Genomic DNA, 144,179 nt, shown 5'->3' on the forward strand with positions numbered 1-144,179 from the left:
CAATCCTAAGACCGAAATCAGAAAATAGGCCCTACAGCAACTTGAGCAAAATGTTGATCAATTTCTGCAAATTTATCCTGAATGCAAATAGTTAAGTCATTCAGAAGAATGGCTGATTAGCAGAGTGTCAAACGGATATTGATAAACAGCTCTCACTGCCCGAATTAGCCTAGGTGATGAAACCACACGTCTGTAGACTGCAGCAAGCAAACCAAGTGAAATTCATGCCTCCCACATTCAGCACGCATTAACTGCAAGAAAGGAAAATATGTGTGAAATATGAGTCAGAGGGGTGGGCAGAGTCCTCTTCTCGCAGGTTTCAAAAGATATTCCTTAAAAATAACTACGATTGGTGTGTGTACGTGTTTGAGAGTAAGTGAGAGATGCTGTTTCTGTGCCAAATATTCTTTGATACCTGCTAGAGATACCATTAACATCATATTCAGGAAAAGTCGGTCACACGCAGTGCACATCTTGCTGGCCTAGTAGGCAAAGATCGAAAAAATCGATTGGTAGTAAATACCTCCTCGTTAATCTGATGTGATCAGCAAAGGAACCCATATTGTGACTGCCACGTAGAATGCAGGAACCGCTTTGGTCTTTATTCTGATATCGGCCATTTTGGCAGTGAAATCGTCAAGAGGTTTAACCATGCGGAGCTGTGAATTTATTTCATTCCTGACGTTAATCGGAGGCAGGTGTCTTGTTTTTGCTTATTTCTACAACTGATGATAATCGTCATAATTTTTGGTTATTGATTTTAAAAATACTGAAATAGGAATTTCATGAATATTTAACGCATTCTTGATTGGTGTAATATTGCGTGTTGTTATCTATTCCAATAATATTTAAATGTAGGGCAATTCAGTTTGTAGTTATGAGTATTTTGGTGCACAGTTAATACTATTTTAATTCATATGTATTGAGTGATTCAAATGGGGATCAATATTTATTTTGATCCATATTGTATTTGTTTACGGGATGTGGGCAGCACGGGCAATGCCAGCATGTATTTACCGTCCCTAATTGCACATGCTAGGACATTTCAGAGGGCAATTCAGAGTAAATTACATTACTGTGGGTGTGGAGTTACATGGAGGCCAGACCATGGCGCCAGCTTTCCTTCCTAAATGATCTTATGGAAACAGATTGTTTTTTTTAACCACAATCCGGTTGTTTCATGTTTAACATTTGAAGCGTGGAATCATAGACGTTTAGGGCACAGAAGGAGGCCAATCTGCCTACGTCGGTCGACAAATCCAGTCTTATCCCACTTTCCAGCTCTTGGTCCGTAGCAGGTTACAGCATTTCAATGCATTGCTAAGTACTTTTTAAATATAGTGAAGGTTTCTGCTTCTAACCCCTTGCAGACAGTGAGTTCCCGACCTCCCATCACATCCTGGGTGAAAACAATTCTCCTCATTTTCTCTACCAATTACTTTAAATCTATGACCCCTGGTTGTTGACTGCTATGCAAAGCGAATTGATTCTTCCTTTCGACATTATCTCGACCACTCACAATTTGATAGTTCTCCCCTCAGCCTCCTCTGCTACAAAGTAGACAGCCCCAGCCTATGGAATTTTTCTTCATAGCGAAAATGACAACATTCTCACAAATCCAGTCACCAGAACTGCACGCTGTGGTAAAACAAGCGTTTCATTCTCAATTTATTTAATTAGCTGATTTCAAATTCCCCAGTTGGCGTGGTGGGATTTGAAATAATCACCCTGATGATGAGGAGAGGTCTCTGGATTATCAGTCCAGTAAAAGAACTGGAATGCTACCATACCCATTGGCACCACGTTGAAGTATTTTAATGGGAAGACAGTTGCTTGTTTGTCGATAAGTATTCCGTTTTGAGACGAATAATAAATATGGTGTTATCGGCAATCAAACAGGTGTTCCAAAGCATAGTTCAAGCGGTGTTATGATTAAATAAGTATTGGTTAAAATGCCTTTACTGATATTTAACTTGCTATTTTGAAGAGCGATATTTTTCTCAATTAATAAGTGCGTTATTGAATGTTTAAGATGTTGAAATTCATTGTGAATGGATTCTTACAACGCGTCTATTATTTTTTCACAGTTGTTTGCATTACCCAATGTTCTGTGGTGTTGCCAAAATTTGTGTCGGCAGTGTCACGTTCATGTGCAGAGATCCAATGCACGTTTCATAATATAGCATCCAGGAGCATCACTAGGTTGATGTGGATAAAGAGGGAACATGGTGTTATTAACCACGGTGTAGCCATTATCTATGATACAAAAAGTCCATTAAGTCAGCACTATAACTATCGCGAGAGAGTTGAATTCAAGGGAAACCTTGCAAACGGTCAATGCTCCCTTCTGCTGAAGGACATCAAGAAGAGTGATGAGGGTACATACGAATTCCTCATGGAAATCTCTACGGACTTTTATCTTCGTAGTTATCGCACTAAGCCTTCTCAAGTGTTTCTATCTGTTTCAGGTGAGTTTTCCATTCCTTCCTTTTGTACATGTTCACTCCAGTGTTTAAATATGAATCAACCTGTGTACTCCATGGGAAAATATTATAAAGTCCCCGGCCGTTCTGAAAGTCTAGTTGAAACATCGTGTACTGAGGTACTGAGAAGTGACGCAGTGGTTCATATGCTAAACACAGAAATATATCGAAATTACAGTCGTAAAACGGACTGATCAGCCGATAGAGGCCCTGTTACTGTTTATCATTCGCCTGCGTCTGCTCAGCCCCAATTCACGAACGATCGATGTACACAGTGAGTATAATTCTGATCAACAAATTATAAAAAGGATTTAGAGGCAGTGAAAATGGTGCAGAGAAGAATTAAAAGGATGATAATAGAAATGGCTGGGTTTAGCTATGAGGAAAGAATAAACAGGTTTGGTCTCTTTTCTCTTGAATCGAGAAGGCTGAGGGGCGATGTAATAGAGGTCGTTATCATCATGAAAAAATTTGATAGAATATATAGAGGGAGACTGTTCCACTTGGGCAGAGAGCAAAACAACAATCCATCAATAGAAGATAGTCATCAAGAAATAAAATAAGGAATTGTGAAAAAAAAACGTATTTAGCCGGAGGGTGATGGGAAAGGTGAACTCGCTGCCACGGGGAGTTGAGCGAGTGCTTAGACTTGTGAGGAACAGCTTAACCATGGGCCATTCATATAAGATAGTCACCAAGAAAAGCAATAGTTAATTCAGGAGAAACCTATTTACCTAGAGAGCGGTGAGAATATAGAACTAGTTACAGCAGGGAGTGGTTGAGGGGAATAGAATAGATAAACTTAAGGCAAGGCTAGAAAATCACATGTAGGATAAGGGAATAGAGGGGTATGCTGATAATTATAAGAGGAAAGACGGGAGGAGGCTCGATTGGAACATAAGCACATAAGAACAAAATAAATAGGAGCAGGCGTAGGCCATTTAGACCCTCGAGCCTGCTCGTTCATTTAATAAGATCATGGCTGATCTGATCATGCACTCAGCTCCACTGCCCTGCCCACTCCCCATAAGCGTTTATTCCCTTATCATTCAAAAATCTGTCTATCGCTGCCTTCAATATATTGAATGACCCAGACTCCACAGCTCTCAGTGGCAGACAATTCCACAGATGTACAACTCTCTGAATGCAGAAATTCCTCCACATCTCAATTTTGAATTGGCGGCGGCTTATTCTGAGTCTGTGCCCCTTAGTTTTATTTTCCCTTATGAGGCTAAATATCCTCTCTGCATCCGACTATTCCAGCCCTGTCATTTTCATGTTTCGAAAAGATCACCTCTCATTCTTCTGAAATATAAGCATGAACTGGCTGTGCCGAATGTTTTGTTTCTGTGCCGTATTTCCTATGTAATCCCATGTCATGAATACCTGAACACAACCTTGTGGGACACCGTCCTTAGTTCCAACCATTCTGAACAACGGCAATAACGGAGACTCTCTAATCATCTCTTCTAAACAGTTTCTAATGCAATTGATAACTTACCCTGAAATGCAAAATTCTTATTTTTTTTGCCAATAATCTCCTGAGTTTGCCGTCGGCAATGTTTTGCTGGTTATATTTCTAGTTACTTGAGTGTGAACTGTTTTTGGACATCGCATAGACTTGGAATGCGCTGCACTAATGCATTTATTTTTTTCTGGCTTCATATTTTCAGTGCTCCTTTAACTCGCATTTAGTTAGGTCTGAATCGAGAATTAAATTTTAGAGTTATGTGAAAGTGAGTTATAATTGTGATTTATCTGTTAATTCCGATCCATGATCAAGAAAATGCTATTTCTGCTGAAGCTTCATCAGATTTACACGCGCGCGATGAACCTACTATGGTTCTCCAGCACAAGTCTATGTTGCATTTCTTACCATTTCTTCAGTCTAATTTTTATTTATTGGCGTGTCTCTGTAACACAATAAGATTCTGACGGGACTGAACAGATTAGATGCGGGAAGAAGGTTTCCAATGTTGAGGAAGTCCAGAACCAGGGGACATAGTCTTAAGATAAGGGGTAGGCCATTTAGGACTGAGATGAGGATAAACTTCTTCACTCAGAGAGTTAATAACCTGTGGAATTCCCTGCCGCAGAGAGTTGTTGAAGCCAGTTCATTGGATATATTCAAGAGGGAGTTAGATATGATCCTTACGGCTAAGGGGATCAAGGGGTATGGAGAGAAAGCAGGAAAGGGGTACTGAGAGAATGATTAGCCATGATCTTATTGAATGTCGGTGCAGGCTCGAAGGGCCGAATGGCCTACTCCTGCACCTATTTTCTATGTTTCTATGTTTCTATCACTCTGAGTTTGCATTATTCACAATAATGCTGTGAAATCCTGGTGCAAAGCAAGGCATATGACACGATTAATATTAGCCATACTTGTAGAGTTAACATTGATTCTAATACCCGGGGTGGAAAGTAGGTCCAGGGACATCAGGTCCATGATGTGAATAATGCAGGTGATAAAGCGACTTATGGTTTACTAAGGGAAGCAATAAGTTGCCCAGTGAGGCATTAAACTACTTTGTAACTCCAAAGCGTAATTAAGTATAGTGAACACATTTCAAAAACATAGCAGACATAATAGAAGATAATGTGATTTTGGAAAATTTCTGTCTCACCTTGAGGTGGAGCAGATCACTTATCAATTTTAAGATTTAAGTGAACGTAACACGTGCCTTTGCCACTGCTCTTATAGAAAAGCCAGTGATTTCAGGTTCTGGGGAACTGATTGCTGGACAAGAAGCACGACTGACCTGTTCCATAACCTACAACTGTCCGATTGACAACATCCAACTGAAGTGGAATATTATCAACATGCCCCTTACTCTACTTTGGGATACACAGGACAGATCAGGAATTCTCAATAAACGGTCAGGTTCTCAGCGAGTTTCATCCGTGATCACCTTCACTCCTTCATATGATCATCACAGAGCCATTCTCGGATGCACAATTCTGATCGATGGCTTCAAAACTTCTCCACAAACTGTTAGCTTGGAGTTTAAATGTAAGTGCCTGCTGTAAATTTAATAGACATAACCTATCGATAACGGGTTTGATTAGCTGTTCTTCCATCATAAACAATTGTATCAGCGTTAAGGACCTTATCAAGGAATAAATTGAGCAAAGATATGCGTCTGTATTCTGAGTGTTCACATGGATAATGAATGAATCGCAATGCTGCTCAGCCAATCCTGGTAAGTAAGATAATTTCATGAAAATTCAGATCTATAAATCAATGCTGGTGGTTCCCAGATTTTGGTTGGTGAGAATGTTCATTCTTATTCTAATGTTCTCCAGTGACGTTCTGAAGTCAGTCAATATTAAATGGATACAAAAGCCCGATTACAGTAAGGGTCTCAAGCTAGTCTCTGCTATGGCACCAGATCTCACATCTGGTTGTGTTTCAGAATTGGCCTCAATGAGATATCAGTGTTAACATGTGTAAACCAGTAAACGGAAAAAAGGGGAAGAAGTGGATAAAGATTCGAGGAAAGAAAATTAATTTACAACTTTAAACTGCGAGGCTGTAAACATTAGTCTTCTGCAGTTCATATCCGACCTCTTACGCAATATAATTATGTCATTATGAGTTCAATCAAGTTGACTCGATATTCATGGTTTGCATTAATGCCTGTTTCAGCTGGTCTGGATAAACCAACCGTCAATGCCTCGATAGTAGCGGTGGAAGGCAGCTCAGTAGTATTATACTGCACAGCCCGTGGGAAACCACGGGTCAGTTTAAGATGGGTGAAAAATGGTGAAGAGATTAGTGCCTCATCCAATGGTGAACTCAAGCAGTTATTCCACAACATTAGTTCTGAGGATGACGGTGAATATTGGTGCGTGGCTGAAAATACATTGGGCACTGCAAACTGGTCCACACAGATTTCTGTGCAATGTAAGTATGTATGAATTTATCAATTCGAGATAGCTTTTCCTTTCAGAAAAACTTGATTACGTTTCAATTTTCGCTTGCCTGCTTGCGGGAAGGCGCACAAGTCAATTACTCTGGGAAAATATCATCCCGTCATGCAGAAATAGCGCAAAATACACTCGAGAGATCCAATTATAAAAACTAACCTGGCCATCTAGCTCTGAACTACAGGACTGGAAGATGGCACAAAAAAAGATATAAACGTTCCAGGTGGTACCTTTATGAGGTAGTGAATGGAGCACATTAACTGTACGTCTAACAGTTCATTAAGAATACTGTTTGGCTGACAGAAAAACATTTCCAATCGCTAGAACTGACATGCAGCACTTTGATGAGCAGGAATTCTTCAAAAATAGCGAATAAAATGCTGATAACTCAACTTCAGTTAGTTATATTAATGTTGAGATAACTGTGTAATATTCCAAGACTCGGTCCTTTGAAATGTTACCTTGTTAGACGGACATCCTTTGAAGACAGACATCAAATCATCACAAAACGAAGATGTTGAAACAGTACAACCAGTAAATACATTGAAAATAATTGACTTTTTCAAACAATGACGGGTGAGATACGTTTGTGGGTATATTATATATAATGACCACTCTGAGCGTCCCTCATCTGAGGAACGGCCATATCATCTATCAGGGGAGTTATATTTGGAGTGAACACTCATTGGATTTAACATGACATTGTACCTAACGGGCTCACCTGTGATAAGTGGAAATATAATAAGGTATTTTGGTCCAACATGGCCTGCTTCATGTTGAAATGGAATCTGCCAGCACCATTAAGGTTAGTTGAAACATTTGGACACTGCAAATGTTTCATATATTCTACTCATACTGAAGTCTCCCTCTCGTTTTTAGATAAACCCACAATAGTGGCAGGTCCGACCTGCACCAGCTCTGAGAATTGGATGAATTGTACCTGCAGTGTCAGAGCCAATCCACCGGGAAACATCACTTGGAGCCTCAATGCGAGAATCCACATAAGGAACAGGTCAGATGTGGAAGTAATCACCTGTGCGGTGAATAATCACCTGCTGCAGAGTTCCCTGCTACTGGCTCATCCAACTGGAACTGGAAATCTGATCTCTTGTGTTGCTGCGAACGAGCATGGTGATTCTGTCAGCAACCACCAGCTCCAGTCTGAGGGTAAGTGTTTAATCTACCTGCAATCTGACGACAAGGAAGTTGATCCATCACTGGTCATTCATTGACAATAGAACATAAGACATAGGAGCAGTAGTAGATGATACGGCCCCTCGAGTCTGCTCCACCACTTAATACGATTATGGCTGATCTGATGATGGACCCGAGTCCACTTCCTTGCCCACTTCCCATAAATTCTTATTCCATTATCGGTTAAGAAACTGTCTATCTCTGTCGAATCTTTACTCAATGCCCCAGCTTCCATAGCTCTCCGAGGCAGCGAATTACACAGATTTACAATCCTCTGTGAGAACAAATTCCTCCTCATCTCAGTTTTAAATCGGCGGCCATTTATTCAAAAATTATGCCCCCTAGTTCTAGTCTGCCCTATCAGTGGAAACATCCTCTCTGCCCCCTCATAATCGTTTACGTTTCGAGAAAATCATAGAAACATAGAAACATAGAAAATAGGTGCAGGAGCAGGCCATTCAGCCCTTCTAGCCTGCACCGCCATTCAATGAGTTCATGGCTGAACATGAAACTTCAGTACCCTCTTCTTGCTTTCTCGCCATACCCCTTGATCACCTCCCATTCATCTGAATTCAAATGTGTAGAGGCCCAACCTACTCAACCTTTCCTCGTAAGTCAACCCCCTCATCTCCGGAATCAACCTAGTGAACCTTCTTTGAACTGTCTCAAAATTAATTATATCCTTTCGTAAATATTGGAACCAAAACTATACGCAGTATTCCAGGTATGACATCACCCATACTCTCTATAGCTGGAGCAAGACTTCCCTGCTTTTATATGCCATCCCCTTTGCAATAAAGGCCAAGATTCCATTGGCCTTCCTGAACACTTGCTGTAGCTGCATATTAAACTTTTGTGTTTCATGCAGTATGACTGAACGGTGTCAGTGGCAGCAAACACCTGCTCCTTTCAACAGCTCCATGCTGAATCTATCTCTACTTAGTGCAAGGACCACTTTTCATCAGCTTTAATCATCCGAATTAAGATAAAGCCTTCAGGAAATCAGAATGACTCTCACAACATGATATCAAAGTGCAAACTACACTTTTGTATATACATACTCTTTTCTATCTTGCTCAAACTCATTTCAGTATATAAAGCTGAAATTTAGTAATCTACGTGAAATTCTATAACCTGCGGAGATTATAAATATTACAGCTGTAACTGGTGATCTTGGTGGACTGATTAGATTATGCCCACTGTTTTTCCGAGTGTGGGTTGCGCTGTGAACTTCATTTGTTAATTGTGATTTTTTACACCAGTGAATCTTAAATTATTTCTTTCAAATTTATGGGAGGATGCAATCCAGGAACAAAATGGTTTTACGCTATGATCATCGGGTTGAGACTAGTGGCGTACCTAACTTCCAATTGCAATGTGATCCAAACATGAAGGAAACTTGCTTGCTCACACGCCTAAATATGCAACAGGATTATTGTTTAACCCCAAATTTCCTAATGTACTGCAATGTTTTTTTCCTCAAAATGTTAGGAATCTTTATCAGGATAATCGTCCACATAAGTGGAGGTGGAGGAGCCACTGGGATTGTTGTTCTAATTGTAGTCGTGCTCAAACTGAAGATACAACGGTATGTGTGGTTCTTAATGTCTTAGAATGCAGCTTTAAAGGTGACCTGTATCAGAAATTCCGTGTATCAGGAACCTATTTAATGAATCTCCCATGAGAACAGTGAGCATCTGCCTGAAATGGTGTATAAAGTAGCAGGATCAATCTTTCACTGAACAGTCATTCGCATCTCCCAGCATCAGCTACAGACACAGAGCAATATGTTCAGGCACTTTACAGCCTTATGGACTCAATATCGAGTTTAGAATTTCAGACCAAAACTTCTGCCCCTATGTTTTTCCCTTTCGTCCTTTTTTTGTACAACTCCCCGTGCATTTTTGCTCTTTCCCTTGGCAGCTGTTGATGACTTCCATCATTCGCACGCCTTCTAGACTCATGTTTTGTTGCTTAACTTGTTCCATTACCATCTAAGATTTGACAAGCATCCCTTTTGTCTCTTATTAGAATAGGTTGCGTAGTTGGGCCTATACACAATGGAGGTCAGAAGAATGGGAGGTGATCTTATTGAAACTTAAAAAATAATGAGGAGGCTCGACAAGGTGAATGCAGAGAGGATGTCCCCACTCAAGTGTATGCTAAAACTAGGGCACATTGCCTCAGCGGCCGCCAATTTAAAACTCAAAAAGGAGAAATTTCTTCCCTCAGAGGGTTGTAAATCTGTTCAAATCTCTACGACATACAACTGTGGAGACTGGGTCATTGAATATATTTAAGGCGGAGATAGACAGATCTTTGTGTGATAAGGGAGTAAAGGGTTATGGGAGCTTTCGGGGAAGTGAAGCTGAGCCCATGATCAGTTCAGCCATGATCTTATTGAAAGGCGGAGCATGCTCGAGGGGCCGATGGCCTACTCCTGCTTCTGTTTGTTATGTTCTTATGTTCTTAAATCTGTTTCGTCTTCCACCCTGTCACATACCTAAACTTATCTTCCTTCCTGTCCTTCCTCTTTCACTGCCACTACATGTCCTTAAGGATCTTTTACATATCGAACTTTCCGAGCTCAGACGAAGGGTCACAGACCTGAAACGTTACTTTCTGATTATATTCCAGGCTGAGATAGATCAATTTTGGAGTCTAGGGGAAACAAGGGATATGGAGATCGGGCGGGAAAGTGGAGTTGAGGTCAATGATCAGTCATGATGTTAATTAATGGCTCAGCTGGCTCGTATTTCTTATATTGAAATGAAATCTGATCGCTACAGTGCGACGTGCCAGCGAGTGTACTGTGGGTGAAGTTTATAGCATGCTCAAAGAATGGGCAGAGAATCCATGTCAGTTTGTTTCTGCTGCCGCTTTTATGGGGTTCCCACATGGGAGCTTCCTTTTCCTGTCAGGCCCTCAGCAGAACACTCCGGCAGAATTATTCTTAAAAGCTATCAGTAAAGCTAGTCGCGATAAATAGTAACACAACAAGAAAATATTAAAAGTAACGCCACACATTTGTTTAAAGTAGCTGTTAGAAAAAAATACTTGCACTTTATGCGTGATTCACGACCAGCGGACATGGCAAAGTCTTTTGCATCCAATGAATTACGTTTTGAATTGGTAAATGTTTAATGTGGGAAAAACGTCAGGGAAATTTGCACATTTCCCACAAAAAACAACAATATGAACTGTTGTTGTTATGCTGATTGAGGGATACTATTTGGACAGTGCAACTGGGAAAACTCCCTTGCTCTTAATCGAAATATTGTCATGGGATGTTTCACATCCACCTGAGAGAGCAGACACAGCCTTGGTTTAACATCTCATACGAAAGATGGCACCTCAGACAGTGCAGCACTCCTTCAGCACTGCATTGGCGTTAGCAACATAAATTTTGTGTTTAATCTCTGAAGTGGGACCTGAACCCACAACCTTCGGATTAAAGCGAAGTGTGCTGCTCCCTGAGCCACAGCGGACATTAAGTTTGCTTGACTCCAGGAGTAAAGTGTTACATTTCAAAATTAGTTGTATCAGATGTGCTATAGTATGATATGAGCAATTATTTATCTTGCGCTTGTCATCTTATTCTTCGACTGATTTGGGTGATTTGGCCTGACTAGCTCTCTCTGTTAGCTCTAGACAGACTCCCCGCTTTTAATAGGCAAGCTGATGAATATCTTCAGAAAAGTGAGCAGCTCCAAGTGAATTCAAATAAAAACAGTACGGTTGAAAAGGTACTGCCAATCAAATGTCGCCTTCAACGAATCACAAGTGACGCTTTCAGTTGAAATTGACGAAGTTTCTACAAGGGGCGGCGCCTTCCCTCAACAGGCAATGATTCTATAGCAATCATAACAACATGAGGCACAACCGTCTTGTGGGTAGGGCTAGCTTTTACCCCTTCATGTACTATGATATAATTAAATAAGGCAATGCCATGCTCAATAATATGAACATGCTTCCTTCAGACATACTTAGGAAACATCACAAAGCAATTAATTCCTGATTTAGAATTCCGATGTGTGGAAGTAGTCTACCTAATAATAGAAAGGACTGCGTTTATTCATTGAAACTCTTGCATCTGCCATTTAAGCAGCTGCTAATATATGTCATAAACCTCCGACTGCCTGTTGTTTTGATCACGGAACTTTCACCGAGAACAAACAACACAGCGCCGGTGTCACGTGACATATTTAAGTAACAATTCCCCCTTTGAAATGTAGGCAGGTGGAAATTGAAAAGATTTGGTTATCGGATCTGGTCTGTGCTAATTGGGAGAAATGAATGAACCCAGTCTCTCCTGACCGTCTGACCCCCTACATCATATAGGCGCAGTATGCTTTCAGTAAACATTTCAGCTCATTATGAAAAGTGTATCAATTGCATTTGTTATTATTCAGGAGGAAACGCAGAGAGGCTACAAGTGTTTCAGAAACACACGATGATTTGGTGATTTACAGTATGGTGCAGAGGACATTAACCACTGAAGTAAGTGATGTCAAGCTGGAATTGTAGGATTTTTGTTGTGATGTCAAACAACAACTGACCCCAACCGGGAAATACCCAGCATATAAATGAGTGTTTCAGGAAATTGTTGGCCTTTAAGGAAGGCTTACCCTCGTTGCGTCTTTATGAATGCAACCTAACTACAGACTCCATATATCGTGACCTACAAAATGCCTTTCCTTCCAGAAGCAAATTCTTTCTTTAAGAATACATTTCCAATGTCATCTTACTCCCTACCTACTAGGTCTCACCTTTCAAATGTCCAACAAGGTCACAATGTATCAGCGGGCCCAGAGGGGTCACACCTTGCAGTTACACAGGTTTATGTATAGCTTGCTAATTGCATCATGCTGTAGACTTGGTTAACTTCTTCCTCGCTTTGAAGTCAGAAGGTTGAGGCTTCAAGCATTGCTGCAGCCTTTGAACGTGTAATCGGAGCTGAAAGTTAATTTCAGCACCAAAGGCGTGCAGGTCTGCTGGAGGTCCCGGCCTTTTGGATTTGCTGTTAAAATGAGATCCCCTGTGTTTATGTCTATGGAGGGAAACGACTCGGAGTCCAATTGTGGTGTCGGAAGAGCGTTCTCTCTGTGCGTTGCAAATCATTCTCCCTTAAAGAACGCCACATGAAACAGATTAATTCGCCATTAATTTAATTAACTGGTTGCTGCCTGTTTTCTACAACTGCACCTGGACTTGAACGTTATTAAAACAGCCGAAAAAAGGCCAATAATCCCATGGTGCCTGAGAATGAGCTATGCAATACTCACACTGAGCAGCGCTTTCCCCTCCGTCCTGATTTGACTTTCGTTTTTCTGTTCAGGCATATATCCAAATCCCGTTTGAAAGTCACTATTGAATCTGCTTCCTTCCAGTCAGAGCTGTGCAGATAATAACAACTAACTGAGTTAAAAAATATCTTCTCACCTCCCAATTGGTTTTTCTCCTAAATATCTTCAATCAGTTCCCTCTGTTTACCCACCCTCCTGCCAGAGGAAAAAGCTTTTCCTAATTTACTGTATGAAAATTCTGCATAATTTTGAACACAAATATCTAACCTCCCCTTAGTTTTCTCTACTCTAATGAGAACAATCCTCGATACTCAGATTCTCTATAGAACTGCAGTCCCTCATTCCTCCTATAATTATACTAAATTTACCCTGTATCTTCTCTGATGGATTGACATCGTTCCGAGAGTTTTCTGCACAGAATTGGACACGATACTCCAGCCAAAGGCCTCACCACAGATTTAAAAATGTTCATCGCAAAGTCCTTGCTTTTGCAATTTGTACCTCTACTTAATGGAGCATTAGCATAGAAGGCGACCATTCGGCTCATTGTACCTGTGCTGGCTCTTTGAAATAGCTTCCCAATTTCATCCCACACATCAGGCATATCGACTCGTGCAGATATTCAATTGCAAGTTCTTTTTTTCTTGTATTAAGGCAATCAACCCTCATCTCATGGACCAGCACCATTAGAAACCTTAACAGCGATAAAATAGTTAGCTTTCTTCTGGTGCATACAAAACACTCCCATTAAGGTAAGCTCCATATTCTGCAGTAGCTCAATATCTAGATGAATTCCTTCATTTACAGAGAAACGATCAGTATACAGACGCTGGTCGAAGAGCCCTGGAATCGTCCAAACCAGCTCAGCATGAAGAGATTGTGTATGCGACTGTCAATATTGCAAACTTCCGCAAATATGAGCGATATATCGAAAATGAGGAAACCTGTGAATATGCACCAATTAAATATAACTGACACTTAAGAGGAGTTATACTGCCTGCATGGATGAACTCGAAGCTAAAATTGCCTGAAAACACCTCATGAGATCAATAAGGACTAGGAGAATGGAGATATTTCAGAAAATCGGTGGCATGTTTTTGATTTTCATTCACAAACACGAGTTCATTGGAAAACAGTTAAGCATGTGATTTTTTTCCTCAATGTAACAATTCAATAATTTTCTCTATTTTGTGAAATTAACTATTTTGTTAACCATTTCGTACATTGTCTTTGTCTGTTAATCTGATACAATCCAAATGTCCCATAGTATGAACCCTCACATCCGGGGACGAGGTTCCCAAAAAAAGCTTGCAGTGACACACCTGAAACAGTGGCTGAGAAATTGCGGTCGGAGGCTTCCCGCCTGCAAATTTTCGACGAATCTACCTGGAAATTCATGTGGTTCATAGGTTTGCGGTTCTAGACCCCTACATCAAGGCATTCGTAGGGGCACTGATATCCTAGGAGTGCATGTTTTTTTTTTACACATTACTGGGATCACGTGGGCCGGCGCAAACTGTCAGATTAGGGGCATCTCCATTCATACTTATGGTAATTACTTTTATACGGAGCTGCCAGAGGTATGAATGGCAATAACCCCAAATACACAAAAGCATTGAAGATAACTTCCAAAAATCACATATTTAAAGTTAATAAAAAGGGAATTTAATTAATTATGTAAAATAAAAATATAATTTTTGGAAAAATAAACTTACATATTTTAAATCAGCTAAAAATGAACTTACATTATTTAACTGGATTCTGATCTATTATTGTTCGATATGTACAATAACGGATTCCCAATAGTGAGTTACAGGCTGGAATGCAACCGAGCAGTTCGGTTGTGGGAGATGGGTTTATGTCTCTAATAACAGATACCCAGCAGTGAGTTAAAGGCTGGAGTGCAATCGAGAGATTCGGCTGGTTTATATATAGAATAACAGACACCTGGAAGTCAGTTATAGGTTGGAATCTAATTGGGGGTTTGTGGGTGGGTGGGTGAGTGGCGGGGGGCGTGGTTATATATAGAATAATAGATATTCGGATGTGAGTTACAGGCTGGCATCTAATCAAGGGGTTCGGGGGAGGGGTGTTTGTTATATATGGAATAAAACATATACCCGCGAGTGAGTTAGAGGCAGAAATCTAATCAAGGGACACAGATGGTTTATATATAGTGAAAAGTATACTTGGGTGAAAGAAACAGTCTGAAATATAATCGATTTGCCCTGTGGTTTATATTTCAAGTAGTGTATATTAGTTCCTGAAGGCTTTACACGTAGACTTGAAGTAAGCTGGCCCCATGCTTCAATCGAGGTCCCCCAAAGCGGGTAGCAGCCGCATTATGAAGGACATCGAAGGTAAATGGAATTAAACAGTCAGCGATCCAATTCCTGATCACTGGCGAGTGATCACCTTCACAGCAGATCACGTTGCCCACATCTTGGCTAGGTAAGGCCAGGCCCAGACAAAACTGTGAGCACGAGGGCTGTAGCATAAAACTGGAGCTATCGCATTGCAGGGGATTTAAATATTGCGAGGGGCACATTAGAGGCGCCCATTCCATTTTGCGCTTCCGGCCAAGACAAATTCCAACTGCAATGTGTTCTGAAGCAGTAGAATAGTTTGGGAAGGAACTAGAACGGTCAGTTTATTGTTAAATCGCAATAGGTATCCGTGTGTTGAGACGGTGGACGCACCACACCACCTACTGGCCGTGTCCTGAAACTATTCCTTCATCTGAATGCTCCATAATAACTATATTTACTTTTTGCGCTGTTTCTGGGAGCTTGCCGTGCGCAAATTGGTGCAGTATTTCCTACCTTACAATAATGACATCCCTTCAAAATACTTCATTATCTGTCATGCACTGTGGGACGTGCTGAGTTTGATAAAGTCTCCAGAGCCAAGTAAGTTCTTTCTTCCTTTCTTTCTTTTTCTCCCTTTCTTTCTTTCTCTTTTTCTTTCTTTCTCTTTTTCTTTCTTTCTTTCTTTCTTTCTTTCTTTCTTTCTTCCTTTCTTTCTTTCTTTCTTTCTTTCTTTCTTTCCATCTCTCTTTCTCTTTCTCTTCATCAATCCATCTCTCTCTCTCTCTCTCTCTCTCTCTTTTGTGGGCATCTGTAGGCGATTTGACCCAAGAAACCCCTGTTATGCAAAGATCATTTCCACCTACTCTTCCATCAGTAGCACAAAGAGTAAAGATTGAATCTTGATCCGCCGGTCTTTAATGGGTTGACGGTAGATAGACAATGGCAGACATTTAAAGATCACATAGATGAGCTACAACAATTGGACATCCCTGTCTGGTGTAAACATGAAACAGGGAAGGTGGCTCAACCGTGGCTAACAAGGAAAATTAGCGATAGTGTTAAATCCAAGGAAGAGGCATATAAATTGGCCAGAAAAAGCAGCAAACCTGAGGACTGGAAGAAATTTAGCATTCATCGGAGGAGGACTCAAGATTTAATTAGGAGGTTGAAAGTAGAATATGGGAGTAAGCTTGCAGGCAACATAAATTTGACAGGAAAAGCATCTATAGATATTTGAAAAGTTAAAATTTAGTGAAGACTAATAAAGGTCCCTTGCAGTCAGAATCAGATGAAGTTAATAATGGGGAACAAGGAAATGGCAGACCAATTGAACAAATATTTTGATTCTGTCTTCACTAAAGAAGACACAAATAACCTCCCGAAAATGCTAGGGGACCGAGGGACTAGCGAGAAGGAAGAACTGAGGGAATCGATGGAAGTGGTGTTTGGGAGATTGATTAGTCCGGAAAATATTTGTCAGGAAATGGTGTTGGGGAAATTGATGGGATTGAAGGCCGATAAATCCCGATGGCCTGAGTGTCTGCATCCCAGAGCACTTAAGGAAGTGGCCCTAGAAATAGTAGATGGATTGGTGGTCATTTTCCAACATTCCATGGATGCTGGATCAGTTCCTATGGATTGGAGTGTAGCTAATGTAACCCCAATTTTTAAATAATGAGGGAGGGAGAAAACAGAGAATTATAGACCGCTTAGCCTGACATCAGTAGTGGGGAAAATGCGCGAATCAATTATTAATGATGTTATAGCAGCGCCTTTGGAAAGCAGTGACACGATCGGTCCAAGTCAGCATGGATTTATGAAAATGAAATCATGCGTGACAAATATTCTAGAATTTTTTGAGGATGAAACTAGTTGAGTGGATAAGGCAGAACCAGTGGTTGTTGTGTATTTCGACTTTCAAAAGGCTTTTGACAAGATCCCACACAAGAGATTATTGTGCAAAATTAAGGCACATGGGATTCGGTTTAATGTATTGACGTGGATAGAGAACTGATTGGCAGACAGGAAGCAAAGAATAGGAATAAACGGGTCGTTTTTAGAATGGCAGGCAGTGACTAGTGGCGTACCGCAAGGTTCAGTGCTGGGACCCCAGCTATTTATAATATATATTGAGGATTTAGACGAAGGAATTGAAAGTAATATCTCCAAGTTTGCAGATGACACTGGGTTGCACTGTGAGCTGTGAGAAGGACACTAAGAGGCTGCAGGGTTACTTGGACAAATTAGATGCGTGGGAAAATGTATGACAGATGCAGTATAATGTGGACATGTGTGAGGTTATCCACTTTGCTGGCAAAATCAGGAAGGCAGATTATTATTTGAATGGTGACAGATTAGTAAAAAGAGAGATGTGACGCGACCTGGGTGTCATGGTACATCAGTCATTGAAAGTAGGCATGCAGGTACAGCAGACAGTTAAGAACGCAAGTGACATCTTGGCTTTCATAGCGAGAGGCTTTGAGTATAGTAGCAGGCAGGTATTGCTGCAGCTGTACAAGGCCTTAGTGAGACCACACCATTTGTATTGTGTGCAGTTTTGCTCTCCTAATCTGAGGAAGGACATTCTTGCTATTGAGGGAGTGCAGCGAACGTTCATCAGACTGATTCCCGGGATGGCAGGACCGACATATGAAGAAAGACTGGATCGACTGGACTTATATTTTTTGAGGAGGTAACCAAGAGGTTCGATGAGGATAGTGCATACGATGTAGTATATATGTACTTTAGCAAGGCTTTGGATATGGTCCCTCATGGTAGACTGGTCGTGAAAGTTAAAGCCCATGGGATTCAGGGCAAAGTGGCAAGTTGGATCCAAAATTGTCTTTGAGGTAGTAAGCAATGGATAATGAATAATGGATGTTTTTGTGACTGGAAGGATGCTTGCAGTGAGGTTATGCAGGACTCAGTACTGGGTCCCTTGCTTTTCGGGGTATATATCAACAATTTAGTTTTGAATACAGGAAGTAAGATTAAGACGTTTGCAGATGACACTAAAATTGGCTGTGTGGTTCATAAAGAAGCTGAAAGTCATGGGCTGCAGGAGGATATCACTCTACTGGTCAGGTGTGCAGAGCAGTGGAAAATTGAATTTAATTCAGAGAAGTGTGAGGTGATGCACTTTGGGAGGGCTAATAAGGAAAGGGTATACACATTAAGCGATAGGCCACATAATAGTGTAGAAGGACAAAAGGACCTTGGAGTGCTTGTCCACAGATCCATGAAAGTAGCAGGCTAGGTAGATAAGGTGGTTAAAAAGGCATACGGCATGGTTGCATTTATTGGCCAAGCCACAGAATATAAGAGTAGGGAGGTTATGCTTAAAATATATAATACTTTGGTTAGGCCATAGCTGGAGCACTGCATGCAGTTGTGGTCACCGTATTATAGGAAGGACGTGATTGCACTAGAGAGGGTGCAGACGCGATTTACTAGGATTCTGCCTGGAATGGAGAATTTTAGTAATGAGGAGAGATTAGATATGCTGGGTTTGTTCTCATTGGTACGGAGGAGGATGAGAGGAGACCGCATCGAGCTGTACACTATATTGAGAGACCTGGACATAGTGGATAGTAAGGGTCTATTTCCATTGCTGGAAGGGGCTATTAAGAGGGGGCATAGTTTTAAGGTGGTTGGTGGAAGTTTTAGAGGGGATTTGAGGGGCTGGGTGCTTCTTTATGCAGACAGCTGTGGGGATCTGGAACTTGCTGCCTGGAAGAGTAGTGGATGTAGAAACCCTCACCATATATAAGAGATGGTTGGATTCGCACTTCAAGTGCTGTAACCTGCAGGGTTATGGATCTAGAGCTGGTATTTGGGATTAGACGAGCTAACCTATTGTTGGTCGGCGCAGATATAATGGTAAGTACTGCAGGGAACATAATACGGCCAGGGAGATCACCTGGACTAGTGTCGATCACCAGGATGGGTTGAACAGGAAATTTCCCAGATTTTTTCTCCCTCGCCCAGCAGATCACGTCACTCCAATTGGGGTGGAGTGTGGATGTTTTTAGTATAAGGGGGGTTGCAGTGGTGTTGGGCGGACTGTTTGGGCTGGGTGCTCTTTGCCTTTCCGTTATTGTTCATGGATTTGTATGCAACCTTTAGGGCTGCTGCCGAAGGTTCATGCGGCTCTTTGTCGGCCAGCACAGAGACGATGGGCCGAAATGGCCTCCTTCTGTGCTGTACATTTCTATGTTTGTATGTTTCTATATTTACTGGAATTTAGAAGAATGAGAGAGGATCTCATAGAAGCATATAAATTTCTGACGGGATTGGACAGGTTTGATGCAGGAAGAATGTTCCCGATGTTGGTGAAGTCCAGAACCAGGGGTCACAGTCGAAGGATAAGGGTTAAGCCATATAGGGCCGAGATGAGGAGAAACCTTTTCACCCAGAGACTTGTGAACCTATGGAATTCTCTACCACAGAACGTTGTTGAGTCAGTTCATTGGATATATACAAAAGAGAGTTAGATGTGGCACTTACGGCTGAAGGGATCAGGTAGTATGGAGGTAAGGCAGAATTGGGGTACTGAGGTGAATGATCAGTCGTGATCATATTGAATGCCGGGGCAGTCTTGAAGGGCCGAATGGGCTGCTCCTGCACCTATTTTCTATGTTTCTATGTTTCTATGTTTCTATGTTTCTATGTTTCTATGTTTCTACGTAACGCTGAATAAAATATCGAGTGTTGCACTTGCTAACAAAAAATTGGAACGGGCTTCTTTGCGTTACTAAGAATCCCAACACCCTATTTCTGACAATTTCGAAACATGCACATATATTTGGGGGTAGCCTGTAGCCTGTGACGTAGGTCAGGTGTAACATGATATATTGATATCCTGGGTTCAATGGCACTGAGGAGATATATAAACTGCAAAGGGAACATTAAAAATGTTTACTTAAACATAATGAATGACCTGAGAATTGGGAGTGTATTGTTCTATAAGCACTTAGCTGGTGGATTGACTTCATTGATGGGACAGTTAATGGTACTGTGGTTTTCTGCACATCACCAATTCACTGCCAACACACTCTGCAGCATCTTCACAGACCATCGTGTAATATAGAAAACTGGTGAAGAAATCGTAATTAAACATCCATTGAAATCCCCAATAATATTGCAGTCAAAACATTACCTGACCTCTGGTGTAAATTCCACTAAATTAATCTTTAAACATCCAGTACTACTTTCATTAGTAAATCTAGCAAAAAATCGAGATATTTTCATTAAAACCCATTATCTTCCAGTAAAATGTAAAATTTAAGCTAATAAAACAAAAGCAATTATTTAACCACTCATATTAACGTTCTGAATAAAATCTACCTTAAATACCCACTGAGCGAATTTGCAAAGGAATAACGAAACATCAAATCTCTCTGTAACTAATTACATTTTTATTTTGTCACAGAATGCAAATAGCATGTTACAACACTAGAGGGCATCGAAATAGTAGGATAGAACAGGGTTGCACATAGCTAGCGACATGGTGTAGAAGGACAACCTTCAGACCCCTGTGCCATTGGGACCAGTTCTGGGGCATGTGGGAGCTTTGCAAAGTGGACGAGTGCCACATCAACAGAACTGGGACCAATGTTCTCGCATGAAGTTTAGCTACTACTGTGGAGGAGGATTAAAACTTGTTTGGCGACGGGAAGGGAACAGAGGAGAAATAAGGTGAACAGTGAACTGAAAATGAAAAATCGCACTAGCATAAAGGACAGTTCAGAACTATGAAGGATCAGACAGGAGGCAAATACAAAACAGATGAAAATTGAATTTGGGTGTATGCATACAAATGCACAAAGCTTGGAAAATATATTTGCTGAGCCGCAGGCACAAGTCGCCATATGGGATGATGATATAGTGCGAATAACAGAGATCTGGCTTAAAGATGGGGAGGATTGGGAACATAATTTTCCTGGCTGCAAGTTATTCAGGTCAGATTAAAAAAGGAACATCAAGGAGGGGCTGGCAGTACTCATAAAATAAACTATGATAGCGCTGGTGAGAGATTACATAGCTTGAGGGGCAAAGACAGAGTATCTTTTTTGGATTTAAGGAAAAATAGAGGAGCTAATATGCGATCCTGTGTAAAACCATGACTCCAAATAGATAAGGGAATGGAGGACCAAGTTTGGAGTCAATTTCAGAATGACCCATGCTATACAGTGAAATAATATATGCTAATGTAGACTGGGTTAGTAACACTGGAATTACCAAATGGGGGAGGTAATCACTGAAATATTTACGACTTTCATGATCAGTGAGTTTTTAGCCAATGAGGAAGGCAGCAGTTCTGCATCTTTCTGGGGAATGAGGTGGGGTGCAAGGAGCTATTTCAGTGGGATAACATTTTTCAACAGTGATCATAATATAATCAGGTTTAGATTATTTATACTAAGGTAAAACCAAGCGTAAAAAGATTTAACTGGAAGTGGGCAAGTTCACTAAGTTAGAAAGAGATCTGGCTCAGGTGCATTAAAACGAAAAGCTGTTAGGCAAATTAGTAATTGAATAATGGGAGTCTCCAAAGTGCGGATGGTTCGGTTGCAGTTTCTACACATTACCATGTGGGGAAAGGAAGGGCATCGAAAGCAAGTGAACCCTGGATGACTAAATATAAACGAGCTAAAATGAGACAGAAAAAAGAGACATTTTTAAGGCTAGTATTACAGTATGGAACAATTCTGAATAGCGAAAGTATAGAGGAGATCTAAAAACGGAACACGAGGGTCAAATGGAGAGTAACAGAATAGATTAGCTGCCAAAATTAATGTAATTCCAAAAAATTATTCTGAAAAATAAATATTAAATGGGTAGGAAAAGGAAAGATTCAGCCGATTGGGAAGCAAATCATGCATCTTGTGGAGGCAGGGGGCATGGGTGAGATACCAAATATGAATTGTGCATCAGGTTCACTCGGGAAGAGGATGCTGCCAATGTAACAATAAACGAGAAGTCAGTGGCGATGTTGGAGAGGATAAGCATAGATACAGAGGATATTCTTGAAAGGTTGTCCGTCCTCAAAGTCGACGATTCCTAAGTTACTGAGGGAAGTAAGAGTGGCTATTATCGAAGCTTTAAAGGCCACAATTTCCCAAACTTCCTTGGCTATGGGTGTAGTGCCACAGGACTGGAGGATTGCAAATCTCACAACATTAGTTAATAACAGACGAGGGAAATACTCAGCCGCTTCAGACCAGTCAGACAAACATCAGTGATCGGGGAACTTTCTTAGACAATGGCCCAGAAATCACGTCGTCCACGGGTCCTTACAGAGTGTGTACGGACCCGGAAAGGCATTGCAAAAGTTGGTTTTCAGTGTACGATGCACATGCGCTGAAAACCAGCTTTTGTGATCTGTCTAGCTGGGGCTTGACAGATCTTCCGTATGTTGGGAGCGAGGACACTTGCAAGGGCAAGATTGTGATATTCACACATTTCTTGCCCAGCGGATATCGTGAACACTCTTGCGCCTACGAAAAGCAGGCACATAGCCTACTTTAACAGGCTTAAGAGTTTTAAATTACACAAAAACATTTTTTTAAAACACTTAAAAACACATTGTATTGTTAAAAACCCTGCCGTAAGTTTATTGAAAACCATAATTATTTTTTTTTTAAGATTGGTATTTTTTTTCTAATATGTTTATTATCTTTAATTTCAATTCATTTTTATTAACTGAGGTGTGTTATGTTTATTACGTGTGTTTAATGTGTTTGCTTTTTCTCATTAATAGCAATGAGAATTCATAGATACATAGTTGTCGTTGACATTAATGAGAATACTGTAGAATGCAGTACCTGGCTGGAGTACGGGAGCACACTTCACAGCGCAGGAAGACAAGGCCTCCACAGGGCAATCCCAAGCTCCTCCTCGGACCACCAGGTAAATGCATAAAAATTATCCGGTCAGAGGCATTCGTCCTAAATGGGCATTTCAGGGCTATTGATCTGGGGCAACTTTTATTGGCATTTGGAAGACTATGCACTAGTAATTATACATCAGCACGGAATGGCTAAAAAGAATTTGTGTTTGCCTAAATTCATCGTGTTATTTGATGAATTACAGGTGAGAGTGCATTGGCATAGTGTGGTATATGTTGCCTACATGGAATTTCACAAGATGTTTCCAAAGTACTGCATAATAAACTTGTTAGCAAAATAAAATCCCACAGGATTCAAGAAACGGTGGTTACATGGATGCACAATTGACTACGGGACAGCAAGCACTCAATATTGGTGAACATTAACTCAGTTATTCTCTCCACTGATGCTGGCTGACCCTCTGAGATATCCAGCATTTTTAGCTTTTATATCAGATTCACACGTCGGCAGTATTTAGCTTTTGTTGTAATGGTGAACGGCTGTGGTTCATACTGGACTGAAGTATACAATGGTGTTTACAAGGGGTCGCATTAGGGAGCATTGCACTCGGTGATACATATTAATGAACCGGACATTATATAAGGCATAATTGGACATTTTGGACAGGATTTCCGACTCAGAAATGGAGTAAACAATGAAGAAGATAGTAACAGACTTCAGGCGGACATAGCCAGGCTGTTAAAAAGAGCATCCACAAAGCAGATACCTGTAACGCAGAGACGTATGAAATGATACATCCTGGTATGAAGCATGAGCAATACAGCATGTAACATGAGACGTACAATTCTAAAGGGAGTGCAAGAACAGAGGGACCTGGGAAGTCTGTAGGCAAATCGTTGAGAAAACTGCTAATAAAGCATATGGAAACTTGGCCTTTATCAAAAGAGGAATAGACTATAAAAGCAAGCAAAATAATTTCAAATTTAATGAAACAGTCTTTTGGTCTCAGCTGGCGTCTTGTGTTCGATTCTGGGCACACACTTTACAAAGGATATCAAGGCCTTGGAGAGCATGATGGAGAGATTTACGAGAATGGTACATGGGATGAGCGATCAGTTATGGACAGGGATTTGGGAATCATACAATCATAGAAATTTACAGCACAGAAGAAAGATATTCCAGGCCATCTTTTCCGGGCCGGCCTACCAAGAGCAATCAAGCCTAATCCCGCTTTCCAGCTCTCTGTCCATAGCCCTGGAGGTTACGGCACTTTAAGTGCACATCAAATTATCTTTGAAATGTGGTGAGGGGTTCTACTTGTAACATCCTTCCAGGCAGTGAGTTCTAGACCCCACCACCATCTGGGTGAAGATATTTCCACTAACATCTCCTATAAACCTCCCCACAATTACTTTAAATTTATTCTCTCTGGTTGTTGACCCCTCTGCCGAGGTAAACAGGTCCTTCCTATCCACTCTATCCTGGCCTCTCATAATTTTATGTACCTCAATCAGGTCTCCTCTTAGACTCCTCTGTTCCAAAGAAAACAGACTTTCCTAATTCTGCATTCTTTCCTACTATAAAAAATTCACTTGTCCAGACAACATTCTTGAAAATCTCCACTGCACCATTTCCAGTGCACACATCGTTCCTGGAATGTGGTGACCACAACTGCACACAGTATTCCAGCTGCGCCCTAATAACTGTTTTATAAAGTTCAAACATAACCTCCTTGCTCTTGTATTCCATGCCTCGACTAATAAATGTAAGTATTCCCTATGTCTGATTAACCACCTTTTCTACGTGGCTTGCTCCCTTCAGACATCTATGGACCTGCACTCCCAAATCGCTTTTTTCCTCTACACCTTTCAGGGTCGTATCATTTCATGTGTATTCCTTTGCATTGTTAGAACTCCCCAAAGGCATTTTCTCACAATTATCCGGATCGAATTGAATTTGACTCGGTTCTGTCCACCTGACCAGTACGTTGATATATTGCTGCAGTCCACAGCTTTCTTCTTCATTATCAACCATACAGCCTATTTTAGTATCATCTGAAAGTTCTTAATCATACTGTGATTACTTAAGTCCAAGTCATTGATACATACCATACAAAATCAAGGGGCCCAGCACTGAACCCTGCGGAACTCTACTGGATACCGCCTTCCAGTCACAAAAACACCCAACAACCATTTCATTTTGCTTCCTGCCTCATTGCCGATTTTGGATCCAACTTGCCACTTTGCGCTCGATACCATCGGCTATTATTCTTGTGAACTGTCTGCCATGTGGGACCTTATCAAAAGCTTTCATAAAATCCATATACACTACATCATACGCACTGCCCTCTGTTAAGGTGTGTTTAGCACTGCATTGTTTTACTTAGAGCATAAAATGTTAGGAGGAGATTTGAAAGAAGTTTTCATAATCAGCAAATGTTTTGATAGAGCTAATAAGTGAGAAATGTTTCCAGTGGCAAAGCATCAGTAAACGGAGGAAACAGAATTAAATGGATTGGAAAAAAACGAGCGGTGATTCGAGGAATCATTTTTACACAAATAGCTGTAGTGATCAAGAAAGCATTGCTTGAACCTGTGCTGGAAGTAAATTCAATAATAACATTCAAAAGTGAAGAAGAAGAAAACTGGAATAAAAAAAATAAGGGGCTATGGGAAACGAGCTGTTAAAAGGGATCAATTTGACAGCACTACTAAAGAGCTATCACCTGCACGATGGCTCAAATATGCTCCTTGTTTGCTGTATGATTCTTTTATTTTATGGCCTCCAACAATCATCCACTATTAGTGACCATAAATATGAGCACTCTGGGACTGTTCGAACATGACAATGTACCTCAGTGTCAGACCGAAAGTTACAGGCGAACAGTCACTGCTAAACTCCCTTTACATGAGTCATAGCCAATCGCATATGCTCTGTACAGTTACATGACAGTCGATGGCATTCAAACATTCGAACTCTAAAATAGCTTTCACCACCAATTGCAAACACCCCGATTCACACCTCCCACATTCTGAGCTATTTTTCAGCTCTTCAACTGTGAGTGCTTGAAATGTGCTGCTGTGGTTAGTTCTGCAGCCGCTGTTTGCTGATATGTGGGTTGATCATCTTCACTAGTAAGAGCGCACAATACATACTTTGAATGTCAAATGTACAAAATAATCTGTCAGTAAACAGTTTCACACGGTAGAAGTGCCATTTTCAGAATTGTTTATAATGACACTGAAGCGTTATTAATTCTGCTAAAATTAACATATATGTAGCCTCGTTGATTTAATGCCCCGTTTTATTATTCTGATTGCAGTGATCGATCTGCGAGCGGTCTTCGTATTTAAGATTCGAGTTTCAATGCTACAGCGATCAATATGGATATATATTTTAATCTGCTGGATCAACTCCCCTCAAATTGTTCAGCTTGAGCAAATCCTGGATTCATTCCGAATTGACAACCAAACGCTGTCGAGCTCCAAACCGGTCTATCTGGGGATTGCATTGTGAAGCAGAATCAGTTCAGCCTAGCTGGCAAAGAAGAGACCCTTATCACAACTCAATCGAGTCAGGATATGGATTATTCGTTACTTTATGTTCTTAGTAACAGAAAATCACCTCGAATGTGGCTCGTACAATTTTCAGACCACACTTTTCCGTTCTATGTTCGCCAATTCTGAAAGTCAAATCCATTTCACTTTCACCAGGAGATCCCTTATTTCTGGCAGGCTCTGACGTTGCCTTGTTTTGCAAGTTCTGTTCATTCTTATTGGACTTTTCAATATGGGGAACATAATTCATTCTCTGAGTGAACTCCATGCGCACTAACCGATGGGCAAGGGCGCCATATGAGTTAAATCAGGATAATTTGAAATCCTGAGGAGCCAACGCCTTGTAGAACACAAAATAATGATGTAATGACATAACAGGTCAGTTGCTAGTTGTGTGGAAAAAAAATTCGGAAACTTATTGGGCAAATACGTAACCAGAATTGAAAACAAACCATAAGAAAACATTTAATAAAGGGAGAATTAGCAGAAGCCGATATTAGAGAATGGGATTCAATGCATTACTAACTGTTTTGGAGAATGCTGTTAGAATATATAAACTATGTTCGGGAAGTGAATAGAAATACAATCATAGAACTGGAGAATGTTCATATAGTACAGAGGAAATATGTTTTACTCTAGGGACACAACATGTGGAGCTCTGAATGTGATTATAATGCGACCTTATAGGATGTATGCGCACATTCAGTTCTGCGTAATGCCAGCTTCTCTGAAATATCTACGTGTTCAGCTATTCGAGAGATGGAAGGTTACCTTCCCGGGAGTGACCCTTGATTATCCCACTCTCTGGATGATATTAAATGTGGCTGAGAGTCAGTGAGAGTGAATTGCACACGTGCAAGTTGCAACGACCATGGGACCAAAGTCATTCCTCGTTCAATATCGTGCTCGTCATACGAATGGTGCTGACATTAATTACAGGAGGAATGTGACGGCTCTGTGTTTGGGGATGTAGCAAAATGGATTGTGTGTCAGCAGAGGAAGGAATACTTTAGTGCACACTTCTGGCTCATTCTTATTGGACTTTTCATATAATTAACAGCGTATTTTGGCACTGGGAAATGAACACAAACATTTACAAGATGATAACAGAATTAACGAGTTATAACTGAGAGGAAAGACTGAACTGGCTTGGGCTCTTATCTATAAAAGATTTATGGCTGAGAGGTGAGTTAACAGAGGTCCTTAAAATTATGAAGGTGTTTAATATCTTAGTCGTACAGAAGAGGTTTACACTTGTAGAGAGCCCTAAACTACTGGTCTTCAACATAATACAACCACTAATATATTCAATAACATTTTGAGCACAAACTTCAGTGTATTTTAATTTGGAACTTGCTATGAAAGGTAATAGATGAGGCGACCAGCATTGCTGCAGTTAAGGAGAAATTAAATACGTACATGAGGGAAAGAGGAATAGAAGGATCTGCTGAGAGAGTTCTTGTAATTAGGTTGGATGTAGGCCCATATAGACATGTAGGGACAATTGGTTTGTTTAGATAACACACATTATATGTAATTATACGCAATTACCCAATTGCATGCAGATAATCATTCCCTTAACAGAGTGGTACACATGATGTCTCAAAGAAATTTACCCCCCCCCCCTCCCCGCGCAATATTTATGCTGGTGTCTTGTGAAAAATCAATAATAACCATCCTATATACATATTGATCGAACATTTGTTGTGGGGATGCTATTGGAATCCATTGTAAATGACAACGTGACTGATCACTGACAGTTATTTGAGCTGATTAGGGAGAGCCAACAGGTATTTGTAAAGCGGAGGTAACATCTAAACACCTAATAGATATTTTTTGAGAAATAACTGAAATATTAGTCAGTGGAATGTTTGTATAAGTAGTCTATAAGAACGGCGAGAAGACAATTGATAATTTTCCACATAAGTGCCTGTTAGCTACAATTAATGTTCGTTGAATTGAAGGCAATTTCTTGACGGGTTTGAAGAGTGATTGGGCTTCAGAAGACAGAGTGCAGGGAGAACAGGTATGTACACGAAATGGAAGGAATTGACGAGTGGGGTCCGATAAGAAACTGTGTTGGTGACTCACCATAGTTATTAATGACATAATAGAGCACCATATATCCACGTTTGCCGATGGAATAAAGATTTGCGACATATTAGGGAGAGAATGAAACTAAAATGAGACATTGATATATTGGGCCTGAAATGCGGGTCAGAGGCTTCCTTTGGACGAACGCCTCTGACCCGAGAATGTTTTCCAAAAATATCTAGAGTTGCAGGAAGCGCCTATGATTCCTGTGTGAAGCCTTCTCTTCCTGTGCTTCGTTGCGTGCCCCCATCCTGGAGGATCATACGAAGAAGGTGGAGTCACGTGTGACTGGACAACCACTAACGGTACAGTATTCTCATTGATATCAATAAGAACTCCGTATCTCCGAGTTCTTATTGCAATCTATGAGACAAAAAACATTAAACATCACGCAAAAAATTTAAAAAAACAGCTCACGTAATTAAAATTAATTGAAATTAAATTTAATTAAATGTTTTAGAAAAATAAAATATTATTTGGATTTCTTTAATATTTCATTAGGGTTTAAAATAAATTTACCTCAGGGATTGTAATGTAAACATATTTATAAAAATTTTATTTTATGTGTTTTAAAACTCTTAAGCTGGTAAAAGTACGATACGTGCATGTTTTTACCAGGTGGAAATAGCCAAATCTTGCCCACGCAAATGTCCTGGCTGTGGGGATATAGAAGACCTGTCAAGGCAAAACTTGACAGATCGGAAAAGCCAGTTTTTAGCACATGGTCATTGCGCACCGAATACGAGCTTTTGCAGATCATCAGCGGGTCCATACGTATTCGAAATGGACCCGGCGAGGCCGGAAATTTAGCACCCTTAAGTGAATGGGCAAAACTTTGCCAGATGGATTCGAACATAGTATTCACGTGACGACATCCATTTTGATACACTGTGTACAGTTCTGGGCACCTCACCTCAGAAATGTTTTTTTAGCTTTGGAAGAAGCGAAACACTATTTGAATGAACTTGATAGTGTAGATAGCGAGAAACACTTTCCACTGGTTGAGAAGTCTAGGATATTGGGGCATAATCTGAAATTCAGAGACCATTCAGGGGATAAATTATAACATAAGAACATAACAAAAGGTGCAGGATTAGACTACTCGGCCCATCGAACCTGCTCTGGCGTTCAATAGGATCATAGCTGACCTACTACCTCAACTCCACTTTCCTGGGCTATCCACATATAGGCTGATGACAGTAATATCCAACAATCTATGGCTCTCTGTCTTGAGTATACTCAAGGACTGAATCTTCACAGCACTCTGTGGTAGAGAATTCCAAAGATTCATCAGCATACATTTCTTCTCATCTCAGTCCTAAATAGCCGACAACTTATTCTGAGAGTATGGTCTCTGGTAATTGAGTCTACAGTCAGGGAAACCATTCTCACTGCATCTACCCTGGCAAGCCATGTCACACTTTTGTATGTTTCAATGCGATCATCTCTCATTCTTCTAATTTCAAGAGAATATTGGCTTAGTCTACTCTATCTCTTCTCACAGGACAACCTCCCTCATCCCAGGAATCAGCCTGGTGAACCTTCGTTACACTCCCTCTAAGGCAAGTATATAATTTTATGTAAGGATGCCAAAACTGTACAAAATACTCCAGTGGCGTCTCACCACAGCCCTATATAATTGCAGTAAGACGTCTTTACTCTTGTACTCAAATGCTCTTGTAATAAAGGCCACCGGACAATTTGCTTCCATAATTGCTTGCTGTACCTCATGTAAACTTTCAGTGACTCGTGTACAAGGACACCCAGTTCCCTCTGAACATTTCCCAACCTCTCACCATTGAAAAAAAATCTGCTTTTCTATTTTCCTGCCAAAGTGGATAACTTCACATTTCTCCACATTATATTCCATCTGCCATGTTCTTCTCCACTTAATTCGCTTGTCTATATCCACTTGAAGGCTGTTTGCATTCTCCTCACAACTTACATTCCCACGTAGCTTTGTACCATCAGAAAACTATATTATATTTGTTCCCCTCATCCAAATCATTGATGTAGATTGTAAATAGCTGAGGCGCAAGCACTGCTCCTTGCGTTTCCCCACTCGTCACAGGCAGCCAACTCACAAATGACACTTTTATTACTTGTCTCTGTTTTCTGTCCCTCAACCAATTCTTAAAAATACACCATCACAGAATGTTTGGTAGAAATGTGGAACTCGGTCCCTCAAAAAGGAGTTGCTGCTCGCTCAATTATTAGATTTAAATCTGAGACAGATAGATTCATGCTAGCAATGACTCTGAAGGCACATCGAGCTTAACCAAACAGGTAGTTAGGATAGAGATTTGTCAGGATTTTATTAAATTGTGGAAAAGGATTGAGGGACTCTGTCCTACTCTGTTATCTCTACAACCAACCACCCGCCCCCACCCCCACTGACACCACGCCAAAGCATCATCATATGATTATGAATTTCGAGTACTCTTGTTTATGTTCTATATGGTATATATTTTAAGTAACACACTTCAAAAAAGGCAACACTTGATGAACGTTCTGTAATTTACAGAAATTACTAACCTAATACAGTCTAGTGAAGTGATATATGCACAGGTTCAGGTCACATTTGTGGTTCGTAGTCACTGCTGAAGGCATGTGTGTCCTGACCAAAGGTCCAGTTACGCTTAATTTACATCAGCTATAGCCCAGTGCCAGTACAGATTTCCTACTCACTGGAGAAATTACAACTGCTCAATCAGAATCAATGTTGCCTGATGAAATTATGATTTGCACAACTAGCGCCCAGTTCTGTTTAGGGAGGTATTCTCAAATGTGGGAAGGGGAGGGGTGGTGGCGATATTTTGTTAGACTGACGAGATCAGGATGCGTGCTCAAGTATGTGGCCCAGTTACGTTTTATCGACTATTTTAGGGGTGTGCGCTGAGAATCAATATCCAGTTTTTTTTTTACTGACTAGATTAAAAATGTGTGTTCAGTTTGAGAGTCCACTTTAAGATAGTGATGTGTGTTCGGACAGAAGGGAAGGCGTCAATGGGAAAGGAAGCCGGGCAGGTGGAAGAAATCGGTGAGGTGGGGAGGGAAGCGGTTCTGGAGTACGGGGACAGTTTTGGGGGTGAAAATGGGGCGGACAGGCTGCCCGAGTTGGCCCGAGGTTTGAATATTCACCCCGCATCCCTCCTTGTCCCCTAATTCCAGGTTGAACAGAGTGGGTGATGGCAGCCCCACCTACTCACAATGTTATTCACTGGCAACGGGGCCAGATTGTAACCGGCTAAACTCTGGGAGGATGAATCACCTGTCCCTTGTGACCACCCATCGAGTCTAGAACGGCAGGCAAGGTGTAAATGGAGGTGTGAGAAATTCTCTGCATTGACAAGATGGTGGAGGAGCAGAGGTGGAGCACCAATGGCGGCCAAATTGTCCATCATGTCTGCGTGCAGAGCTCACTTACTGTCAGCCCACAGATGCCCTCCTCCAAGATCTCTGTTTTTTTGAACATCCAGTTGTAACACATATTTAAAATCCTCCTTTTGGCCCCCGTCATAAACTCCTCAACATACCTCGATTTCACACCTAAATGTTTCCCATTTTTGAATCTAATTTGAATCTTGTTTTTAAATCACTTTTCAGTCTACCTTGTCATTTTAAAACCCGATTTAAATTCATTTTGTGAGGGACCATGAGGGAGGCACGGAGCATGAGAGATGGAGAATGCGAGCAGGAGAGGCATAGAGAACGAGAGAGAGAGACAGACAATAGTATGTGAGCAGTACATTCATGGATTCCGTAGAATGACAAGCCGGTGTTTTTATGCTCATCACAAACTTCCTCGTGCCTTTTCATCTCTCCTTTTCACCATATCCGTCTATTCCTTTCTCGTTCATGTGCTTTTCTAGCTCCCTTAAATACATCTATGCAATTTGCCTCGCCTAGTTCCTGTGAGTTCAAAATTTCAACAATTCTCGAGGCAAAGTGGTTGATCGTGTATTCACAATTGGTAATAATGTTAAATTAATGTCCCTTAGTTTTGCAATTTTCCACTACTGTAAACATCAACTCTAGATATACCCTATCAATCCCCTTCCTAATTTGAATGCCCTCTGTTAGAATCATCGAATCACTGAAGGTTACGGCGCAGAAGGAGGATATTCAGCCCACCTATTCAGCCTAATCCAACTTTCCAGCTCTCGGTCCATGGTCTTGCATGGTACGCCACTTCAATTGCACATCCAACGAAGTTTCAAACGTGTTGATGGTGTCTGTCTCTATCACCCTTTCAGGCATCGAGTTCCAGACCACCACCACCCTTTGTATCAACAAAAATACCCGTAAATCTCTCTAACTATCCTAGCAATAACTTTAAATGTATGCCCCCTGGTGTATGACCCTTCTGCTGAGGGAAATATGTCATTCCTATCCACTCTATCCAGGCCCCTCATAATTTTATACAGCTCAATCAGATCTCCCCTCCGTCTGCTCTGTTCCAAACAAAACAACTTCAGCTGATCCAATCTTTCCATGTATCTATAATTCTCCAATCGAGGCAACAGCCTCTACAATCTCCTCTCTACCCGCCTTGTTCAATCACATCATTCCTGTAATGTGGTGTGCAGAAGTGAACACAATATTTTTGCTGTGGCCTAACTAGTGTTTTATACATTTGAAGCATGAACTCCCTGCTCTTATAATCTATGCCTCGGCTAATAGGGTCAAGTATCCAGTATGCCTTCTGCCCTCATTACTGAGCACAGTCCTCCACCTTTATGTTTATAGAGAGAAAAGAGTGAGAGCTGGTGAAGGGAGTGATAGTGGTATTGTGACAGACAGAAGGAGACGGGATGTGCACTCAAATTCAGATTTCCCCTTTGCTCTAGTTTGGGGAAATTTGGTCAGATTCAGGATCGAGTTGCTTTGGATTGACGAGCAAATGGATGTCTCGGGATTGAGGGCCAAGTTTGGTTTTGCTGTCTAGTTTACTGCGGTATGTTCACGTCGAGGTGATAGTTTGTTTTAGGCTGAAAGATTAGAGATTTTGGTAAAGATTCAGAGCAATGCGGGTTTTTGACTACTTTAACGATATGTGACTAGATCTGACAGTCTGTTTGTGTTTACCATTGGATGATCATCTGAAACTTCGTCAGAGTCTCACCCACTGTCAGATTTCGATGTGGGTGCTCCGAGGTGGGTTTGTTTCCATCTAATGCCGGCACAATTCCAGAGCAGAGGCGCGTAGAGCTCGCTTCTATTTAGAGCCCAATTATTTGTGTTGATTTCAGACCATCTATGACGTCCTTGTGTGCAGATCATGTTGTACAGTTGAACTATACAGATTTTAGTTGTGGTCAAGCAGCATCCGGCTATATACAGTATTGCATTGTGAAAAGACCCGCAATTTTCCAGCTGTATGCTTTAACTGTAATGTAAGTTGAGATCTGAGATTTTCCATAACATATCTACTTTTTCAATCCACCATTTTATCGCCCATGTTATATCATTTTTGAACCCCACTGGACACTCATTCGATGTGTTCAAAAAGACGGACGTAGAGGCACACATGGAGGTACACAGAGTGACGAAGAGTGAGTGTGAGAGAGAGAGAGAGAGAGGGGATGAGGGAGGGAAGGTGAGAGGCAGTGAAGGAAATGCGGGATGGCAGAGACTGGGAGTGAGAGAGAAAAGCTGATATAATGAGTAAGAGATAATTACATACATTTTTACATAGCATAAATCCGATGTTTTTAAACAAATGATCTGTAATCTATCAGCAGACCCTTCTATTCCTTTCACTCTGATGTATTTATATAGCTTGTATTGAAGGCATCTTTGCTCTTCGTCTCAGCAACTCCTGATAAGTGAGTTCCACTTTGTAAATATTCTCGGGTAAAGAAGTTGATCATGAATTATTTATTGAGTTCATTGGTGACAATATTACATTTGCGGCCCTTAGTATAGCAATTCCCAGAATTGAAAGCATCGTCTCCACATCTAGCCTATCAAACCCCAAGCAATTCCCAGAACTAAAAACATATTTTCTATATCTAGCCTTTCAAACCCCATCACAATTTTAAAGAGTTCTGCCCGCTCAACCAACATCCTTCTCTGTCCTAGATGAAAGAGGGTGAGTGTGTGAAGCAGAGAGAGTGAGTGACAGAAAAACGTTGACAGAGAGAATAGAGTGAGTGACAGAGAGAAGAAACATATCCATAGATAGAGAGGGTGCGAGAGAAAGAGAGTGAGAGGGAGAGAAAGGGAGCGAGAGAGAGAGGAGAGCGAGTGTGTGGCAGAAATAAATTGACAGAGAGAGGGAGATAGATATAAGACAGATAGAGAGAGAGCGATATATATATATATATATATACATATATATATATATATATATATATATATAGAGAGAGAGAGAAATAGAGAGAGAGAGAAATAGAGAGAGAGAGAGATAGATAGAGATAGATAGATAGATAGAGAGAGAGAGAGAGACAGAGAGAGAGAGAGAGGGAGAGAGACAGACATACAGACAGAAAGGTTGCGAAATAGAGAGAGGGGGATAGTAAGAGTGTAGGGGAGAGAGGGAGAGGGAGAGATAGATAGGGAGAGAGAGAGGGGGTGGTTCGTGTGTAGGAGAGAATGAGAAAGACGGGATGTGCGCTAAGAACCTGGGCTCAGTTTCAATTTTTAGATTAGTTTGTAAAAATGTGGCCAGATTGATGACATAGCTGAATTAATATAGTTTGATTAGTTTAGTGGTGGGTGGTCCGACTCAGGCACCAGTTTCATGATACTGGCTAGTTTAGGGCTGTGTTTTCAGGTCCAAGGGCAGTTATGATTTCATTGACTTGTGTGTGAGTTTGTGTTCGAATTGAAAGCCCACTTTGGTAGTATTGACCATTTAGATTTATGACTAGATCGAGGGACCAGCTGGTTTTACTGACTTGTTTAATGATGCGCTTGCAGATGAGCACCCAGTTTGGTGTAGACAGAATAATTTAGTGACTACTTCAGTGACATGTTTTCTGAACCAAGTACGAGATTGGCGTTTTAGAAGTTTACGGATGTGTTTATTGATCTGAGATCCTATTTGAGTTTAACACTGTCGCATCATATAAAGCATCTTCAGTGGCTCCCCAGTGTTCTATTTCGCCGTGGCAACGCAGAGCTTGCTTATTTTTTATGCCTAATGTCAGTACAGCCCCACAGCAGAGGCGAGAAGAGCTCGGTTCTATTTAGTGCCAAATTACTTGTGGTGAATACTAGCCATCGATGACGTCTAGAGTGAAAGTAATGTTGGACAATTGAAGCAGAATTACCTTAATTATGGCAAGGCTGCATCCCCTTATAGTTTGTGTTGTATTGTGCAATGACCTATAATGCTTGCGGCTGCATATTTAAACGTTAATATAAAGTTAAAGCTCATAGGATCCATATCATTAATATATCTATAGAACAAATAATAACCAAAAACATTTAACTTAATATTAAGTGATAGGCCATGGTTCAAAGTCGAGAGATTTTAGCTCACATCTGAGGCTGGCACATCAGAACAGTGCTGCGCTGTCGAAGCTGGTATCGGTAAAATGAGATGATAAAGCTTGCCTGGTCTGTCCTCCTAGGCAGACTTCAAAAAAGCATACACTTCGTTTGAATTAAAGCAGCGAAGATCAGCCTGATGCGGGGGGCCAATATTGATCCTTCAACCAACATCACCAAAACAAAAGTTCTGGTCAGTATCTGCTAGTTGTTTGTGAGTTCTTGCTGTGCTCAGATTTGCTGCAGCATTTGCGACATTACAACAGTGTCTACACAGCAAAAGTACCTCGTTGTTGTAAAACATAGGTCGTCCTGAAGTCGTCCAAGGTGCTATATAAATGCAGCTGCTTTGTTCCGTTTTATTTTCCACGTCCTCCACATAAATATTGCTGTTCGAGATTTAATAATAAACCTTTAACATCTTTATCACCAATTTCCCCTCTCCAGTGCTAATAAAAACTCTGAAATTATTTGACATAAATAGGTTAAAGCTCTGTGTAGACTTTCAGATGCTGGCCGACGAGGTATGTTCAAGCATTTTTCGCTATATATTTTTAATATTGTGCCACTGCTGGGATTTTAAATTTCTTTTCAAACAGAGATAAAAGGCATAACTAATTCTTTAATCAGATTCTAAGTATTGGAAACTGGCCCACTCTCACCCACAAAATTTTCCATCACCCACCCCTTGCAGTTAACTACAACCCACTCGGCACTGAGGTCATTCACGCCAGCACCCGATGTACTAACTGGCCATCCTTTGGAAAACCTTGCAGAAAAAGGCCGTGAAGATGGATTGCGGTGTATAATGAACTTTAATTGGTGTCTCTCACTCCCTGCATCCACATTGCGTTGAATTCGACGTTCATGCCACTCTGAGCCTATACTTTCGCAAGGTCCCAACTTTCTCTATGAAAAATAAAACTTATGCTTACCTATTTCCAATTACGTGTTTCCCTACACAAGTGTATTTATTTTTACCATTACTTTTTGTATCTGTATCTTATCTGTTCCTGATCACTGTAGCTTTTCTCTACTCTTTCTCACTCTTCCTCTCTCTCTCTCTCTCTCTCTTTCTCACCCGCTGACACTCTTCCGCTCCATTTCGCTCTCTCTCAATCCCTGTTAATTTCAATTGAGCAATGGTGCCAGCGATTTTGCGCTAGTCGTGCGTTGGAAGGGTGCAGCACTCCCCAGACCAGATCCCCACTGCAAAAGGCTATTACTCCCAGGTCCAGAACTCTCCAACGGGGCTCTCTGCCTCAGCCGCATGGGAAAATGTACAATTCCTCTAAGTGATTTAATGCTCTGGGCTTCAATTGACTGCTTTGAGCTGCTCTTGGTACATGAGCGCTGTGATCCGCAGTCACGTGGAATCACACTGGTATGCCTTTCTCTATTCGAAGTGAATGAATGTAGATGAACTTAAAAGTAATGTGACATAATTCCAGCAGAAGGAGAAACACAACAGTGTCAGGCTTCAGTGCTGCCTGTTCCTGGCAGGTACAAGCCATTAACACAGGATTTCAGTGATCATTCATGCCTCTGGGTACATTCGGATGAACATCTCCCAATGGATGCAATCTGCTGAAACGCTACATTATGACCAGGACTCATGGCCATTTTTTTCAGCTGTGACCCATTCTTTTTAATGGTGAGGAGGCGAGATTCGGGGCCAAAGAGGAGGAGCAGGAAGGAGGGAAAAAGTAAAACGGATCAATATTTTGGGGTGGAAAAAGGAGCCATACAGAATAAGTAACCAACAAAGTGATCCAGTGGAGAAGAGGAGCTGATTAAACGGCAGAAGTGATAATAAAGGAAAAGGTTATATATTTGAGAGCCAGCCTTTTCGTCTCTTTCTGATAGCTATATCGTCCGATTCTACCAGATTGCACTGCCAGCTGTGTGTAAATTATGGGGTTGGTTAGGGCAGTGCAGGGGGAAGGTGAGGGGAAGGGGAGGAGTAGATAGGAGGTGAGGGAGGTGGGAAAGTGTGACGGGTGGGCAGGGAGAGATAGGATTGGGAGAGGAGAACGAGATGGATAATTGGAGCATGAGGAGGAGGGTGAGGAAGAGCTATTTGGCAGAGGGGAAGGAAGGATGGGAAAGGGTGGTGGGACGATGCGGATGGGATGGGAGAAAGAAGGTGATGGGTCCGATGGGAGGGGAATGAAGAAGGCAAAATCCACATCAAGTGAAAATGATATGTGAAGTGATCAAGTGGAGAAAAGTCGCTGAATAACTGACAGAAGTGATGATAGCTTAAAACGAAGGTAGAAATGATGAGACCAAAGGGAATATTTCCATTAAATCTTCCCTGGGTAAACTTATCTCCTAGTAAGTGGTTAAATGGTTGGACGCGCTATCACATGGAATAGTTGACGTGCATATTTGAGATGAATTTAAGATGAATCTACATAGGCACATAAGGGAGAAAAAATATCAGCTTATTCCAATAGTGTTAGATGAAGCAGGGTGTGATGAGGATCCCGTGGAGAATAAACACCAGCATGGACCAGTTGGACAGTATTGCCTGTTTCGTTCCTGGTCATTTTATTCCTCTACACTTCTTAGTGTCGTACCATTTAATGTGTATTCCCTTGCCTTGTTCACCCTCCTCAAAAGCATTACCTCAGTCTCCGGATTGAATTGCATTTCCCCTTTTCTGCCCACCTGACCAGCCCATTGGTATCTTCCTGCAGTCTAAAGCTTTCTTCTACATTATTAACCACACTGCAGATTTTAGAATCATCTGAAAACTTCTTAATCATACCCCTACATTAACGTCTAAATCATTGATATATACCAGAAAAAGCAAGAGACCTATGACTGAGCCCCGTGGAACCTCACTTTAAACAGCCTTCCAGTCACAGAAGCACCTATCAACCATCTGTCTTTGCTTCGAGCCTCCGAGCCAATTTTGTATCCAACTTGCTACTTTGCCCTCAATCTGATCGGCGTTTACTTTCAAGACCAGTTTGCCCTGTGGGACGTTATCAAAAGTCTTGCTAAAATCCATATACACTACATCAAATGCAGTACCCTCATCAACCCTTCCTGTTGCCTCCTCAAAAAATTCAATCAAGTTCGTCAGACATGATCCTCCTTAACCAATGCATGCTGACTGTCCTTGATTAATCCGTGTCTTTCTAAATGAAGATTGTTCCTGTACCTGCTAATTTTCCCCAAAATTTTCCAACCACACGGTTAGGCTGACTGGCCTGTAACTACCACGTCTATCTCTTTCTCGCTTTTTATCAAAGGTGCCATGTTAGCAGTCCTCCAGTCCTCCAATCCTCTGGCACCACACCTGTAGTCAGAGAAGATTGAAAAATGATGGTAAGAGCCTCTGCTACTTCCTATTTTGATTATCCTACCAGTCTAGATTCATTTCATCCAGCCCTGGGCTTGTTTCACGTTCAACTCGGCTAAAGTCCTATATACTTCCTATCTCACTTTGCTTATTTCATCTAATATATCACACTCCTCCTCCCTGATTGCAATGTTTGCTTTACCCCGAAAACAGACACAAAGTATTCATTAAGAACCATACTCACTGAGATGGTTCTGAATCTCTGGAATTCTCTTACCCAAATGGCAGTGGATGTGGAATCGTTGAGCACATTTGAAGCTGAGGTAGATTTTTGAGCCCGAGGGGAATTAAGTGATATGGGAACAAGGCAAGCATCTGGAGTTGAGGTCGATTATCTGTCATTATCTCATTGAATGGCGGAGCAAGCTCAAGGTCCATATGCCCTACTCCTGCTCCTATTTCTTATGTTTCTAGAATACTAGAACTAATTCGTATAGTCTCTGTTGTTGGGTCTGTGTATGCATAATTGGAAGATTCATTCTAATCTAGTCATGGTAGTGACACTGTGAGTATAGTGGGGAGATTTCCCTCCGGTTTCTGTGTAGTAGAGAGAGTGTAGAAATATTGGGAGCATTTATAGTTGGAAGATTCCTTCTTGAATATGTGGTGTACGGTTAGTGTCCATACAGTGGTAATATTCTCGCTGTATGCTAGGTTGGTAAACAATCTCCTCATCTGCTTATGTCTTTGTACAAACAACTGCACTATTAGGGACACGTGACTGCTTCTCACTGTAGCTTAGTCAGAGGGACTGCTACTTAGCTGATTGCTGTTATTTTAAATTAGACTTTCATCCGTTTCTATCTCTTAGTTCAAGTGGACAAAACTAACCATGTCGCTGGCTGTCATTGTCGAGCACAGATTGCTGTACATAGAATTTAATACTCAGTGTAACTATTCAATATTTACCTTTTTTGTCACGGAGTAGAATGTAAAGATATTAAGAAATGCACAAGCTTCACCAATTAGATCTCGGTCATTGTCCACCTATCTTTAACATCAATGTTCTTTAACCTTCACAATATTGGAGACATTATGAGGAAGGATGTCAGCCTCATTTAGAAAGCGATATTCAGTTATTAATGGTGAAGAGGAAGGAAAATCAAAAACACCTAGTGAGTTACAGCATAACTTCAAGTTGCGGCCTAATAAGCGGACCTGGTGTCCACTAGTATAATATTGGACGAAGGACGGAGGTGGGAATTTGTTGTGGTGATTCTGTTAAATAATTCAGTGAATTGCCTGAAGCTCATACTGACATATTGGCTGGGAATTGTGGTCGGAAGCTTCCCAATGGCGAATGCCTCCCAACGTAAGTAAACACCGCAACTACCTGGTGCCTTCGTAACTTTGGCCTGCCAGCATATGCCTGCCGAAAGACCCACTTATCTGTGGACGCATGCAGTTCACAAGCCTCCCTGGGATCACGTGAACCAACCCAATCAACCACAAAGGAAAATTCCCATGATGTTTATGGGGATTCCATTCATGTAATCAATCCTCTTAATCTTAATAGGAATCAGCTAAAAACAAAGTGAACTCAAAAAAATCATCACATGCCCAAAATGAATGAAAATGCAAATTAATTAGAAATGTAAATAGAAAATTAAATTAGTTGACAAATGAATTTAAACATTAATTTTAAAGGATTTGTATGGTTGAATCATTTTTAAAGTATTTTAATAGTTACATAAATGCTTACACTGTTGAAGGAAGGTCTTACTCTTGATTTTACCAGGTATAAGGGTTTAATGGGAATTTACTGGGCCATAGTTGGGAAAATAGCTGAACTCTGCAACAGCCAATCTCCACTTTCTGTTGCTGGGTACGATAAACTATCAATGACAAACAGGACAGTTTCCAAGTTCCGTGTTTTCACTCATATGGAAACCCGGAACTTGCGAAGAACTTACTGCCAAGTATGACGCTTATAGGCAGTCATGGTCCCAGGAAAGTCTATGCCATTACATTATTTTCAGGATTTGAAAGAAAACTGGTGTTTTGACAAGACAAATTTCACGCTCAGGTGCATTTTTACTTTTACTGCCGGGTGGAAAATGCCAGCCCGTCAAAAAACAGCCTGCCGGATGTTAATTTTCCTTGTTGTAATGTGTAAAGCCATTAGCCACTGACACTGGTTATTTTTTGAGACCTTGTCCTTTATCCCAATTTTGGAATAAATGGTGTGGGCCCGAACCCTTATCAATTTATTTCCACTTAATCGAATTTGCTTATTGGAGAGGAATGGTGGAGAATTATTGTGTATGCAGAATTATACCACACTGATCTGTTTGGCGGGACCTCTTATTTCTGTGAATTTAACTGTGTTTTTCAGCAGTACTTGCATTTACGACAAAAACCTAAAGTCTATTTAACAAGTTCCAGATCTGTTAGCGAAATTTGCAACAAAAGTAGTGCTGCTACAAATAGAGATGATTTTTGGTTCGCTTCTACAATTTAGAGTGCAACTAAAGATTTAATTGAAATAGAATATAATTCGTTAAACACACAGCCAAATTGTTTAATGTCAAACAGGTTTTGCTGTCGTCACAAATGCATGCTGGATGGTTAATACGAAACTGACGAAACCACACATCTATAGATTGCAGCATCCAAACTAACTGTAGTTTCACGCCACCAACATTCACCTCGTATTAGATGCCGGAAATGTGAATATATGTGAAATGTGAGTCAAATGTCACTGCAAATGCCCTCTTTCACAGATTCCCACATATTATGTTCTTAAATAACAGCAGATGTGGTATGTATGTGTTTGAAAGCCAGAAATACATATGTTATTTCTGTATTAACTCTCCCTTAGCAACAATTTGATATACCTGAATAGGAACATCCTATTCAGCAACACAGCGCATGTGTAAGAGATGCGATCATTTACCTCACCAATGGAGCTGAGTGAGTAAGCCCCAGTCTACAGATCGGCATGTAATGAGTACGTATTTCGGAGATTGTCTGTTGATGATTAGCAAAGAAATCCGAGATGCGACCGGCATGAAGAATTCAGAAATTGAATGGTCTTAATTGGGAAATAGCTTCTTCATTTTGGCAGTGAAATCGGCAGCATATTCCAACCATGAGGAGTTGCGTGTTTATTTCTATCATGACATTGACTGAAGGTACATTTCTTATGATTTTATTCCCATTTCTGCAGCAAGTGATTTATATTTTGTGCGAAAGGAACAGAACAATACCTAACTGCAATTCTTTTGTAATTGATTTGAATAGTGGTGAGTTGGCATTCCATGAGTGGTTAACGCGTGCATTACAGAAGTTATGTGGGATTTTTGCCGGTTTAGATCACATTTAAATATAGGGCCTTTAAATTATATTAACATTGTGCAGTATTGCACATTTAGTAGCATGCTGCTGCATATGTATTGTGTATTTTCAAGGGAGAATCAATCGAAGTGTGATGCTGATTCTAATTCATATAAATTTTTATGTATATTTCATGTAGATTTTATTGGGCATTCATTGCTTCTTAGTGTATATATTTTCGGTTTTGAGATGAGTATTACAAAAGTTTATATGAATTAGAATCAGCATCACACTTCGATTGATTCTCCCTTGAAAATACGCAATACATATGCAGCAGCATGCTACTAAATGTGCAATACTACACAATGTTAATATAACTTCAAAGGCCCTATATTTAAATGTGATCTAAACCGGCAAAAATCCCACATAACTTCTGTAATGCACGCGTTAACCACTCATGGAATGCCAACTCACCACTATTCAAATCAATTACAAAAGAATTGCAGTTAGGTATTGTTCTGTTCCTTTCTTCGTTAATAAAAATAGTATCAAATATATATTCCAATGAACATTGCAATAGGTGTTGCGATTGGTATTTGGTTTGTAATTTATTTGATTGTGCAAAGTTTTAAAATGATATTTCAATTTCGATTGAGATAGCGATTGTTAGTCAATGAACAAACATGTTGATGTTTGTTCATGATATTGTAATGCATTTTGAATGGATATTAAAATGTTTCTAATTTTTTTTCTCTCTCTCAGTCGTTTGCAGTACTCGATGCTCTGTGGTGATGCCACACACGATGTCCGCAGTCTTCGGTTCTTGTGCAGAGGTGCCATGTACCTTTGATAATATAACCTTCTTCAAAAACATGAAGGGGAGGTGGATAAAGAGTGATCCTGGTCCTGCGAATAAGAATGACTCTATTATCTATGATTCGAATGATTCTTTCAGGCAGCATATTAATTATAGTGGCAGAGCTGAGTTCAAGGGCAACCTTGCAAAGGGACAGTGTTCACTCCTGATAAAAGATATCAGGAAGAGTGATGAGGGTATATATCACTTCATCGTGAGCATCATGTGGGGCTGGAATTCTATTACTCATCGCATTGACCGTTCTAAAGTGTTTCTTTCTGTTTCAGGTGAGTTTTCCTTTTGTTTTTCTACATTTCTATTCCAGTTGTTCAGACTGAATCAACCTATGTTGTGCCTGGCCGATCTCAAAGGGTAGTTGAAACATATTGTACAGGTTTACTGATAAGAGACGCAATGGTTCATATCCTAAATGCAGACATTTGTAAAAAGAATAGCAGTAAAACATGTCTTTCAGCCCAGAAATTCTGTTTTGCTATTTATCCTTCACTTGAGCAACACTCCATAACGCCTGTGCCGACTCAATCCTCATAACCATTTGTTGCAAATCCCGTCAACACCTTTCTCACGTATTCTGAAATGTTTCGACGAGGATAGATCTGCAACTTTTTGAGGGGACGTAAGACTGACGTTTTTGGTCGTTCCACTAATACATAAACCAGCGGTTAATTATTTCCAATTAAATGGAAGGTAATGAAACTAGGGCTGTTGCTCAAATTGGTGACTGGCCCGGAATGCCAGTTTTGACCTGGGTGGCAAGTTCGACTCCTGCCTAAGTCTGGTTCTAGCTCCACTTTACCTCTGCTGCATAAGTTAAGGCACAGCAGTTAAATCATCCAAAAATCTGGTCTACCCAAATAGGATCTGCCCCAATTTTTGAAACTTTCTTGATATTTGTACATCCTCCTACCAGCCAGAATACTGAAGAATTCGCCCTGGAGCCTTCCTATAGACTGGAGCCGAAAATTCATCTTCTTACTGTTGTTCACTTTAGAATCTTGAATTTTACATCGAACATCTCTTCACATTAAAGGCAGAATTCCAATAACGTTATCTGGCAAGTTTCCACTGGAATTACTGTTTTCACTCTCTTTTGAACCGTTAACTCCATATTTCCCCTTTCTTCCACATCACACAGTTTTCCACTGGTCAAGCTAAAATCTATCACCTTATTTGTTATTGAATGGCAGGTCCAGTCCAGGGGTTCGAATTGCCTATTACTGATTCTACTTATAATGTTTTTTCTTAATTTCTTATGTTGATATTGACACAAAATGAGTTGTATATGCCTCATAATTCCTCATTCTAGTATCTCTCCATTATCCATTTGCAACTCCTTTTAGTTCTCAGATTTAATTACTGGGAGGCACACTTTAAACATTGGAATAGGTTTCAACGTGTCTTTCATTATATGCCGAGCCCAATTTTGCTTTCTTTGGCATGCAATGGAAAGTAAAAGCAGGCGTGTATGGATAATCTGTCGATGATCAGATACCGCCAGTTTTACACCAATTTCATTTGTTAAACTTTACCCCATACATCGACTATTAATTACTATCGAGTCATTTGGTCATCACTGTCCAGCGCTATATCCAAATATTTCCAAAGGAGAGGGTGCAGAAAAGATTTACAATATGACTCCTTTAAGCGGACACACTGCATCGTCGCCTCTGAACAGTGTGTATTGGAATTCCTACTTCACCCTTAATTCCAAACTTTTTGATATTCGTTTTCCAATTATCTTCTGTATTTACCGTCGGCAATGTTTTGCTGGTTACATTTCTGTTTAATTTTTTGTGAAGCGTTTTTGGACGTCGCAAAGTATTGAAAGGCACCGTATTAATGCAGCCTTTTTGCATGGCATTCCTTATTCACAGGTCACATACCCTGCTTTCATTTTGAGCTAAACTGAAAGGTAGATGTTAGAGTTATGCGAAAGTGCATAGTTAATATTTTGACTTATTTGTTTATTCTGATTCCACGTCATCAACATGGTTTTTCTTCCGAAGAATTGATCAGATTTAAACATTAGGAACTTGCTGTGTTTCTCCATGAATGTGTTATTTGTTGATTATTTCTTGAGTATCATCTTTCTATATTGACTTTTATTTGCACCATAATTTTGTATCTCTCAGATTCTGCTATGGTCACAATCAGAATGGAAAGTGCTGGAGAAAAGTGTGGTATATGAAAGGATTAATATTTGCGATGCTTGTAGAGTTAACTTGATTCTAATTCCTGCGTGAAAAAACGGTTATATAGGTATCAATTCCATTAAAAATATAATGTAAGTGCTAAAGTGATTAAAGGTTAATTACTGAATGCCATATATTGCCCAGTGCGGCATTAAATTTCTTTATAACTCCAAGGCATATTTCAGAATAATGAACTCACTTGCAGTACGTAGGATCAGAAAAATAACTAAATATGTTCACTTTTAATTATTTTCAGATTGAGTTGGAGCAGATGACTTGCACGTTTTAATATTGAAATTTTAATATTGTATTAAATCTATCACACTCGTTTGCTCCTGCTCTTGTGCCAGCTGTGACTTACAGGATAGGACACTCAGTTCTGAGTCAGAAGGTTGTGGGTTCAAGATGCACTTCAGTGACTTGAGCACATAAATCTACTCTGACAATAAATGTACGCTACCAGTGCAGTACTGAAGGAGTGCTGCACTGTCGGAGGTGCCATCCTTTGGATGAGAAGTTAAACCCACGGCTCATTGGCTCTCTCAAGTGGGCATAAATGTTACCACGGCACTATTTCAAAAAAGAGCATGGGAGTTATCTGCTGTATAGTGGCGAATAATTAGCACTCAATCAACATAACAGGAACAGTTTATCTGATCATCACTACATTGCTGTTTGTGGGAGCTTGATGTGCGCAAATTGTCTGCTGTGTTTTCTACAGTGAGAACACTTCAAAAATACTTCCTTAGCTGTAAAGTGCTTAGAGATGTCCGTTGGTCATGAAAGGCGCTATAGAAAAGCAATTCATTATGTTATTCTCCTATAGAAAAGCCGGTGATTTCCAGTCATGGGGAGCTGATTTCTGGACAAACTGCCCGACTGAACTGTTCCATCACTAACAATTGTCCAGATGGCAAACTGCAACTTAAGTGGATTTACTACAATGTGTCCCTCCCTCTCCCATGGTTTACATATGATGGAGCCGGACTTATCAATGAACGGTCAGTTTCTCGGACAGTATCATCCGTGATCACCTTCACTCCTTTACCTGCTCATCACGGAGCTATTCTCGGATGCACTATTCTGATCGATGGCTTCAAATCCTCTACTCCACAAACTCTTACCTTGGAGATTAAATGTAAGTGCCTGCTCAAAATTAATAGACATCAGCCATCGGGTTTGATTATTTGTCCTTCCATCACCAACGAAATAATCACGGTTTAGGACCATATCAGGGAAAGTATTGAGCAAAGATTGTGCGTCCGTAAGGCTATTTTAGGAAGATTCAGAGCCATAAACCAATGCTGGCGGCTCTCAGAGTTTGATTAGTGAGACTGTTCATTCTTATTCTAATGTTCCCCAGTGCTGTTCTGAAATTAGTGAATAGTAAATGGTTATCAAAAGCCGAGCAGAGTAAGCGTCCAAATCTGGATGCTGCTATGATAGCAGATCTCAGTTCTAGTTGGACTTCAGAATTAGCTCAAATGAGCAGTCAGTGTTAATGTTCTTCCGCCATCGAGTAGCCAAAGTGGTAGAGATGGATAACTGTTGAAGAAAGACAATTCTCTTATAAATTTAAACTGTGGGGCAGTAAAAAATAGTGTTTGCATTTCAGATTCGACAGCTTACGCAATTTAATGAGATATTCATGATTTAAATAAAGCTCACTCGATATTCACGTGTTGCATTAATGCCTGTTTCAGCTGGACTGGATAAACCAACCGTCAATTCCTCTATCGTAGCAGTGGAAGGCAGCACAGTATTATTATACTGCACGGCCTGGGGTAAACAACCGGTCAGTTTAAGATGGGTGAAAAATGGTGAAGTGATCAGCGCCTCTTCCAGTGGTGAAGTCAAGCAGATATTCCACACCATTTGTTCTGAGGATGACGGTGAATATTGGTGCGTGGCTGAAAATACCCTGGGCACCGCAAACCGCTCCACACAGATTTCTGTGCAATGTAAGTTTGTGTGAATTTCTCAATTAGATATTAGATTTAATTTCCCAATCTCTGGATTAAATTGTAATGTTCTCCTGCCTGCTTGCTGGAAGGCGCCCATTTGAATGTGTTTGGGGTAGTGTCATCCCTTTCTGCGGAAATAATGCAAAACAACTTCGATGGCTCCAATAATGGAAGCAAAGCTGCCCATTTGGATCAGTATGTCAATAATGGAAGATGGCGCAATGTGGCATAACTGCATCAAGTAGTACATTGATGAAACTGCGACAGGCGCTCATTTATTGGGTCCTTTAATATACTTCTAGTTATTCATTGGTAATTCTTGTAGTCTGAAATAAAAAAAACTTCAATTCCTTAGAACTGACATGCAGCACATTGTCGAGCACACATTCTTCCAACAATGTACATGAAAATGGAGGCAAATTAAACTCTGTTACTTTTATTAATGTTGTGTTAAAATATCATATTCAGAGACTCGATGCTTTGAACTGTCGACTATTTGACGGACATTTAAAGAGAACAAATCACATCAGTTCACTACAAAGAAAGATCATTAAAACAGCACATCAAATGAAATTTTATTTTAGTTCATTCACGGAAAGCAGTCAGCGCTGAAGAGGAAAGCATTCCAAGTAGCTCTTGAGAAGGTGGTGGTTAGTCACCTATTGAACCGTGTGGTGAAGGTACTCCCACAGTGCTGTTAGGGAGGGACTTCCAGGATTTTGACCTAGCGACGGTGAAAGAACGGCAACGAACCTCCAAGTAAGAATGTTATGATTTGAAAGGAGTCCATGGAGGAGGTGGTGTTCCCATGCACCTGCTGCCCGTGTCCTTCTAGGTGGTAGAGATCTCGGGCTTGGGAGGTACTGACGAAGAAGCCTTCATGAGTTGTTTCAGTGCATCTTGTAGATGGTACATACTGCAGGCAAGGTGTGTTGAGGGAGTGAGTGTTTAATGAGATGGATGGGGTGCCGATCAAGCGGGCTACATTGCCTGTATTAATGTGGTTCGCCCAGTTATGTTTCAGATCAATGTTGACCCCAGGATGTTGAAGTTGGGGGATTCGACGATGATAGTAATGTTGAATGTCAAGGGACGGTGGGACGATTCTCTCTTGTTGGTGTTAGTCATTGCTTGACACTTATGTGGAGCGATTGTTACTTGTTGCTTATCAGCCCAAGCCTGAAAGTCATCCACATCGTGCTGTATGCAGGCATGGGATGCGTCACTATCTACGGAGTTGCAAGTGGAACTGAACACTATGCAATCTTCTGTCAACTTCCCCAGTTCTGACGTTATGATGGAGTGAAGTTCATTGATGAAGCAGCTGAAGATCGGAGGGCCGAGGAACCTACCCTAAGGTTCTCCCGCAGCGATGTCCTAGGGCTGAGCTGATTGAACTCCAACAGCCACAACCAGCTTCTTTTGCGTTTGACTCCAGCCAGTGGAGAGTTTTCCTCCTGATTCCCATTGCCTTCATTTGTTCTCGGAATCCTTGATGCCACACTCGGACAAATGCTGCATTGAAGTCCAGTGGTATTGAATTTAATTGACCTTTTAAAGCACTAATCGACAAGACACGTTTTACGGTAAATTAAACATAAATTACCTCTCTGAGCTCCCGACATCTGAGGAATCCTCACATCATTCAGCGGATGTACGGTTGAACTGAATACAGATTGGGTTTAGTATTAATTTGTACCTATCGTCCTGATGTTATAATTTAAAACATAATAAACCATCAATTGGTGCAAAATAGGCTGCTTCGTGTTAAGAACGAATATGCTGACGCAATTATGCTGAGTTCAAATACTTGGGCCGCGCAACTGTTTGACATATTTTTTTCAGTCCGAAGTATCTCTCACTTTTTTAGATGAACCCACAATAGTAGGAGGCCCTACCTGCACCAGTTCGAAGAATTGGATGGATTGCACCTGCAGTGTCAGAGCCAATCCACCGGGAAACATCACATGGGTCCTCAATGGGAGAATTGTCATTGGGAAAAGTTCAGACGTTGAAGTCATCACCTGGGCGGTAAATGGTCTCCTGATGCAGAGCTCCCTGAGACTGACTCACCCAACAGGAACTGGAAACCTGATCTCTTGTGTTGCTGCAAACAAGCACGGTGATTCTGTCGGCAAGCACCGGTTCCACTCTGAGGGTAAATATTTAATCTGCCTGTAATGAGAACACTATAACGGAATAGGTCCGTGATTGTGCATTCACTAACTGAATGGTGTTACTTTCAGCAAATACCACCCCCATTCAGCAAGTCCATTCTGAATCTATCTCTAATTAGTGGGAGGGTCACTTTCCATCAGCTGTCTGTTGCCAACTGAAATATGTGGTCTGAATTATCCACTTTAAATTTCAGTCTTATGAACCTTGCTCAGTTTACATTTTCAAGATAAAATGAAACTATCTGAGTGCCAGGAGTAGACGGTGATCTTTGAAAAAATCCTTCTCAATTAAAATAAACCCTTTAAAAAATCCGAATTTCTCTTACCACATGATGAAAAACTGCAATCTAACTTTATGTATATATTTTCTAATTTCTATGATATTCAATCTTATTTTCCTATATAAAACTGATAGTTAATAATCTAAGCAAAATTTAATAGAATGCAGAGGTTATTAATATTACACCTGTAACTGGTGATTTGGTTGATCTGTGTTCCAATTAGATTATGCCTACTCTTTTTTTGAGAATGGGTTGTCTTCATAACTTAATTTTCCCATTGTGACTTTTACATCGATGATACCTAAATCGGTAGCACAGTGTTTATGTCACTGGGCTAGTAATCTATGGGCCTGGACTAATAATACAGAGAGGTGATTTCAAACACCGCCACTGCATGCTGGGCGATTAACTAAATCTGTAATAAAAATATAGTTCTTTAACGGTGAACCTGAGACTTTCGGATTGTCAGGACCATCACAATTAGTTCACTAATGTCCTTTAGGGAAGAAAATCTGCCGTACTTACACGGTCTGGCCTATTTATGACATCTGATCCATGGCAATTTGGCTGAATCTTAACTGCACTCGAAAATGGCTTAGCAAGCTATTCATTTGCATCAAACTGCTACGACAAAGTCGGCACAGTGGGAGTACATTTACCACATTGACTGCAGTGTTTCAAGAAGGCAGCTAACCACCACTTTCTCAAGGACAATTAGGGATGGGCAATAAATGTCGACCTTGCCAGCGATGCCCACATCACATGAACAAATAAATTAACAAAATGTTTCAAAGTTAAACAAGTTCGCAAAGCAAAATCAAATGTTTTTACTCATCAGGTTGAGACAAGTGGAGCACTAAACTTTCCATTAGCATTGTTATCTGAACTTAAATGAAATTTGCTTCTTCACACTTAAAACGGAGCTTCTAGGATTGTTGTTCAAAGCTAAATTTCCTAATGTACTGCAATGTTATTTCCTCCCAACATTTTAGACATATTCTCCAGGACAACCGTCCTCATAATAGGAGGAGGAGCCAGTGGGCTTGTTCTAATTGTGGTCGTGTTTGTGCTGATAAAACAAAGGTATTTGTGATTCTTAATTGCATAGATGGGAGCTCTAAAAGTAATCATGCATCAGACAGTCAGTGTATAAAAGCTTCTGTAATTAAACTCCCATGAGAAGATTGATCAACTGCCTGAACTGGTATGTAAAGGAGAAGGGTCAGTCGACCACTCACTAATCAGCTTTAACTCGAATAATATTATTGTTTGCTTGAATCAGGCTGCCTGTACCATCTTCCTGTTATATTATTGGGTTTTCATTCCTTCTGTTTAAAGTAGATATTTTTTATACTTCTGATCTCTGGCGCGTGATGTACTATGGAATGTTTTCACCTCCGGTCTAATGTGGATATAGTTGTCAGCAATGCTCAAATAATGGGCAGAGAAACCCTTTCAAATAACGTCAATTGACAAGCCTCCTTTTCATGTCAGGCCCCGTGTCGCACATTCCACCAGAAAGATGCTTAAATACTAACAATTAATCTAGCCCAGCAAAACAGTAAAACAACAAGCAAATAGTAAATATAACGTGACGCAGAAGTTTACAGTTTCTGTTCAGTTGCTTAGCTCCAGGAGTGAAACATTATATTTCAAAATTGCATGTGACTGACGTGCTAATGTATGATACAAGCAACTATTTATGTATCGCTTGTTATCTTATTCATAGTTGTGACAAGCTAATTGGTCTGGCTTGCTCTCTTTGAAAGCTTTAGATAATTCCCTGCTTTTAATAGACAAGATGATAATTACCTTCTGAAATGTGACATTAGAACATAAGAACATAAGGAATAGGAGCAAGAGTAGCCCATGTGTCTCTTTGAGCTTGCCTTGTCATTCAATAAGATCATGGCTGATTTATCTTGGCCTGAATTCCAATTGCATGCATGTGACCCGTAAACCTTGAGCACTCTTTGGCTCAAAATTTCTGTCTATCTCCGCCTTGACCATATTCAATGACGCAGCCACCAAAGCTCTCTGGGGCAGAGAATTCCATTGATTCACGACCCGCTAAGAGAAGAAATTCCTCTTGATCTCCGTCTTAATTGGGCGACCCGTTATCCTGAAACTATGCGCCTAGTTCTAGACTCCCCCACAAGGGGAAACATCCTCTCAGCATTTACCTTTTCAAGCCCCCACAGAATATTATATGTTTCAATCATATCACATCTCATTCATCTAAAATCACATGAGTATAGCCCGACCTGCTGAATCTTTCCTCATGCAGCAACCCATTCATCTCAGGAATGAACCCAATAAAGATTCTCTCGTCTGCTTCCAATGAATTTCTATCCCTCCTTAAGTAAGGAGTTCAAATCTGTATGCAGTCTCCAGATGTGATCTCACAAACACCCAGTTGTAGCAGGAATTGCCGGCTTTTAAAATCCACCCCCTTGCAATAACGGCCAAAATTCCATTTGCCTTCCAACTTACTTTTTGTACCTGGAAGCTAACTTTCAGTATTTCATGTCTGAAGTCCCCCAAATCGTTCTCTACCGCAGCATTCTGTAGTATCTCTCTATTAAAATAATATTCTGCATTTCCATTCTTCCTACAAAAGTAGATAATCTCACATTATCACACATTATACTGCATCTGTCAATGTTTTTCCCACTAACTTAACCACTCTATCGCTATCCCTCTGCAGACTCTTTGTGTCCTCCTCACAACTTGCTTTCCCATCTATCTTTGTATCATCAGTAAATTTGCCTACGTTACACTCGGTCCCTTCATCCAAGTCATTAATATAGATGTCCGGCTTCAGGTAAATTCAAATAACAACAGTTCAGTTTACAACGTTCTGCAAATCAAACGTAGTCTTCAACAAATCACGCATGACATTTACTATTGAAATCAATGATGATGCTTCCTGGTATCTGTCGCCCTTCAACAACGAATGATTCAGCAATAACCGTAATATAAAGAGACAGAATGCTCTTGTGAGAGGTGCTACCTTTTAACACTTCATGTGCCATGATATAATTAATGAAGGGAATTCCATGCTTTATAATATTAATATGTTTCTTTCAGATGCACTAAAGAAGCATCTCAAATCCATTAATTAGGATTAATGATTTATTCCTGATTTCTAACTCCACAGTATGGAAGTCGACTAGCTCATAAAATACCACTGTGTTCACACATTGAAACTCTAGCAATTGGTATTGAACCAGGTGCTGAAATAAGTAATAAACCTCCCATTGTTCGTTCTTTAGCACCCTTAACTATTACCGAGAGCATGCTGCACTGCGCTGGTAACACGTGTGATAGATAAAGTAAAAAATATCCCCTTTGAAATGTAGCCACATGCAAATTGAAATGATTTGGTTATCTGATCTGGTGTGTGCTAATCGGGTGAACTAAGACACAAGTCTCTCCTGACCTGCTGACGATCTTTAACATGCAGGCGCTCTTTGCTTTCATTAAACATTCCAGTTAATTGTCAGGTGCCTGATTTGCATTTGTTGTTATTCAGGAAGAAAGGCAGAGAAGCTGCATGTGTCTCTGAAACACACGATGATTTGGTGATTTACAGTACGGTGCTGATGGCACTAAACACTGAGGTAAGTGATGCCAAGTTGGAGTGAAAGCTGTCAGAGGTTTAGTGTACTTTCAACCCAATAAGTGACTCATAACAGGCAATACTCAACAGCTAAGTGGGAGTTTCTGAATTGTATTGGTTTGTAACGGAGGATTCGCCTCCTCACGTCTCTCAGAGTGCAAGCCAGCTTCATCCGCTACATGCAGTGACATCTCAAAACAAATTTTATCTCTGAGAATTTGTTTCCATTGCCAACTTACCATCTATGTTTTAGGTCATATGTGTTAAATGTCAACAAGATCATAAGGTGCCAGCGGCCACAGAGGGGGCAGGCATCGCAGTTGCACACGTTTATGTTTAAATTCTGAACTGTACCTTGCAGTCGAAGAGGTCCACTTGTTTCTCACCTTTGATTGCAGGAAAATGGAGTTTAAGTAGAAGAGCAGCCATGATCATATTGATCCATTTCAACCGACTCAGGAAGGCATCAGAAAAGTTGGTTGTTCGTGCACAATATGCATGCGCTGAAAGCCGGCATTTCGGATCTGTCAAGCTCGAGCTCGACAGATCATCCACACATCGGGAACGAGGACAATTGCACGGGCAAGATTTCTGTATTTACCCATATCTTGCCTGGCAAATGTTCTCAAAGCTCTTGCATCTGATAGAAGCATGCGCAAAACCAACCTTTACAGGAGTAAGAGTATAAAAACATTTCATAAACATGATTAAGGTAAAATTTAAAACATCTTATTTATGTTAAAACCCTGTCCACTCAGGTAATATTATTTTAAACCCTAACTCTGATTTGTTTTTTTAAATCGGCAAATGTTTTCTTTAAAAACATGTTTAACAATTTTACTTTTTATTAGTATATTTACGTGAGATGTTTTTGAAATATTTTACGTAGTTTTTGTCCGTTTTGTGGTTATTCTCCATTCATAGTAATAGCAGATTCTTAACTTACGAATCTCCTATTACTATGAATGTGAAATTCCTTGCATGTGAATTTGGTGTGCAGACCCACATGACTCCTGCCGACGGCCCAACGTGAAGGCGTTGCTAAGTGCAGTCACGAGAGGCCTCCGGACGTGAGCCAAAGCGGGTGCAGCAATTAAAGATAATTGCTCATTTTCTGTCCTGTGGGAAGACCTCAAGAGGAATTTCTGGGCAATTGCATAGCAGCCCTTACATCTTAATATTCATTGGCCAGGAAATTGGCCTCCTTAATGTCTCCCTTCGTTGCCTGCTGGGGGCGGTAATGAAGTGCTGAACACTTACTGACAGGGAGCAGCAAGAAGATTTAATCTTGCCATATTCGGCAGGATGTACGCGGCGATGATGTGGTGAATCCTTAGCTTGGAGATCATGACGAGGTTGTCATGCACATCGCCCTGGTAGTGCAACATTTCCAGTGCATTATTGGGCACAAGGAACGGCAGCTGCAGGAGGCATTTATCAGGTGGCTGGGCAGTTAGTGGGGTCTGATGCGTGAAGCCAAGTTCGCCAACGTACGTCAAATAAATTCGCAAATGCTGTATTTGAATTTTTTTCACTGCATTTCCACCACGATCGATCACCCCTTTACTCTGCTGGAGCGCATTGCGCTTGGATTGCAACTGCCGTCTGGTAGCAGGTAAGTTCTTCATTTGCAGAGCCTGCATCGATGGTCCTTCCACAGCTACCAGCCAGCCTGCTGCATCTTGCGCTCCGGGAACGAACTGGAGCACGTGGTTTAGTGCTCCACTTTTGTTCCTGGAGTGCAAATGTCAAATATTTAAAAAGTTACAAAGCATTTGCATCTGGCGCTATTGTTTCCAACTTTTAAATGTTAGCGGGCCAAAAAGCTCTGGAATTCCTCCACAATGTAGCCTAGAAGGATGCCATTGAGGCCATGGTGCCTGTGAAAGTGCTATCGAATTAGGCACAATGCACTGCACTGTCCTTTTCCCTTCGTCCTGATTTGATTTTTTTTTTCATGTTCACACATATATCCAATTCCCTTTTGAAAGTCACTATTTGAATCTGCTTCCCCCATCATTTCAGACACTGCATTAGAGATCATAACAAAACACTGATCTAAAAAAATATATTCTCACCTCCCAATAATTTATCCTCCCATATATCGTAAACCTGCGTCCTCTGTTAACTTACCCCCTGCCAGTGGAATCAGTTACTCCTTATTTATGCTGTCAAAATTTCGTATAATTTTGAATGCTATTACCTTACCGCTCCTTAACATTCTTTATTCTAGTTCAAACCCTCCGCGATTCCATACCCTCTCAATTTAAGTGCAGGCTCACATCGCTCCTATAATTATATTGAATTTGGTCTGTACCCTCGGTAATGATTTGACTTCCTTCCCTAAAGTTATGCAGAATATTGCACATAGAACTCCAGCCGAAGCACAACCACTGATTTTAAAAAATGTTCAGCGTAATTTCATTGATTTTAATACCTGTAACTACATTTACAAAACCCAGGTACAAGTATGCTATTTATAGCTTTTAGAGAAATTCACATCACCGAATATGATCATTTGGCTCATTGTTCCTGTGCCGGCTCTGAGAAAGAGGTATCCAATTTCGTCCCACACCTCAGCTTGACCTAGTTGTCCAAATAGACAATTGCAACTTCTTTGTTACTTGCGTGAACCCTAACAACTCACTTCTCGTCAACCATCTCCATTAGACAACTTGCCATGGATGAAAAAGTTAGATTTGCTCTGGTTCAGACTGAACATTCATATTGCGTTAAGTGCCATATCTGCAATAGCTCCATACCTAACACGTATTCTTTCCGTTATAGAGGAGCGATAAGCATACAGACATTGCTCTTAGGACACCGCAATTGAATAGACCTGCTCACCATGAAGAGATTGTATATGCGACTGTCAATGTCCCAAACATCCGCAAACATGAGAGATATATCCAAAATCCGGTTACCTCCGAATCTGCACCAATACAACATAACTGAATGTTTACAGGAGTTATATTGTCTGCGTAGATAATCATGAAAATTGAACTGCCTCGACATACCTGATGTTATGAAGTAAAACAGACACCAATAAGGATTATGAGAATGGAAATAATTCAGAAAATCGTGACATGTTGTAATTTACGTTCACAAACACGAGTTCATTGGGATAGAGTTGAGAGTGTGAATTTTTCATTCATGCAAATATTCTAAATTTTTCACTGTTCGGTGCAAGTAACTATTTTGCAAATCAATTCTAACATCGTCTTTGTCAGTTAATCTACTGAAATGCATTTTCCACTGTATGATCACTCACACCCGGGGAACAGCTTGCCAAGAAAAAGCTTGCAATGCGAAACTGGAAAAAAATAACTTTACTTACTCTTGCACCTATAAATCAAGTGCTAATTTAAAGAGATTCATAATTAGATCGAGACAATATTCAGCTGTCTGCCCTAAAATTGTTGTGTCTGTGACGGCCCAATTCCAGATTTACACATGCAGTGATGCATACACAAAATACAGAAGGTTCACTAGCTTGTTTCCGGAGTTGAGGGCGTTGACTTTTGAAAATAGGTTGAGTAGGTTTGGCAAATACTCGTTGGAGATCAGAAGAATAAGAGTTAATTTTATTGAAACATAAGATAACGAGGATGCTCGACAAGGTGATTGCAGATAGGATATTTCCACTCATAGGATCAACTAAACCTAGGGGACATAGTCTTAGAATAAGGGGACGCCCATTTAAAACTGAGCTGAGGCGAAAATTATTCTCTCAGAGCGATGTAAATCTATGGAATTCTCCGTCCCAGAGAGCTGTGGAGGCTGGGCCATTGAATATACTTTAGTCGGAAAGAGACAGATTTTTGAGCGATAATGGAGTAAAGGCTTATGTGGAGCGGGCAGGGAAGTGGAGCTGAGTCCATGATCAGATCAGCCATGATCTTAGTGGCCTGGAAATCCCGGCGTCCCCGGGTCTGTACAAAGATGCTACGGACTCGGGAATACATCGGAAAAGCTGTTTTCAGCACACAATGTGCTTGTGCTGAAAACAGTATTTTCCGATCTGTCAAGCTGGAGCTTGACAGATGATCCACAAAGTGGGAGCGAGGACATTTGCGTGGGCAAGGTTGCGGTATTTACCCATATCTTGCCCAGCAAATGTCCTCAAACTTCTTGCGCCTGAAAAAGCAGGTGCATAGCTTACTTTTACAGGCGTAAGTGTTTAAAAACATCCATAAATATAAAAAAAGAAATTAAAAAAACACATTGTATTGTAGAAAAAGCCCTTCCCACTGTGTTACATTTATTTTTAACCATAATTAAAAAAGCTTTTCAAAAACTCGGTATTTCTTTTATAATATATATATAACTATAATGTTAATATTTTGAAGTCTGTTTTTTATTTTTTATTATATGTGTTTCGTGTGTTTGTTTTTTCTTTCCATTAACAACAATGCAAACTGCTAGATACGGAGTTCTCATTGCTATTAATGTGAAAGTCGTGGAGGAGAGAACCTGATTGACTGAGCTGTCACACATGACTGCATCTTCTGCGTGGGCACCCTGCGGATGGGAGCGCGCTTCACAGCGCAGGAACAGTCGGCCTCCCCAATGGAATCGCAAGCTCCTCCCGGACCACCATGTACATGCATAGAAATGTTTCAGGTTGGAGGTAATTGCCAGCGGGAAGGATCTGACCGCAATTCGTGCCCCATTGAATGGCTGAGCAGGCTCGAGGGGCCAAATGGCCTACTCCTGCTCCTGTTTTGTTATGTTCTTATGTTCTTAACTTGTAGCCCTGTCAATGTGCGCATGAAAAGACCATTCACGCGGACACTGAAAATGCAATTTCGGGTACAGAGATTGGCTATTTGCCGAGCGACTGTACAGCAATTCCCCACGTAAACCTCATGGTTGAAGCTTGCAAGTTTGGGGCCTGCTTGCATCAGCATAAGGGGATACCTAAGGCTTAAAGAAAACATCTTAAAATCCAAAATTATGCATATCCACTATATTAAAATAGTTTATGCAGACATAGGCCCGGATAACATTTTTAATGAAGTACGAAGTAATTATCAAAGTGGTATATTTTTATTGGCCCTTAATTTGTGGTCCGAGGTACACATCCGAAGTAAACCTGCAACATTCGAAATAATTAAGAACGTACCTCCAAGCTCCCAAGTTGTGAAGGATTGGGTAGCTGGGCCTGCAAATGTATCACGGATCCCAGGAACGTAGGCGGTAGAGAAGAGTCCCGAGGATCATGAGGCCCCAACCTCCAAAGAGAATGGAGCATTTCAATGCAGTCAGTTCCAAACAGAATCCCCCCAAAACATGCAGTGGAATCTCAAAATAATTAAACAATTTAGACACTTCTGCTAAACATAAATGTTATGATTTTCAAATTGAATTAAAATTCTCTCAATTCACCAAATGCAATAAAAACATTTTTTTCAAAAACAAATTTAAGCATTTTAATCTGTGCCAGTATTTGCGTGAACTCATTATATCTGTTTTATATGTAATGTTACGCTGGGGAAAGAAGGCCCCCCGTTTGCAGTTACCAGCCCAACTGACTGGCAGACAATTAGTGGGCAGGAATTGAGCAACTAGCCCAGGTATGCATCAGCAAAAGTGATTTCTCAGTCGGTTCAGTAAATCTGACAAGAATCTACATGTAACGTGACAGATTGAGAATTGTGGGTTTTCTCGAATGCGCATTGCATGCGGAAACCCGGACCTTGCGGGATCACTAAGAAGGATTAGGATGGCATATGCTGACATCGAAGGCACACTTATTCTGCTTCATTGTGTTTTAGTGGAATGAAGGTAATTATGATTAAATTCCAGTTGTGTTAATTACGTAACTTTTATATTTAGGGATTCTTTTGCATACCGATAGGGGATTCCCTTCCTGAATGAGTGCAATGGAATTCTCCTTTGTCATTGGAGGAGCGGGCCACATGGTCCCAGGCAAGCCTGTGTCCGTCTCTTCCATTGGACATTAAGCTGGCCCCCGTCGTGAGCCAGGGAATCCAACTTTTCAAAGCCTGGCCGCCCACACGTCATTCTTTAATTGTTTCCCTGGTCTGAGCTGTACTCTGGAGGAATGTCTTAGACCGCAACTTGCAGCCCATCATTGATTTCCAAATATTTGTGTATATAGGGCAAAAATAAAATGACAGGACCTATGTATCACGTTTCTGCTCACTCACCACAACATGCAAGTTTCTGATTGTGTTCACTTAAGATTTAATTGGTTCCACTCAGGCAGAGCGCACAAAGTTGGACATGCACAGAGGTTACATTACGAGACTCGGCCGAACCAACCGGAATAAAATATGTAAATTTAAATGTAAACACTTGTGCTTTTTAAAAAATTTTTCATGTTGTTTCAATATTTAATTTGCCCCAATCAGGCTTCACCCACAAAATAGGCCATGTCCCCAGGTTGAAATTGCGAGGTTTTGGAAGTCTATTCTAAAGGCTCACATTTTGTTTGGCAGGCAGCTACACATTGGAAAAGGTCCCCCATTTCAAATCATATTTTGTGTACTAAGAAACAGATTCGTGCACATTAATTAAACTATTAAATGGTCCAGTGTTTTATTTTATTTCGTTATATTTTTGTTATTTCCTGCTGTCCTTTCAGTGTCATTTGGTGTTGCATTGTCTGGTGTGGAAAGGAGTCACCAATGCCTATATGTGGAATTTGCCCCTAAAATTTTCGAAAACATGCAGGCAGAACAGCTCGCTTCCCATCGGTTCACAATCATTTCTGCTGGCCAAGTTTACTGATGATACAAAGTTGGGTGAGAAAGAAAATTGTGAGGAGGAGACATAAAATCTGCAAAGGGGTATAGAGAGGCCAAGTAAGTTTGCAAAAAAATTGGCAGATGGAATATAATGTAGGAGAATCTGAGGTAATCCACTTTGGCAAAAAAAAATAATTTTAATTTAAATAGAGAAAAATTGCAAGATTTAGCAAAATTGCAGTACAGAGGGACCTCCCTGTGAATGAACCAAAAAAGTTTGCATGCAGGTACAACAAATCAGGAACGCAAATAGGATGTTCGATTTTATTGCAATGGGGATAACGTGTAAAAGCAGAGAAGACCTGCTACAACTGCACAGGGTATTGGTGAGGCCACAGCTGGAGTACTGCATCCAGTTTTGGTCTCGTATTTAAGGAAGGACAGACTTGCATTGGAGGCTGTTGAGAGAATGTTCACTAGTTTAATTCCGGGGATGAGGGGGTTGACTTATGAAGATAGGTTGAGTATGGTATGTCTATACGCAATGGAGAGCAGAAGAATGGGAGCTGATCTTATGGCAAAATTTGAGATAATGAGGGTCGAGACAAGGTGGATGCAGAGAGGATATTTACATCCATAGTGGAAACTAGTACTAGGGTACATAGTCTCAGAATAAGGGGTCGCCGATTTAATACTGATATCAAGAGGAATTTCTTCTCTCAGAGGGTTGTAAATCCATGCAACTCTCTGCCCCAGAGAGCTGTGGACGCTGGCTGATTGAATATGTTTAAGTTGGAGATGGACAGATTTTTGTGCGATAAAGGAATATAGGTTTATGGGGAGCGGGAAGGGAGGTGAAGCAGAGCCCATGATCAGATCAGCATGATCTTATTAAATGGGGGAGAAACCTCGAAAGGCCAGGTGGCCTACCAGTTCTAGTATTTCTTATGTCCTTATGTCCATATGTTAATCCACTCGATCCCTATTGTTTTTACCCCTCAAAACTTTAAATTAAAGGGGTCATCTAATCGAATGTTTCAAGATATTTAGGGGAATTGACTGGTTAGATGAAGAAAAACTATTCGAGTGGTTGACGATTCTAGGACGAGAGGGCGTGGACTGAAAATTAGAACCAGTCCTTCCAGGAGCAAATTTAGGGAACGTTTCAACACACAAAGTGCGGTTGAAATATGCAACATTTTTTCTACGATCGGCAATTCATGTTAAATGAATTGTTAATTTTAAATCATAGAATGACAGCGTTTTGTCAACTAAAGGTATCAAGGGATATTGACCAAAGGAGTTAGGTCGCAGATCAGCTATGATCTCATTGTACAATTGAACAGGCTCGAGGGGCTAAATTGAAGAATGCTCATAGATGGCAAAGCAGAAGTACTAATCAGGTGATAAGCTATGTTCCCATGTAACTATGTCATTTGATGCAGACATTTCTGTTAGTGATACACTGCTCATCCAAAGGGTTGTGGCAGTTTTCTCTGATTGAATCATAATAGAAATCACTGATTTGCCATAAACTGGAGCTATTACCCACTATTCTCATTGTCAGCGCCAATGGAAATGTTAAGCCTTGCTCAATCGGGAGTATTTGAATATTTGGCACCGCACTAAGTCTTAATTATTGCTGAGCAACATCTTTTAATTAAGATAAATGTTAACTAATGGTATAAATATAATTATTTATTAATATTTATCTTAATTAAAAGAGGTTGTTCAGCAATAATTATGACGGATAATATATATAAAATTAATGTCTTTGTTTTTTTACATAAGTTTCTCTCTTATACCCATCTGTATCTCCGAATCCATATTTTGCATTTTATACAATATTTTAAATGTAATTTCTATTCCATGCTTTTTACTTCCTGAGTTGCCATCTGTGAAAATTCTTCAATCTGATTGTCTGGTCAGCCTATGTGCTGCGTACCCAATTGCCAAACGTCACAGCTGCCATGTGGAAGGCGCAACATTCAAGGTTACGTCGTAATAGAGGACGTCTGTGCTCGAGAGCACTTACAACCAGTGAGCAGCTTTTTGTCGAGGTCAACAGCAAGCACCATTCCTTCACCAGAGACTGGAAAATCATGAACATTGGCTTTTCAATGTGTTTTTTAGAATCCCTTCATGATTCTGACACAGTGATAATTGAACAATAGTTTGTAGCGATTATCAGAGTGCTAATCAAGTTTTGTATGTGTGAAATCATGAAACACAGTATTAACTCAAATCTAGCTGCACATCCGAAAGTTATCACACAGTAGTATTATTCTAAGGCTAGTAAATTATTCTTGTAAAAATATCAGACATTGCCATTTTAACATCATTCCTTCACTTTACCTTATTATCATAGAGTTAAGTATCAGTTCAAGGCTGGTAATTTTCCATGTCTCGTCATGCAAACAACAGTCGGTTTACCAAAAGGATGAACTCTGTCAGTCAGACGAAACGTTGAGGTAAACGGTATTAAGTTTAGTTATATATTAAACCCTGGATGCCTGCTTGTTGGAAATGCAGAACTAACGATGAACCAGTGCGAAGTTTACAGATTATTGTTAACCCATTTATAGTCTTAATGCATGAGGCGACAGGGTGCCATACAATATTGTGCTAAGGGACACTGGGACTGGAAAGTGAGATACCGAATTGCTACCTCATCCACAAATAGCATTGCAAACTATCTCAGCGATATGCGATAGAAACCTTTCATGGTCATGGTTCTAAGAGTTGAATATCGAGAGATTGAGAAGTGCCTTGCATTTAACATAGCGAGCAGGTACAAAAATAAAAATGCTTCATCTTTAATTCAGCAGTAAATTGACAGCAATTTGGAGAGAAGCCACAAATGCATCAAATAATTCAAATATCAACCTTGTGCAAGAGAACGACTGACCTGGGGCTGCTGTAAGAGTAACTGAGAGATGAGATGCACTGTGTGCATTGCTCCAGTATTGATTCTTGAAGATTATCTCCACTTTTATTCCCAGTGAAATGGAAATATGTTTAAGTTTAGATCATATAAAAGCCAAAGCTATTCATTAATTAATCTAAACGAGTGGTTTATATATAGAATGACAGGTATGCGCGTGAGTTAATGGATGTTTTATATGTGCAATAACATTATACATAGAAAGCCCAACATGTAAGTGTAGTTGAAACCTACTGGAGAAAGTTGAATGAGTTACGTGTACCTTAATAGATACACAACAGTATTTAATGAATGGAATCTAATTAAGTTCTTTTGGGTGGTTTATATATAGAATATCTGATATCTGGGAGTTAATTATAGTCTGCAATCTAATCAATGTTTATAGGTAGCTGATATATCGAGAAACGGATACTGGGGAGTGAGTTACAGGCTGGAATCTAATCGAGGAGATCGGGGGTCGAGATATATAGTATTACAGATACATGGGAGTTGGTTACAGGCTGGAATCTAATAACGGGTTTTGGAGCATGAAATACAAAATAATTGACATCCGAGGGTGAGTGACAGACTGGAATGTAATCGAGGGATTCGCGGCGGGGGGAGTATATAAAGAATAACAGATAACCTGGAGTGAGTTACAAGCTGGAACCTAATCGAGGGGTTCAGGGAGGGCGGGAGTTATGTATAAAATAACAGATAACTGTCAGTGAGTTAGAGGCTGGAATCCAATCGAGCATTTTATATACAGAATGACAGATATGAGCCTGAGTTACAGAGTGGTTTATATGTACAATAACTGATATCCAGGAGTGAGTTACAGGGTGGAATCTGATCAAGGAGTTCGGTGGAGTTATATATAGAATAACAGATATCCGGGAGTCAGTGACAGGCTGGAATGTAATCGAGGCATTCAGGGAAATACAGAATAACAGATATGCAGGAGTGAGTTGCAGGTTAGAATGTAATACAAAGGTTCGTTGTGGTTTTTATGTCGAATAAAGGATATGGGGAGCAAGTTGCTGGCTAGAATATAATCGAGGTGATGATGTGTGCTACATCGGTAATATTGTTTGCCCAGAACCATTACAAGACGCTGAGATGCAATCTCGCAATTAAAATGTTGGTACATTTACAACAAAAAGCACAATTACAAACAAAGTGTTAGGATACATGTGTACCCGAAAGCACAAGGAAGAAGTGGGATGTGTGTGTTGTATATTTTCGAAAAGACGTTAGTGAAATGACATACATGTTTATGGTATGTTCTTGCAAAAGATAGTGCAGAAATAACATTTTGCTACAGATTTGAGCTCTCCCAGCATTTTCGCTATGATAAAAAGAGGAAGTAGGAGTTACTTTCTCCCCACTTCTACCTTTGGCTTAACACGTAGCTGGGGGAAATCTGTCGGACTTCTGCATTTCAAACACTCGTGACATATCTGCTGCATAGAAGACTTTATTTGTGCAGCAGAGGCAGGAGGCACCTTCAGTCCACAGTCCCTCGAGGCCGAGCTGACATTGCAGGGGACGCTGAACACCGTCCATCCCAAATTCCTTCCTCATCTTCCCAGTGTAGCTCTGTGATAGCGGAATACTGCTACTAAGAGACGCCAGTTAATGCCATATTCTGGAACACCATGAACTGCTTTGCATTTTGCTTTCTCTTTGTCCTACGGTTTACTGAGTGTAAGTTATATATTTTTGATTTGCTACATCCACTAGAGTAGAAGTAATGATACTCCTGTTAGTGGCGGCAGGATTTAACTTATGCAGGTCTTGAGCTGGAGTGCTTAACCCGCCCCTGCTTATTCTTCAGTAGATCATGGGCGCGGCCGTGTGTGGGAACCTGCTACAGGCTCGTTGATCCGCATGGAGCCTCCGCCTGGCGTCCATTCCCAGGGTGGGTGAAACTAGCGCCTGGGCCACATCTCCCGCTGCTTTCCTGATTTATTTTTCACTGCTAGGTCGCTGCGAACGGCGTTTAAACTACGGCAGAGGCAGCAGGGCTTGGAGATATGATCTACGGAGAGGGTTCTATCGACACCACCAACATTTTTACCGTCTTTTTTTCCAGCCTGTTCAGTTACTTCTTTCTTCCAGCGTTACCCTGTGGGCACACATGCCCTCTCTCCCCCTCGCTTCTGCCAGTTATCTCCCTACCTACAGTTCGGAGCACCTCTTCCTATTCCTCTTCAGAATATAATACAATCAATATTAATCGGGTGAGCAAATAGCAAGAACTACCTGGTGTCGGGAGAGGGGATGATTTCCACGATCCATTGCGTGCCAATATATAATTGTCCAGCGTTTCTCCCCCCCTTACGAATACCCACGAATGTCTGATAGGGACCCGAGCCCATTAATATCTGTTCCCAAATATCACGGTCCATTATAAGTCAGAACATATATCCTGCAATAGAAGCCGAATCAATCTAGTGGTGTTTCTCAAAGTGAAGTGCAGCATGCTCAAGGGAACGTTGTAAACCTCCTACTTAAAGATAGTCAGAGACATCTGCAAGACGATGTCCGCAGTATACATCGATGATCTAGACTTGAATATCGCGGGTATGATTAAGACGTTTGCAGATGATACAAAAATAGGCTGTGTGGTTGATAATGAAGAATAAAGCTGTGGACTGCAGGAAGATATCAATGGACTGGCCCGGTGGGCAGAACAGTGACAAATGGAATTTAATCCAGAGAAGTGTAAGGTAATGCATGTGGGGAGGGCTAACAAGCAAAGGGAAGATACATTAAATGGTGGGACATTGAGACCTATAGAGGAACAAAGGGATCTGGGAGTGCATGTCCACAGATTCCTGAAGGTGGCGGGCCAGGTGGATCAGTTGGTTAAGGAGGCATCTGGAATACTTGCCTTTATTACCCGAGACATAGAATTTAATTGCGGTAGAGTTATGCTTGAACTATATATAACACCAGTTAGGCCACCGCTGGAGTATTGAGTGCAGTTCTAGGGGCATAACCTAAAAATTAGAGCCAGACCTTTCAGGGGTGAAATTAGGAACCACATCTACACACAAAGCATTGTAGAAGCTTTGAACTCTCTTCCGCAAATGTCAGTTGATGCTGGGTCAATTGTTAATTTTAAATCTGAGATTGACAGCTTTATGTTAACCAAAGATATGAAAGGATAAGTGGGAAATGAGGATATTTGGAGTTAGGTCCAAGGTGAGCTATTATCATATGAATAGCGTAACAGGCTCAAGTAGCAGCATCGTCTCTTCCTATTTTTCTGTGACCAATTGATGTTTCCCCAGATTTTGATTTCTCTGCTGTATGTTCATTTTTGAGATTTCCACCCTCATGCCCTTCATCATCACAATGGCGACAGCCACTCACCATCGACATTCTCTGTGAGACTGAACAGAATGCTTTATTCCCCATTATCTGTCAACAACTTTGTGCCAACTTTGATTCGGTCGACTACACCATTAGTTTGAATGTTAAAATGAAAGCGCTCCCATTTCAGGTGGAGAAAGAGGGGAAGTGGAAGCACCCAGTGGAGAAAGAGCATGATGAAAATATCCTCCATGTTTGTGAAGGGATGTCAAGACGGTTCTCTATGATCCCAAAATTACAGTCTCTCCTGGTGTGTACGAGGTGCACACACACCCACCGAGGCCGCGCAAATGCTTGTTCTCGGCGCGTGATGCGCATGCGCCATAACTGGCTTTTGTGAACTGTAAAAAGACATCCCTGGGAGAAGGACATTAGTGGAGCAGAGATTTGGGCTATTTGCCAAAATCCTACCCAGCGAATGTACTTCAAACTCTTACGCCTGGTAAAAGCAGGCTTATAGCTTTCTATTACCAGCATAAGCGTTTTGAAACTTAGAAAAAAATAATTTCATCACTAAGTGGTATGTTAAAAACCCTATCTAGTAAGATAATTTTATTTCCAACTATTTAAAACCATATCTTAAATTAATTCCAAAATATATTTGTTTCTATAACATTCACTATCAATTAATTTTGAACATGTGCGGTTTTTTAAATGTACTCTTTTGTGGTTCTGTGTTTTGGGCGGCATTCTCAGTGATAGTGTTGGGAGCTCGCAGAATCCATCATTATTATCAATGAAAATATTACATTGTGATTGCTGGTCCAGGCCCACATTATCCCAGGTTGCGCTCATGTTCCTGGGATGCGTGAGCCCATATGCTGCGCTGCCCATCTAGGCTTCGAACCTCAATTCTAAGTTCATCCGGTACCACCAGATAATTTCCACAAAAAGAAAATTGGTCAGAGGCTTCCATCCGCAGAATGACTCTGAGCGCAATTTTCGGCATTACTTGACAGGTCATCTATAAATGTAATTTGGTGTTAAAACTGTTTTGAAAAATATATTGGCAGGCACCAAGTGGGGTCCTGCATTTAGTATCATTTATATCCAGGATTTGCTGTGTGTTTATTTTTAATATAAAGAATATAAGGAACAGTGACGTCGAAATTGAACTAGTCCAGAGGCATGAAACTGCCATTGGGCTCGGCCACCTATTAAAGAAGCACGTGGATTTGCTTTCCATTGGAAATCAAAACCAGGCAGTGTGTGCAAGGGGCTGACGGTATCCAAGGCCGCTTTTGCACCAGAGTGATAAGTTTGAAATTTCTCCTTCAACTGCATTAATGATTAAAGTTATTTTCAGCTGCTCTCAGCGGGCAATGGTCAGTGCAGATGCCAAAAGAACTGTCAGTGTTGGTTGGTACGTGATTGGTAATCCCATGTTATACTGATCATCCATGTGTTGTGTAGGATTGGAGGTGGTTAAAGGGAGGGGCCGATCCCAATGACCTGGAAATCACCATCATCTACAATTCCAAAAGTCCAGCATCCGCTGACCAGGCATATCACGGTCGCAGTGGAATGATGTCAGACAACCATCCAACTGATTGATCCTTTTGGATATCTAGCATCAGGAATGAGGATCAGGGCGAAGACTACATTTCCGCAACTGTCGCTGGAAAAAGAATCCCACTGAAGCGGTGTTTCTTTCTGTTTTTGTTGAGTTTCAAGTTTTTACTTTACATTTGAAAAAAAAATCATCGGCAGGGTGTGGGCATCACTGCCAAGCCTGATATTTATTGACCATAGTTAATTACTATTAGAAGCTCTTGGCGGGCCTTCTTCATTAACTGGTACATTTCTCTTAGTAGCAGTTTGATACTACTGACTGTCTTGCTGATCCATATCAGATGGAAGTTAAGATTCAACCTCGTTGTTTTGGGTCTAAAACCACATATAGCACAGACATGGTATGGAGGTCAGATATCGCTCCTCAAAAGGCAATCTATGAAGCAGTCGTGCTTTTCCATAAATCAACAGATTCGTGTTCCCCATTACTGAAAGAAGCTTGGTGCACCTAAATTCACACTGCCGCGGGCACGTAAGTGATGTGCACGTGCATGTGATGACCCCACATGCTCTGGGTTTGGGCTTGCAGAGCACATACGCCTAAACCCATAACGTGCGATCTTTTAAGATTGCACACCTCCGAAACTTAAGCGCCTCCAAGTGCAACGAATTGAGCTATTTGGCCAACTATTGCCTACCGAATGTACTTCAAATTCTTACGACTGACAAAAACACAGAATATGTTTTTTTCCATAACTAAAGTAGTTAATATTTTCCTATTAAATAAGTTAAGTGTATTTTAGCCCCTTAAAAATATGTACATTTTTTGTCAATGAATAAAATGTTGTTTTAAATTTTCAATTAAATTTCATTTTGATTAATTTGAAATATGTGATGCTGTTTTTAATTATTTTAAGTGTTTCTTTCTTTTTGGTTTATTCCCATTCATACTTATGCTGATTCCCTATAATCAGAATCACCGTAAGCATGGATGGGAATCCCCGTACTCTGAACATTTGGGCCGGTCAAAATGATCCCAGTGATGCCTTCAAATACCATAAACTGCTAGGATACATGTACATCTCTGCAGGCTGTCACATAGAGACCCAGGGCTGCAAGTCTCTGTGATTCTGGAACCAACAGATAGTTGTTAGAAATCTTTGCAGTTGGAGGCTTTCATTTGCAAATTCTAGGATATTATTTCCAGACATTGTTTTATGAATCTGAATTTAAATTCTCACGCCGCCATGGTGGGATTCACATTCTCTGGATTCTTGATCCAAGCCTCTGCATTTTGAGTCCAGTAACAGAGACACCACACTACTATACCCGTTACCAACTTATTTGACCAAATGTGCTTTTGTTACAGAATTCAAAGCTCAGTTCTATTGTGAGGCCGTGAGCTAAGCACATACGCCAAATTGCTAGATAACAGTTGATGGACTTTCAGTCAAGTAATACAACTGCTGTCCATACATAAAAAGTTAATTTGAAGAAGTGATCAATCACAATTCACAGATTTCCCAATGCTCGGTTGCAGGGCAATTCAAATTCATGCACTTTTCTGATTTCCCTTCAGTTAATTTAAAGTGCACCAGAAACATAATAGTCTTCTACAAATATTCCCCAACATACATTCCATTGGGAGGGGTTGCACACTCCGGAGACATATTGAAATAATGTGCAATTTGTTTTAAGACATGCATTCACGTGTGACATTGGGCAGTTAGATGGATTGGTATTGCCGACTGATGAAGGATGTCAGTTTTTGGAGAATTAAACGCTTTCGACGTCAGGCCATAAGTGTCGACAACATATGTTGCAGATTATTTTTAGCAGGGATGAGATGTAGAATAGCTTCCCGCTCAGTCTGACCCAGTGATGTGTGAATTCCAAGTCTGTGTACAATTGACCAGAATTTGCGACCAATACGGTTGCGACTGACATGCGCACACACCCGTAGACGCCCTGGAATTTCCACGTTCAGTTTTGGGAAGTGCATGTGTCGAAACACAAAACATGCAATCTGTCAAGAATCCTCTGAAAGTAAAGGAGCTCCGCGGGAGGAGAGTTGGGATATTTGCCTCCAGTAACTGCTTCTAATTACATCCTAAGATATGCAAAACAACCTGTTTTCTTGCGATGGTATGCCTCTTTCCCCTCGACTCTCTGGAAACGTGAATAAAGGCGCTACATCATTACATTGCTTCCATTATTCGTCATTATATATGAATATTATTCAATGAAAAGCAAAAATAACATGCATTGTACCTCCGAATTTTTAGAGAACTCCATTATATCAGTGACAGAGGAAATCATTGCTGGACAAGTAGTGACTGTAACATGTTCGCTAGTTCAAAGTTATGCTGATGGAAAAATTGATTTCAAGTGGATTAATGGCAGCAGTTTTAGTGCTGAGGTTACAGGCACTTAACTGAAAACCAGCGACACCGGTTTTGACAATCCGGATTGTAAAGGATTCGAGAAAGCTTCCTCTGTGCTAACACTCACAGCCTTCTGTCAGTATGATGGTAAAAAGCTTGGCTCTGAGATTCTGAATCAAGTTCACCCACAAGGTATTCAGGAAGTGATTACATTGGAAGTTCAGTGTAAGTAAAGGCTACCGGCTTGCCTTGATTGGAAGGCAAAAATTATTTCTGGTTGGACTCCAAATGTCACAACAGCAGGCTTTTTTATTCGAACACTCTCTTTTTCGGCAGGAAAATAAATAGTAACATTTTCGTCTAATGTTAACAAATGGTGTGTCATGCGCTATCATTCACTGTGGGTCGTGTCTGTTAAGGCAAGGGTTAGAATTCAACAACTCAATCTGAAACCAGTGTCAGTGGAATGACGATTGCCGTCAATAGATGGCAATTATACGGCCAGCTGAGCTTTCCTGACAGTCCCATTAAGAACAATGTCAAAGGATATCTGTTAAAGGAGCAGCAGTAGGCCACACAGCCTCTGAAGCCTGCTCTGCCATTTAGCAAGTTCATGAACGTTTACATTCACAACACTTCCCTTTCCAATCCCCATATGAATTCATTATTTTAGTGCCCATCAGTCGCTGCACTGTATTCTTGAATGTACTCAAGGACTGAGCAGCCACAGCCCTCTTGGGTACAGAATTCTGAAGATTCCTTTGAACGAAATCATTTAGGCTCATCTCAGTCCTGATTGGCTGAGGCCTTATCGTGAAATCGTGGCACCTGTTTATAGGATCTCCAGGAGGTGTGTGGGGGACCTGACCCATCCACCTTCCTGGCACGAACCTGGTATTGCAGTACTTCCAGGAATGGTGCAGTGGCTCTAGGCCTTTTTGGCTAAGAGCATTGGCGCAGAGTGATCCTTGAATGGGCCCAAGGTGACCTCTGGCGTTTGTGATTTGACAAAGAATTGGAATGATTGGCTACGAATTTCAAAAAAAAAAAAGGTGGAAACAGTCACTGAGCATCTACCCTATCACATCCTCTAAGAATATTTTACATTTAAATGAATTTGCCTCTCATTCTTTTAAACTACAGAAAATATTTGTCCATTGTATTCAATCTTTCCTCATACGACAGCTCACTCATCCCAATAATAAATCTAGTGAATTTTCGTTGCTCAAAGGCAAGTGTACCTTCCCAGGCTTAGGAGACCAAAAACGGCAAATAGTATCCAGGTGTGGTTTCTCCAAAGCCTGATATAAATGCAATAAGATTGCCTTACTTTTATATAGCAAGCCCTTCGCAATGAATGAGAACATAACATTTGCCTTCTTAATTGCATGCTGTAGCTGCATGCTAAATTTCTGTGATGTATGTACAATGACACCCAAGTCCCTCTCAATCCCAGCATTTAATAGACTGTCCGTTTATGTTATGCTTTTCCATCCTTCATATCGAAGAGGATAATTTCACAGTTTAACATATTCTTATTGCTGAACATCATGTCGGGAGCTAATGAAGAATTTCAAAGTTTGTATGTCAAGGCAGAGCAGAGTACCTTGTCCATAACATTCGTCATATGTTAACAGTGTGGTGTCACAATCTCCTCTGGTGCAGATCCACCTACAGAGCCTAACGCCAATTCAGCATCGGCGATTGTATTGGGCAGATCCGCATTCGTGACCTGTTCAACACAGAGTAACCCAGAGTCCAGGTTAGAATGGGTAAAGGAGTGTGTCATTGTCTGTAACATGACTTCGAACAATGTTTTAAAGGCAGAATATTCCAACGTTACGTTTAAGGATGAAGGGCAATATTTATGTTCTGCTACCAATAAGCACGGAACATCGGTCTGCTCCATAAACATTACTGTGGAATGTAAGTACAAAATACTTTTTTAGTTGAAGTCAATGAAAACCCAATTTCTCAATCACAATGTCGCATTCTTTCCGAATTTAATTCTAAAGCACACGTGGGAAAACGGACGCAGTTAACATGCAGCCTGCGTTTGTTTTCCACTGCTGACAATGGATGAGTAATGTTGGCGGGTTGTCTCTTTACAATCACATTTTTGGCCTTCACCCAAATATCACATTCACCCCAATAATTTTGAATTATCCCTCCTTTTATATTGAGTGGTACACTACAAAATGCTTTCTAACAGAAGCATGTCAACACAGTACCATCCCTAGCTCTGAAGATAACAGTTCAGGAATCGATCCCGCTCGAGGCAACTTCTGCGATTGGCAACCAGCAGTCTGAGTTCAGAACTGAAATTCAACTGAATACCGAAGTCCGGTGGGTATGTGTGCTCCCACTGCGTTGTGGATTTTTGGAAGAAAAGATAGCCTTCCAGCCCTACATGATTAACCACACTATTGTTTGGTATACAGATTTATTCAGTCTCCACGTTGTGGCCTATCAGAAAGCAGAGGGTTAGTGTTATGAGACTTTTCACAGAGTAGAAAGTGGGAAGTGATTTCGCTCCGAGATTCATTCTGAGGGCATTACTGTTTCCCACTTACACAAATGATGAATCGGGGCCACATGGGCCAAACAGGCAAAAACCAATGGGCATTCCGTTTTAACCCTTTAACTGGAACAGAAATTGTGCAGGTGTCAAATGGGCTACACGTTTACTGTCGCTCATTGTCCGCTATTTTCAAAGAGGATTCTCACCCACATGGCGTGGACATAATGTGCAGATAATAACGTGGAGCACTGCCCCAAAATGCATGAAGGCATAACCAGTCTTTGCAGAGAGTGCCGATAAATGAGGAATACATTTCATTATAGCGAAGTTCATTTTGGTATGAGGCCGGGTAATACGTAAGATACTAAATATAATAGGGAGTCAAAGATATTTGAGCATATAAGAACATAATAACATAAATAATAGGAGTAGGAGTAGGCAAGCTGGCCCTTCAAGCCTGCTCCACCATTCAATCACATCATGGTGGAAACGATTTTGTCCTCAACTCCACTTCCCGGCACGCTCTCCATAACACTTGACTCCTGTATCTTTAAATATTTATCTATTTCCACCTTAAATATGTTCAATGGCTCAGTCTCCATTGCTCTCTAGTGTAGAGAAATGCAACGATTCACGACCCTCTGAGAGAAGAAATTCTTCCTAATGCCCGTTTCAATTGGGCGACCCTTATTCTGAAACTATGCCCCCTAGTTCTAGATTGCCCCAGGAGGGGAAACATCCTCTCTACCTCGAACATATCAAGCCCCCTCAGAATATTATAGAATACAAAAATGTCACCTCTAAACTCCAATAAGTGTAGGCCCAATCAGCTCAATGTTTCGTCATTTGATAAACCCTCCATCTCATGAATCAACCTCGTGAACCGACTCTGAACTGCCTCCAATGCAAGTATATCACTCTTTAACTAAGGAGACCAAACTGTACGCAGTACTTCAGGTGTGGTCTCACCAACGCTCTGTACAGTTGCAGCATGACTTCACTGCTTTTATACTCCATCCCCCTTGCAATAAAGACGAACATCCCATTTGGTTTCACAATCATTTGCTAGTGACAGAGTAGGAAAAAGGGAGGTTCAACGCGACCTGTGTGTCATGGTACATTAGTCATTGAAGGTTCGCATGCAGGTACAGTACGGGTTGCAGAAGGCAAATGGCATGTTGGCATTCATAGCTAGAGGATATGAGTATAGGAGCAGGGAGGTCTTACTGCAGTTGTACAGAGCCTTGCTGAGGCCACACCTAGAATATTGAGTTCAGTTTTGGTCTCCTGATCTGAGGAAGGAAATTCTTGCTATTGAGAGAGTAGAGCGAAAGTTCACTAGACTGATTCCCGGGATGGCATGACTGACATATGAGGAGAGACTGGATCAACTGGGCTTATATCCACTGGAGTTTAGAAGAATGAGAGGTGATCTCATTGAAATATATAACATTCTGACGGGATTGGAAAGGTTAGAGGCAAGAAGAATGTGCCCGTTGCTGCAGAGTTCCAGAACCAGGAGTCACAGTCAACGAATAAGGGGTAAGCCATTTAGGGTTGAGATGAGGAGAAAGTTCTTCACTCAGAGAGTGATTAACCTGTGGAATTCTCTACCGCAGAAAGTTGTTGAGGCCAGTCCGTTAGATTTATTCAAAAGGGAGTTAGATATGGTCCTTACGGCCAAAGGGATCAAGGGGTATGGAGAGAAAGCAGGAAAGGGGTACTGAGGTTGAATGATCAGCCATGATCTTATTGAATGGCGATGCAGGGTCGAAGGGTCGAATTGACCTGCTACTGCACCTAATTTCTATGTTTCTTTGTTTCTATGTTTACCTGCACGCTTACTGTTTGTGTTTCACGTACAAGCATCCTCAGATCCGTTTGTACCAACGCATCTTTGAAGCTCTCCCCATTTAAATAATAATTTGTCTTTTTATTGTTCCTAACAAAGTGGATGAATTCACATTTTCCAACATTATACTCCATCTGCAAAATGTTTGCCCACTCACTTGGACTATCTATATGCCTTTGCAGATTAATTGCATCCTCCTCACAACTTGCTTTCCCAAGTATCTTTTATCAACTGCAACTTTATTTCCATTACAATCGGTCCCTTCATCCAAATCGTTAATACAAATTGTAATTATTTGACAGCTGGAATATAATGTGGGAAAATATGATGTTATCTAATTTTGCATAGAAATAGAAAAGCAAATTATAATTAAAGTGGAGAAAATTGCAAAGTGCTGCAGTACAGCAGGATCTGCGCATCACTGTGCATGAAACATAAAAAGTTAGTATTCAGGTACAGCACCTAACCAGGGAGGTAAATGGAATGTGCGCCTTGTTTGCAAGGGGGTTAGCGTATTAAAGTAATGCCCTACTTGAAAAGTACATGGAATTCATGGGCTTACAGTTGGGTCTCGATAGTTATGGAACGAGATAATTGCATTGGAAGCTGTTCAGAGAAGGTTCACATTCAGAGGATTAAGGGGCTGATTTTTGAAGATAGGTAGTGTAGCTTGGGCCTATATTATTGCAGATCTGATGAATGAGAGGTGATCATATTGAAACATATAAGATAATGAGGGGTCTCGGCAAGGTGGCCGCAGAGAGGATATTTCCACTCATAGGAGAAATAAAAACTAGGGGCATAGTCTCAGATTAAGGGGCCGACCATTAACATTGAGATGATGAGGAATTTATTGTCTTAGAATGTTGTAAATCTGTGGAATTCATTGCACCAGAGAGCTGTGGAAGCTGGCTCATGGAATCTTTTAAAGGCGGAGATAGAATGATTTTTGAGCGATAAGGCAGTATAGGGTTATGTGGAGCGGGCAGCGAAGTGGAGCGGAGTCCATGATTATATCCACCATTATCTTATTTAATGGCAGAACAGGCGCGAGGGGCCAAGTGGCCGACCACTGCTCCTATTTATTATGTTATTATAAGCTATGCAGTGGGCGCTTCCTATCATCATGTCACAAAAAGGGTATTGAAATATTGGAGACAATGCAGGAAAGATTTGCAAGGATGTTACCAGAATTGAGAGGGTGCAACTGTAAGGAAACACTTCGAAGACTGGAGAGGTTTCCCTTTTGGAAAGATTTACCCGAGAGAACATCTGTTAACAGCCATTAAAATTATATCGAGGCTCGATATGGTGGACATAGATAAAAGGTGTTCATTTGGGGAATGTTGCAAACAAGTGGGTGTAAAATTAATATAAACATAGACAGAACAAATGACGAATATAGCATCAATTTATTTACATTAATAGAAATGATAATGTGGAACTCACTGTCACATGTAGTGGCGCCAGTTAAGAAAAGGCTTTCATCAGTGATATGAGGACGGGATGAGATGAGGTAACAACATTTGAAGAGACTCGTGTGCAGTATAAAAATACGCATGGAATATTTGTTCTGATTTACCTGTTTCTGTACTGTAGAATCGATGTAATTCGTGAAATATCCCAACAGTTTGCAAATGGCTATCACTAGCCATTGAAGACTAGATTATCAGTGGAAGCCTAAACGTGTAGACATTTTATTCAGACATGATTTGGGGCATCATGTGTTTTATCACAACTAACGATCAGATAAAAAGCAGTGCGATATGTTATAGTTTCAGTTGCTGCTCATTGGGCCGCAATCTCTTATCTGGCTGAGTTGGTTGTGAGTTCAAGTCCCACTCCAAGGACTTTAGCACAACAATCCAGGCTGACACTCTCAGTGCAGTGCTGAGTATGTGCTGCACTGTCGAAGGAACCATATTTTGGATGAGATGTTAAACCGAAGCTCTGTTTGATAACTCAGGTGAATGTAAAATATCTCATGGCACTGCTTTGAAGCAGGGGAGTTATTGTCGTTGCCGTGACCAATTTGTATCCCATATCATCTGGTCATTATCTTACTGTTATTTGTGGGAGCTTGCTGTGCAAATTTTTTCTGCCATGTTTCCTACATTACAACAGTGACAATACTCTAAAAATACTTCATTGGCTGTAAAGCGCCTTGGGTCGTGAAAGGCGCCAAAGAAATGCGATACTTTATTTTTAGTTGATTTGGAATGTGTTGGGTGTTTATGCAAAGGAAGATTATTTAATGGGATTGGGAGTGAGGGAGTCCAATGTGATTAGAGTAGGATTGGTGTGAACAGTTCGCATGAACGAGCTAGCAAGGGGCTCAAAGGTTTTGCAATTTCTACGGTTATACATAAGTACCTACTGTCATTGCTTTAATTGATTAAAACAGTGAAAGAAATTTTTAAAAGTTGTCAAGTTTCCCAGCTCGTGTTGTGCAACTGTGGAAGGGGCGGAAAGTGAGTTGTACATCTGTATACAGTTTGGAAACGCAAAGGCAAATAGTAGATATCAGATTTGTTGCTAATGGACAAACATACCAAAAGACTGGTAAGTAACGATTTGCAGGCACAATGCGAGGTCTGAAATAAGTTGATATTCTGATAACGCAGAAAGCAGTTAAACGGTTTACAGGATCCCGGGCTTCAGAAGTAAAGGTACACATTACAAATGTATGGTCATTGTAATGAAACTCTCTCGATCCCAACTGGAGTACTGTTTCCAAATCTGGACACCGCACTCTAGGAAGGATATGAAGGCCTCATAGGAGCTGCAGAAAAGATTTACGAGAACGATTCCAGGAATGAGGGAGTTCAGTTACATTGATGGACTGGAGACGCTGAAGTTGTTATCCTTGGAGTAGAGAAGATTGAGAGGAGATACGACAGAGGTGTTGAAAAACATGAGGGCAATGGACAGAGTAGATAGAGATAAACTGTTCCCATTGGCAGAAGGGTGAAGAACCAGAGGATACAGATGAAGGTGATTGGCAAAAGATCCAGAGCTGCTATAAAAAAAAATGATGATGGGAGTGGTTGGGCCCTGAAATGCACTGCCTGAAAATCTTACATTTCAAAAGGGAGTTGAATACGTTTGTGAAAGAAAAAAGTTACAGAGTTGTGGGGAAAGTTTAGGGGTGTGGGATTAGCTGAGAGTCTGGACGGGCCCGACAGACTGTAATGCTCTGTTCTGTCCTGTAAACATAACATGATTCTATGATTCCCGAGAAGGACACGTTGTTTTTCCAGCCAAGATAAGAGATGAGGTCTGGAAATACGCGGCATCTCTGAAAATAGCTGACACACATTCAGCATGGGAGTGGGATTAACAATTAAGAAAGTGGAACAGAGATATATATGTGGAGCCCAATGGGGCAGAATAGTAGTGAGATAGAGCCTGTTCCCTACTAAATGTTACAGCTCCGATGACAGTAAGAAGTGAGGAGGCAGCCCAGAAATGTAAACTCTGATCATTTTCAGACTATGCAGAGATACCAGATTGTTTTAATATCTTTTAATTTAACACAAATCTGGTGAACAGTACTATAAGAACAATATTCTCCTCACAGTATATATTAAAGTATTTCATTTGAAACCACTCAGGTTGCAATCATGCGAAAGTTAATGTTGCAGGACTAACAACCCTTTGTTCTGACCGTACAGCATAGGAAAACAATCCGATTTCATAAACTCTTCCTCTTTGGCAGATCTGCCCTCAAAACCACTGGTGAATTCCTCATTGGCTCTAAGTGAGGGTAGTTCCATACTGATATACAGCATCACAGGTAGTAAGCCATAGACTCGGTTACAGTGGATAAGAGACGATGTCCCCATTAACAGCTCCGATTCAAACAATGTGCTGATGAAGAACATTACTGACTTGCAATATGAAGATGAAGGAAAGTACCAGTGCGATGCAAGAAACGAGCATGGCGCCGTGAGCAGCTGGATGAACATCACTGTAGAATGTGAGTCCAATAATTATCTTCATTATTTGAAAACAAAGAAAGTGACAAATAAATTACTTTTCGTGATACACATCAATAAATTGTTGTTATGTTAATGCTGTTGAAATGTTGATGAAATAAAATAATACCATCTTCACAGGCAGTCCATCGAAATCGAGGAAAACTTGTTTCCACTTTAAAACTGAGTTCTCGGGTGACTGAACAGTCCAATATGGGAACTACAGCCACTGTCACAGGTGGGACAGACATTCGTTGAAGGAAAGCATGGGTGGGTTGTCTGGTTTACTGGACGTTTCTTCCACTGCCTGCACTTGTTTTCTGCATGCTCTTAGCGACGAGACTCGAGGTGGACGCTTCAATCATTGGAGAACTATAAGGAAATACAGCAGAATCATGGATTTTACCTTTTCAAGAGAACAGAATTTGGTTTAAAGTGAAAAATTAAGTAGTTTCAATACTTCTATTTAATTCATAACAAAAATTTAGAATTCAGATGTACAAATGGATCTGTGTAATTAACTGTGCAAGTGAGGGAAGTGTCTACAACAAATTAGATAGAGAGCGAGAAAGAGAGAGGGAGAGAATGATTGACCAGGTCGATATAAAAAATATTTGGATCCAGTGTTCGCTTAGTTTCACTGAGATCAGAACAATGAGTGGCACCGATATAGACAGGGAATCACAGTGGACATTACCGACATGCAAATGATTCAACAAAACAGAAGCCCACAGAGAGGCAAATTATACAAATAAAGACACCAATATATGATTAAGACCTAAATGGCACATCTGCTCTTTCCAGTAGAACAAGGTTCTAAAAAGATATACCACAATGATCAAGATGTTAATGATATGCGGCTCTCGCCTCCCTTGCACACGAACAATAACTATTCACGTGGTGCGACACAGAGGTTGCAGATCTGAATGCAACGATGCGTGACATTGGTTTGATTTGGAAAACAGTGCTAAGTTGTAGGACATGGAAATGTAAGAGCAATTTATATTGCGTGTAATTTAGGCGATACAGAACATTGTACGATGCCATTTTAGTACAGAATATTAATTTTAGCAGCAGCACGAATGGATCAAAGTGCACATCATTCGCAATGAAAAGTATTGGCAAAAAGAATCAACTTTTAGCCAAACATCAATAATGTACTGAATTAATTCTGAAGCCATTGCTGAATATAATTTTCCCAATATTGCCCTTTGTAGTATTGCTAGAAGTACAACTACAAAAATGTCTACAAATCTCGACTTTATGCTATCCACCTGGATCAAACAATGTTGAACCAACAACAACGGCAACAACTTTTATTTACATAGTGCATTTAACACAGTGAAACGTCCCACGTCACTTTACCGGAGTGTTATGGGACAAATACATTGACACTGAGCCACATAATGTGAAGAAGGTTTGTTCAATGAGGTCGGTTTTCAGGAGCGTTTTAAATAAGGAAAGAGAGATAGAGGCACAGAGACATTTAGGGACAGAATTCAAGAGCTTGGGGTCTAGGCAACAGATGGCACGGCCGCCAATGGTTGAGCGAATAAGACCAGGGATGCCCAAAAGGGCAGAATTCGAAGAGCACCGACAACTGTGAGACTGAAGGAGCGAGGGGCGAGGCCATGGAGGGAGTTGTAAATAATTATGAAAATTTTGAAATCCAGGCATTGCTTAACCCGGAGCGAATGAAGGTCAGCAAGCACAGGGGTGCAGGGTGAACGGGACTTGTTGTTAATTTGGGCATGGGCAGACGATTTTGGGAACACCTCAAGTTGATGTAGGGTAGAAAGTGGGAGGCCAGACTGGAGTGCATTGGAATAGTCAAATCTAGACGTAACAAACGCATGGATGAGGGCTTCAGGAGCGGATGAACTGATGTAACGGAAGTGACAGGCGATTTTACGGAGGTAGAAATAGGCAGTATTCGTTATGCTGTGGATATGTGTTCGATAGTTCATTTCAGCCTTAAGTATGTCACCAACGTTGCAACACGTGTGGTTCAGCATCAGGCAGAATAAGTTTTGCTTGCAATTAAAATTTGCAAATTACAAAGTACTGAATGATTGTGTTTAATTGTAATAGGATATTTTGTGTTTACCAAAGTTCTAACAGTCTTAAATCTGCATCTGTTTCAGATGCCCCGCGGAAACCAATTGTCAACACTCCTGTAGTAGTTATAGAAGGAAGTTCGTTCTTAATATGTTGCATGGCACATGGAAACCCAATGGTAACTTTAAGATGGATGAGAAATGGGACTGGAATCAGCACATCTTCCACCAGTGAACTGAAAATTATGTTTCATAACATTGGGTCGAAAGAAGCCGGAAAATATTGGTGCATGGCCGAAAATTACTTGGGCACTGCAAGCAGCTCCACAAAGTTTACTGTAGAATGTAAGTAGTGCAACGATACTGGAATAGCTGGATTAGTGTATCGTTGTTTCCTGTTACCGTCCCTGCATTGGAGTCCAAATAATTGCAGGCAGTTGGTGGAGTTTGCTTGCCTTCCCAGAGCTGTGTCTAAATCAGCAGTGCTTGACATTGTCAATGCAAGCCAACCGGAAATCTGATACACTGCTCTGCCAACTGAAACCTGATACTATGGAACAGTGTTGCTAAGCTATATGCATCATTCCTGCATGAATAACTTACCATTATTACTGAGCTATGACAGTAATTGGCACTTGTTTAATGTTATTGGCATTATCTCGCATTGATCAGGTAATGCCCTTCATGCCGTTAATGTCATCGTCTCAAGAATTGATGAAATAATTTTTTCTGATATATTTGCAATGCACTTTGTTCTCAGACACATTGTGTGTCTGCTGTTGTTTCAACAAGATTGTATATACACAGTGCCTTTAAGGTAGTAAAACATCCAAAGATGCTTCATACGTGTGCTGTTACACATAATAATTGACTCCGAGGCACTTAATGTGAAATTGGGGCAGGTGCCCAAAAGCTTGGTCAAATAATTATGTTTTAAAATGTGTCTTAAAGGAGTAGTGAGAGGTACAGAGGGGGACAGGTTCAGGCAGGGAGTTCCACAGCTTGGGGCCTATGCAACAGAAGATACGGCCACCAATGTTTGAGCGAATATAATAAAGAATGCTCAAGATGGCAGAATTAAAGGGTTGCAGACATATTGGTGGGTTGTGGGGCTGGAGGAGATTACAGAGATTGTGAGGAGCGGGGCCACGGATGGATGTGAAAAAAGAAAGAGAATTTTGAATTCAAGACGTTACTTAACCGGGAGCCAATGTCGTTCAGCGAGCACAGGGATGATAGATGAACGGGACTTGGTGCCAGTTAGGACATGGGCAGCTGAGTTTTGGATGATCTCAATTTACTTGTGAATCTTTGGAATTCTCTGCCCCAGAGGGCTACAGATGCTGCATCTATGAATGTATTCAAGGCTGAGATAGATAGATTTTTTAAGTTGCGCAGAATGAAAGGATATAGAGGTCGCAGGGAAGGGGGGGCGGTGGTGTGGTGGGGGTAGGGGTTTAGTGGAGCAAGTTCGATAATGAGCCATTATCTTATTGATTGGCAGAGCATGCTCCAGGTGCTATGTGGCCGACTCCTGCTCTTATTTTTTATATTCTTCTGCTCTTTACATAGGGTAGAATGTTGGAAGCCAGCCAAGAGTCAAATAATCCATGAACGTTCAACATTCCACAAACCCGTTGTTTGTTAAATTTAAGAACGAGATTTATATTTAATTTTTTATAGATCCATCGAGGGTAATGGAAGCACCTCACTGCGCCAGGTCTCAAAACCGCATAATATTTGAGTGTAAAGCCGTGGACAATCCACCAGTGGATCATATCACATGGAGGTTGGATGGCAGCAACATCACGGGGAACAGTTCAGATGTTGGACTCGCTTCTTCTGCAATGGACCACAGCTTAATATGAAGCACACTCACCCTGAACAATGAGTTAGGGCATGAACATAATGTCTCGTGTGTTGGCGCAAACAAGCAGGGTCAAACCATCTCCACATTTCACCTCTATCTACCAGGTAACGTCTGCTGGTATTTCGTGGAGTAAAACTTGAAAAGGTTAGATTTCAGAACCGCACTTTGCATTGGCAACTGCCTTCGTCTTGCATTATAAATTAATCAGCTAGCGGGGTGATTTTGGACAAGTGTAGAATGCCCCCTATCAGCCTGAGCAGTGGTTGAAAATCTCTCTCGATTTCCATTGACTTAAATGGGAATCTAAATTCTATCGGCAAAAATACGTGGCCCAGCCAAGAATTTCCCAATCCAGGCATCCGACAGGCAAGGCTCCAACACGATAAAAGGCATTCAGAAAATCCAAGCTGGGGTGGGACAGGCAATGCCCAAATTGATTGTCATATTTTACATTAATTCTTGAGTTACGGGGGTCACTGCGAAGCCTGGCATCTACTGCTCATCCTAATTGGCCTTGAGAAGGAGGTGGTGGTTATGCTTCTTTTTGAAACACTGCAATGAATTGTGGTAGCGATTCCTGGATTTTGAGCACAGACCATAATTGCGATGTACATCCAAGTCAGGACTATATGTGAATTTGAGGGGTACTTTGTTTCCCATGCACCAGTTGCCGTTTTTCCTTTAATGGTGGAGATCTCGGGTTTTGGAGGTACTTTTGTAATACATGGTATGTAGGAATGTTATAATTATAATATTCGAACAAGTGGAATGTGACATAGTATTACATTATTGTATACAACTTGCTAACGGTTTAATGTTTAGGTTTATTTTTCAATATACTTAAAGTTGCTCCAACAATAGAAGCCCTTAGCTATATTTAGTAAATATGTTCATATTTTTCTTACAACACATACTAATGCCATTTTCTACTATTTAGGATGGTCGTTTTGGAAACTGTTAGGAATTGGAGCAGCCGTCATGACTTTCTTTGTTCTGGTTGCTATCTTTTTGGCATGGAAGTTCAAGAAATAAGTGCTGTTTAGCGATTGCCGCTTCTGTTATAATTAACCCCTAATAATCTAACCCAATGCCTGTTAGTTAAATTCGGTTGGAGCAACTCTGGTTTGAATCGACAATAGGAGGTCAAATTTCTCAAGTTAATATTACCTTCAGCATCTGTAACTGAATGTGTTGCAAGTTTACTGAATGGAAGTTGTTTGCTCGTATAAGAATCCCTGCTCTGATGCATTACATTAAGAATATCACCAATATATTTGGATTGGAGAATATTTGAACAAAATAGTATTTTGGGGATATGACATGTCTGACCAACCAGTAACGGAAGTAGAATCAGAGTCTATAATTAGTTTTTAAAAGGAAATTCATTCCAAATGTAACAGAATGGTGAAAGGGAACGGCTAACAAGCAAAGGGATTCGACATAATTAGACAGATATTCCAGAGAGCTAGTATTAGCAGAATGGGACATATACTGTTTTACTGATTCTCGCCGTCGAACTATCCATCCTGCATCAGGACTAGCGTAGCAAACATTGCTAAGTTTCCATGAGGAACACTGACCATATCCCAATCATCTCAGTGTGGTATCATCAGTTTGTGTATTCAAGCCCAACTGCAGGATTTAAGGATAAAAATTAGGCCGACAGTTCACTGCCCTAGTGAGGGAGTGCTACATTGATAACAATGCCATCTTTCCCTGGATATTTGAAATCAACATCTGCTTTTTCAAGCTCAGGTTATAATTACAATCATAACCGTTAAGGTTGATATTCTGGGAGGATGAGAGCAGCAGCAGAACTTGGTGTAAAAATGCAAACAATTTTCAGCAATTCTAATCCGTAAACAAAAGAAGGACTTGGGGTTGTACAGCGCCTTTCACGAGCACTGGACACCTCAAAGCGCTTTCCAGCCAGTGTAGTCGCTGTTGTAATGTAGGAGACGTGGCATTCAATTTTCACATAGCAAGCTCCCACAACATCAATGTGATAACGACCAGATAATCTCTTTGTTGTGTTGATTGAGGGATAAGTATTGACCAGCACACCGGGAATAACTCCTCTGCACTTCTTAGAAAAAATCATGGGATCTTTTACGTCCACTTGGGGGACCAGATGGGACCTCGGCTTAACTTCTGACTAGAAAGACGGCATATCCAACAGTGCAGCATTTACTCAGGGTTGCACTGGAGTGTCAGCCTAGATTTGTTTGTGCTCAGGTCCCTGGAGTGGAATTTGAACATAGAACCTTGTGACTTAGTGGGGAGAGACAGTTGCCCACTCAGGCAAAGCTGACCGTTTATTCTTTAGATTATATTGATTCACGTGGTCTTAGCAGTCTGTTCCCTGAAAGCATAATTCTAACTTAGTAGTATTTTATTAACTGTCAGCCGTGGCTCAGTGGGTTGCACTCTTGTCTCTGAGTCAGAAGATTGTGGGTTCAAGTCCCACTCCAGAGAGTTGCACACACTAACCGAGGCTGGCATTCCAGCGCTGTACTGATGGATTGTTGCACTGTCAAAGGTACCGTCTTTCAAATAAGACATTAAAGCGAATCCCTGACTGCTTTCTCAGTGGCACATGAAATATCCCAATGCCACTATATCGGCGAAGAGCAGGGGAGTTCTCCCCGGTGTCCTTGGGCCGATATTTATCCCTCAATCAACATTACATAAACAGATTATCTGGTAATTTTCAGATTATCTTTGTGGGAGCTTGCTATGCGCCAATTGGTTGCTGCGTTTCCAAGTTAAAACAGTGACGACAATCCCAGAGTGGCAATATCATCATCAGATGCAATCTCTTAAATCGAGGAAGACTTGCTTACACGGAAAACGTTCACAGATGTTTCAATGGAGGAACTAATATTCCAGGTCCCGAACTAGATGTTGAAGAGTGGAAGGTGCGTGTAAGTAGATTTTTTTAATGTGTGGTGGATATGCGCACCAGCCACCACGTGGGCTTGACAGAGCTACATCTTGGTCCATTGGCGAGCATTAACCAAGATGACTGGAGACAAGCTCTGCTGCACGGACCTAGAGCACACAGATATTTCAGTGTGGGCTGGCCCGTGCTTCCCCGACTTCGCACCGACATCGCTGCTCCTGCGTCTTGATTTCTCCACTCCTTCACCCCAACCTCACCACTCCTTTTGCCCGACATCGCCGCTCCTGCTGCACTTGCGCACGCTCCAATTAGCGACCTTGTTCTTGGTGAGATCCAAACATATCTCTCTTTTTGCTGCCGTCGCTCTCCTGCTCCAACACGTGCTGCTCCCCGGAGTATTACACCACCACACTACTCCTTCTGCTATCCGGCTATAAAATGCCTTGTAACATCCGTTGGTGGTGAAGGGCACAATATGTATGAAAGTCTTTCTCTCGTTATTAAACAAAGAAGGACATTACGTTATGATACAAAGTAAAATACGATGCATATAACTCCCTTCCAATCCTCTGCTGCCCGTGCTTACGGTTGAGTGCTTAATCGGCATTAAAGATGAGAACAAAACTGCGGCAAAAGCCTGTTTAAGTCAATGGCTCGAAAATGACCCTATTTAAATATTAATGCAGTAAGGTTGGCTTGAAATTTCTGCCTCTTCCTTGCTGTGTTTTCCAATGAGTTAGGCGCTCGTAACAATAACAGGAAGTTATCTGCGTGGCAGGTCAAAATGAGTGATAGCGAATAGGCATTCTTTAATGGGCAAAGCAAAATCGACCAGCATGCAAATGTGTTCTGATTCATTATCGCTCATTTTGAGCTAATACAACGATAAATGCATAGCTCAGATTAATCAATTTCAAAAGATTTAGCATGGCTCACATTTACAACAAATTTGGCAAGGGCAGAATTATTTTCCACTCCATATGATGACCACAAGAAATCACCTTTCCCCTTGAATTTAAAAAAAAATTGCAATCGAAGGTGTGTTATTCTGTAGCCAACCTGTTGAATTCTTGATATATAAACAAGTGTGATTTTGTGTAACTCTTTATTTCTCAGCAGGAAACGGAAGAATCGCTCTCTGCGAGCTAGGTGGGATGCAAATGTTATTGATTACTGGATCTTCATACAAAGCAGACAGTGGTCACTCCTGTGTCCTAAAACAAGAGATGTATATAGCGCCTTTCATTTCTTAATGTTGTACCTAAATGCTGTGCAAAGAATGGATTAATTAGAATTTCCTAACTGCCAAGATGCTTTATATCAGAGATAACACATGTGGTCTGAGGGTAAAGTCTTTGCCTGGTTTCAGATAGTCACAAGATTCAATCTCATGACTGTGCCATGCTAGCAGTGACCCCACTGTGCCAGGCTGACAGTCGCCCCACTATATATATTCTCAGTGTTGTTGGGATAAATGGAGTCAAAACTCCGATTCCTGATCACCGTCAAGTTAGTGTTGCCTGGATGGGCAATATGCCCAAGTTATGGCTGGTTAAGCACAGGATCAGGCGCCACTCTGATCCTATCTCTGACAAACAATGCGCTTTTGTTAACAGTGTCCACTGGATTAAAGAATACAACTGAGAACACAAGAAGTGCACACTAGCCACAGTTATAATTTGTCCTGGGCAGTAGCGTCAAACGGACAAAATCATCAACTATTTGATATTGTGTTCGATTGCAATCAATGGGATTTATTATCAGTTGGGGTTTATTATTGGTGGCCGATCGGATGATGCCCACTTTGCACCTGCGGCAAAAAGAAGTTTATTCTCCTACTTATATTGAACACGAAGGAAGCAGTGGGAAACAGCACGCACATGCACTTTAGCTTCAAATACCAACATAACCATCGTGTGCTGACAGTGCATCAAGAGATAGACATTCAGTGGAAGAACGCGCCACCTCAATACCGCAAACTGAAACTACAGCTGCATGGGAAGGGCCAAAATAACTATGTTTATACGTTACAGTATCATTGGTCCAGAAAAGGCGTATCTCCGGCGTACGCGTACTACTCATGAAAAATTTCTGAAAGTTGCTGCTGCATCATGGTCTGCGATAAGCTGTGGTCACAGGCCTCGAGGCGGAGTGCAGCACAATGGCATATTGTTCTAAGGGACGCGGGCGTTTCAGAAGTGTAACTGGGATCACTTGGTCCTGATCCTCCAATGATAAAGGAAAGTTCACTTTCAATCATTTGTGAAGAAAATCCCCTTATGATATCCATTGGAATCACCAAATCGAATACAATGCTTCCAAATTGCAAATTTATTCACAAGTTCTTTCATTGTACCAACCTAAATAAAAATGTAATGTTTTAATAAGAATTTTAATCATTAAGACTAGAATCTGTGGCAATATTTGAATAAACTAAATCAATAAAGTGTATGTACATAATTTAGGACATAAACACGTTTAACTTAGGGCTTAAATATCCCGTTACGATTAAGTAGGCAGGCCCTAAGCCTGGTTGCAACAACCATTAGACTTTGGTGAACAACTACTGGCCAGTCGTTTGGAAAATTGTGCAAATTCGTCCCGTTTTTTCTTTCGGTATCTGTATGACATGTTATTTGTGTATCTGTTGTTGTATACTGTGCAGCTGTTGTATGTACACATGTACCACATTTTGCGTCTGTATCTGCACCACACGTACTCGGTACATATCTAGCACATGTTGTTTCTGTGTCTATCACGGTTTCTTTTTGTATCTGTAACACGTGTTGTTGCTCTATATGTACCACGTGTTCTTTGTGTATCTATACCACATGTAGTTTTTGGCATCTTTAACAATGTTGCTTCTGTATCTGTTGCACGTGTTCTTTGTATATCTATACAAATGTTATTTGTGTATCTATTCAACGTGTTTTTTGAATATCAGTACCACGTGTGCTTTGTGTATCTGTACCATCCCTGTTTTGTGTATCTGTATCAAGTGTTCTTTGAGTATCTATTCAACGCTTCTTTTGTGCAATGTACCACGTGTTATTTGTGTATCTGCACCACATGTTCATTGTGTATATACACCACGTGCTCCTTGTCTGTCTGCACCAAGTGTTCTTTGTGCATCTGTACCAGGTGATAATTTTGTATAAGTCCCACCTGTTCTATGATTGTCTGTACCAAGCATTGTTTGTCTATCTCTAACAATTATTCTTTGTGCATCTGTACCAGGTATATATAGACCACATGTTGTTTCTGTATCTGCTCCAAATATTCATTGTTTATCTGGACCACGTGTTCTTTGTGTATTTATACCAGGTTTTCTTTTTGCATATGCACTATGTGTTCTTTATGCATAAGTACCACATGCCATTTCTGTATCTTGACTGCGTGTTTTTTGTGCATTTTACCACGTGTTCTTTCTGCATATTAACCACGTGTTCTTTGAATATATGTACCATGTGTTCTTTGAGTATCTGTTCCATGTGTTCTTTCTGTATCTGTAGCAGGTTTTTATTTCTGTAATTGTACCATGTGTTCTTTGTTTATCTATTCCACGTGCTGTTTCTTTATCTGCACCAAGTTGTATTTGTTTATTCATTCCATGTGTTCTTTGTGTTTCTGTGCCAAAAGTGTTTTGTGTATGTGTAGCAAGTGCTCTTTCTGTATCTGTACCAAGTGTTATGTGTCCAAAAAACACGTGCTGCAGTTACACAAATAATACGTGGTACATTGCACAAAGGACACGTTGAATAGGTACATGAAGGACACTTGGTACAGATATACAAAGCACACGTGGTAGAGACGGGCCACATGTGCTTTGTTTACCTGTACCAGATGCTCTTTTTGTCTGTCTATACTACCTTTGCTTTGTGCGTCTGTATTAATTTTCTTTTTCTATCTGTACCACACGAGCTTTATGCATCTGTGCCATGTGTGCATTGTGTATCTTTACGAAGTGTTCTTTTTCAATCAGTGCCAGGTGTTCTTTGTCTATCTCTACCACGTGTGCTTTGTATATCTGTACCAAGTGCTCTTTGTGTACCTGTTCAACTTGTCCTTTGTGCAATGTCGCACGTTTTATTTTTGTGTATCTGCAGCACGTGTTCTTTATGCTGCTGCACCATATTTTCTTTTTGCATCTGTACCATATTTAATTATGTATGTGTCCCACGTGCCATTTCTGTATCTGTACCATGTGTTCTTCATGCATCTATAGCACGTGTTTATTAGATATCTGTATCACTTGTTTTGTTATTATCTTTACCATGTGTTGTCTGCGTAGTTGCACAACTTGGTCTTTTTGCATTTGTACCACGAGTTATTCCAGGTGTTGTCTGTGTATCTGTAGCAGGTGTTCTTTGTGTATCCATACCACGTGTTATTTGTGCATCTGTACCAGGTGTTGTTGGAGTACCTGTAGCACGTGTGCTATGTGTAGTTATTCCTCGTGTTGTTTCTGTATCATACCACGTGTTCTTTGTGTACCTGTACCACGTGTTATTTGTGCATCTGTATCAGGTCTTGTTGGAGTATCTGTACCACGTGTGCTAGGTGTAGTTATTCCTCGTGTTGTTTCTGTATCGTACCACGCATTCTTTGTGTACCTGTACCACGTGTTATTTGTGCATCAATATCAGGTCTTGTTGGAGTATCTGTACCACGCGTTATTTCTGAATTTATTCCCAATTTTGTTACTATGTCTGTACCACGTGGTCTTTGTGTATCTGTACCACGTCTTCTTTCTGTATCTGCACTACGTGCTCTTTGTGTATCTGCACCGCGTGTTGTTAGAGTATGTGTACCACGTTTTCTTTGTGAATCTGTACCAACAGCTGTTGGAGTATCTGTACCAGGTGTTCTATGCATATCTGCACTACGTGCTCTTTGTGTATCAGTACCACCTGTTATTTGTGTATCTGTACCACTTCTTTTACATCTCGATCAAGTGTTATTTGTGTATCTGTGCCAGGTGTACTTTGTGTATCTGTTTCATGGATGGTTTCTGATGCAGAACGAATATCCAAACGGTGATGGCAGGGAAGTGATATCGACGGAACAGAACGAAGAAATCAATTACACCATTCTGCAATTTGCAACAAGTCCTCAAAGGGAGACATATGTATATAGCCAAGAGATGAGCGAATATGCAGATATTCAGTTCAGCTGAAAAGGATCAGAACTTGCAGAGTCTTGTCAGATTACCTCAATTTCAGTTTAAAAAAACTGGAGCTATGATGGATGTATTCTAAATCAAGATATTGGCACATTATTGTTGATTGCAGTATTTGCCAAAATATGCTCCCTTCTACCTGCAACGCTCACTGGGGTCCGATTTCTCACGCTCTTGCTTAAGCTGCTATTTTGCAGACGCCTCACTTCAGCAGGAGGTTTGTCCCGAGTCCCATCACCACGAAGTTTGCTTCTGTCCTCACTGGGTGTCGAAAATATTACGTGCAGCAGGCTTCACTGGACAGCGATAATAAGTAAACGTGTGGATGAATTGCCGAGACACCGAGTCCGTTTAGATTCCCTCAGCCAAGAATGATCAGTGCACAAAATTATTCCTTTGGCAGTTGCGTTGATCAACTGCATCTGTTCAACCCATTGAGAGCGATTGTGCGATGAAGCGAGCTGCTGCTGGCAGGTAACCTAAAGCCCATGTGTTGCCTAAGGAGGAAACATCTGTGGAGGAAAGAATCGTAATGAATGGAAAACCCTGCACTCTGATCTCGGTGATGCTACATTTTCGAGTATGCAACCGGTAGATAGAGTTGTAAGTGCAGTCTGTTGCACACTTCATAGCCTCCTCATCTTATAAGGCACGCTTTACAGTCATGAAAGATTTGAACCAATCGGTGCAGTACAGACCCATGCTGCGGCCATTGAACACAATAACATATATGCTACTGCCTTTGTGTTGACTTTTGACTGTTATTAAATCACTCTCAGTTGCTCCCAACCATATTTGCAAAGCTTTACTAGACTATTAAAGAGAAGAGACAACCCTATTATTAAAGAGCTTTTTACTGTAAGGATGATTAATAAACAAGTGTTGCGCAATTTTGAGCAATTCCACATAGTGTTCATGTTACAGGACTGGTAGTCCCGACGCCTGCATTAAAGATTAGTACACGAGTTCAACAATCCCACTGTGGAAGCTAGGGAATGTAATACATTTCTCTGGAGTAAAATACAAGTATCAGTAATGGTGAAGATTAAACTATCGAACCATCTGGTTCTCTCATGTTCTTTCGGAAAGGAAATCTGCTGGACTTCCCTGGTTTAACTCATCTATCACAAAATAATCTGTTGAAATGTGCGTCGAGCGAAGCAGATGTGAGTGGAGAATGTGTTCTGCTTGATGCGATGCACTTGCCACCTGGTGTGTCCGCTGATCTTGTCACTTTCCACACATTCTCTCGTGGGTAGGAACATTCCCAAATTTCATTTGGAACATTTTGGAGAAAAGCACATGAACGTGCTGTTATCTAAGGTGAACCTTCACCGAAAAACGTCGTAAAGCTTCTAATGTTCCTCTCTGAATTCATGTTCCCTTTGGCAACACAGTCTGGGTGTATGGGGTTGAATTATAGTAAAGGGTGAAGATGTACCAAGGCTATTCTTTGCTCCAGTTCATGAAAATTATCGAGCTCTGGCTTTCATCACAGCGTTACTTTTTGGAAATCAACGTGCTACTTTAATGTAATTTTGAAATTGATATCTGTTACACTGTATTGAATTTCAGGAAACAGTAATTACATGCCTCTCCGACACCATTGTTCTTTTGCGTATGCATCGAAGCCTGGGATGAGACAGAGGAAAGCCATTCAGCACATTCTGCCTGTGCCGACACTGAAACAGCTATCCACTTAGTTGCACTCACCCCTGCTCTTTGCCCATAGCCCTGCAAATTACAACCTTTTAATATGTGTCAAATTTCATATGGACAGATAATATTGAAGCTGCTTCCACTATCCTTTCAAGCAGTGCTTTCCAGATTATTACAATTCTCCCTCTATTCACTGCAATATCTTCCTAAATTTACTTTCTGGCATTTTTAAGTGGTATGACAGTGACTTACTGTACATCTCTCCTGTCTACGATCCCGCATACCTGAACAGCAGTTACATTTACTTAGGTACCTGCAGTGTAACTCCGACACTCTCCTATTCTCCTCACCTCTCCACTTATCTAACATCCTTCTAAACCATGTTATGGTCGTAGCCTTGGAACTACTCCTATAAATCTTTTTAACTTTCTTAACCTTCTTTGAATTCAAGAACACAGTAAATTTACGGTCGAACAGTTGACCTGATGATGATCAAAACTGAATGCGCATGACTGATCAGGAGAGGAAATAACCAGTGATAGATTATTATAGCACGGTATATTCTTAGTTCATACATTAGCTTATCTTTAATTGAAATAGTCGACTAAACAATCCAGATTGCAGGAAGAATCCTCCAGTTTCTTTGTTTAAGTGACAGTTTTATTATAATTGTAATGATCATATTGAAATACAAACATGCCTTATATATGAGTTTCCTTTTCATGTGCTTGTTCGGAGGCATTTTCGAAACAGATTTTCAAAAGTAGCAACAAATAGAATCATTTTTTTCTGGAGTTTTAGTGCAAATTTAGATTTTTGCAAACTCATCCCTGGTTATGAATTTTCATGATGTGAACCAATACATTTCAGCAGCTGAACAGACAAAGGCGGTAGTAGAAATGGTTTATAAAATAGTTATTTTTCAGAGAAGAGAGGAAATGCATCATATAATCATAGTATGGTTACAGCACAGAAATAGGCCATTCGACCCATCGAGCATATGCTGGCGCTCTGCAAGAGCACATCAGCTAGTTCCATTCCCCCGCCCTTTCCCCGTAGTCCTGCAATTGTCTTTCCTTCAGATGCTTATCCAATTTCCTTTTAAATTCGCGATTGATTCTGCCTAGAGGCAGAGAATTCGAGATCCTACCATTTGCTACATCATAATATTATCCTCATGTCGCCTTTAGTTCTTTTTCCAATCACTTCAAATCTGTGTCCTCTGGTTCTCGAGCATTCTGCCAATGGGAACAGGTTCTCTTTATCCACCCTGCCCAGTGCCACAATCATTTTGAAACCATTTATCAAATCTACACTCAATCTTCTCTGCTCTAAGGAGAACAACACCAGATTCTCCAGCCTCTCCACGTAACAGAAGCCCTCATCTCTGGAAGCATTCCTGTAAATATTTTCTGCACCCTCTCTAAGGCCAACACTGCTTTCCTAAAGTGTGGTGCCCAGAATTAGATACAATGCTCCGGTTCAGGCCATACAATTTCTTAATGCAGGCTCATCATAACCTCTTACTTTTGTAGTGTATGCTTTTATTTATGAATTCCCCAATCCCATCTTCATTTTTAACCGCTTTCTCAAACTGCCCTGCCATCTTCAACGATTAGTGCAGATTTCACCGCAGGTCTTTCTGTTCATGCACCCCCTGTATAATTGGACCCATAGTTTATTTTGCCTCTCCCCATTCTTCCTACCAAAATGGATAACGTTGTACTTCTCTGCTTTAAGTGCCATCTGCCACTTGTCTGACCATTTCACCAGTCTGCCTATCTCCTCTTGAAATCTCTGGTCAATGTTGAAAATTTACATTGCCGGCAAAAGTCACACTACCAACTATATATGAATGATCTCGAACTGTGAGTGTAAGTTTAAAACTTAGACTAATTTTCTAAATTCTCCTTTTTCATAGTCCATGTTGCAATGCAATGGTGTCTGTTATATTTCATAAAGTGTGTTAACGTATTGTCAGTTTCAAGACCATCTGCTCTGTCAGTATAACTCCTGTTAACTTTCAGTTATGTTTCATTTGTGCTTATTTAAAGGTCTTCACATTTTGGAGGTATCGTTCATGTTGTGGAAGGTTGAGACATTGTCAGTCACGTACACAATCTCTTCATGCTGAGCTGCTTTGTTCACTTGACAGGCATTGTGACCATCGTCTGTGTACTTATCATCACTCTGTAATGGAAGGAATTCGTGTTAGATATGGAGCTATTGCAGGTATGGAGCTGAGCGTAATGAGAGTTTGTTGTCTGCACAGAGCAAATCTATGTATTTAATCTCTGAAAGTTTTCTAATTGCACTGGTCCATGAGATGAGCGTTGTGAACTATGGATGCAACAAAATAATAACTTTCAATTACAGTTCTGGATGAGTCGTAAAGTGGGGGTTGGGACTAAATTGGATCGCTCATTAAAAGAGCTGGCACAAAAACGATGGGCCGAGTGGGCTCCTTCTCTGCTTAAAATGCAATGACACAAAAGCTGTTAGAAACATCCCGGGCTTTATAAATAGACTTCTAAAGTACGATTGCGAGGAAGTTATGATAAACATTTCTAAAAATGTGGTCAGGCCTCAGCTGGAGTATTGAGCTGAAATTTGCGGTCGGATGCGTATCTCCAGTTACATCTCTGACACATAAAAAAATACAAAGGTACTTGGGGGCTCCGTACCTTTGGAGTATTCTAATTCTTAGCCTCCAGGCGTTAACCAGCGTAATGACCCACAGAACCCAGTGGCGCAGACATTTCGGAAATCTCCCAGGTCATGTTGCTCAGACCGCACAGTTAGAATCAAAAATTCCTCGTATGATTATGGGGATTCCATTGAAAAAATCAAACCCCATAAGCCTATGAGAAAGCCCCAATTAAAAATATAATTAATACCATTTAGTAAAAATAAATATTAACATGTTCAAAATCAATTCCAAGTCCTATTGCTTCAGAATTTATTAAAAAAATTACATTTTTTGAATAATAATTAATACATTTAATCCGGACCAAAATTTAACTGAAATAATTTGAAAGTTTAATTATGTTTTAATCATTTTTAAATTCTCATTTTATTTTAACCCTTATGCTGGTAAAAAGCTGGCCCTATCTCTGCTTTTACCAGGTTTCAGATTTTCTTGTGTAGGCCAAGATACCATTGGCCTTCCTGATCACTTTCTCTACCTGCATACTATTCTTTGCATTTCATGCTCAAGTACCCCCAGGTCCCGCTGTACTGCGGCACTTTGCAACCTTTCTCCATTTATATAATAACTTGCTCTATGATTTTGTCTACCAAAATGTATGACCTCACACTTGCAACATTAAGTTCCATCGGCCAAATTTTTGCCAACTAACTTAGCCTGTCTATGTCCTTTTACAGATTTTTTTTGTGTCATCGTCACACACAGCTTTTCCTCCCATCTTTGTATCGTCAGCAAACTTGGCTTCGTTACACTCAGTCCCTTCTTCCAAGTCGTTCAAATAGATTGTATATAGTTGGAGACCCAGTTCTGATGCCTGAGGCACCCCACTAGTTACTGATTGCCAACCAGAGTATGAACCATTTAACACAACTCGCTGTTCTCTTTTCCAGGCCACATCTGGAATACTGCGTGCAGTTTTGTTTTCCATATTTACGAAAGGATATACTTGCTTTGGAGGCAGATCAGAGAAAAATCACTCCGTTGATTCCGCGGCTGAGGAGGTGGATTTATGAGGAAAGCTTGACAAGTTTGGGCCTCGACCCATTGGAATTCAGAATGAGAGGTGAACTTATCGTAACATATAAGATTATGACGGGGCTTGACCGGTTGGATGCAGAGATGATGTTTCCACTGATGGGATACACAAGAACTGGAGGACACAAATAACCTTCCTGGAATAATAGTGGATCGAGGATCTAGCAAGAAGGAGAAACTAAAGGAAAAACTTATTATTCAGCAAATTGTGTTCGGAAAATTAATGGGATTGAAGGCCGATAAATGCCCAAGGCCTGATAGTCTGCAGACAAGTGTAATTAATGAAGTGGCCGTAGAAATAGAGAATGCACTGGTGGTCATTTTTCAACATTCTATAGAATCTGGGTCAGTTCCTATGGACTGGAGGGCAGCTAATGTAACCCCGCTTTATAAAAAATTAGGGAGAGCGAAAACAGGGAATTATAGACCTGTCAGCCTGACATCGGTGGTGGGGAATATGTTATGATCAATTATTAAAGCTGTAATAGCAGCGCATTTGGAAAGCAGTGACAGGATCAGTCCGAGCCAGCATGGATTTATGAAAGGGAAATCATGCTTGACAAATCTTCTCGAATTTTTTGAGGATGCAACTAGTAGAGTAGACAAGGTGGAGCCAGTGGATATGGTGTATTTAGATTTGCAAAACGCATTTGACAAGGTCCCAAACAAGATATTATTGTGCAAGATTAAAGCACAAGATATTGGGGGTAATGTACTGACATGGATAGAGAATTGGTTGGCAGAAATGAACAAAGAGTAGGAATAAATGGTCCTTTTCAGAATGGCAGGCAATGACTAGTGGGATACCACAAGGTTCAATGCTGGAAGTCGAGCTATTGACAGTATACTTTAATGATTTAGATGAAGGAATTTTAAGTAATATCTCCAAGTTTGCAGATGACACTAAGCAGGGTGGCATTGTGAGCTGTGAGAAGGATGCTAAGAGGCTGCAGGGTAACTTAAACAGGTTAGATGAGTGGGCAAATACATGGCAGATGCATTATAATGTAGATAAATGTGAGGGTATCCACTTTGGTGGGACAAACAGAAGGCATATTATTATCGGAATGGTGCCAGATTATTAAAAGGGTGGGTTCGCATGAGACCTGGGTGTCATGGTACATCCGTCATTGAAAGTTGTCATTGCGCTACAGCAGGCAGTACAGAAAGCAAATGGTATGTTGGACTTCATAGCGAGAGGATTTGAGTATATGAGAAGGGAGGCATTACGACAGTTGTACATGGTCTTGGTGAGTCCACACCTTGAACATTGTGTACTGTTTTGCTCTCCTAATCTGAGGAAGGTATTCTAGCTATTGAGGGAGTGCAGCGAAATTTCACCAGACTAATTCACGGGATGGCATGACTGACATATGAAGAAAGACTGGATCGACTAGACGTATATTCACTGGAAATTAGAAGAATAAGAGGGGATCTCATAGAAACATTAAAATTCTGAACGGATTCGACAGGTTAGATGTAGGAAGAATGTTCCCGATGTTGGGGAAGTCCAGAACCAGGGGTCACAGACTAAGGATAAGTGGTAAGCCATATAGCACCGAGATGAGGAGAAAATATTTCACCCTGAGAGTTGTGAGTATGTGGAATTCTCTACCATAGAAATTTGTTGAGGTCAGTTCGTTAAATATATTCAGAAGGGAGTTAGATATGGCCCTTTCAGCTAAAGGGATCAAGGTGTATGGAGAGCGAGCAGCAATGGGGTACTGAATCGTATTATCAGCCTTGAACATATTGAATGGTGGTGCAGTCTCGAAGGCCTAATCCTGCAACTAAATTCTATGTTTCTATGCTGCTATTGAGGGAATGCAGCGAAGGTTCACCAGACTGATCCCCGCGATGTCCGGACTGACATATGAAGAAAGACTATATCAAGTAGGCTTATATTCATTGGAATTTAGAAGAATGAGTGGGGATCTCATTGAAACATATAAAATTGTGATGCGATTGGACAGTTTAGATGCAGGAAGAATGTTTCCGATGTTGGGGAAGTCCAGAACCAGGGGTCACAGTCTAAGGATAAGGGGTAAGCCATTTAGGACCGAGATGAGGAGAAACTTCTTCACTCAGAGAATTGTGAACCTGTGAAAATCTGTACCACAGAATGTTGTTGAAGCCAGTTCGTTAGATATATACAAACGAGAGTTAAATGTGGCCCTTACGGCTAAAGGGATCAAGGGGTATGGAGAGAAAGCAGGAATGGGGCACTGAAGTTGCATGATCAGCCATGATCTTATTGAATGGTGGTGCAGGCTCGAAGGGCCGAATATCCTACGCCTGCAACTATTTTCTATGTTTCTTTGCTTCTATGATCTTAGAATAAGGGGCGGCCCATTTTTACGCAGCGATGAGAAGTTTCTTCTCTCAGAGGTTTGTAAATTTGTGGAATTCGCTGCCTCAGAGAGCGGTGGAAGCTGGGACATTAAATAAATTTAATACCGAAATAGAGAATTTCTTAAACAATAAGGGGATAAGGGGTTATGGAAAGCGGGCGGGGAAGTGGAGCTGAGGACATGATCAGATCAGCCATGATCGTATTGAAAGGTGGAGCAGATTCGAGGGGCCGTATGTCCTACTACTCTTCCTATTTCGCATGCTCTTATGTTCTTATTTACTGTGCTGTGGTAGGCAAAAACTGTCAGAAGGATGTCAAGGCTTTAGAGAGTATACAGAGAATATTTGTTCGAATTACAGGAGGTATGACGAACTGCACTTAAGCAGAAAGTCTCGAGTAGCTGAGATTGTTCCCCATAAAGCAGAAAAGTTTAAGAGAAGATTAGATAGAGGTATTCAAATTATGCCGAGTTTTGATATAGCACATCAGCATAAATGGTTTCCACCGACATGAGCGGCGCTAACTGGAGGACACAGATTTCAGATATTTGCGAAATGAACCAAATGGAACGTGATTTTTTTTTATGCAGCGAGCTATTTGGATCTGGGAGGCGTTGTGTGAAAGGGTGTTGGAAGTGGATTCAATAGTAACTTTCAAAATTGAATTGGATATGGGCTTGAAAATGTAAAAAATGAGTCAGGGCTAAGGATAAAAAGCAGGGAAATTGTACCAATCGGATAGCTCTTTCAAAGAGCTTGCACAAGCGCTGCGTAAGGAATGGCCTGCTGTGCTGTATGGTTCTATGATTGCTAGGTTATAAGCGCAGCTATACAACTAATACTTTTTGAAGTGCAGCCATCGTTATATGAAAATGCAGCAAACAATTATTAGATGGATGGCGAATTGATCTATTTGAGATGGACTCCCATTGAGCGAGAAATATTTGCCACAATAGGGGAATACCTCCACACAAATGGAGAGGCAGAGCCTGGTTTCAATTTTTATCAAAATGCTGTACTCGTGCACTCATGTACAAAGTTTTTGCCGAGATCATATGTTCAAATGCTGGAGTGAAGTTTGAAGTCACAAACTTCTGATGCAAGGGTGAGGAACAATTGGACCACTTTAACAAAAAGATACAATTGTAAAGTTGCTCATAATCCTGAGTAACTGCAATGTTTGTACTTGGTTGTGCACATGACAACTCCTGATCTTGTTGGTCATTTAACACTGAAGCCTAATGGGTAGGGCCTAAGATGACACTAAAACCAGAACATTTGGAAATGCTCCGCAGGTGAGGCAGCATCTGGGGAGACAGAAGCAGAGTTAACGTTTCAGATCGATGACCATCCTTCAGAACTCGAAAATGTTAGCGATATAGCAGATGTCAAGCAAATACAGAGGCAGAGAAAAGGGGTAAGGGAGGAAAGGACAAGTTAGATGTTCCGTGATAGTGTAGAATATATTAAATGGCAAAAGGCATGATAGTACCACCAAGAGAAGGTAATTTGACAAGTAAAGAATGAGAGGATGTATCAAGCAGATGTGTCAATGGGAATCTGCTATCTAGCATCAAAACGGGCAGACGTTATCGTCTGAAATTGTTGCAATCGATGTTGAGTCCAGAATACTGTAAGTGCCTAAACGAAAGATGAGGTGCTGTTACTCGGGTTTACGTTGAGCTTCATTAGAGCAGTCTTGGAGGCCGAGGATGCAGGCATTAGAGTGGGAGTAGGACGGAGCATTAAAGTGTAAGGTGACCAGAAGATTGGAATCTCACTTACAAACTGAATGGATGTGTTCCGCAAAATATTTGCCCACTCACTTAGCCTGTCAATATCCCTTCGTAGATTTTTGTGACATACTCGCAACTTGCTTTCCCACCCATCATTGTATCATGAGCAAACGTGGCTGCATTGCACTTGATCCCTTCATTCAAATCATTAATACAGATTTTAAAGAGTTGAGGCCCCAGCTTCGATCCCTGTGGCTCCCACTAGTTATGCTTTGTATACCGGAAATGACCCATTTTTCCTGACTCTCTGTTTTCTGCTGGTTATATAATCCTCTATTTAAGCTAATATATTACCCCCAACCCCGTAAACTTTAATCTTGTTCAGTAACCTTTTATGTGGCATTATATCGAATGCCTTCTGGAAAATCAAATACTGCACTGCCACTGGTTCCCCCTTATCCGCCCTGGTCGTTACATCCTCAAAAAAACTCAGCAACCTTGAAAACATGATTTCCCTTTCGTAACGCCATGCTGACTCTGCTTGACACAACCATGCTTTTCCAAATGTCCTGCTACTTATTCCTTAATAATAGACGGCAGTATTTTCTCAACGACAGAACTTAGGCAGCTAGCCCTACTTGTACATGCATTGCCTGTGAATGAACTTTATGAAATTAATGTCATGGTATATATAATGTTTGCAAAGGAATACGTAATATAGAAGCAGCATTTCTCTCTCTCCCTCTCTTGACCAAACATAGTGTAAATATACAATTATTTTTGAACATAATATTTTGGAACATGCATCAGAATGGAACCGCCTCCACTTGCAGATAACTCTGACTCACTTTTCACACATATTCTGCATTCTTGAACCGAATACGAGATTAATGTTGGAAAGGTGTGACTGTCGCTAGTATGGTTATAGCAGGCTGCAGACATGAAGTTTCGTGATATTTGAATGCATCAGTGATGTTTGAGATAGGAGCCTTTTTCCCAATTGATTTAACTCTATAATCATGCTGAAGCTTTCCAACTTTACAGAAAGTAAACAAAGATCTATGCTATTTGCTTTATTGAAATTTAGGTAGGTGGTCTGGGACATGTCAAATGCACTTGATGTTTTTGTCGTAAATGCAGATATTGCTGGAACTTGCACAGCTAAATTTCTAAAGCTACAGTCCCCATCAAACAGATCTTTGTGGCAAATATAGGGGTACACCTTCATTCTCATTGGCCACACGGTGCGGAGCGAATGGCGATGTTGGAGAACCTCCTCGTCGATCTGTTCCTGTGCCAAGCTAAAGTGGCCATTCGCTGATTCAGAGAGCATGGGGTCCAGTGGCACATTTGGTCGCACTGCCGACCTCTCATCCACTGCTACAGCCATATTCGGGCGTCCTTGGAGCGGTTGCACGCTGCTATTACTGAACTAAAAAGCAAGAGTCCTGGACTAATGATCCACAGAAACGAGTTCAAATCCCACTAGGGCAGTTGAAGAATTTACATTCCATTGAAAAGAAATCTGGAATAAATTGCTGATATCAATAATGGTGAACATGAAACTACCAGATGGTCATAAAAACTCATCTAGTTCACTACTTTCACTCAGGGAAGGAAATATGCCTTCCTTTCCTGATCTAGCCTATATTGATTCCAGCGCCACAATAATGTGCTTGACTCTGAACTGCCCTCTGAAATCAATGCGAACATCATGGGGGTCACCAATGACCAGAAAATCAATTGGTCCAGTCATATAAATAAGGTTCAAAAAAGAGCAGGTCAGAGGCTGGGAATTCTGCAGCGAGTGTCAAATAATTTCCACCATCTGTAAGGCACAGGTCAGGAGTTTCATGGAATACTCTCCTCTTGACTGCAGCTCCAACAACACCCAAGAAGCTCGACTCATCCTGGACAAAGCAGCCTTTTGTTTGGCAGCCCATCCACCACCTTAATCATTCACTCCCTCCACGACCAGCGCAACGTGGCTGCAGTGTGTACCATCTACAAGATGGACTGCAGCAACTAACTAAGACTTCTTTGGCAGCAACTTCCAAACCCGCGACCTCTACTGCCTAGCAGGATAAGGGCAGCAGTCACATGGGAACACCACCACTTCCACATCCCTCTCGACGTTGCGCACCATCCTGATTGAGATATATCGGCCGTTCCTTCATCGTCGCTGGGTCAAAATCCTGGAAAGCCCTCCCTAACAGCACTGTGGGAACACCTTCACCACACGGACTGCAGCGCTTCAAGAAGGCGGCTCACCACCACTATCTCAAGGGCAATTAGAGATGGACAATAAATGCCAGATTTTCCAGCGACGCCCACATCCCAGAATGAATTGAAACACAAATTTTGATTCAGAAGCAAGAGTATTACCCAGTGAACAATGGAAAATACTTAACAGCGAGTTAATTATTAGCAGATATTAGGATGGATGTTCTGAGGTCCTGGATATAATTTTAAAACGGATGTTCAGAGCTCTCACTTTGAATTACAGCTTAAACATAGAGCTGCAAACCAAACAGATCACTACAAGATGCAGCGCATGGTATCCACGGATATTGCCTGACAACAGACAGATTTATTGTGGTTCAATTTTCCAGAAGGATTCATATCCAAGAGCGTCATAGATGGAAGGGAGTTATGTACTGCGGAAACCACAACTACGTAGGTGCTAATTGGACCCAGCACTTTACACCTCCGCTCTAGTGCTACATTGGCAGGCACTCTAAATAACCTTATCTCGCGGCAGCTACACTGAATGAGGCACGGAACATGCATCATTTCAAAGGTCAGTGTTGAACAGAAACTGTGCCCCGCATTTGACAATTCATCACTTCACCTCTCCGTCTCAAAGTAAAATGGGCCTTGTGCGTAGGAAAATTGCACATGTTATAATGCATCAGCCTCTACTCTGGAATTGATCAGAATGTGAGGCTTTACATGGGATTACATCCGATAAACGGCACTGAAACAGGCCATCCGGCCCAACCAGTCCATGTCGGTGTTAATGCTGCACTCGAGCCTCCTTCCATCTTTCCTCATCTAACTCTATCCGCAAAACCCTCTATTACCTTCTACATCATACACCTCCCCTTAAATGCTATTCACCTTGACCACAAGTGGCCGCGAGTTCAACAATTTTGCCACTCTCCTGGCAAAGCAGTTTCTTCAGAATTCGGTATTGGATTTCTGGTGACTATCATATATTCATGTCCTCTTGTTGTGGGCTTCAGAACAAGTGGAAACACTCTCTCTGTATCCAATCTATCACAAACTTTCATAATTTTAAAGATGTAGTCATCCCTCAGCATTTTATTTAAGCGAAACGTGATCCAGCCTGTTCATCCAATCTTGATATGTATACCCTCGCATTTCTGGTATCAGCCTTGCAAATCTTCTCTGCACCCTCTCCAGTGCCTCTATATCCATTTTATAATATGGCGACCAAAACTGTGCACAGTAACCTGTGTGTTCTAACCAAGGTACATCTGTTGTGTATCTTTAAAGCATGCAATCCCATGTTCCGCCAACAGGGAGCTCATCCTCTGAAAACCCAAGGGATCCCAGAATCCCTTGGAAGCACTGTAGATAAGCCGGCCCCGAAGACCTGTTCCTCACTCTGCAGTTTCTCATTAAAGACTGAGGTCACTGTTACTTTAACCTCCCTGTGTGCAGCCTCATCTGTGTTAGGAACACAATAACTGGCGACGAGAATACGAATGAAATGCAAAGATGCAGCAAACTTTGGGCATCCTGGAGAGGTTCTTGGAGAGTGAGGACTGGGAAGCCTATGTCAAATGGCTAGACTAGTATTTTGTAGCCTATGAGCTGGACGGAGAAGGAAGCGCTGCAAAAAGGAGAGCGGTCCTCCTCACAGTCTGCAGGGCACAGATCTACAGCCTCATGAAGAATCTTCTGGCTCCGGTGAAGCCCACAGATAAGTCGTTTGAGGAGCTGTGTAAACTGGTTTGGGAGCATCTTAACCTGAGGGACAGCGTGCTGATGGCAAGTTATCGCTTCGACACGTGCCAGCGATCTGCAGGTCAGAAAGTGGCGAGCTACGTGGCCGAGCTAAGGCAACTTGCAAAACAACATGAGTTTGATGGCTACCTGGAGCAAATGCTCAGAGATTTTTTCTACTGGGCATTGGCAACGAGATCATCCTAAGAAAACGTTGGACTGTAGGGACAACGACTCTCAGTAAGGCCATCGCGATAGCACAGGCGTTTATTTCCATTAGTGATAACACAAAACAAATCTCTCAGCACACAAGTGCTAGCAATGTTCATAAATTAACTGGAACTGTGTTTGCGAGCAGAAATGTCCGGGGCAGAACCCCGAGTCTGCAACTGCCAGCAGGCCGCAGGTGACCCAGATGACTCAGACTCCCCATCAAAGGATGAATGCAAGGGAATTCAAACCTTGTTGGCGTTGTGGAGGCTTCCATTCAGCCTATTCATGCCGCTTGAAATGCTATGTTTGCAAGAGCTGTGGAACAATTGGGCACCTCCAACGAGCTTGCAAACGAGCAGCAAGCTCTGCAAAAGCTACTAACCACCACGTGGCAGAAGAAGATAGGTCCAGGGTGGATCAAAGCAATTTCGAGCCTCAGAGAGAGGAGGCAGATGCTGAAATACACGGGGTGCACACATTTTCGACGAAATGTCCACCTATAATTTTAAACGTAAAGTTGAATGGCTTACCCGTAGACATGGAATTGGACACTGGCGCTAGCCAATCCATCATGAGTAAAAAGATGTTTGAGAGATTGTGGTGCAAAAAGTCATTCAGACCAGCCCTGAGTCCCATCCACACGAAATTGAAAAGGTGCATCAAAGAGTCCTGGGCTGCGCCTTGGTCAAGGTCACATACGAGGGCATGGTACATGAACTGCCACTCTGGATTATCCCGGGTGATGGCCCCACATTGCTTGGAAGGAGCTGGCTGGGCAAAATCCGCTGGAACTGTGATGACATCCGAGCGCTATCACATGTCGATCAGGCGTTATCTACCCAGGTTCTGAACAAATTTACTTCCCTTTTAGAGACAGGCATTGGAAACATTTCCGGGTGAAGGTGCGGATCCACTTTGTCCAAGAGGCACGACCATTTCACCACAAGGTGCGAGCGGCACCTCACATGATGAGGGAGAGAGTGGACAGGGTGAAACGCGAGTGCATCATCTCCCCAGTGGAATTCAACGAGTGGGCCAGCCCGATTGTTCCAGTACTCAAAAGTGATGACACGGTCAAGATTTGCCGCGATTATAAAGTAACTATTAATCATTTCTTGCTATAAGATGAATGCCCACTGCCGAAGGCAGACAACCTATTTTCGATGCTAGCAGGAGGCAAGATATTCACCAAGCTCGACCTGTATTCAGCCTTCCAGACGCAGGAGCTGGAGGAATCTACGAAGGGCCTCACCTGCATCAACACGCACAAGGGAATGTTCATCTACAAATCCCGTTTGGAATTTGGTCAGCTGCAGCGATCTTCCAGAGAAATATGGAGAGCCTACTGAATACGGTACCACACAGGACGACATATTGGTCACGGGTCGGGACACCGCCGAGCACCTACAAAACCTTGTGGAAGACCTCCAGTGACTGGATCGCGTAGGGCTGCGGCTGACGAGGTCGAAATTCGTCTTCATGGCAACAGAAGTGGAGTTTTTGGGGAGAAAGTTCACGGTAGACAGCAATCAGCCCATAGACGCCAAGACAGATGCTATCAGGAATGCCTCCAGGCGACAGAATGTCACAGAGCTGCGGTCGTTCCTGGGATTCCTCAACTATTTTGCTAACTTCCTACCGGGGTTAAGCACGCTCTTAAAGCCCCTACATGTGTTATTGCGCAAAGGTGAGAACTGGGTATGGGGAAAAAACAAGTAATTGCTTTTGAGAAAGCCAGAAACATTTTATGCTCCAACAAGCTGCTTGTATTGTATAACACATGTAAAAGACTTGTGCTAGCATGTGATGCATCTTCGTAGGGGGTCCGGTGTGTATACAACGTTGAGGGGAAGTTTCAACCTGTCGCCTATGCTTCCAGGACCTTGTCTGAGGCCGAGAGGGCCTGCAGCATGATTGAGAAAGAGGCATTAGTGTGTGTGTTCATGGTAAAGAAAATGCATGAGTACCTGTTTGGCCCCAAATTTGAGCTGGGAACCGATCACAAGTCCCTCACATCCCTGTTCGCTGAAACCAAGGGGATAAATACTAATGCCTCAGCCCGCATACTCACGCTATCAGCACATAACTACACCATCCGCCACAGGCCAGGCACTGAGAACTGGCTCACAACACACATCCAAAGGATCAACGACAGCATGCCAGACCAGGAAATCTAACCCATCCTGCCCAACAGCCCAGAAAGGCCAGGCTCACCTAGCAGCCCTGCAGGGCCAACAACACGCCAGCCCATCGAGGGTACAGTCAACACATCAGAACAGACATTTTTTATCGAGGCGGTCCACCAGGTAAAGAAAGGCTCCCGATCGCCTCACTTGTAAATAGTTTTCACTTTGATTTTGGGCGGGGCGTGAAGTTGTTTATCTGCAAAGCATGGACTCCAATGTCCCGCCACCAGGGAGCTCATCCCCTGAAGTCCCAAGGGATCCCAGCATCCACTGGGAGCACTGTATATAAGTCGGCCGCTAAGGCCTGTTCCTCACTCTGGAGTGTCTTTTTAAAGACTGAGGTCACTGTGACATTCATCTCCCTGTGAACAGCCTCATCTCTATTAGGAACACAATAATATGGACACCATAACTGTACATAGCACTCCAAGTGTGTTCTAACCAAGCTATATGGAGACCAGAACTGTGCACAGTCCTCCAGGTGTGGTCTAACCAAAGTATATGGAGAGCAGAACTGTGTACAGTACTGTGTGTGTTCTCACCAAGTATATGGAGAACAGAACTGTGTACAGTACTCTGTGTGGTCTAACCAAGGTATGTTGAGACCAGAAATGTATGCTCTATTCCAGGGTATGTTCTAACTAAGGTATATGGAGACCAGAACTGTCTACAGTATTCTGTGTGGTCTAACCAAGGTATGTTGAGACCAGAAATGTACACACTATTCCAGGTGTAGTCTAACCAAGGTATGTGGCGAACAGAACTATATGCAATACTCCAAGTGTGGTCTAACCAAATTTCGATGCAGATTTAGCACAACATTTCAGTTCTATCTCTCTAGAAATAAAGCCCAGTGCTTGACTTGTTTTTTTAGAGAACTATTTTTGCTTTTTATATTGCTAAAGCAATCTGTGCATTGGATCTGATCACACATCAATACACTAGTCTGTAAAGTCAAATTGGGGCCACAATCTTAACAGAAATATAAAACAATCTGGCCCCCAGATCTGAACCAGCCCCATCCGCCTTCACATCCACACAGAGCCCCTCCCCAACCCCCGAACTTCCGCCGCCACAAATAGAAATGGCTGTTCCAGCTGATGATGTTACCTTTCTAGTGTTTAATAAAAAGAGATCGAGCCCTGGATCTGAGCTCACATCTCTAAACTATCCTGAAAACCAGACCGGTCTCCCGCCCTCAGTGCACATTCCGTTCCCCTATCTTGCACTTTCACAGCCAGACTCTCTCTCTCACTCATGCACACATGAACACATTTTTGCTTCTCTCCCTCGTTTATCTAGAAAGCGGGAAGGTTGAGATGCGACCTAATAGAGGTACCTCTAATTGTGGGGATTCCAACACAAGGGCCACAATTATATTATTGTCACCAGTAGAGATTTCAGGATCAGCTTCCTTGCTCACACAGTGGTTGGAAATTGAAACTTGCTGCCAGAGGAAGCAGTGGTGGTGAATAACTTAGATACATTTAAGGGGAATATGGATAGGCAAATGAGGGGGAAATTAATTTAATGATAAGCTATTAGCGCGAGATGAAGAATGGTGAATGCATTTCGTGCAGTGGCTCTCCCTATCTCTTCACCCCCGCCACACACACACACACACAAACTGCCTCTCTCTCTCTCACAATATTTCTCAAAAAAGTATGTCGAAATGACTTTTTATAAGAGATATTAACGTGTCTCATTACAATATGTTACACACATTATAACGTTCATTACACTTCAAATGTAATTCATTGACTTTAAAACGGTTTGGGCCGCCCGGCGGTCGTGTAAGGCGCTGGAAAAATGTAATACTTCCTTCCCCGAATTCCGGAACCCCCATATATCTCAAGGAAAGCTGGTATTGCACGGACTACAAGTTGAATTTAGTCCATGCTTGGCCCAATCAAGTGCATTATCTGCAGGGCTGGGACGCTGAATGCTATCCAGGTGTGTGTTTTAGTTTACAATATCAGAAACATATAATCTTACAGCACATTCGAACAACTATGCCTGTGTCGGCTAATTAAAAGAGCGATCCAAATTAGTTCCACTCCTCAGATTTTTCCCCATAAACCAGCAAATTGTCTGCTTCGTGGACATTTGCAATTGTCTTTTACAAGGGCCGTCAGCCTCTCACATAATGCGTCAGTCAGTAAGAGTTAACCAGGACAAAGGTCTATTCATAATAAAAGGACGTGATGTTTTATGCCCTGCTGAGAGAGAAGAAGTCTCGTCAATAAAATGGTATCTCCGGCATTGAGGCATTACATCAGTGCTGCACTGGAGTATCAGGAAAGAGGTTGTGGTTAAGTCTCTGAAGACTTGGTATTGCTTTCTTCCGAAATATTTGGACTTTCCGCTGTTAATGGGAACAAACGAGGGTAGTTGACCGTTTCCCTCTTCCTGGCGATCATCTGTAGCGCTCCTATCTCGAACTTAAAGGAGAGATAATGAATTATAAATAACATTAACATTCCTGTTAGTGTAGATCAACTGATTCACGTCATACTGAGCCGTTGGACTAAGAGTATCCGAGAATCTATCCCAAGTACATATATGGAATATAATGTGTGATACAGCTTTCTATAACTTTTTGCTGACCTCATTTTGAGTTGAAATACTTGTGTGCTGCAGAGCGGTGACTGAACGATAAGAAACAGGCCAACAATGAATAATTCATTTTATATTCTCCGTTATCATTTGATTGATGAACACATGTATCAACAGAGTGTCTCTGTAACCAGAAGTAATAATTGACAATCGGATCTTCCCATGCACAAGAGATGAAATGGTCAACAGAATTTTGTTCTGGTCATGATAGTATCTCAGTCATTGGGCTGAGTCGCCTTGTCCTTCTCTCAACATGTTTTATATTGAAATACACTTTAACGTGAATTCCTATCACTCCTTACAGATACGTCATGAATTACAATTCCCGGGGATTTGATTGCTGGACAACCCACATGTTTGACCTGCTCAGTCACCATCAATTGCCCGTCCACCAAACCTGAACTAATGTGGATACAGGACGAGGATAAAGTTTGTTTGCTGCAAGAGACTGAATCTTCAATATACAATGACAACAGGTTCGAGGGATCCTGAGCAGTTTCAACAACTTTCATCTTCACCCCATCACCGGACCGCAATGGGAAAAGGATGGGATGTCAGCTTGTCATTGATGGTCAAGAAACTCTCACACTCAGCGATCAATGTAAGTATCTGCTGTGCCGTTCATTGCACCATCCTGTTGGTAAACGGGATCCGAACTTGTCTTCATGCTCAGTGCAGTGAGAGCTCGCCTAGATAATTAAACATATAACAACTGAAATATATAGCTGTTTACTTACATAAGGGTACTAAGGATAACAATAAAGTAAAGACAGAGGAAGTTACCATACGGATTAGTCATGATCTAATTGAACAGTGGAACAAATTCGAAGGGCTGAATGGCTTATGTTACTATAATCTATGAATTGAACTGTTACTTTCAGACATTTCCCGTGAGTTGTATAATTTAACATTGAAACCGGCCCATGGAGTAAAACAGGTCGTTGCATGCATGCAGTTAATGTCAAAAAAGCTGCTAATTCCTGATAAAGTTGCAGCCAGAGAGTGAATGAAACACGGGGTATGTGACGAGTTAGCTGTGTCGGTTGTCGAGAGCCGACAATCGGCCTCAACAGCTCTGTTTAAGTAATGGGAAAGCCCACTTGTCTTGCTGTGGGAGGAATGGACTCTTGTTTGATGTATCGGTGGAATAAGATCATGACCAGGCAGTCACTACAAATCTTTGAAAGAAGAGGTAAACACATTGATTTAAAACATGTTTAATTGAAAGAATCTTAGGCGGTCTCGCATCGACAATCACATGCTGGCTTTTTAATTTACAATTGCCAATATAGCCACCATATCTTATTTAACATTATTCTTCGATTGGCAACTTGACTTTGCTCTTCCGTTCCAACATTCTCCAATAAAACCACTGCTCTCATGTGTTTCAGATTCACTGGGCAAACCAAGCTTCAATTATTCTATAGTAACATTGGAGGGCAGTTCATTATTATCGTACTGCATGGCCGTGGGGGACCAGCCAGTCTGCTTACCATTGGTCCAAGGTGGCACTTAAATCAGTATGTCTTCCACCGGTGAACTGAAGCAGATATTTCACAGCATTAGTTCTGAAGGTGACAGAGAGTATTATCGTGTGGAAATAACCTGGGCATCGCAAAAAGCTCCACGCAGATTTCTGTACAATGTAAGCGCTATGTCAACCTATTAAATGTTCAAAATAATATTAATGATGTGTCTCAAATGTTATTTGGTAAAGCTTTTCGTTGAAAAATGAAATCTGAGGCGTTACCTAATTAATGATGAACGGTTTTGATAGATTGGGCAGAGAAAGAATGTTTGCACTTGTGGGGAAAATCGGAACTAGTGGCAATCAATGTAAGATTTTCAACAAGATATCCAAAAGGGAATTCAGAAGAAACTTCTTTACCCAAAGAGTGAAGAGATTGTGCAACTCGCTATCACGGTGAATGGTAGAGGCGAATAGTATCGATACATTTAAGGGGAGGCTGTACAAGCATATGAGGGAAAAGGGAAAAAAGGGTTAAGCTGCTATATTTAGATGGGGAAAGATGGGGGACGGCAGTAGTGGAGCATAAACACCGGCATGTAGTGGTTGGGCCGAATGACCTTTTCTGTGCTTTATATACTCTGAAGCTCCTTTGAAGTTTTGACGATGTTAGCTGTGCTATATATAATCTAGCTATTGTTGTCTTTAATGACCGGCATTTCATTAACTTCTGTAGATCACAAAATAGCGCAAATTGCTACTATTTAAATCATGCAACTCTACGATTAAAAGGATCTTAAACAGAACTCTCTATTTTTTCAGTTAAACCCACAATAATATGGGACTCGACCTGCACCAGTTCTGAGAGTCGGTTTCATTGTACATGCAGTGTAAGAGCCAATCCATCGGCAAACATCACCTGGAGCGTCAATGGGAGAATCTCCGCTGGAAAAATGCCAGCTCTTGGAGTCAATAACCGGGCAGTGAATAATTCCCTGGTGCAGAGCTCTCTGACACTGACTCACCCAACTGCTACAGGACACCACATCTCCTGTGTTGCAGGGAACAAACACGACGATACTGTTGACAAATATCAGCTCTATTCTCCAGGGTAGTATTGGGATTTTCTGCAATTAGATTACTGTAGCTGGTTTGTTCCATCATTGGCTCAATACTAAGTGCACAAAGTTAGTGTCAGCCCATACCAGTTCCATTACAGCTGGTAACACCTTACTGGTCTATGATTTCGGACTCAAACCATTGTTAATTTCAGTCGTGTGCGGGTCTGGTTCATGACTGACCGCCATATCTCACTTTTGTTGTGATAATGTTAAATTTAATCACTGGTTTTTGAGTTGATTTCTTGTCGCACTTTGCTTCTGAAGAGAGGATGGGTTTACAATAAAACAATAGATGTAGCATGCGTTCTTTAAACAAGCGGGACCTTCTGAATTCATTATAGTCTTTACGAAGTCCAGCTTCCTCACATAGTAATGTTGCTGGCTGCAGTCTCTCAATTAATTAACACATGCTTACTTTTAACTTGGCCATACAGCTTAACTACGCAGGGCTTGCATCTATTTGAGACTAAACCTGAGAAGAAAATTGTTCCACTGATACCATTCTTATTAAAGTAATTTGTAGAAGGATTAGAGGGGATTTGAGGTGACATTATTTCACCCAGATGGCGTTGAGGGTCTGCAATTCACCGACTGAAAGGGTATTAGAGGCTAGCATTCTGATAGGATTTAAATATACATGGATATGCAGATGTAGCACCATAACCTACAGCGCTACCAACCAAGAGCTTGAAAATGGGATTAGGCTGGATAGCGCTTTATTGAACTACACGAACACGATTGTCCAAATGTCCTCCTTATGCGCTGTAACTGTTGTATGTTTTTAAGATTATCTGCAATTTAGGATTGCATACATTCTTAATTTCAATCGTGTTTGGGTCTGGTTCATGGCTAACCACGAATTTACGATGCGAATAATCCAGGTCAAGTTTATACTCTGGTCTTCAGAATTTGATTATTGTCGCCTTGGTTTAATGAAGATAGGAAGGGTAATATAAAACACTAGAAGGAGCGTGTAATCTTTAATAAAGCAGAACCTTCTGAATTAGTGTCACATTCTAGTAAATCATGTTCGCTCTTACTTTAACATTAGTGGGGCACTGTCCATCATGCAATTCACAAATACTCATTGCATTTATTTTCACGCAGTTGTTTCAGCCGACTGTTGGTTTTGTTGATTTTGTGAGAAAACTATCAGGTGTCATAATACTGAGACTTGGTGCAGGAATAACTGAAAGGGCAACTTATGGACTGAATTAAGATATTGGAATGAGGAGAAGAATATTTGAGTATGCGGTGTAGATATCTGCAGTCTCTCAAGGAGCCTGTAATGCTGAATCATTTGAAGATGCATAATGGGAGTTCTCTCCGTTGCCCTGCAGTAACACTGAAACACATTTTCTGCTCATTTATCTCATCGCTGTTTGTGGGAGCTTTCTGTGTGCAATTTGGCTGCCGCGTTACTTACAGTACAACAGTGATGAAACTTCAATTGTTGCAAAGCGGGTTGAGACATTGGGAAAAGCGCTATATAAATGCTGGTTGATTTATTTCTAAATATTCCCATACATGTTATTAAATGCTATTGTGAAACTGTGACTTAATCGTAGAGCAATAACGAAGAGCACGGTTATTTGGTTGAAAATTTTTAGGTTCATTTTGGAAAATCGGCATGCCAATACGAGCCGCCGCTGCCGTGCTCATTCTGATCACCATCGTTGTCTTGGTTACGATAGAAATGGACTCACAAAGCTATGGGAATAATTACTTCAACTCCTGGGGTAATAAGACAGATTTCAAAAGAACGTGACATCAGAATTTCAGCTTATGAGCAGCAATTGCTGGACTGGAATGGGATGAATCCTCTCCTGGGGCTAATATCATTGTGGGCCAATCTTAGATGCAATATTAGGTGATGTACCGCATGGACACTGTTATGACGCTTGAAACTCGTTTTGTTCACCATAGGGATAGGAGAAGACATTTGCAGATGCATTTATTGCTGACTTGACCCAGTGCTCTTTTATTACATGTTATTTCCCACCAGCCAGAGCTGACATGGTGCTGAGAGGGAATGCAGCAAACCTGAGGCATTGTTACCCCGTGACTGTTTGGGATAGGCTTGATGGGCCAACTGTTATTTTCGTTTTCGTCTTTTAATAGGTCCTGTATGTTGCAACGCTGAGAATGTTTCCCTCACTGAATGGGGAAAGTTTGAAAATGATCAAGGCAGCCACAAAGAAGGTTATTCTGCGACAGAAAGCGTCCTCACACCCGTTTCTGTTGCTCCATGTCTAACGCACTGCTTTCTATTACAGAGCCCAGAGCAGTAGAGAAACATTGGCAGCAGATGGACTGCATCCAAGCAAGCAGCGCAAAATGTAGATATTCCATAGGCAATCGTTCGAATTTTGAATCTTTCGCTAACATGAAAGAATCTCGAGAATGAAGATTCCATTGAAAACGCCTCACATGTAAATTAATTCCAAATAAATATGCCAGCAAGTTCTGTGAAAATGGATATATTTCGCAGATTAATCGATTAAATTTTCAATTCTGTTAACTGTTTTTTTTACCAAAACAAAATTCTAAAATGATTACAGCAGAGAACGAGGTCATTCAGCCCGTCGAGTCCCTGCCGGATCTCTGCAAGAGCATTTCAGTCAATCCTACTCCCACACCATTTCACTGTAGCCTTGCATTTTTTCTCCTTCAGATACATATCTAATTCCCTTTTGAAAGCCACGTTTGAATTTGCTTCCACCTTTCTTTTAGGCAGAGCATTCCAGATCCTAAGCATTTGCTGCACAAATACGTGTTTTCCTCATATCACTTTTGGTTCTTCTGCCAATCACCTTAAATCAGTGTCCTCTGGTTCTTAAGCCTTCTGCCAATGGGAAGAATTTTTCTCGATCTACCCTGTCCAAACTCCTCTTGATTTTGAACACCACTATCAAATCTCCTCTCAAGCTTCTCACCTCTAAGGAGAACAAACACAGCTTCTCCAGTCTCTCCACGTAACTGATGACCCTCATCCTTGAAACCGTTCCTTCCTAATATGCGGTGCCCAGAATTGGATATAATACTCCAGGTGAGGCCGAACCAATATTTTATAAAAGCTTTGCATAACGTGCTCGCTTTTCTGAAATTTTCAACCCCACACTTCTTTTCACTCCAAACAGACGCATGAAATGTAGATGACTTGAATGGTTGCAGTAAATTTTAAACAGTTTTGATGTGCTTTAATAAAATAGCAATTTTCCCTAGTAATGTTAAGATTGCTTCAATTATGCACCTCCGTCTGTTAACATGCCAACATAGAAACATAGAAAATAGGTGCAGGAGTCGGTCATTCGGCCCTTCGAAGCTGCACCAGCATTAAATAAGAGCATGGCTGATTATTCACCTCAGTACCCCTTTCCTGCTTTCTCTCCATACACCTTGATCCCTTTAGCCGTATGGCCCATATCCAACTCACTCTTTAATATATTTAACGAACTGACATCAACAACTCTCTGCAGAAGATAATTCCACAGGGTAACAACTATAGGAGTGAAGAGGTTTCTCCTCATCTCGGTCTTAAATGGCTTACCCCTTATCCTCAGACTGTGACCCCTGGTTCTGGACTCCCACAACATCGGGAACATTCTTCCTGCATCTAACCTGTCCAGTCCCGTCAGAATTTTAAGTTTATGTGAGATCATCTCTCATTCTTCTAAACTCCAGTGAATACAGGCCCAGTCGATCCAGTCTCTCCTCATATGTCAGTCCTGCCATCCCGGGAATCGGTCTGCTAACTTTCGCTACACTCCCTCAATAGCAAAACGTCCTTCCTCAGATTAGGATAGCAAAACTTAACACAATATTCCAGGTGAGGCCTCACCAAGGCCCTGTACAGCTGCAGAATTACTTCCTTGCTCCTATACTCAAATCCCCTCGCTATGAAGGCCAACATGCCATTTGCCTTCGTCACCGCCTGCAGCACCTGCATTCCAACCTTCAATGACTGATGTAACATGACACACAGTTCTCATTGCATCTCCCCTTTTCGTAATCTGCTGCAATTCAGATAATATCCTGCCTTCATGTTTTTGCCACCAAACTGGATAACCTCACATTTATCCACATTATACTGCACCTGCCATGCAATTCCCCACTCACCTAACCTGTCCAAGTCACCCTGCAGCCTCTTTGCATCCTCCTCACAGCTCACACCGCCACGCAGCTTAGTGTCATCTGCAAATTTGGAGATATTTCATTCAATTCCTTCATCTAAATCATTGATGTATATTGTAAACAGCTGGGGTCGCAGCACTGAACCCTGCGGCAACCTACTAGTCACTGCCTGCCATTCTGAAAAGGACCCGTTTATCTCGAATCTCTGCTTCCTGTCTGCTAAGCAGTTCTTTATCCACGTCAATACATTAGCCGCAATTCCATGTGCTTTAATTTTGCACACCATTCGCTTGTTAGGGATCGTGTCAAAAGCATTTTGAAAGTCCAAATACACGAAATGCACTGGTTCTCCCTTGTCCTCTCTACTAGTTACATCCTCAAAAAAATTTAGAAGATTTGTCGAGCATGATTTCCTGACTTAAATGCTGACTTGGACCGAACCTGTCACTGCATTCCAAATGCGCTGCTATATCATCTTTAATAATTGATTCCAACATTTGCCCCACTACTGATGTCAGGCTAACCGGTCTATAATTACTCGTTTTCTCTCTACCAACTTTCTTAAAAAGTGTTGTTACATTAGCTACCCTCCAGTCCATAGGAACTGATCCAGAATCGATCGACTGCTGGAAAATGAGCACCAATGCATCCATTATTTTTCGGGCCACTTCCTTAAGTACTCTGAGATGCAGACTATTAGTCATTGAGAATTTATCGGCTTTCAATCCCATCAATTTCCCTAACACAATTTCCTGACGTCTTAGAAAACTCTGGTGGTGAATGAGAAACCTCTCTATAGTTAATTGGATTAATTTGGCAGGATCAGTCAACTCAGTTAATAAACCTTCACAGCGCAGTGTCAATTCTCATCAGTTACCTTTACAACACCCAGACATTGATGAAAATAATGTGCTTTCTTCAGGGTCATTCAAAAGCACTCTAATATTAAGGCACATATTTTTAATAGAGAATGCATCTGGGTGTTTTCTGAATTATTGCTGCCTGTATTAGATTCTGCTCATTATCAATCTGTGCAGACACTTGATGCGTCATTAAAGTCGGCAAGGCCAGTTGGCTTCATAAATAGCGGAAAAAGTGTACAAATGTGTGGAAATTATGATTATTCTGTGTAAAATACTGGTTCGGTCCCAATTGGGATACAATATTCAATTATGACTTCCGCAGTTTAGGACGGATACATGTGCCTCAGAGAAGGTGCAGTAAAGATTTATCAGAATGATTCTAAGAATGGGGGACTTCAGTTCCATGGACAGACTGGAGAAGCTGGGTTTTTCTCCTTGGCGCTGATAGTTTTGAGAGCAGATTTGATAGAGGTCTTCAAAATCATGAGGGGACTATACCGAGTAGCTGGAGAGAAACTGCTCCCATTGGCAGAAGGGTCGAGATGCAGAAACATAGATTTAAGTTGATTGCCAAAAGAACCAAATGCGATGTAAGATAAATGCTTTTTATGCAGCGCATGGTTGGGATCTGGAATGCATTGCCTGGAAGGGCGATGCATGCAGAATCAATCTTATCTTTCAAAACTGAGGTGGATAATTATCTGAAGGGAAAAATGCTGGGCTATGGGCTAAGTGCGGGGTAGTGGGACGAGCTGAGAGTCAGCACGGGATCGATGGGTCGAACGGCCTTTCCTGCTGTAACGATTCTATGATTGCAAGGTTCTGTTCTGTAACTTATAAGTTGTCACTGTTTAGTTATGCAATACTTCATTAAAACACATCACAACTAATTTATTTTGTTATCTGTTTCTGGAGCTCAGGAACTGAGCATTGGACGCTAAATGTACATTCAGAATAACCTCCACTTTCCCCGGTCAGGCACAGTGCAGTGAATAATGGAAACATGCGCATGTTTTTCTGTACAGCAGCAATTAATTATCCGCTTTTCTCTGTCTGTGTTCGCGACGATAATAATATGGCTGAGTAATTCCATTTAGTTTGTGACATTGAGTATGCTTTTCGGGAACAAGTCCCTCCTACACTATTTTCACTGAAATCGTTAAGGTATCCCCGGATGTTATGATGGCAATAGAAATAAATCTTCCCATTACGTTCAGCCTGTCAATAAAACCCAGCCATTAGAGGAATATTCAAGCAACCTGGTTGATTTGAGTCCCGAATTGAGCCCAAGAGAAGCTTAACAATTAAACAATTTTATAAAATATTTTGTAATAATGGGTGATTGATTATGTTTGCCTCTTGATCAGTGGTGTGACATATTTTATTGCCCGTTGCTTATTGCCCTTGAGAAGGTGGTGGTGAGCCGCCTTCTTGAACCGCTGCAGTCCATGTGGTGAAGGTGCTCCCACAGTGCTGCTGGTGGGGACTTTCCGCGATTTTGACCCAGCGACGATGAAAGAACTATATATATCCAAGTTAGCAAGATGTGCGTGACTTGGAGGAGAACGTGGAACTGGTCGCGTTCCCAAGCACCAGCTGTTCTTTTCCTTCTAGGTAGTAGTGGTCGAGAGTTTCAGAGCAGCTGCCGAAGAAGCCTTGGCCAGTTGCTCCAGTGCATCTTGTAGACGGTGCACACTGCAGCGACGGTACGATGGTGGTGGAGGGAGTGAGTGTTTAAGCGGGCTAAATGGTGTGTTCTGCATTTAACTGAAAGGCACTGGAAAGTATATTTGGAAAACATTTGCAGGGAATCGACAGAGAATTGTTATGAGATGTAATTCACTGCCTGATGATGTGGGATTATCAAATTCAATAGTAACTTTCTAAACCATATTGGATATGTATTTTAAAAGGAATAATTTGCAGGGCTATGGGGATAGAGCATGGGACCTGCGACTAATTGGATGGCTCTTTCAAATCACCGGCCCAGGCAAGTTGGCGAAATCAAATACCTTTATGTGCTTTATTATTCTATGATTCTGCTCATAAACATCGGAAGAAGAATGTTGGAGAGCCGGGTCAGCACAGTTTCCTGAAACTCATTGCTAACACTAACAATATTTTTTTGTCTTCATATTGTAACAGCTTCCAATAAAGGAAGAGAGACGTGCATTTATTTCGCGCCTTTCACGACCACCGGAAGCCTCAAAGCACTTTACAGTCAAGTAAGTATTTTTTGAAATGTAGTCACTGCTGTAATGTATGAAGCGTGGCAGCCAATTTGCGCAAAGCAAGCTCCCACAAACACCAATGTTACAATGACCAGATAATCTGTATTTAGTGGTGTTGATTGACGGATACATATTGGCCCAGGACTCCAGGGATAACTCCCCTGCTGTTCCTGGAATTAGTGGCCGCAGAACTGCCCAAATTTTCCTTTTAATCTAAAGCTTGCTATGACTGGCAGAAACGTTTCAAATACAGGGCTAAGTGGAGTCGCACAATTGAGACCCGCTTCATTCTGCTGGTGTGCGTCAGCGCCAGTCAGTTGCACAACACAACTTCAAAAGCAGAACTTAGTGGACCGTGCTATTTCCACAACGATTGGTATGGTGCATCTTTTGGATATTCCGAGTGGAGCACCTGCTCAACCATGTGAGCTCATTGTGCAAGAACTAAAAACTGTTCCTGAGAACTTAATACTGTAAAAAGTAACTTGTCTCCATGTCACAATTCAGTTAAACAACACAGTGATTTCCATGATTTCACTGAGTTCCAAGCATCAAACACAATAATGTGCATGGAATTTGGTAACGATTCAGCTTGCACGAACTCCACCCTTGCATACAATTCAACCTAATACCCTCAGACCTTGTTTGACAGTTTGAGCAATATATGTTAACAAGAGAAATGTTGCAAAGTTTACAACTTGTTCCGGAAGCATTTAGCTTGTATAACTGAAGACTCATGTGCCTGGTGTGTAAACTGCTCCAAGTCTGGGTTGGAACTGTTACTGCTATCGAGTGCATGTTTGGGTCGAGAACAGATCCCAGTACGTGCCATCTGTTGGACAAAGGTGGAAAATGTATTGCATCAGGGAGAACACATTCTGTTTCATTCTGCAGAAGCTGAAGTACTTTTTGGCAATCTATGTTGGGGAAGGTGAGGTGGTCTAGGAATTAATTTTGGCATGATAGAGGATGTCTTCCTCAGTTGGACCCAGATCTGCCTGATGATAATGACAAATAGCTCGTGTAATGCCGTCGGAATGCCACTGTGTGGCGCTGTTGAATTGCGAACCCTTTCACATTCGCACTGCACACAGGAAATCGATATCAGCTCAGGATGGAGGAGCAGCCAGGGAAATTAGAACACACATCAATACAAAATTACGTTGTAGATTGTCTTAAAATGCAAGAGCCAATTGACCACTTAGCATCTCCCCATCGCTGACATCCTGTGCCAGGAACTTAAAGATCACTCCTGTCTGAAATCCATCAGATACTCCTTGCAAGATAGAAATGGCCAGTTATTTGAGATATTAGAGGAAAATCGTTTTACTAATAAACAGTAATTTCAGGACAGGGGCATAAATGGAATATTTGATGTGGGAGGGGGCCGTGGAAAAATGCAGGGGCATATTTTTTATTCATTCCTGCATTGAGGGCGTCACCAGGTCTCAATTATTGCCCATCGCTAATCGCCGCGTGAGAAGGTGGAGGTGAGCTGCCTTCAGGAACCGCTGCAGTCCCGTGTGGTGAAGATACTACCACAGTACTATTCGGGAGGGAGCTCCAGGATTTTACGATTTTGACCATCGCTGTTGAAGAGAGGGTGATATATGTTCAAGTCAGAGAGGGGTGTGACCTGGAGGGGAAGTGGGAGCGGGTGGAGTTCCCATCCACCTACTGGCTCATAAGGAGGCAACGACATTCTCCCTGTATCTCCTATCCCGTGTTTCCTATAAATCGCATAAGCCCACTGCCAAATCTGATATCTCACTTTGCATTAAGGGTTAAACACAGACTGCAAAGGGAACATTTCCTTTCAAGATGCAGCACGCCGTATATAGGTATGTTGTCTGACCACAGATTAATTATTCTTTGTCACTGGTACGGAGTGATTCACCCGCAAGTACGTCAGAGGTAGCAGGTTGCTGTGACACAAGTGCAAAATAGGAGCCAGCACTTCAGACCTTGGCTCTGGTGCTACACTGGCAATGGTGTAAATAAACCCACCTCGGGACAGTCAAACTCAACGTGCACCCTAGGGACAGTCAGCGTTATACTCTAACTGTGCCCCAAAGCTGATCACACAACACTTCACCTGTCGGCCTTAAAGCAAACTGGGCCTTGTGTTGAGCAAAGTACATTGCATCACCCTCCACTCTGGGACTGACCAGGAATATGTCATCAACTATTATTAAAATGCATTGCCGTCGGGGCGTCTAAAGGGGTGGACAAGGCTATTTTAGATATTGCAATCTAGAATGGAACCGCCTGCCATGTAATTGTACACAGGATGAGGGGGGCTGGTGTATCACTGCTCAGGGCTACTAGAAGCAGGCGGGGCGTCATGATATCCAATAACTGTGGCCAATCACTGATCGACATTGTCACATTCGGAGTGTCCAGATCTCCAGCAGTTTTGATCACGAATGTTAAGAACATACGAACATAAGAAATACGAGCATGAGTAGGCCATACGAACCCTCGAGCCTGCTCCACCATTTAACACGATCATGGCTGATCCGATCATGGACTCAGCTCCACTTCCCTGCCCGTTCTCCATAATCCTTATTCCCCTATCATTGAAGAAACTGTCTATTTCTGTCTTAAATTTATTCAAGTTGCCTGATCAGCCATGATCATATTGAATTGTGGTGCATACTCGAAGAGCCGAATGGCACACTCTTGAACCTATTTTCTATGTTTCTACGTTTCAATGTCCCAGCTTCCACAGCTCTCTGAGGCAGCGAAATCCAAAGATTTGCAATCCTCTTGGAGAAGAAATTTCTCCTCATCTAAGTTTTAAATGGGCGGCCCCTTATTCTAAGTTCATGCCCTCTAGTTCTAGTCTCCCATATCAGTGGAAACATCCTCTCTTCATCCATCCCCTCAAGCCCCCTCATAATCGTAGACGTTTGGATAAGATCACAGATCATTCTTCTGAATTCCAATGAGTAGAGGCCCAACCTATTCAACCTTTCCTCATAAATCAACCCACTCATCTCCAGAATCATCCGAGTGAACCTTCTCTGAACTGGCTCCAAAGCAAGCATATCCTTTCGTAAATATGGAAACCAAAACTGCACGCAATATTCCAGGTGTGGCCTCACCAATACCCTGTACAACTGTAGCAAGACTTCCCTGCTTTTCTAAACCATCTGCTTTACAATAAAGGCCATTTCCATCGATGTTTTAGGCCTAGTTTCCACTTTTTCCTCAAAATGGGCGATAGAGTTCCGTATTGGGCGATAGATGGGCCTTAGATTGGCGATGTGAAGTGGAAATTCTAGCCTATGTTTCAACGAGCTCATCTCTCATTTTTCTAACCTCCAGGGAGTAGGAGCTCAATCCACTCAATCCTTCCTCATCGAACCACATTCTCATTCCACCAATTGCTCCAGGAAATATGTGGAATAATTGGTTGCTCAATTACTTGACGCAATTTTTAACTGAGGTAATGCCTTGCCAGAAGCTAGGGGAAAGCAACTTCTGATGAAGAGTTAAATACATATCAAATTTAATATTTCTAATCAAACTGGGCCAGTGCAGTGACCACTCCACTGAAACTAAATGGCAAAACTGGTTTTCTTTAACCATTGAAAACAATTTGCTGGATAGTGTCTCAAAATGACATATATTTTTAGATAAACTCGCAATAGTATCGGGTCTGACTTGCAGCAGTTCAGAGAGTGAGAATCATTGTACCTGCAGTGTCAGAGCCAATCCACCTGAAAATTCCACCTGGGGCCTCAATGGGAGAATCAATATTCATATTATCTCCTGGATGGTGAAACGTCACATGTTGCAGAGCTCCCTGAGACTGACTCACCAAGTGGAACTGGAACCCTGATCTCTTGTGCTACCACAAACGGGAATGGTGTGAGTGTCAACAAATACCAGCCGTGCTCCGCAGGGAAATACTGAAAAGTCCTGTAATTGAAATCCTGTAGAACGTTTGCACCACTACTGTGCCGTCACTAATTAAATGATTTTAGTGTCAGCAAGTATCTATTCAAATGATATGGTAATACCATACTTATTTAAAGTAAGTGTTAGAAACTTTCGAGGGCACTTGAGGAGAAATCATTTCACCCAGAGGACGCCAGGATCTGGAAATCGCTGCTTGAAGGTCTGATACAGGCAGAAAGCCTCACCACATTAAAAAGTCTTTGTATGTGCACTTCAAGTGCCATAAAATGAAGGGCTATGGACCAAGAGCTGGAAATTGGGATAAGGCCGGATAGCTCTTGGTCAGCCAGCGCGGGCACGATGGGCCGAATGGCCTCCATCTGTTCTGTAAATTTCTAAGCTTCTGTGACTATCTGCACTTTAGGACTGAATCCATTCTTAAGTTCGTTATTGTTTGTGTCTGTTTCATGATTAACAGCAAAGTTACAATGGGACTAATCAAGGTCAATATTATATTCTGGTTTTCTGAATTTGAATACTTTCGGCTTGTTTTTGAGAAGATAGAGGGGTAAAACACTAGAGGAACGTGTTATCTTTAATAAAATAGAACTCTCTGAATTGGTGACACACTCTATGAAAATCTGTTTCCTCTCACTGTAAACTTAGTGGGTGCTACCTATCTTTCAATTAGCCAATGCTCAGTTCAGCTTTTAACACGCAGTTATTTCAGCCTATAACTGGGGTTTGTTTTCCTGAAGGTATTCTGAGAAAACCATAAATTGTGATATTTCTGAAATTAATCCAGAATAACTGATAGAGCAGGTTATAGGCTGAATTAACATATCAGATAGCCAGATAGTAGATCAGGGTGTGTGGTGTAGATATGTCCAGTCTCTCCGGGAGACTATAATGTTTAATCTTATGTGGAAGAACAAGGGAGTTTTCTCTGGTTCCTTATCCAATATTTATCCCTCAACCAGTAACACTGAAAATTATTATCTGCTCATTCAGCTCATCGCTGTTTGCGGGAGCATGCTGTGCGCAATTTGGCGGCTGTGTTCTCTACATTACAACGGTGACTACACTTCAAAAGTAGTTCCTTGGCTGTAAAGCGATTTGAGACATTGTGAAAAGCTCTATATAGATGCACGTTCAATTGTTGCTTAACAGGTTCACAAAAGCTATCATATAACCGTTGAGATAAGCTAAAGCTATAATGAAAATACACTGTTTTTTGTTTTGAATATTTTAGAACCATTTTGGAAAATCGCCATGCCAATCAGAACCGCCGCCACCATTCTTATTCTGATAGCCATCATTGTCTTGGCGAAGATAGAGATAGATTCACACAGATTTTGAGAATCATTACTTTGACTCATGCGATAATAAGAGAGGTTTCAAAAGAACGTGTCATGAGGATTTCAGCCTATCAGCAAATATTACTGGATTGCAACTGGACGAATCCCCTCCTGGGCCGAATATCATTGCGGGCAAATCTTAATTGGGATGATGGCCTGCTTAATTAAGTGGGGAAATACTTGCATTGGAGGCATTTCAGAGAAGGTGCACGCGGCTGATTGCTGAGATGAAGGGGTTGTCTTATGTGGAAATGTTGGGGAGGTTGGGCCTGTAATCATTGGAGTTGAGAAGAATGAGAGGAGATCTTAGAGAAGCATGTAAGTTTCCATCTGTGCTGTGAGGATGTTGACTCAAATAGCGGAATCTAGAACAAAGGCCAGCTTTTCAGAATAATGGGTCACCTAATTAGGACAGAGATGAGAAGGAATTTCTTCTCTGAGAGGGTTGTGAATCTGTGGAAATCTCTATCCCACAGAGCTGTGGAAGCTGGGTCATCGAATATATAACGGAACAGTAGCATAATGGTTAAGTTATAGGACTAGTCAATTCTATTGACCGAGACTAATAATCCGAGATATGAGTTCAAATCCCATCTTAACAGCTGGGGAATTTAAATTCAGTTAAATAGTATATACATTCAAGGCTTTGAAAGCCAGATTTTTGAACTATAGGTAAGTCAAGGGTTCTGTGGAGCAGACACGGTAGTGGAGTTGAGGCCAGGAGCAGATCAGCCATAATCTTATTAAATGGCGGAGCAGGGTCGAGGGGCCAAATGACCTACACCTGCTTATATTTATTTTGCTCTTATGTAACTCATGCACACTGTTATCCCTTGGAATTCATTTTGTTCAGCACAGGGGCAGGAGGACGCCTTCAGATTTGTTATTACTGAATTGGATGAGTGTTTTCTTTTTACATGTTATTTGCATCCTACGAGAAATTACATGGTGGTGAGAGAGAATGCTGCAACCCTGATGCACTGTTCCATCCTCGTTGTTGGGGATTGGGTCAAATGGCCATTCGGTACTTTCTTCGAGTTTATATTCGTGCCGTATGTTGCAAAACTCAGGTTGTTTTCCGCACTGATTAGGGGATTTTGCCGAATGATCAGAGCAGCGAGGAAGAGGGTTATTCTTGTACACAAAGTGGCCTCACACCCGTTTTTGTTGCTCCATATCTAACGCATTGCGTTCGGTTACAGCACCAAGATCACAACAGAGACATTTTTCGCAGATGGACTGCATCCAACCGATCAGTAAATATGTCGAGATTCTGAGGGCAAGCGCTCGGAGTTTGAAACTTTCGCAAACATGAACTATATCTCCCAAATGAAGATTCCACTGATTGCGCCACAAGTGTAAATGATATCTGGATCTAAATCCGTGCTGTACCTGAACTGGGATTAGTGAAGGGATAGTACAGAGGGAGCTGAACTCAGTATCTAACCCCGTAATGTTCCTGCCCTGGGAGTGTTTGTTGCGACAGTGTAGAGGGTGCTTTACTCTGTAGCTATTCCGGTGCTAACCATGCTCTTGGAAGTGTTTAATGGGATAGTATAGAGGGATCTTTACTTTGTGTGCAAACCGTGTTGTACCTGCCCTCGGAGTGTTTGATGCGACAGTGTCGAGGAAGCTTTACTCAGTATCTAACCCATGCTGTACCTCCCGGGAGTGTTTGATGGGACAATGTCGAGGGAACTTTATTTTGTATCTAACCCATGCTGTACCTCCCCGGGAGGTGTTTGATGGGACAATGTAGAGGGAGCTTCACTGTGTATCTAACACGTGCTGCACCTGCCCTGGGAGTGTTTGATGGGTCAGTGTAGAATGAGATTCACTCTATATCTAACCCCGTGCTAACCCTGTTCTGGGAGTTTTTGATGGGATACTTTAGGGGGAGCTTTACTCTGTATCGAATCCGTGCTGTACCTGCCCTCGGAGTGTTTGATCGGAGAGTATAGAGGAAGCTTTACTCTGCATCTAACATGGTACTGTACCTGCCCTGGGAGTATTTGAGGGGACAGTGGAGAGGGAGATTTACTCTGCATATAACCCGTCCAGTACCTAGCTTGGGAATGTTTGATGGGACAGTGTAGAGGGAGCTCTTCTCTGTATATAGCCCATGCTGTACCTGCTCTGGGAGTCTTTAATGGGACAGTATAGAGGGAGCTTTACTCTGTATCTAACCCGTTATGTACCTGCAATGGGAGTGTTTCATTGGACAATGTAGAAGGAGCTTCACTCTGTATCTAACCCGTGCACCTAGCATGTATCCGTTTGCAAATGATGCAATGAAAATTATTCACTCTGTGGAGCTTCGAAATGAACACCGATAGGAGGTGTTAGAGGCAGGCCAGATGAACACTTGTTTGGATGAATCACCCACATGATAATACATAACCCAGTTTGGGAACAGTTATTGCCAGAAAGATTGTGCGTTACCATTTCACTTAGAGCCATAGCTATTGTGAAGGAATGGATTTTTTTAATTGTGTGCACCTGTATAAATTGGGCCATATATTTTGCAAAGTTGAATTTAAGATCGATAAGCGAGACAATTTGCAGTTTTGTTGAAACTTCCGAAACTGTATTCAGTAGTGCTGAACTAGGAATTTAAAGCTGTTTTAATCATTTTAATGAAGTCCATTGCATTAGAAAATGTCAGTGTTCTTGTAAGTATTGGTGTTTGTATACATCGGAAAAGTCCTACACTGCAGGTGTGGTATTACTGAAGGAGCGCCAAATTTTAGAAGGGACACGACTGAGGGAGCGCTGCACTGTCAGAGGGGCAATACCGAGTGAGAGATGCACTATGGCGGGGGGGGGGGGTGTCAGTACTGAGGGAGCGCTGCACTGTCAAAGGGGCAGTACTGAGGGAGAGCAGCACAGTTGGAGGGGCAATACTGAGAGAGCGCCGCACTGTTAGCGGGGCTGTACTGAGGGAGCACATCATTGTCGGGGGTCAGTGTTGAGGGAGCTCTGCAATGTCGGAGTGGCAGTACTGAGAGAGAGCAGCACTGTTGGAGGGGTAGTACTATGGGAGCGCCACGCTTCTAGAGGGGCTGTACTGAGGGAAGACCGCAATGTCGGAGGGTCAGTGCTGAGGGAGCGCTGCACTGTTGGAGGGGCAGTACCGAGCGAGTCCCTGACTGTCGGAGCAGCAGTACTGAAGGAGCGCCGCATTGTCGGAGGGTCGGTACTCAGGGAGTGCCACACTGTGGGCTGGAGATGTTTACAGATATAGCAAACGAGGTCTCGCCGATGCCATGGAGGAATTTGAAAACAAAGAAGAAAATTTTAAAATCAATGCTTTGCCGGAGCGAGAGTCAATGTCAGCGAGCAATGGGGAAAGTGCGGGGGTGGGGTTGGGGTCGTGGGGGGGGCAGTGGTGGCGTGTGTGGGGTGATGCCTCAACAGGATTCGGTGTGAGAAAAGATGGACATTTTTGATGAGCTCACGATTAGGGTAGCCTAGTAGGAGAGCTTTGCAATACAAATGTCTGGGGGTAACTGAAGCATGGATGAGGGTTTCATCAGTGGATGGGCTGAGGCAGGGTTGAAGTCGGGTGAAGTTATGGAGGTGGAAATAAAGTGTCAATACCCGTGATTGCTGTACTTGTGTCAACACTGATGGACTCTTCTTTCTCTCTCTCTCTCTCTCTTTCTTTCTCGCTCTGTCTCTAGGTATCCCTCCCTCTCGCTTCCTTTCTCTCTCACTCCCTCTCCCTCTCTGTCTCTCGCTCATTCTCTGTTTCTCGGTCTCTCTCTCTCCCTGTTTTTCTCTCGCTCTCTCTATCTCTCTCACACCCTCTCTCTTTCCCTCTTTCGTTCTCTCTCTCTGTGCCTCACTCGCTCCCTTTCTGTCACTTTTTCTCTCCCTCACCCTCTCTGTCTCTCTCGTTCTCTCTCTCCAATGCCCACTCTCTCACGCACCCTCGCTCTCTCTCTGTGTCCCTCTCTGTGTCTCTCTCTGTAGTTCCCTCTCTCTCTCACACTCGCTCTCTCTCATTCCCTCTCACTATCTGCCTCTCTCTCTCTCACTCTATCTCTCTCTTGCTCCCTCTCTTTCTTTCTCACTCAATCTGTCTCGCTACCTCTCTTACTCTCCCTATATCTCTTTCTCGCTCTCTGACTCTCCCTCGCTCCATCTCCCTCTCTGTCTCTTACTCGCTCTTGCTTTTTCTCTCCCTTGCTCTCTCTCTTTCTCTCTCACTTCAGGAGGACAATCTGAAATGGAGATGGATGATCTTCAGCTGACGAACTCCAGCGAGGTTCCGCATGATGTCCTGATGACTGAAGACTACTCCAGCATCTGGCGAGTGATTCGTTCTACGTCATCACCTATGTCTTGGGGTTTTGGGCAGTGGTGTGGCCACTGGCTTAAAGCTGAAGAGAATGGCTGACACCATCTGGTTGCTGAGCCTCACCATGGCCGACGTCACCTTCAATCTGCTGCTCCTGCTCTCCATCAACTACATCGTCCTGGACTGACACTGGCCCTTCGACTGGCTGCTCTGCAAGCTCAACAGTGGGGTAGAGATGTTCTTTCTGCAATTCAGCATCTTGACGCTGGCCGCCATCAGTGTGGACCGCTGCATCTCGGTGGTGCTGCCCATCTGGTTTCCCGGAACCACTGCGACCTGTGGCTGGCCAACTTGCTCATCCTGGGTGTGTGGGCGGCGGCCATTATCAGTAGATCGCCAGCTTTTGTTTTCCAATAAATGGTATCCCAGGGCAACAAGACGCAATGCTCCAATGAGTACCTGCTGGAGCACGAACTGATGGCTCTGAAAACGATGGATTACGGAGACGAGGACTACCAGGTAGTGATAGAGTGGGTGGCGTGCCATAGATATGACCGGGAGCAACGGTGATCCTCACCTACTTCCATCTTGCGCAACTCCTCCCATTCCTGGACATGTCTACCAGCTACGCCATCATCAGGCTGCAGCTAAGTTGGGGCTACTTGGTGTCCAGTGGCGGCAAACATTTCAGGGTCATGGCTGCTCTCATCCTGGCCTTCCTCCTGTGCTGTGGGTCTGACAGTATATTTTTTATCTTCGCTCTTCTCCACCGGTGTGGTGAGCTGTGGCCCTTGGCGCTCAGCATGGCCTCCCACTCAGCAGCAACCTGGCCTACTTCAACAGCTACATCAACCCCGTCCTCTACATCTTCATTTCAGGGACATGCTCAAGAAGTTGCGTCAGCGGGTTGATAACTAAAGGGAAGCAATGCAACATGATTTATAGGTGGGATAGAGGGGCTATGTGTAAACTTTTCTTCACGCAGAGAGTGGTTGGCGTTTGAAACTCACTGCTGGAAAGGGTGGCAGAGGCAGAAACCCTCATTGCATTTAAAACGTACTGGTAAGTATGAGACAGAGATCCAATGCTGCTAAACTGCAGCCGCTGTAAGACCACATTATTTTTTGTACATTATCTGCTAATAACTGTGCTCGCAAACTGCTCCAAGATGGCTGAAAATATGGGAGGAAACATATTTTTCGACCCAAAAGGCTTTGCAAATTTAAAAGATTTTTTCATGCGTTTTAACATCTCACGTCTGCAAAGAGACATTTCTCACAGTCATCGTCTGGGAACTGGATGACCTATTCATGATGAAATACTACCTTCGTTTTAGACGTAGACGGTTGGCAAACATCCAGAAAACTAGGAAAGGATGGCTGCAACTTGTGAGGACCGCGCTGCAGTCAATGTGAGTGGTGACCTTGTCAGTTAATAAATGAATCAGGGAGTTAATTTCCAATCGCTGACCAAGGCTGGAGTTATCTCATGTGTGAGATTTTTTTGCATTGTAATCAGTTAGGATTTATGCTATTTTTAACTGTTAATACTTCAATGGGATTGGTCGGTGTGGGTTAATAATTAGAAATTATTGTGCATTTAATGCTATTGTGATGGCTTGTATTTCTTTGAATTATTCTAAGTAAAAATAACCGCTGTATAGAGGTGAGAAAAGAAACATTCTGTGACTGTGTTGTTTTTGTCTCGCAAGTTCGATCCCTGAAAAGTGGAAAGAAAATATATAAATCTTACAGGCTAATCTGTGATATCTTCTTTATCACATCACTAACACGAGCATTACATAAGCTGTTTTTTGCTGGAAACTGGCATCATGTGATTTGTGGCATGACACTTATATTCTTGTACATCAGGTCTTACATTACCACAGTAGTGCACCAGGTGGAACTCTATATTACACTTCTCCCTCCTTAATGAGGAAGTAATAAGAACCTAAGAAATAGGAGCAGGAGTCGGCCATTTGCCCCTCGATCCTGCTCCGCCATTAAATAAATTCATGGCTGATCTGTTCTTTGCTTCAACTCCACTTCCCTGTCCATTTCCCATAGCCTATCAGTCTATCTTTGGTTTCAATATATTCAATGACCCAGCCTCCAGAACTCTCTGGGGTAAAGAATTCCATAGCCTCTGAGTGAAGAAATTCCTCTTCATCTCCTTTTTAAATTGCAACCCCTTATTTAGAAACTATACCTTCTAATTCAAGTTTTCCCTCACGAGGGGAAACCTCCTCTCTGCATCTACCTTGTCGCCTCAGTATCTTATATTTTTCAATAAAATCACCTCTCATTCTTCTAAACTCCAATTACTTTAGGCCCAACCTGCTCAAACTTTCTTCATATGTCAAACCCTTCTTCTCGGGAATCAACCAAGTGAAACCCCTCTGAACAGCCTCCAATGCAAGTATATCCCTCCTTAAATAAGGATACCAAAGCTGTACGCAGTACTTTATCTGTGGCCTCTCCAATAACCTGCACAGTTGTAGCAGGACTTCTCTGCCTTTTTTCGCTATCTCCCTTGCAACAAAGGCCAACATTCCATTTGCCTTCCTGATTAATTCCTGGAGCTGCATATTAAATGTATGTGTTTCATGCACAAGGTCCACCAGGTCCCTCTGTACTGTTGTAATTTGTAATTTCTCTCCATTAAGATAATATTTTCTTTGTTATTTTTTATTGCTGAAGTGGATAACCTCACATTTTCCCACATCATACTCCATCTGCCAAAAGTTTTTGCACGCACTTAGCCTGTCTATATCCCTTTCCAGATGTATTGTGTCATTTTTACAAATTGCATTCGCAGCCATCCTTTTACCATCAACAAATTTGGTTCCATGACAGTCGATCGCTTCATCCAAATCATTAATATAGATTTTAATGTCTGAGGCCCCAGCACTGATCCCTGCGGCATGCCACAAGTTACCATTTGCCAACCGGATTAAGAGCCATTTTTCCTGACTCTCTGTTTTCTGTTAGTTAGCCGATCCTCTATCCATGGTTAATATCTTACCAACAGCCGCATGAACTTTGGTTTTGTGCTTCTACGTTTTTTTGAGGCACCTCGTCGAATGCATTCTGGAAATCTAAAACACCACATCCACTGGTTCCTCAGTATCAATTCTACTTTTAACAAAATAATCATTATGTATAACATGCATGGTGATAAACAGCAAAACATGTGGACTTATGTTGCCATGTCGACAAATCAAACTTAACCACTGCTTTTCTCTTTCGAAGAGGATACCTTCGCTCTCGAACAGAAATTTTTGAACTTGGTTTCGAACTCAGGCTCATTCTAGGACGATCCTGAGGAGAGTTTTTCTCAAATGGCAAAAGCTGCATTTATCTTTGAACTCTTTATAACTGCAGACTGTTTGTCTGCCTGACTCGCATTAAGACTTAATTTCTGAATTTCTCTTGGCCTTGTTTCACGTATATCTGATGTAAGATTTGTCTCTGGCACTCTACTTGCGACAAGTCTATCTGACTCGTCAGAAGTATTCGGATCATTCCAACTTTCAACTCCTGCCACATCTGTAGGTAATATATGAACAATATGAGCAAACCAAATCGTTCCATGATTAAAAATCTTGACCAATCTGTGCGAGTGCCACCAATCCTTACTATTGTTTCTGTTAACTACTTTATATATTTTAGTTGATGGTTCTTCATCCTAACCTTCTTATTCAATTTCACACTTAACTCTCTTCCTCTACCTCTATCATGGCTCTCTTTCTGCCTTGACTGTTTCTCTTCCACCGACTGTGCCTAATTTGGTTTTACAATGAGAACTTGGTTCATGGCTGTTGTCTAAGAAACAACTCTGCCGGTGTTCTACCAGTAGTTGTATGAGGAGTATTATGATATGTAATTGCAAAAGTTGCCCATTTGTGATCCAATGACAACTGCCTTTTCTTTGGATTTGTGTCAAAAATTTGTTTGATGAGAGCATATTTTACAATTTATACTGTGCAACCTGCTGCACCATTTGAATAAGGGTGGTATGGAGGAACCTTAGTAAATTTCACATCATTTCTGCTCGTGAAATGTGCAAATTTCTCTCAACAAAATGGCGATCCATTATCAGCCACAATTTCTGCATGGGGGCCAAAAGAAGAAATTAATCTTCGCAAATTGCCTAGTGCTTTATTGTTGTTCTGTTCTGCATCGAAAGCATATCGACTGACTTCGTATAGCTATCAATCACAATGAATAGTTGTTGCCGTTCTATCTCAGCCAAATCTACATGAAACCTTTGCCACATCCTGGGAGGCCATTTCAATGGCTGTAATGGTACTGATGATGGAATCTTGCTTACCGATTGATATGTTGTACAATGACTAACAACATACTCTATATCTTTATCTAAACCTGGCCACCATAAGTAACTGTGAGTAAAACTCTTGGTCAAGTACATTCCCAGGTGCTGGTTATGGAGATCTACCAGTAACTTGAAGCGGAACTTATTTGGAGTAACATAAAATATTATCGGTTCCTGGTCTTAACTGCAAAAACTGCTCACTATTCCAGGATCATTCCGGATTATAATATAAACCCGGGCTCCTATTCTCTACTGCTAACTGTCTGCTTAAAACACTCTCCCCTGTCTCCACCACACTCACCTCCAACAACAAGTGTGAGGAGCTCATGGCCTTCTTTGTCTCAAAGATTGAGATCATCTTATAAGCTGCCTCTGCGACCTCCCTTCCTTCACCTGGCGCACAGGTTGAAACTTCATCTGAGGCTCCCACCTGCCTAGCCAAAAACTCACACATTTCGCTAGTTTCTTTTTGATCTCCGGTCTGGATCTCTCAAAGCTCACCTTGTCGATGAGACCCACTTCCTGCTCCGGTGACACTATTCCAACCAAACTGCGAACCACTCAACATGCTATTTTATCTTCCATTTTAGTCAAAATTGTTTACGGTTCCCTCTCCTCAGGGACCGTTCCACTCTCTTTCAAATCTGCTGTAATCACCATTCTCCTCAAAAAAAAACCTTTGACCCCACTTTGCTCAATAGCTAACGCCGCAGCTCCAACCTCCCGTTCCTGTTCAAAGTCCTTGAACAAGTTGTACTCTCCCAAATCTTGGACCATCTTTCCATGAATTCAATGTTTGAATCCCTTCAATATGGCTTTCGTCCCTGCCACATTACCGAAACGACTCACTTCAAAGTGACAAATGATATCATATGTGACTGTGACAAAGGTAAGCTATCCCTCTTCGTTCTTCTGGACCATTCTGCAGCCTTTGATAGCATAGACCACTCCATCCTTCTCCAAAGACCCTCCACCAGCGTGCAGTTGCGTTGGACTGCACTCGCCAGATTTCATTCGTATCTATCTAACCTTAGCCAGAAATTCTCCTGCAACATGTTTTCTTCTTACTCCCGCATTATTACCTCTGATATTCCCCAAGAATCTGTACATGCCCCCCTATTATTGCTCACCTATACCCTGCCCCTTGTCGACATTTTCCAAAACTATTGAGTCAGTGTCAACATGTAGGCTGACGAACACCAGCTCTACCTCTCCACCACTCTCTCGAGCCCAGCTTGGTATCTAAAATTTCAGACAGCTTGTCCGACATCCAGTACTGGATGAGCTGAAATTTTCTCCAATTAAATATTGGGAAGACCGAAGCCATTATTTTTGGTCCCCGCCACAATCTTCATTCCTTAACCAATTAATCCATCCCTCTCCCAACATCAATCTGAGGGTGAGCAAGACTATTCACAACCTAGGAGCTATATTTGACGCTGAAATGAGTTAACAGCCACAAATGCACGTCATAACTAAAACTATCTTTTTCCACCTCAGTGACAATTCCCATCTCGGCCCGTGCCTCAGCTCTTCCGCTGCTGAAACCCTCATACATGCCTTTGTTACCACTATGGTTGACTATTCGAGTGCACTGCTGGCTGGCGTCCCACATTCTACACAACGTAAAATGGAAGTCATCCAAAACTCAGCAGCCCTTGTACTAAACCGCACCAATTCAGAATCACACATCATCACTGTCCTTACTAACCTAAACTGGCTTCCAGTTAACCAATGCATCGGTTTCAAAATACTCATCCATTTTTTTCAAATAACTCCAAGAACTTGGCCCTCGCTTTTCTGTAAGCTTTTTACAGCCTCACATTCCCACAAGATGACTCTGTTCCTCTAATTCAGCTCTCTTGAGTTCCTTTGATTATAATCCCAAAATCATCGGTGGCCATGTCTTCTGCTGCCAGGGCCGCAAGCTCTCGAAATCCCTCCCCAAAACCGCTCCACCTCGCTACCTCCCTTTCCTCCTTTAAGACGCTAGTTCAAAACTCACTCTTTAAATAGGCATTTGATGATTTGCCTTAATTTCTTTTCGGTGTCAAATGTGTCTATTTGTCTGCTGTGAAGTGCCTTAGGACTTTTGACTATGTTCAAAACGCTATATAAATAAAAGTTATTATTATTGTGTGAGCTACAAAACCCTTGTTGTAGTTGTCCGCAAAATGTGAAATTGTACTTCTGTTTCCCAAGTTCAAATCCTTTGTGTAAATGGTGAAGAACAGTGGTCTCCGCACCAATCGTTGCGGTACAACACTTTCCACCTTCCACCAGTGTGAGTAATTTACCCTTAAACCCGACTCTCTGTTTAATGTTTTGCAGCCAGCTTCCAATCCATTCTGCTAATAGTGCCCTGTCAACCGTGGTTCAGTGGTTAGCACACTCGCCTGCGAGTCAGAAGGTCATGGATTTGAGTACCACTGCAGAGGCTTGAGCACAATTCCTAGGCTGACACCAAAGAGCAGAACTGAGGGACTGCTTCACTGTCAGAGCTGCTTTCACGAGTGAGCGCAACACTGTTGCAGGGGCAGTACTGACGGAACGCTGCACCTTCGTAGGGGCAGTTCTGAAGGAGCATCGCGCTGTCAGAGGGGCAGTGCTGATGGAACATGGCACTGTCAGAGGGGCAGTACTGAAGGAGCGCCGCACTGACAGAGGGCCAGTAGTTAGGGAACACCATACTATCGGAGGGACAGGGAGTGCTGCACTTTCGGAGGGACAGTCTAGAGGGAGCACCGCACTGTCAGAGGGGCAGTATTAATGGATTGCCGCACTGTTGGAGGGGCTGTCCTGAGGGAGCGCCACACTGTCGGAGGGGCAGTACTGAGGGAACGCTACACTGTTGGACGCACCATCTTTCAGCTGATACATTAAACCTTTGGCCCTTTCTGCTCTCAGGTTGAATGTAAAAGATCCCACGCCCATTATTTCGAAGAAGAGCAGAGGCGAGTACTCAAATAATTATCGCACATACAATATTAAATGAAATGATCTGCTCATTTATCACACTGTCCGAAGGAGCTTGCAGTGCATTGTGGCATTCTCCTCTCTCAGCGCAAGTGCCTTAATTCTACAAAGTACAGAAGCATTTCAGCAACTCTTTTTCCACTCAGAATAGAGGAAGTTTATACATTGCTGGTCATTCGGCCAGTTGGAGATGAATGTCGATCTACAATGTATTTACAGCGCTGAAGCAGACCATTCGGTGCAACAGGTCCATGCCACTGTTTATGCTCCATATAAGCCTCCTCCTACCCCTCTACATCTCACACCATCACCCTCCTTCTATTCATTTCTCCCTCATGTGTTTATCCAGCCTCTCCTGAAATGCATCTCTGCGATATCCTTCAGCCCCTCCCCCTTGCAGCGAGTTCCACATTCTCACCATTGTCTGGGTAAAGGCGTTTTTCCTGAATTCCCTATAGGATTTATACGTGACTATATTATACTGATGGCGTCTAGTTCTGGTCTCCCTCCACAAATGGAAAAATCTTCTCTATGTCTACCCTATCAAATATTTCATAATCTCTCTTTCAAAAGACAGCGATCAGATCACCCATCAGCCTTCTATTTTCCAGAAACCCCAGACTTTCCTGATAGTGAAAACCTCCCAATTCTGGTATGATGCTTTTAAATCCTTTTTTGCACCTTCTCGTTTTTTAAAATGGTGACCATAATTGTGACAGTGTTCCAAGTGCTGTCGAACTAAGTTATATGGAGACCAGAAACATAGAACATAGAAACATAGAACATAGGGGCAGAAGTAGGCTATTCGGCTCTTCGAGTCTGCAACACCATTCAATCTGATCATGGCTGATCATGCATGTCAGTACCCCATTCCTGCTTTCTCTCCATACCCCTTGATCCCTTTAGCCATGAGGGCCACATTAACTCCCTTTTGTATATATCTAACGAACTGGCCACAACAACTTTCTCTGGTAGAGAATTCCACATGCCCACAACTCTCTGAGTGAAGACGCTTCTCATCATCTCGGTCTTAAATGGCTTACCCCTTATTCTTAGACTCTGAACCCTGGTTCTAGACTTCGACAACATCGGGAGCATTCTTCCTGCATCTAACCTGTTCAAGCCCGTCAGAATTGTATATGTTTCTATGAGATGCCCTCTCATTCTTCTTAATTCCTTTGAATACAAGCCTAGTCGATCCAGTCTTTCTTCATATGTCAGTCCTGTCATCCCGGGAAACAGTCTGGTGAAACTTTGTTGCACTCCCTCAATAGCAAGAATATCCTTTCTGAGATTAGGAGACCAAACTGTCCACAATATTCAAGGTTTGGCCTTATTAAAGCCCTGTACAATATTAGTATGCCTTCCCTCCTTGTATACAAGAATCTTCTCGCTATGAAGGCCAACATGCCTTTTGCCTTCTTCGCCGCCTGCTGCACCTGTATTGAACCTTCAATGACTAATGTACCATGACACCCAGGTCTCGTTTCACCTCCCCCTTTACCAATCTATCAATATTCAGCTTATAATCAGCCCTCCTGTTTTTACCTCACATTTATCCATATTATAACTCATCTGCCATGCATTTGGTCACTCACCTAACCTGTTGAAGTCATCCTGCACCCTTTTAGCATTCTCCTCACGCTCACACTACCAACGAGCTTAGTGTCATCTGCAAACTTGGAGATATTACATCAATTCCTTCGTCTAAATCATTAATGTATTTTGTAAATATCTGGGGTCCCAGCACTGAACCTTTCAATACAGTACTAGTCACTGCCTGCCATTCTGAAAAGGACCCGTTTATTCCTACTCTCTACTTCCTGTCTGCCAACCACTTCCCAATCCACGTCAATACATTACCCTCAATACCATGTGCGTTAATTTTGCACTCTAATCTCTTACATGGGACCTTATCAAAAGACTATTAAAAGTCTAAATACACCATGCTCACTGGCTCCTCCTTGTCCAATCTACTCGTTACATCCTCCAAAAAATTCTAGAAGATTTGTCAAGCATGATTTCCCTTTCATAAATGCATGCTGACTTGGACCGATCCTGTCACTACTTTCCAAATGCGCTACTATTACATCATTAATAAGTAATTCCAACATTCTCCCACCATCGGACTGACCGGTCTATAACATCCTGTTTTCTCCCCTCCTTTTTTAAAAGGTGAGGTGACATTAGCTACCCTCCAGTCCATAGGAACTAATCTAGAGTCTATAAGAATATTGGAAAATGACCAGCAATCCAGCCATTAAGTCTGGGGCAAATTTCTTAAATACTCTAGGATGCAGACTATCAGGCCTCGGGGATTTATCGGCCTTCAATCCCAACAATTTCCCTCACACATTTTCCTGACTAATAAGGATTTCCTTCAGTTCCTCCTTCTCACTAGACCCTCGCTCCCCTATTCTTTTCGGGAGGTTATTCTTGTCTTCCTTAGTAAAGACAGAACCAAAGTGTTTGTTCAATCTGTAGAATATTTTGCAATCAGTTTTTATGTTCCCTGTAAACTTACTCTCATATTCTACTTTCCCCTTCCTAATAAACCCTTTGTACTCCGCTGCTCAATTCTAAATTTCTCCCAGTCCTCAGATTTGCTGCTTTTTTGGCCAATTTACATGCATCTTCCTTGGATTTACCATTATCCCTAATTTACTTTGTGAGCCACGGTTGAGCCACCTTCCCCGTTTTATTTTCAAACCAGACAGGGATGTACAATTGTTGTAGTTCATCCATGTGATCTTTAAATGTCTGCCATTGCATATCCACAGTCAGCCCTTTAAATATCTTTCGCCAGTCTAACCTAGCCAATTCATCTCTCATACCATCAAAGTTACCTTTCTTTAAGATCAGGACTCTAGTACTGTATTAACTGTGTCACTCTCCATCTTAATGAAGAATTCTACCATATTATGGTCACTCTTCCCCAAGGGGCTTCACACTAAAACTTGCTAATGAATCCTCTCTCATTACACAACACCCAATCTAGAATGGCCAGCTCTCGAGTTGGTTCCTCGACATTGGTCTAGAAAACCGTCACTTATACTGTCCAGGAACTCCTCCTCCACCATATTACTACCAATTTGGTTAGCCCAATCGAACTGTAGATTAAAGTTACCCATGATAACTGCTGTACCTTTATTGCAGGCATCCTTAATTTCCTTCTTGATAGCATCCCCAACCTCTCTATGACTGTTTGGTTGCCTTTAGACAACTCCCATTAGCGTTTTCTGCTCTTTGGTGTATGCATATAGATTCCATGTCATCCACGCTAATATCCATCCTTAATATTGCGTTAATATCCTCTTTAACCAGCAACGCTACCCCACTCGTTTTCCTTTCAGTCTATCATTCCTGAATATTGAATACCTCTTGGATGTTGAGCTTCCAGCCTTGGTCAAACTGGAGCCATGTCTCCGTAATCCCAATTACATCATACAATAAGAACGCTATGCAGAGTTCCACAGTGTGGAGACCAGTTCTGTGCACAATGCTCCAAATGTTGTTTAACCAAGATAATGAAGACCAGTGATGTGCACTTTACTAGTCTAACCGAGGTATATGGAGACTAGAGCTCTGCACAATGCTCAAAGTGTGGTCTAACCAAAGTTGGCCACACATTTAACATAACTTCTTTGCTTTTGAATTCCATCCCTCCAGAAATGAACCCCAGTGCTTGGTTTGCATTTTTATGGCCATAATTTCCAGTACTGAGGGAGCGCCGCACTGTCAGAGGGGCAGTACTGAGGGTGTGGCTCACTGTCAGATAGGTAGCACTGTTGGAATGCTGAACTGTCAGAGGGGCAGTACTGAGGGATCACCGCACTGTGAGAGGGGCAGCACTCAGTGTGTGCCGCATTTGCGACGGGGCAGTACTGAGTGAGCACTGCATTGATGGAGGGGCAGTACTGAGTTAGTGCTACACTGTCAGATAGGTAGTACTGTTGGAGTGCTGCACTCTCCGAGGGGTAGTACTGAGGAAGCATTGCACTGTCGGAGGGGCAGTTCCGAGAGAGTGATGCACTGACGGAGGGGCAGTACTAAGGGAATGCAGCGCTGGCAGAGGGACAGTGCTGTGGGAGCGCCGAACTGTCGGAGGGGCATTGCTCAGGGAGCACCGCACAATCGGAGGTGCCGTCTTTCAGATGTAACATTAAACCCAAGGCCCAGTTTGATCTCTCAGTTGGAAAGTAAAAGATCCCACAGCCATTATTTCGAAGAAAATAGGGGGGAGTTCACCAATATTTTTCCCTCAAACCATATCAAAAACATATGATCTGCTCATTTACCCCTTTGCTGTTTGTAGGAGCTTGCTGTGCGTAGTGACATCCTCCTCTCTAACAACAAATGTCTCAATTTTACAAAGTAGAAATGCGTTGCAACAACTGTTGTTTCCACTCAGAAAAGAGGAAATTTATAATCATTGCTGGTCATTGGGCAATTTGGAGATGAAGCTTGATCTACAATGTATTTACAGTGTAGGACCAGGCCATTCGGCCTAATGCTCCGTGCTGGTGATTAAGCTCCAGACCATCCTCCACCCACCCCTCTTCATCTGACCCTATCACCATATTTTTCTATTCCTTTCTCCCTTATGTGTTTACCCAACTTCCCCTTAAATGCACTTCTGCTATTCGCCTCAACCACTCCCTGTTGTAGCGAGTTCCATATTGTCATCTCTCTTTGGTAAAGTCGTTTCTCCTGAATACCTCATTGGATTTACTAGTGACTATATAATATTGACGGCCCATAATTCTGGTCTACTCCAAAAGTGGAAACATCTTCTCTATGTCTAAGCTAGCAAACCCTGTCATAATCTCTCTCTCATAAGATATCTTTCAGGGCAACCCTCAGCCTTCTCTTTTCCAGGAACCCCTGTCTGTGCAGTCTTTGCTGATAGTTATAACCTGTCAGTTCTACTATCATCATTTTAAATCCTTTTTGTGCAATTTCTACTTTTTTGAAATGTGGAGACCTGAACTGTGCACAATGTTCCAAGTGTGGTCTACCCGAGGTAAACAGAGACCAGCACTGTACACAATGCTGCAAGTATGGTCTAAACAAGGTATATGAAGTTCAAAACTGTGCACAGTGCTCCAAGTGTGGTCGAACCAATGTATATGGAGACCAGAAATATGCACAGTGCTCCAATTGTGGTCTAACCGAGATACATGGAGAAATTAAATGTGCTCAGTGCTCCGTGTCGTCTAAGCAAGGTATTCTGAGACCAGGACTGTACACAGTGCTCTATCTGGTCTAACTGAGGAATATGGAGACCGCAACTGTACACAATGCTCCAAGTGTGGTCTAAGCGAGGTTTATAGAAACTGCAACTGTGCACATTGCTCCATGTATGGTATAACCAAGGTATCTTCTTAGGCGGTCCCTCAAATCGAAGATGACTTGCTTCCACGCCAAAAAGGGATGAGTTCATAGGTATTTCGCTGAAGGACCGAACATTGCAAGCCCGACCTACATGTTGAATGATGCCTGTACGTGGATTTGTTTAACGTTTGTTCGCCATTGCACACCAGTCACTACATGGGCTTGACAGAGTCCAGTGTAGTGGCAAGGAATAATCCAGTCTTAATCCAGTGGCAAGGATTAACCAAGATGTCCGGAGACCTGCACTGCTGTACGGACCTAGTTCACGCACACATGTCGTACTGTGGGCTGGTCAGGTATATGAAGACCAGAACTTTGCACAATGCTCCAATTTTGAACTAATTAAGGTATATCGAGACCACAACTGTGCACAGTGCTCCATGTGTGGTCCAACCAAGGTATATGGAAACCGGAACGGTGCACAATGCTCCACGTGTGTTCTAACTAAGGTATATGGAGACCAGAACTGTGCAATTGCTCCAAGTGAGGTCTCACCAATGTTGGCTGCAAATATAACATAACTTCCTTGGTTTTGAATTCCATCCCTTCAGAAATTAAACCCAATGCTTGGTTTGTAATTTTATGGCCATAATTACGAGGGCAGAACTAAGGGAGCGCCACATTATCGTATAGGTAGCAGAGCAGTGCTGCACTGTCGAGAGGCATTACTGAGGGAGTGCTGCACAGCTGGCGGATCAACACTCAGCTTGTGCAGCACAGATGGGGCATGGCAGTCCTGAGGGAGCACCGCACTGTTGGAGTGGCAGTGCTGAGGGAACACCAAACATTTGGAGGGGCAGTACTGAGGGAACGCCGCATGGTCGGATGTGACATCTTTTGGATGAGACATTAACCAAAACCCCGTATGTTCTCTCGTGTGGATGTGAAAGAAACCACGGCCATTATTGGAAGAAGAGCAGGGGAGATCATTCCGAATTTTTGTGGTCAATATTTAGCCATAAACATCACACCAGTTGTTTCGGATAAAGATTCTGAGCTGCTAAACTGCAGCCTGAAATGCGATCGATTAATATCTGCCCTGTTGCTGTTTTTACAGAGACGAGGCAGGATCTAACACCATCACCTCATGTATCATGTCATGGGCCGTCGTCAGTGAAAGGAAATGGGTTGGACTGTATAGAAGAGGAAGGAAATATCTGAATGCAGAAATCTCCAACTTCGAAGCAGCAGGTCAGACAAGCAGAGACTCTCAGCCACTATATGTCTTGTACTTCCAGCAGGAGCCCAGCAGAGCCAGGTAATTCTACAGATTATCATCCACTGTAAGGATTGCCATGGGGTTCGATAGGCTAACAGTTTGATTCTGATGATGGGAGGGTTGTCAATGTCGGAGGTTCAGAAATGAGGCAGGGACACATTGTCGGAGGGGCAGTACTGAGGGAGCGCCACAATGTCGGATTGGTAGCACTGAGGGAGTGCCGCTCTTTCGGAGGGGCGGTACTGAGTGAGTGTCACACTTAGGAGGGGTAATACTGAGATAGCGCCACATTGTCGGAGGTGCAGTAGTGAGGGAGTGTTGAACTCACCATTGGAGGGTGGAGGTAGTCACATCGCCCCTGCAGTTCACCTCAACACCACTTGCGGGTGATGGACGAACAGTTGCAGCGTCGTTCAATGCATCTTAATATCAAAAACGTGCAATTATATAGTGTATTTAATATAGTGAAGTGTCCCAAGGTGCTTCACAGGACAATTATCAGAAACAATTGATCTCGAGTCACATAAGTAGGTATTAGGGCAGGTGACCAAAAGCTGGGTCAAAGACCTCAGTTTCAGGATCAACTTAGAGAAGGAAACTGGTGGAGAGGTTTATGGAGGGTGTTCATAAAGTGGTACCCAGGCTGCTGAAGCAATGGACATCGGGGCTGTAATGTATTTGCTACATGGTACTTGGCTAAAGAATTTATAGCACCACATTTTTATGATGAACTAGTTCGTTTATTAGCCAAATTTTTAACAATCACCCTGCACATTAGCAGTTCATCCACCAGGCTCACAACCACCTGCCTCATCGTGGATCCCCAGAAACTAAATGGCTGGGGTTTTATTCTGTCTTGTGCACATCACAAGACTGGCGAAGCCATTCCCAACTCAACAGCTCTACAACTATTTTAAAGTCGAAAACATAAATCAAGTGCCCTGTTATTAAAGAGGGGTACTAAAACCAACACATTAAACAAATTAGAATGTTGACAGTAAAATGAATTCAAATTAAAATTTGGTTGCCGGAGCTGATGATGCACTCATGTCCCTCCCATGTCCTCTCTCACGGAAGGCCGCGAGCGTAACAGTGGACATTTTGTGCTCCATTTCCAGGGATAACCTGGCTCGAATGTACCC

The 144,179-nt window shown here is 41.7% G+C and overlaps 1 protein-coding gene and 1 pseudogene across 1 annotated transcript; both read left to right on the forward strand.

Moving 5' to 3' along the window:
- The first annotated feature begins 2,032 nt into the window (after window positions 1-2,032).
- LOC139240305 (sialic acid-binding Ig-like lectin 12) lies at window positions 2,033-13,888 on the forward strand. Its single transcript, XM_070868767.1, has 6 exons — window positions 2,033-2,468; window positions 5,188-5,496; window positions 7,293-7,580; window positions 9,099-9,195; window positions 12,020-12,107; window positions 13,721-13,888. The coding sequence occupies exons 1-6, from the start codon at window positions 2,033-2,035 to the stop codon at window positions 13,886-13,888; spliced, it is 1,386 nt and encodes a 461-aa protein (XP_070724868.1).
- Window positions 13,889-22,486: 8,598 nt separating this feature from the next.
- LOC139240306 (sialoadhesin-like) lies at window positions 22,487-83,170 on the forward strand (annotated as a pseudogene).
- The last annotated feature ends 61,009 nt before the right edge of the window (window positions 83,171-144,179 follow it).

Source organism: Pristiophorus japonicus, chromosome 31, assembly GCF_044704955.1.
Source record: "Pristiophorus japonicus isolate sPriJap1 chromosome 31, sPriJap1.hap1, whole genome shotgun sequence".
Taxonomy (NCBI): domain Eukaryota; kingdom Metazoa; phylum Chordata; class Chondrichthyes; family Pristiophoridae; genus Pristiophorus; species Pristiophorus japonicus.

Excerpts from the sequence above, each read along its gene's own strand:
- LOC139240305 (XM_070868767.1), top strand. The coding sequence starts at position 2,033 with ATGTTGAAATTCATTGTGAATGGATTCTTACAACGCGTCTATTATTTT. Across the intron at positions 2,469-5,187 it reads AGTGTTTCTATCTGTTTCAG|AAAAGCCAGTGATTTCAGGT; the intron begins GTGAGTTTTCCA and ends CTGCTCTTATAG. Across the intron at positions 5,497-7,292 it reads TGTTAGCTTGGAGTTTAAAT|ATAAACCCACAATAGTGGCA; the intron begins GTAAGTGCCTGC and ends TCTCGTTTTTAG.